We start from the raw sequence: 143,766 nt of genomic DNA, 5'->3' as shown, positions 1-143,766 counted from the left end.
TAGGACCAAAGCTTTCCTTACTAGCTGGTGTAGACTTCAGACTGCCTGTGATCTATTTCTATAGCTTGGCTACATTAACTTTTCCTCCCAGATCTCTTGTTTCTGTTGCATGGAATTTATGCTTTTGTTCAGCTGTTGCCGTGCGACTCCAGCTCTTTCCAAGGCTGCATACAGTCTTTGGTCATTCTGTGCTCAGTTCCCTATAAGAAAACCTCATCTACCATACAAAGCCTATACTGTTCTGGAAGAAAATCTTAAGTACTACTGTCGTGGTTTAACCCCAGCCAGCAACTAAGCACCACACAGCCACCATAACCCAAACTATCCGCTGCCACTTCTCCAAAGGCATGTTAAAAACGCATGCTCTGCATTTTCAGAGTAACTCATCGGAAAGTTACCACCATCAGAAGCAAACCTATTTACCTGGTATCACCTTTTAACCCAGAACTTTGTCTTACACGCAGCAGAAGGCGTTCCATGTTTTGGGGAATGAGTGAGAAGGGGAGAAGGGCTACGCATTTTGCTAACAGGTCTGGATTAGAAGGTGCACAATGGGATTTCTTTAAAGCTTTCCTTTGGCATCTTAAGAGAATATTATCTTTAAATTTGACCTCTCATCCCCAAGCCATTTTTTTAATCTTATCAACAAAACAGAAGTCATACAGAAGCCCAATTTACTGTTGCAATTAATCAATGTCTTTACATCTCCACCTGTTTTAACGAGTGGAGGCCAGTCTCTATTTAGAGCAAATTTAATATCCAATACACATCTGAAAAGTTTTCTGATATTCCTTAGTCTTTCTTCCTTGAAGGACAAGTCACATAAATACACTTAAAAAACCAACCACTGGCATCTCCTTCCTAATTTAAAGAAGTCTTCTGAAGATGAACGCAAAAGGACCTCACCCTGCCACAGGGTAAATGGTATCTCAAACCTGTGATAAAGAGAGGAACCACAACACAAACGTCCGCCTCCTGCTGTGTTTCTCAGAGAACTACAAAGTGAATGACGAGACGCTAAGCAGTCACCACTGCATCACGACTCACCCCATGGGAGACTGAAACCCCAGGCAAGGCATACACCCCAGGAGGAGACAGCTTCTTCAGCAGGTCTCCTGCTCCCCTTCAAACCAGCTGCACTGGGCAATGGTTCAAGCACTCCGTCTCGGCAGGAGATGCTGATCTGTAAGGACTTGCACTCAGGACAGAGCTGCAGGTACCCAGCAACAGGGAGCAGGCAGTAAGTAATAACGAAAGCAAAAGCAAGAGGCAGAGTCCTGCCCCAGTAGCGGCAGGGGAAGGGGCCCAGTGCTCGGGGGGGACAGCTCGGAGGGACACCCTCTGCTCTTGCAGCCTCCAGCAGCCACTTGGTCCCCAGGGAAACCGCAGATGTGGTGGGGCAAAAGGGAAGCTAAACTACAGGCAGCGATGAGCGCTAACAGTCCTCAAGAGCTAACAAGCTACTACGCCTTCCCGTTAATTACCACTTACTAAGGGTGGAAGCCTCAGAAAAGGAGGGCTTCAGCATTTTCCAACACTCATGCGCTTCTCTGTCCTCTCCATATCCCAGGCATCGGTTCCTCCAGGTCAGCATCCAGAGGACAACCATCTCCTGAACATCCACAGCAGCTAAGTCTCTCCGTGGTTTCTTGTGGGAACTTGACACACTAGGACAGCAGTCCCACGCCATCCTCCCCAAGAGGGCATCAGCCTCAGAAGTCCTTAGGGCTTGGCCCCACAGCCACGGCCGTTCAGAGCTTGACAACCTAATGGTTTAAGGAGGAAGCTGCCACCAAGGCTTGAGGTAAAGTTTTGGCAATAAATAAAAACAAAAAAAACCCCACAGCAGCCTTAAGCGAAGATTTAGCATGCATAGAGTGTCTCTCTGGGGAATTGGTTAGCAAGTGGTTAACAGCACTGGAAGACTAGTTTGAAAGTGAAAGGTACCCATTACCGAGGTTTGCTAACAAACCAAGAGAAGCGCAGGGTAGCAAGGCTGATGACAGCCCAGCACACTGAAACTGCACAGCCAGCTGGGAAAATAAATGTTTGATGAAACAAGGAATCCTTAGATAAGCAAAGCTGTTTTACTGAAGAGCTGTGAAAAAATACATCGTTAAGGAGCAGAGAGTATTGATAATTAACCTCTGGCACTTCATCATAATGTATTCAGCAAAACTTACAATTTGTTTATCAGCTTTAAAACAATTTTACTAGTAACAACTCAGGCTTGTTCTGCTATTGCTTTGCCTTGCTGCTTTAATTTGTATTCTCCTACCATTTCTGAGCATTTCCCCGCTCTTCCCAGCCAGCGCTATGCACCAACCCAGTGCAGGCTGCAGTGGTATCGCCAGCTGTCACTCATCGGTGAGAGCTGGGAAACACTACAAACCTTCTTCAGCTCAAGTTTGGTACCCAGACACAGCCCCTGCTGTAAAGATTTCCATCGTTATAAAAGATTCCCATCACTCTAAGGCCCACGATAGCCTTAATGACTTGCAATGGTCACAGTAAACGGAGCTGAACAAGGACAAACAGTGATGAGCCAGGTGTAGGTGAAGCACACAGCAGCACCTTCCTCCTCCTCCTCCTCCCACCGATGCTGCGGTGGCTGTCCCTGTGCCAGCCCCGCTCAGCCGGGGCTGTCCTGGCCGAGAGCCCTCCCTGCAAGGCTTGCTGCAGCTCCCGGCGAGGGCTGGCTTCTGCCAGGGCTGGCATGAGAAAACAGGCGATGCAACACTGCCCGGAGGGGGAGGCTGGAGCTGGAAGGTCTTTGTTTGATGGCAACTCTACTTCTTGGGTTGGCTTAGTTGCGAAGTCAAACCGCACCTCGAGAGACAAGTTATACGTGTGCAAACACAACTGTTGTAGGATCATTGAACGTTATTATGCCATTCACCTTAGTAACCCCAAGGTATAACGTCCTGCTCACAAGGGTAGCTCTGATGCTCCTCTATCCCAAAGCTGTCTGACTTCAGCCTGCCCAGAAAAGCTTAAACTCTTGCCAGAGAATCATCCCTTGGGGCCTATAGAGCTGGCAGACATTTGCAGAAACACAGAAAAGCTTGTTTCAAATCAAGACCACCTTTTTTTTTTTTCCTCAACTGGAATAAGATGCTCAGGACCTTAAAAAGCAAAGTCTGTGCAAGTGAGCGTCACCTCCTTCCTGGCCAAGGTATCCCAGCCCCGTGATGCTCTGCTCGGTACCAGCACTTTTGTCACAGCCTCAACACCACAGGACCTTCCGGGCCAACAGTCAGTGAAAGTTAAACATCCAGACGATGGTTTCAATTATTGCTAAAGAGCAACTTCATTTGCATACTGGCAACTCTTTACAGATTAACTACATTCATCCCGATGCATGGATATTTCATCCCAATATTATGAAAGGGAAAAAGAAAACAGAGTTCCATAATTTACTTAAAAATAATTCAGCCCTTTCTTATTATCTATGAACTGAGGAGGGTACCAAATATCTGTATTATTGACTGCAGAGAACCAGCTGTATTATCTCTAATCTTCGAGTAAGCTGTGTTGTAGCGCTCAGTGAACATTTTCTTTACAGTACACAAGCTCTTCTCACTTCACTCAACACATGGATCTTATTTAAACAGGCTTAGTGGTATGAGGAGTAAAGGAGAACTGGGAATAAAAAGTGGTGAGGGAGAAGTTAGGAGAACAATAAAGTAACAAGTTTCCAAAATCTTACATTTATTTACAAATTTCTAGCAGTTTCAGGTCTGCAGGGTACAGAAATATATGCTTAGGAATACCAGCCTGCAAAAGTGTAACAATTAAGAAAAATGGTTAAAAAGCAAACTAGCCACAGAAAAGAAGGGCAAACCCAACAACTAAACACATGTAAATTTCCATTAACTTAAGCAAAATCAGGATTTTATCCAAAAGTTAGTAGATATTTAGCCAATAAAATGGCCAAGGAAAACAAGGTATAGTGAGGAATGCCCATAGTCTTCCAAGCACTGGTTTAAGTATAGTGTATGGATAATACTGGACTTGCTCGAATCTACTCCCACTTGGCAGCAAAGCTAATCTTTTTTCCTCCCACAGCTGTCTATATAGATGTCCTGTCTTTTTTTTTTAATATGTCTAACATCTAATTTAATGCCTATTAAGTGTTCTCAATCAGACATCATTTCTTTCATTTTAGGGGGGGGAAAGAGATATATCAAACACACAGTTTGCTCACAACACAAGAAGAGCGCAGAGATATTAATGAGACAATATTAACAGAAAACCAGTTGCTAAGGAGTCCTCTTGCGAGGCCACCTCTATGCCAACCAGTGGAATATTGCAGAAACTGAAGATAAAGCTAATGGAGGGAAGCACGTACCAGCTGTAGGCAGTGAAGTGCTGTAGGTCCTGGAGAACCAGTGGGCATTCTCCAGTTCCAGAAATACAATAGCACCTACAAAATGTTACAATAAGCAAGTGTCTGACATGATTTTGTAAAGGACGAGTGATTGGTCATATAGCATCACTGTGAAAAAAAGCTAGTGCACTTTTTTCTGATGCATAGGCTAAGAGGGTAACTCACCAAAATGTCTCATTACAAACATTTTAAATATTTCTCTTCAGTTTCAGCATTTCCGTTTTAATTTTTTTCCAGTATAACTTAATGACAGTTTTGAAAAGTTACTCCCAGCTTAACAGGTCATTTTGAAAAAGGTCCTCTTCTCTGAGCTTAAATTAGAAGACTTGGAAGAAACATACCGTTTTTACGAATAGTTTTTGTTTTATAAATGAATATTTTCCAATGGAAAAAGAGGTCTTCACAGCTTTCCAGACACTGCCATACACAAAATGTCGTGATTACTTTGGTAATTAGAAACATGACGACTCCTATCATATGTTCCCTCAAATTCTGGTAACTGCATGCTGCATTTCTATATTCTTCCAATAGCTTTAAGACCTGACAGCATCATTCTTCCTTGCCTGTCCCAAACAGCTTAGCTTATCTGTAAAATATTCAAACTTCCTTCCCAGACTGGGGGAGGCAGAAACCCCTCTCATGCAGGAAAAAGTCTTGCCAAGTCCATCCAGAGCAGACAAAAAGGCCAACTTTATTTTGAAATCAACATTTGAAAAAAAAGTAAGATTGTGCTGGTCATTCTCTAACAAGACTGGAGCAAATCAAGGGTACCTCTCCCTGCCTGCACGATGGCAATTCCTTTTGTTTCAGGTATGTTTAATAATTTTATTTACACAACATTCTCCACAAAAGCAGGCTAAAATTTGAGGACACCATGCAAGTTAAAGGAAGCAAAACTTACTGAAGGGATGTGAATATATTTAGATGACTGCACTGAACTTCATAGAAACACACCCCATGCTACAAAACATATTAGTGTAGCCTACAAAAAACATGACCAGTAACAAATGCTGCTGTTCTACTTTACCAGCCCTATCCACATTATAATATCAACCACAGTAACGTATCAGAACAGCAACCACTTGAAACACCTGGATATGCAACTTTTTGAGCCTACCCCACCCGACGTTTCAATAGTTTCAGCTTTGCATTCAAGTATACTGACTCTTCAGTACCACATCGAGAGTCCTCCTCGGCAGTTCTAATAGCACATTTGTTTGCTAAATAATGACACTTCATCCATCAGGCTGTTGGCTTTTAAAATAGTCCTAAAGGTAACATCATATTTTTACTAAATGTTAATTTTAAATCCAACTGGTTTTCTATATTTCAATACACATATTACTGTCCAGCAAGGGCACTTGAGGATAGAGGGGTCACCATATGGAGACACAAGTCTTGCTCCAGAAAGCAAACACTCTTAATAGAAAAGACTGATGGAGTAAATAGGGCAATAGTTCAAGCAGCCTCTTGGTTCAGCATAAAATGCAAACATTGCAATGCAGCATTAAGTGTCACACTGGCTTAGATCTGTGGCTCTCTGCCATTTCTTTGCATGTTTATATAGCTACACAGCACCGCAAAGCAGAGACTGCTACATCATTGACCTCTTTTTGGTGCACCAAGTGCCTATATCTTACGTTGCTTCCTCTTAAATTTAACCCTGGACAATTCTATAAGCTAAGGGCTGGCACTTATTATCAGTTTAACAGAGTAAAGCTATTAGACAAAAACAGTCATAGTTGAAACACAAGGTTGGAGACCTGGAAAAGTAGGTTGCTTTACAAATCACGCCATACATTTTATTTGTCATCCAGTAAAGATGGCAAGATCCTTCTGGACACAGATTCCTCATGTAAAAATGAAGCTGCAAACGCCTGTATTGCCACAGACAGTTGTAAAAGCTTTGACATACCAAGTGACAAATGTTGAAGTGTTACTTTAGGATAACCCAAACTCCCAGCATTTACACATTTACAGTGAGACAGAGGATAATTCCCTGTGTTTGGGTTTTGTTGGGTTTTTTTTTGGGGGGGGGGGGGGGGGGGGGCTTGGTTTGGTGTTTTTTGTTGTTGTTGTTTGGGGTTTTTTTTCATTTTTTACACTGGGGAATCAGACCAGCCATTCCCCAGGCTGCCCCAGTAACAAGTGCTGGGAGCACGAGGGAGTTTGGTCGCATCAGACTGGATTCCCTCGGGACACTCAGAGTCCCCAGAGGGTTTGCGTTTCCCATTTACCAGCATCCCCAACAGGCCGTGGGCAGCTCTTCTCCCTCCCACAGCCCCGACCTTGGGCTTCAGCAGCCGGGGTTGGGGTGCCTGTACCCACACCTATGCCCAAGCTTGCCACAGCCTCCGCACGCACTGCTGCTTTCCATGAAGGGTAAAGGGTGGGAATTGCAGGTGGCAAGGAAAGAAAATACTCTGGATGCCAAGCCCCCTACTCTAACGCAGCCCTTGGCAGCAGGGCTGAGCCCATCTCTCCGTGCCCGCTCCCCTCTACTACTACGGCTACTGCTGCTGGCCCCCCCTTGCCCCACGCACAGGCTGCCCGGAGCAGAGCCAGGAGAGCTGCCCCCAGGCAACCATCAGCTCTTAGAGGCCCTTTCATCCCAAAACAGCGATAGAAAAAGAGGAGATGAGGGATGAAGCCAAACAGAGCAATGGTATAGCTGTAGAGACATCATCGACAGGAGATTTCAGAACCTCGTGCAGAAACCACAAGTTTTACTGTCTATTACCCCAGAATGCCACATCCCACTGCAACGAGGGAGACTACTACGACAACCAGCAGCCATTTGCTGAAGTCTCAGAAGAGCGATCGAACAGACACAGCATGAGTGATGGCTCAAACACTCATTAACAAAACACGAATCAAATCACGAATCCAGGAGGGGCTCCTTGGTGGGACAAGGCATGCAAGGCAAATGCTCAGAGAGGGTGGAAAAAGCCCGACTTCTGCAAGCACAGCACCGCTCTCAGGCCATCGCTTCTCTGGATTCAAAGCACTTCCCATCAGGAGCAGCCTCTCTCCTCCATATTTGCAATTTTTCATGCTGTTGCAATATAAACAGTAATGACTATGGGTAAATGTTAGCTTTCAAAGACAACCACTGTACATATAGATTTCATACAGTTTACTTTTTGTGTTTTGGTTAAAAGGTCAGAGTAGTGCTCAAATATTTGGAAGAGGCATGAAATTTATAGCACCTAAGAAATTACAGCACATAGTAAACACACATGCACCCTATTTATATGTCTATACATATAAAGAGAAACAGCATGCCTTTGGCAGTTAATTTGTTCCTGCTGGAAGGCAGGATACAAGAAGTAAACCCGTGTGCACAGCCTCACCCCTCCCTGCTCTTTGGAAGTGCCTTCATTTGATGGCACACATTAAGCTAATGCATATTTCTATTTACATTATCTTTAATTAAATGCCACTTTTCATACACACATACTATTTAGCTGACACTCGCAGCTCTCCCTGCAAATCGAGGAAAATTTCCTTTCTGTGGCCCCTTCTCCAGATGTTTGCCTTTCAGCAGCAATGTGGGATTAACCCAGCTGCAGGAGAAGCAAGCGGTGTGCCTGAAACCAGCCCACCTCAAGCCCAGCCGAGCCAGGGAGGTGCATGTTCCTGCTCCAAGGCTTGGGGGGGGGATAAAGGCAGCAGAGGGGCTGTGCTGCGTGGACCCCCCCGGCTGGCTTCCACCGCAGTCATGGCACCAAGCAGAGGGGTGCAGGCAGCTCCCTGCATCCCTAAAAACCTCCCTCCTGAGCCCTGCTCCTGGCAGGGAAGCCTGACCCCCCCTTTTCCTCCACACACTTTACTATCAGGAGGAAGGGCACAGGTTTTCCCGACTTCCATATAGGCAGCTTCACAGTCTGCTGGTGGGCACTGGCTCTGGAGGGGACACCCCCCCATCGGGAAGGGATCGCTGCCTCTCACCACGCCTGCGAGGCTACGCAGATGTTTGATCACAGCATTACAAGTCAAGAAACCTCAGCAGCAAGCCCCAGCAGATAGCCCCTCTCTCCTTTTTGCACTGAATCCCCCCAAAAAGGGCAACTGTGAAACCCAGGGAAATCAGGAAAACCTCTCCAGGGAGCCCAGGAGATGTGCTGCCATCCAGGGCAGAGGGCTACCTCTGGTTGTAAGGTGTCTGCCACACAGGGACCTACAGGGAAGGCAGACAAAGCACACTGAACAGTCCTCTCCAAGCAAAGTGAGACACCGAAGCCTTAACCCCGGCACACGTGTGAGCGCAGGCAGGGGCAGGACCACGTCCTGCGGCGGGGACCTGCCGCTCTCGGCCATCCGCAACAGCACCGGCCCCAGGATTTCCATCTGGGTCACCGCAGGCTGCTGGGATAAGGATGGAAAGCCCATTCTTCAGTGTGGATTTGCTGTTCTGGCAAACACGGTAACCGAATGCCCTCCCCACAGCTCATCTTCCTAGCAAGGGCTTTATTGCTCAGTCAGGCCGATGCAGCCGAAGGGAGCCGACTTGCCCAGCCTAGCTAGCACGTTCACGAGCAACTCCATGAAAGTTTAATTATGATTAATAAAAGGATTGCAGCTGCAGCTTGGATTTGACATAATAAAACTCATTTCTCCGGTTGTTCCAAGAATGACTTAAGTTCACTGTTCTTTGCGATTCAAACGTCAGTTCCCAAGCAGCACCCAGCGGTAAGAAGAGTGGGCTCTCTTTCTGATAAAGCAGAGCCTTAAGATTTTGCAATGTAAACCAGCTATATTTCATGAGTCCCCCAAAGCAAGAATATGTTTCTTAATAATAATAATAGAAAACAGTACACTTGGTTTCAAGAATCGTCTTTCACAACACAGAACTAGTGGAAAAAGCAAAAAAAGTAAGAGCTCCTGACCTGAGTTACAAGGGATGGGGAAGGCAGCCAGTTCTGGACAGACACAGCCCATGCACAGCAATGCAACTGGATGAAGATTACCTGTAAAGTCACTTGTTCAAAATGTCAATATATGATTATTAAGATTAGCCTATTAATTGTTACTATTTGCCTGTAGACCTGCCAGCCCAGAAGCCCTATCCTCCCCCAGTATTTGCAGGTACAACCATAAAACAGCTATTGCTGCCGCCCTGGGTGGTACCACAAGGTCCAAGAGCAGGATTTTGCACAGAAAGATTTTTAAGCTCCCTCAAAGATGAAGCTCCAGTTTCTTTTCCCTCAAATGGGGTTTTATGACTACACATTCGAATTCTGAGCAGAAACCCCCAATAGATGTAGTTCCTATCCTTTATGTTCCAGTATGGCAGCTGCCACCATGGCTGAGCTGCTGCAAAGGCACACTATAGCTGTCACTTGGCAGCTTCTGCAAACATTTTTGCAGTACCTGACTCCTCCTAGGCTGTAAGTCACAAAGAGAAGGAAAACTTAAAAATAAACTTCAGAATTCTTTGCATAGAAAGCATTTAAAAACCCCTCATAATTGAAATAAAATGTGGTCATTTTGATGTACATCATCGCTTTTTCCTTGGTTTATTTTTAGCATTTTAGTTGCCATAACAACATAAAGTATTTTACTGTATAGCATATCCTGAAATGAGTTTGTTCTTCCTTCTAGTGCACAGCAGAGCCCTGACCACCACCCCTGTCCCAAAGGGGAGGAACGCTCCCCCTGCTCCAGGGCACTCCCAGGGCGCCCACAGCACCAGCACAGAACATTTGTGTGCCACACGTGGCCAGCAAGAACGAGCCCAGGAGCCAGGACAACAGCTACAGCAACCTGGGCACACACAGCATTAGGTACATGGAGAAACAAGCAGCCAGAGAAGCAGATACAGCAGTCCGACGGTGCCAGCCCAGCTATTTCCTGGGTTGCAATAACTATTGCACAGCCCCTGGGGAGCCCCTCTCTCACCCCCCCAGTCCCCGAGACACCCTTACCTGCACCCAGCACCCTCCACAAGCAAAGTGACCCTCACAAAAAAAACCAAACACCCCCCCCCTCCCACTGCACAGATAAGCAGGGCTGTGTGGATGGGGCACACCTGTGTATATAGGGCACACCTGTGTGTGTGGATGGGGCACACCTGAACTGGTCAGGCAGTTGGACTAGATGATGGTTGTAGGTCCCTTCCAAATGAAATTCTTCTTTTTCTCTCCCTTTTCTTCTTTCCCACGTGGATGGGGCACACCGGCAGTCCTTCTGCCCCTTTCAAACCAACACACTGCCCAGCCTTGGAAGCGAAGGAGATGCTCTGGGCTGCCCGAGGGCAGAGCGCTGCTGCAGGCCAAGCAATAACTGCGTTTGCTGGAGGTTTCTGGAGGTTTCTGGAGGTTTCTGGCAACAGTTAACGGGGTGAGCTGCAGCGGGTGGGCCTGGAGCGGGCAGCGATGGATCTCCTTGCTGCCGTCCTGCCTCGGCTCCTACGGTCTCATCCTCCCCGTTTGCCTCCTCCGATTGCAAGTGACTTTTTGAGTAGATGTGGTTTTGCTAGAAGGGAAGGGGGAACACGCAGGAGAGGAGGGAGCGGAGCTTCAGCCTGTTCGCTGTGTGCTCTACCCCCCATCCAGCGAGCGCAGGGGGGTTCGGGGGGGGCTGCTGCCGCCAGGCTCCGGCAGCCCCAGGGCCCTCTGCAGCAGGCAGAGCCCCCTCGGGACTAGTCGTGTATGTAAACTGTTTATTGTTTCAAAACATGTTTTGTCTGAAATGCGTTTCTTTTGCTTAAATGGTACTTTACTTCCCAAGAGCTGCCTGGTCACCAGGTAATTACAAGAAGGGAGCTGTGGATGCTAAACGCGATTCAGACAGCTGAATGATTGCTAAATACAGTTTTAAAATGTTTTCAAATATTTACTCCCTTCTGTATACCTTTTTTTCAGCAAAAAATGACAGTATTATTTTCAAACAAAACAAACCAGAGGCAGTGACAGCAGGTTAATGCTCCTGGATGCTTCTGCCATTTCAAATCTGCATGGAAAAGCTCTGCCGATGGCAGCTCCCGCAGCAAACCGGGCTCCGTTGCCCGGTCCTGGCGGAGATGGATATGCTCAACCACAGTGCGTGGCTGAAGAAAGCACATTCCGTGTTCAAGCAACTGAAGGACTTTAATTAAAACCAGTGAAAAGAGTTTTAAGTATAGAAAATACTGATCTTGTGCAAAATTATTTGCTCTGCTTGAAAGCTAATGCTCTGCTTTAAGTCTGTTTTTATATGTCTCTTGGACTTGAATTATGGCACATTAATTATGGCCAGAGGCAATGAAGAAGTGTTATTCCTTTACAAAGAAGATGGAGAAATTAAGTTAAAAATAGTTTATAAAATAGTGTTGTCGGGCACAGGCATTTTCCTGCCTCTGCTGGGTTTCTGTTTTCCATAGACCAAGGAGGAATTTGCTCACAGAACATATGGAATTTTTATATTACTCAGCATAATTAAGTGTAACTGGTTAAATGAGTGCAGCAACTGTGGAGGTCACTAGAACAGCCATTAACTTTTCCCTGCTAAGTGAAGTGGCAGCTGGCCAAAAAATCATTATCTTCCTCCACTCCCCCCCCACCCCCCTTTTTTTTTAATGTTGTTACACAGGATTTTTAGCTTCTGTCAGAAAGAATGAGGAGAAGCTGTGTGCACGTAACACCCGAGTGTGCTGTAGAACTGCACTCCCCATATGAGACAAAATTTGTTGCAAGATTTGAAATCAAACCTAGAACACCAGATCCAAGTGACCTAATGATCTTGTAGGACCTGGTGCCACCTGGAAACGTTGCTGAGCTTTATTCAACAGGAAAGGAGTAGAGAAACAATAAATGCCTACCACCTCCTTTGGAAGAAGAATGGAGTTTTCTTTAAAAATGTAAGCCATACGGCAAATGTAAGCTTTTGATAATTCACAGATCAAAATGAGGGTTTCTTTCCTTATGCTCCGACCTATTAGTGAGTATTCTTAAAATAGCATCGCTGCTTCGACTGCCTGCTGGGCCACATTGTCATCCCACTCTGCTGAAGAGGATGCTCCGGCTTGTTGCCCCGTCCCGTCCTGCCGTGTTCGTGTGGTCCTGCCACAAGTCTAAGATCAGGGAACTGATTCAGCTGGAAACTAACCTAATCAAGTTAAAAGAGAACCAGCCGTTAGCAGGAGCAGCTCCTTGGTCCAGCTCCCTGAGCGCTGGCCCTGCCCAGGAGAAGGTGTCCGGAGCCTCCACAGCGCATCCCACGAGCAGCCAACGTTGGAGAAGTTGGTATACACAGATTGCCATCTAGTGGCACAGGAAAATGGGCGTCCATAACTTTACTTGCTCTGAGTTTTGTTGACAGGGGATGCTGATTGAGTCTAAATATTGCTGCAAGGCTGCTCTGAAATTCTTACCGTTCCTCCTGTGCCCCCACCACTGCGAGCAGCAGGTTTGGAGGTCAGATTATATTTGCCCTGCTCCCTTCCTTTGTTAATCCTGTGTTTTAAATTTTCAGGATATTTTGGCTAGAAAGTAAGGCCAAAGAGGGACTTTGGGAAGAAGGTTCATTGTTGGTGCCACTTCTCCTGGGTGAAATACAGATTCGAGGTCAGGGATGCTCTGACCGTGCTCACGCCTTACACCAGGAGGTGTAGGGAAACCCCAGTGACCCGGTCAAAACCCTCATGCGTGTGGCCAGCACGCACAAACCTGTAGGACGTGGCATTTTCCAGCAGTTAGCTTGAATTCAGCAGTGGCACTGGGGCGGGGCGTTACTGCCCAACTTTTAGTTGACTGTGGAGCATGAGGCCCCTGCTCGCCCTCGACTGCAAGGTGCCATATTGCACAGGAGGTCCCCTCCCGCGAGGAAAGCCGGACGCGTGCTCTACGTGAGCCAGCCTTGCTCACCAGCGATCTGCGTACCTCCTTCTGCCTTGGGAAGGATTCATCTCGCAAGTTCGAGATCTCGTGTGTGCGTCTGAGTCACCCTGGCTTGCCTTTACGGTCAAAGGGTGTGACTCATCTGACTTATTATGGTAGTCTGCTTTTAAGATAAGAAAAGTGCCTTATACAGCCTATTTCTTTCCATTGCCTGTAAAGCCTCGAATGATGTACTCATATCTACATCTGCATTACAGATATCCATCTGATAAGGCGAATCCCACAGCAGATGTGTTGAAATAAAGGCCAAAAACACTAAGTACTGAGAACCACAGCAATATAAATATAGCAGTTAAAAATAGTTCATCGGTGTAGAGAATGATGCTGATAAGTTGCTGATAATGGTATAGGTTAATGAGCAAAACATAAAGGTATGCTTTTATTCTGGTTTTGGTTTCCCAGCAGAACTAGGGCCCTAGACTGTGGTTCTGCTTTGCCTGCTTAGTGACCTCCAGACAAACTCTTCCCCTTCTCCATATCACAATTTCTCCCTCTGTGATATAGAAATTATAATAATTACCCAACACCTTTGTAAACCAGATTGGCTGAAACTGGTGAAAAGGGAAAAGGTATTTTATTGTAGGAGAAAACTGGAGCAGAATTATAATCCATGAAGCTTTGTTGGCTTTCTAAGCTTCATCAAATGTTGCATTCATGGATAACTCTCGCGCTTGAAAGTCAACGCTCTTGCCAAGATGTATCATCTGAAGATTTGCCACCTTGCTTAGCTGCAGGTTGTAAATAAAAGAAACTTGATGATAAAAGAAAAAAGCTGCAAGGACCTGAGCTGGGAAAAGACATCGGCTTTTTGGTTTGGATGACCCAGGTCCGAGCCCACCACGCGTGTGTGGCACAAGCCACCCGCACCAAGTGACGAGCAATGTCGATCTTGGTCTGTGAGGGCTGGAGCTGGGTGTGCTGTAAATCACAGGCACCTCGGCGGGGCTGAGAGCGGGCTCCGGCACCGAGTGATGGGGTGGGGATGACGGCTGAAAAAAAATCTGCAGTTAAGAAATCTTGGCAGCGGTGCGGAGGGGATTGAGATACTATATAAGCGCAGGCCAAGGCTGTTTATACTGCCAGAGTTTCTTGGAAGAAACTAGCGGCGTTTCGGCATCTAGCGAGCCCATCTCTACCCAGCGCGCACCATATGGCGTGTTCGTATACCAGTCCTCCAGCTTGTTGTGATGGTTAGTGTATTAATCAAAGGTTATATGAAAAAGAAAACAGGACCATAGCAACCAGACTAACACAGCCGGGTGGTATCTAAACATCAAGCCCATATACATTAGAGCGAAGTGAGTTGTTTGGGGGATTACACTTCAGGTTTCCATGGAAAAAACTCCCATAGAACATACTTCCAGCCGAATTACTGTGTAAACTGAAGAGAGGTTTCAGAGCTTCAGCTTGATGTTTTTAATGAGTATTATCTAGCTGCTGCCAGCACTTTACAATTTCAAAATTTAGCTTAGCTGTATTTTCTCCAGGGTCTAGAATTCTGCCTGTATTTGCTTTGAAAATAATGAAGGAACAAGAAATGGCCTCTGCGGTTATTCAATCATCTGCTTAGCAATCCAGAGTGAAAACAAGCAAACAAATGTGCTGGAGGTAGAAGCTGGGAGAGAGCTGAATGTGTCTGCTTCAGAGCTACTTACAGCATGAAAACACTAGTGTCTCCTCAAAAATGCTGCACACACAAAGAGCATCCCGACTCATTTATACAGACAAAACAAAGAAATAGGAGCAAAAATCCCTACAAATCACCAAAGCCAATTAATTACAGATTGTGGCAGAAAGGCAAGAACTGTTGTTGTATTTCTCCAATGTATATTTAAGAAGCTTTCAAGTGCCATGGTTAAAGGGGAATTCAGCATAACTTAAGGAAGATACCTTCTCTATTTAGGGATGCATTGCCTCCTTTCAGCAATGCAGTGGAAAGTCATTAGCATGCTTAAAAGTAGCCTGGATTATGCACAGAAAGGAATAGCTCGGCATTGGCAAGGAAAGGGGCTGTATGATTTTAAAGACTTTTTTTTTTCCTTACCTCCAGTATTTGAAGTCCATTGGGATCCCCAGTGTATTAAACTTTGCTGAGTTTCAGCCGGTGAGATTCTCCAGGTCAGTAAAATTAATTTTCTCACCCAGAGCTGGACTCCAGGGTAAGAACAAGGTATTGTGCGGCAGAACTAATGTAGTATTGAAAAACAATATTTTGCATATCAACTTGACACCTATTTCTGGCTGTGAGTTGCAGGTACTGTGCAGTATTGCTAGGACATATTTTAATAACAAAATAAGAAACTCTTCCTTGCTTTTAAAAACATGATCTGACATAATCTAATTTGAATATTTTCATGCTACTCAAAATGGGTTAATTTTTAATAGATTATGAATACTTACCACATTCATATATAATTCATGACAGAGAAAAATTATTTTAATAACATTTATTATTTGAGAATAAGAAGGAATATTTGGTATGACTACTTAACAGTTACAGAAGTTAGGCTGATAGCAGTTTTCACGGCTTCTGTAATTCAATTGGAAATAATTATTTTCGTAGCTCCCTGCCAGTTCTTCCTTGTCTCCCCCTCTCCACCCAGCAGCACACAACCTTAATTACAGCCCCTCACTCCTGCTAACAGGGGTGCTCACGGCCGCGCGGGGAGGACGGGTCACCCCAGCCCGAGGCAAAGGCAGCCTGGAGAAAGGCTTAGGCGAAAGGCGAAATTAATAACAACAGTGCTCATGGGCCCCAGGTATGACCAGAAGAGCCAGACCGGTATTTAGAGGAGTGCAGATGTTCTGAGCTGACAGATGTTGCTCCAGCTGCCTGTCCGGCAGAATTGAAAGGGCACGTGCAGCTGGGGGCAAAGTCTCCGCTGTGCCTGCAGTCGCGTACCGGGGGAGCAGACGGGAGAGGCGACAGCCCCCGCGGCCGCATCCTTCTGGGCAGCACAGGCTCCTGCACCCCGCACCCCATCGGTGGTCCAGGGTGGTCCTGACGGGAGCCAGCCGGGCTGGGAGAGCCCGCCACCGTGTTCCCAGTTTGGACTGGAAGGGCGAGCTGATGAGCAGCCAAAGCTGATAATAAAGGATGACATCTGAGCACAAGTCACATGTACACCAAGTCAGATTTCATTGATAATTGAGCGTTTAAGAATTTTAACTTTGCCTGTTCACCTCCTCCCAGTTTTGTCCTCCTGCTTCTTATCTGTAATCTGCAATAGATAATCCGTTCACAACCCCGATACGATTTAATGGCAAGTTAACATTCTGTTCCTCTCCTTAGCTTGGGTTTCTTTTGGTTTTTCCCCTGCTAGGGAGGCTTTGCTGAGAACTAACGATGGGCGGTTTTGTAGCTTGTGGACGAGCTGCAGAGCAGGCTCTGCATTGCGTGAATTCGCTCTGAGCACTGAGTTCTGTGTGAATGCACCTGTCTGCTTATAGACGCAGTATCTCGCTGTAAAGCTCATGCTGGCCCAAAAAAGAAGTGACAACTGGCTAAACATGCCAGATCTAGATGTGAATCTAAAATGTGTCTAAATCTAAACTGTTACAGCTCTGCCTGTAGGAAAATTTCCTTGTAATTTATAGGAAAACTGTTTCAATTCTGCCGTAGCAGAAGCCAGAAGACAACCCAGCTCTTTTTTTTGTCACCCATTTCCCAATCCCAAAGAAATGGAACCTACAAAAAAAAATAATTAGTTATTTTGCCATTTGCTTGCATGCAAACAGAAAAGGCATTGCTATTATTTTTGTCCCATATTCCCCAATTAAACCAATCTCTTTTTTCGCAAGGTAAAATTTTGGATGCCTTGTAAAACTATCTGAAAGATACTGAACACAAAAAGCACAAAGAACCACCAAGGGGTGGGTTTTGTTGTTGGTTTGGGGTTTTTTTGACCATTTATCCTCTGCACCCTGTCTATAGCCACAGGCAGATACTGGCAGGCAGGAGGCAGAAATCCGCCGCAGACCCCGCTATACTCGGACAGAAAGGGAAACACTTGCTGTTTCTCAACAGGCAGCTTGCTCTCCGCTTTGGGCGAGCCGTGCAGCTCCCTGCAGGCTCCACCGAGTCCCCTGCACCGCTCGGCTCCCAGCCCCGCTGACGGCCAGATGCGGCCGGGAGCATCCCGCGGCTGCATCCCCTGGGAGCATCCCGCGGCTGCATCCCAGGGCTGCTCGCACACATCACTCCCCAAATCCCGCTCCAAGGCATCGTGTAGGGCTCGGTACCGCCATGGGGTGGGAAGCGAGGGGCTTTCAGGGTAGAATTTACTACGTATCACCACATCCACTATGTACGCTGTGATGATTTATTTATGCAGGGAAAAGCCAAGAAAATACTCCTGACTGAACAGTGCTCCTGCCTTTTACATTTAAACAACTTCATAGCCAGGGAATGTGTTTTTCCTCTCTCTTTTCCTGTGTTTTTCATGATCATTTGTTAAATATATTACAATCCACTACTTACCTCACTCTGAAGCTCTGAGACTTTTTGTGGCTTTATTCCCTCCTGGCATTCTCTAAATAAATCACTGTATATTCACAACAGATCTTAGGAGAAGTGATAGGAGTAACATGTGGAAAATGTAATGCCGTGCATATGTTTAAGCGATCTGCTATAAAACTACCTCAGCAGCTATAGCAGCACATCAGCACGGCTGCACTGTATCCTCCATCCCTGCGTGAAAGTTTGAGCCTATTAATGGAAGCAATGACTGGGTGGGAAAACTATCACTAGCTAATATGTAGACAGGAGGATCATTTTCAAATTTAAGCTCTACGTTCACTCCAAGTCTGAAACAAAAATAAGAATAGATTTGAGGCAGAATTAGGCCTTTTAAGCCTAATTAAAGCTCAGGCAGAACATTACGATCTTCATACTTAGCACCCAAGTTAAGATCACTTGATTACTGCAAATTTATTCCAAATTAACAGTGGTGCGAAGGAGTGAAGAATTAATCCAATGATGTGGGCTTGGACCAATCAATCATTTATAATTATGATATTCTTGTCTTTTGTCAATATGCATATTTAAAATTTAATTCTGATACTTTATTCAGATATGACAGTGAAATCACCAGAGATTAGCAACTGAAATGAGAGGCCTGTTCAATTAAAAAAAAAAACAACAAAAAAACCCCACGCAAACCTTGATATTTAAAGCTGGCTATGTTATTTAAACAATAAATAAATGAACAGAAATAAACTACCCCATGGCATCAGAATTATCTTGATTGTGTAAACATGTGAATAAATAAATGCATTCAGTTTAAAAGATACTGAAATTAAGTTTACATGAAACATCTGTGTCTCTCAGAAAGCTGTTACTGACATATAAAACTGTGAATTCTCAACCTCCAGAACAAACCTACTATTACATGATAGTTAAGTACATCTAGTTTAGATAAAAGGATTTAGATTATAAGAATTCCAGGAGAGTATAAAATACCCAGAGAAAACATTAAAGCCAATTGCAGCTAATCAAGCAGATGTTCTTGTTACTGAATCATTGCTACTGAAATCCATGCTCAGGGCATTCTTTTTCCACATAAGATTACATTCACAGATCCCTTTTCATTCTTTAGCTTTTAAGAACAATACAACTGCTGTGGCTTTTATTCAAATAAAATGCAATTAAATGATTTAATTATTTTACTGAAGCACACATTTTTTATGGGAAAAGCACCGAATTGAGAACTTGCACAAGCAGATTCCACTCATAGCAGAGTGCTTACCTTTAGCTGTCGTTAAAAATGACATTGTTCTGTTTTGCTTCTGCTATTTCAGTCTGCCTTCAAACAACCCCCCCATACTCCTCTGCAGATTGCTGCAGCTCCAGAATTAGCAAACCCATTTTACAATTAACTGAACTCAGGACACTTAATTCCCAGATTTGTTTAACTCTAGGCCGGCTGCTAAAACCAGTGACCTGATTTGCAGAGGATTGCACAAATATTCCTCCAAACAAACAACAATTACAAGTGAAATAAGGACCCTCTTCTCATGTGTTGCATAATCCAAAAGCACTCAAAGCCACCATTTTGCATGTATTTAAAGACTGAAGTAGACCCAAAATATTCAGTGGTGAAATTGTATGTCTAAAAGGCATTGAGAAAGTTAAAATACAGAGTTCTAGGCTGATTATTTCAGCTTCTTCTCTAAATAACATCTCAATGGTTGATGACAGTAAATGAGGGCATCAAAGAAAATTTGATGCATATTCTTCTAGTAAAGATGATGGAAAAAATAAGCAGCCTGTGCTGAGGTAAAAGGAAGAGTAATAAGTGACCAATAAACACAGGTGCAAACAAGACTAACAACAGTTTCTATTAATACATTAGAACAAAAAGTAAAAGCAAAGTACACGACCGTTACTTAACAGGGAAGGAAAGCAAGTGCTGCACGATGGTGAGGAGGTTAACATGCCCTTTTTATGTGAGCCCTCACCAAAACACCAGCTGTGACCAAATGCTTACACCCTTAAAAGGTTTAGACTATTTCTGTAAATTGTTGTGTCCATGGAGGCTTATTAAATGATACCAGAGGATTCTCAGGGAACTGGACAGAGCAATTGCTCAGCCACCTGCAATCATCTTGAGAACGCATGCAGCAAGTGCGGGGATGGGGCCACAAACGCTCTGGTTATGGAGGGACAAATAAAGCACTTTTTAACAGCAGGACCTGAGGAACAAACGTTAATGCCTATAAGGAGGCTGGAAAATAATTAAAGGAATCAGTCTGTAAATACATAGAAGAAAATGAGGTGACAAGAAACAGCAAATATGGGATTGAAAGGGAGAAAGCAGGTTAGGCAAACCTAGTTACCTTCTTTCACAAGTAACTGGTCTTATTAAAGACAGGGAAGCAGCAGATGGGATATCATGATTTACAAGAAACACAGGTCAGAAAGGTTTACTGTAAAGATTGAACTGTGAGCACAAATTTACGACTGCATCACTATTAAACGCAGGTGATATACCCAACCCTCAGTCTGCACTAGTGACTATTTTAATCAACTTGGGGGATGAAATTTAAAGATGATAACAAAGTGGAAGGCATTGCAATCACTTTGGAGATGGGATTAGAGTTCAAATTGATCTACATAAATTGGAGAAATGATCTGAATTTTTCAGATGGAATTCAGTACAGTGCACCATGCTATTTTAAAGAAGAAATGTCAATGCCTATAAACAAGATGGGTAACTATGGGCTCAGTAGCATTTCTGTAGAAAAGAATTTGGGGCTTGCAGTGGATAGTCAAACATTATTTTTTTTTCAAGAAAGAGAAGAATGACAGGGGAAATTAGAACGAGTTCACCATTATGTAAGAGGCTGCTGCCAAAAGGAAGAGAATAAGCTGTCTTTCATGTCTATTGTGGCTAGAATAGTAATAATAAAGTGCATTAAAGGGAGGAAGAAATAGGAAGAAATAAGCCTGACATCATGAACCATTTTCTAATCATAAAGTTAGCAAAGCACTGACAAGGTGTTCAAGGGAGATTGTGCCATTTCCCTCCAGCTGGAGTTTTAAAGGACAGGTCAGACGTATCTGTCAGAAATGAGATAATCTTGCCTTTACACCAGGTGATGGACTTCTCTGGGTCCCATCCAGACTGACCTTCTACAGCCGAGAGCAGAGGAGGATGTGGGAACAGGCAACCTTCACGCAGGGCACTGAAGAGGCAGCCACGGAGGTGGCCAAGGGAACAAAGCATGGGCGTTAATCCAACAGGCAGCATTAGAAAACTGGTGAGACAGCGGAGGGCTCTGCGTTCAGCCCTACAGAGTGGGTCCTGCCTGCTCTCCCATGGTGGAGAAATGGGGCTTCACCACTGACTCCCTGTGCCCACCCCAGCCCCATAACAGGGGACCCGTCTGTATCCTCAAGGGGAATGCCAAAATTTCTCAAATCCCACATAAAATGATTAAAGGTAATCCTGTACCTTGCTGGCTCAGGGCTTTTAAAATAAACCAAATGGGTATCTGGCAGAATTTGGCTAAATGAATCTGTAAGAAAGCAGAGGGGCAAGTAATGTGACATCTGCTGCTGGCATTAGTTAAGTGCAGACACTGCATTCCTTAGATCTCCTAACCTTGTCTGAACCAGTAATTTTTAATTGGGACAAAACACTGGAATGAGAAAATCATCCTGAATTTAAACGTTTCTATCTGTGATTCAATAAAGCAGCCACACTACCAGCACAGCCTTGCCAAGATGCTAGATTATCTTTCCATATTGACAATTAACATTTGAACTGGCCACTAAAACAATGAGAAGATTGACTCATATTAATAAAGTGAAGATTACATAAAGAGACAAAAAGGCACTGAACTCATTAAAATCCTCCATAAGCTGTCGTGAGTCTTTAGTGTTTGTCTTGATAGTATGAGGACAATATGACCTTCAATTTTCTTGGGCAATTGAACATGAACAGGTTAATACAGTAAGTTTTTAAGATGGATTTTCACTTCTGCAGATTGTATCCTTCACTAAAACAAAAGGCCTCTATGCACATACTTTTCAGACTCTGTACATTTCTGAGGTAAGGAGCTGGCATCGATCTATCAACACTGAAATTCTTTTCTCTGTGGATGCAGCTAGTCCGAGCGCAGGCTCGGGAGGCTGGGCATCACCTGGGCCTGACGTTGACTGGAGTGGAGGTACTAGCCAAGCGCCCTAGCCTGTCAGGTTAATTTGTAGATGAGGATATTTGTCCAGAGTTGCCTGACATAATTATTGGTCAAATATTCATCTTGTTGATTCAGCTAAGTCTCCTGCTGAGCTAAATGGGAATTCTGCCTGAAAAAGAACCGAGAAGCTGGCACCCACCAAAGTGGGATAAATCGCACCCACCAGAGTGGGATAAATCACACCCCAAGTAGGAACGTCTGGATTTTACCCTGAGGCCCAAATGGCCTTGAGTTTAGATTCATAAAAACTGCTGAAGGTAAGCCTTCGCTGGTGCTTGCTGCCAATGGGCCTGGAAAGACTCTGCCAAAAAGTTTTGGGACCAGCACTCAGCTGGACCATTAAACTCTGCACCTTTAGTGACCTCCCTCTGACAGACTTACTGGTGGACAAGCTGCGCGGGAGGAAACCCTGTGCAGGTCCGAGAGGTGAAATATCCTCCTGTAATGCATTTACCAACTTGAGATGCAAACCACACATTCACAAAGGGGAAAACACACCCCGTGCCGCAGAAGCTACCTAACACTTTGCGCTGGGGAACAGGCAGTCTAGAGGGAATTTTCCTGACTCCTCTTTAGCAGTAAATCATTATTCTCCAGACTTGAGAAAACACAGGTAGGTAAAGAGTGCCTTTGGCAAGGTCTGGTTCAAAGCCCAATGGTAACTTCATGTCACTGCAGTGGCCGCAGGCAGGGCAGAGAGACAGGCTCGTGGGAACTGGGGCCGTCCTTCCGATGGAAGCACAAAATGCTTCTTACCTTTGGCTTCAGCTCTTGCATGGAAGTGGATGCAAATTCCGTGTCTGAAAAGCCAATAGGTTGGGTAGATCAGTAGGTAAGGCAGGTATCCAAGAACATTAGATTTTCCTATGCTAACAGCAGAGAAGCAAGAATGTTGGGAAAAAAGGAATAGAAGTATGTATGGTAAGAGCACTGTAATTCCAAGAATGATGTGGTGTTTAGTGTGTACAGAAACAGAGCAACGCCCTTCTTCCTAAAGACACGTAATTACAGTACAATTTTTGAGAGAGGCCTATTCCAGGATGAGTGTCTAATTTTAGGCAATCTTCCACTTCACCATTCCCGATAAGGACCAGAGAGTCCTCGCTTTTCTAATGTCAGTACTTCCTGCAATAAAGCAAAGAAGTAGCAGGAGAAAAAAAAAATGCCCTTAAGAGCACAATGCTTGCAGTCCTTCCCAAAGCATGGACTGCTGTTTGGCTAATGGCCTGCTGGCTTTGATTAGGAAAGCACAAAGCTGGCAAACACAATCGACAGACTTTCCAATTACAAACCCTCCTCCCACTTTCAAACTGTGTCCCAGAGAGCTGGACTGAGAATTCCCCCCTGGAGAAATACCCCGTTATGTTTTGCTGGGATAAAGATGGTCAAATGCAGCAGGACTTACACAAATTACATACATCTGACTCCATTCCTCATCTACACAACAGGACAACAGAACCTCCCCATCTCACAGGATGCTCAAGGATAACCACAATAAATAATCTGAGGTCCTCACATCTTAATGTATTAGGGCTTGCAACTCCCAAACAACAAAAAATACTTTAAAAACTCTTCTAATCCCATAGATAGTGTAAATAAATTGTTTAGTTCTGAGAGGGATGCTATTTAACTAAATTTAAAAGTATAGCAAAGGAAGGATGTGTGCACTTACAGGGACAAAAGGTAGCAAGACAGTGCTACAACACAACGTGATCCACACTAGGGAAGAGCTTGCCTGTCTGTATCGCCCAACGGTTGGAAAGGCAGTGAATTACCCAGAGAAAAATAATTTTATGTGTTTATGGACTGCATACAGAAAACGAAGAGACTTGCTGGTAATGCAAAAATAAAAGCTGGTCAGAAATATTACAGCTTTATACAAAGAATGAGATGTAGCAAACGCTTCCTATTGCCAGGAGGGCTACCCAGCACACACCGCCTAATCTGCTAATTTGACGGGCCATGACTGAACTGAATCCCTTGCCCATGACAGGGAACAGAAACCCAGCTTGACAACATTAGCAGCTTGACTACCTGGGAATGGAAGTGCTATTGATGTTGTGGGAGACAAGCAAGGAGGGGAGAAGGAGGGGAAAGGCTTCCCAATGCTGAGCTCTGCCAGCCCCCAGTCCTGCCTTACCCTACGTCAGAAGCATTGCAGTACAGCAGATATATAGTAGTACAGCAGATATATAGTAGTACAGCAGATATATAGTAGTACAGCAGATATATAGTAGTACAGCAGACGTGTTGTAGCACATGAGGTATGCTGCAGGCCCACCCAGCGGAGAAGCAGGAAACAGCAAGCCCCAGTCCCTCCATTTTTTGTTAAGATGCAGCATGTAACATTACCAGCAGACACTCCAAGGCATCTCGGTGAAAACACAGAGACTGAAAGCTTGTTCAGGTAAATCAACTGGCATAGTGAAAAGATACTGCTTCTGTGGTGTAACGTGTTATACCCCAAAGCGCTGGCTGTTGTTTCAGCTAATGTTGTTCCTAAAAACATTAGCAAACTTTTAAGCAATGGTATCGATACAAACTAATGCGCTGTTGGTGCATTAGTGAGTGACTCCCTCCCACTGCCTGCTCTCGGGCTGTGACCCAGCCCAGCCTTCCCACCACGAAGCATCTGCCCAACTGCAACCATCAGTCCCTAGAGGAGTGAGAGTCCCAGTTCCTTCGTGCACAGCTTATCCAGTGAAAACATCCTGGTGCCGATACCTGGAGACAAGCCTAAGGGTATTCCAGCTTCTTATTACAGACCCAGATGAAAGGCCTCTACAGTGACCCAGTCTGGACCGCTCAGCTCCTTGGAAATGAGGTAATCATTCTGGAGAGATGGCAGTGCAAAGCACTAGCGATGCTGCTGCACAGCGCTGTTGGTGCTCCCCACACAAACCCAGGATGCTCCTCTCCAGCCACGAGGATGGAGGAACATCTGGCTTCACACAAAATACCAAATCAGTCCCTGTTCTCTCTGGCTTCTGATGGTATTCATCCGTCACTAAACAAGTAACAGCCCCTCAAGAACAGATGCCAACACCAGTGCACGGATGAAAGGCATAAGAGCACAGAAAACCCATGCTTTTTAGTAAAGGACATGCCATGTAATTTGTTGATACTTACTGAAATACTACCTAAGAAACAAACTGAACTGCAGCCCCCAGCTGCCTCATAGCAAAACAAGTGACCTGAAAAAACAGAGTCACTGTCAAAACATTGACAAACTGGGACGAAAAACGGACAAACTGGGAAACTTTTAACTTTTGTAGAACAGGAAGTAATTTCAAGATTGGGTGCGATAACAAAAGTGATTTTAAAAAAAGCAACACTAGCATTCATATTTGAATGCTTTAAGCTGGGTTACATGAACACATCAAGAGACAACGCAGGATGGAAGCAAGTAATGTTAGTATTTCATCTGAAAACTAGATGAGAATACTGATGTTAACAGACTGTGGGGGAGAGTTCAGGTTTAGAAAGTTAAAGGAAAAAAAGTCCTAATAAATACGAAATGCACACGTGGGAGTAAAGAATTACAGCATACAATCTTGCCATTCTATGTGATGGCAAGATTAAATTGCCTGAAATGTAACTAAAATTGAAGCAAGATCTAGGACAAAACATTATTACAGAAAATCAATGGAATTGATTTTGGAAAGGCAATAAACACAGTCAGTGGAATCACATTAATTAATGTACCAGAAATTTGGGATATTTAAGACTACCAGTCTAGACATAACATTCTGTTTTTATAAAGTCCTCTATGAATTGAAGTGTTTGACCTTCTACTCCCATCCGCTTCTCTCCTGCCCCAAGAGACCAGTTAGAAATTCACTGATCAATTCTCCACAGTGTGAGCTGAAGAACACAATATGCTCCTGAAACTCACTGGTCAAACCTCACTGCTCGAGTAGAGCATGTAGTATCCTCTACTGCCAGAGCAAGGATGCTGTGAACATATATATCTAAATAAATCTTTTCATATGGTCTTTCCAAACTCAGCAGCTGTATTGCCAGTGCTATACTGAGACAAGCTAATTTTAATGTTTTTCATCTGCATTTAGTTTGCTCATGCTGTGGTGATAGAAAAGGTTATTTCTAACAGTTTAACACATAAGTAATCACCCTGGAAGCTATCTATAGAATCAGTGCAAGCTTTAAGAAATGAACCACATTCGTATATGCAAGGTGAGCTTAATTAGCCCACTTCACAAAAATACAATATTTGAGTAGTAGAACCTGATGTGCTCAAGAAAGTATGTGAGCTTTTATACTTACTAGAACAATTCTGTATTTAATTAGGCGTCATTAGTAAAGGTAATCACTGTAATTTATTTGTACAAATACAGGACATCGTGCTCTATCAGCAGGTAATGTTCTTCATTAAAAGGAGTAAGAACTTTGTGCACCAGGGCACATGTGGTCTACTAATCCAAAGAAATCAGAATTCCAAAGTGCAAAGTAAAACATTTTGTTAAATAAAATCGACCCACCACTTTTATAATTTGTAATAACATATCAAAGTAGAAAATTATCTAGGCTTTTGAATTGGCTTCTGGAAGGAAACTGAAGTTTCTTATGCATATGTATCTTAATATTCATTGTAACAGTATAGAACGCAAGTCAGAATGGTTTTGTGTATCAGTGTTTGGTTCCTAATGGCTTTACACTCATATGACACTTCCCACAACTCCCAGTGACACAAGCAAAAGCTGGCTCTGGCCAACAAAGAATGACCTTGTCAGTAACTTCTAGTGGCACTAGGAAAGTATTTTTAGGAGAACGTGCAGAACTAAGGGAAGAGTGAACAAAAATGCGTGCTGAGCCTTTGAAATTATTCATTCATGTATCAGTAAGATGAAAGCTTTTTGAAGATGCATTCGCACATTGAGTCTTACCAGAAGGTGTTAATGTAACACATCTGACCAGTGATTCAACTCCTGAAGTCTACAAATAGATCACTCCATGGACATGACAGATGAACATCAGACTAACACCTGTGGTAAATTCAACAAAATGAAATCCCTTGGATTAAATTGATGAAGAAACGGTAGCTATAATCTACCACTTTGTTAGAGCTTTTTCATTTCCAAGGCATGGGCAGGGAGTTACTACCTATGTAAGTAACCTCCTCTCCCCAGTATGAGTTAAAATATGTTTGTATCCTCTTCTTGCTTAAGAATTAGCAAGTGCTTACATGAAGAACAACCACTTTTGCTTTCCTACTTATCACACTTGTTAGTCACAAGAAGTCTTACATCACAAACTAGATTATACTTCTCATGTAAGATTATGTATTTGTGACTGAAGCAAGTATCAAATCTACTAACTGAATACAATTTTGAATATGATTTTGCTTCAATATTGAAGTTTCTATTTTAGTAATTGAACTCCATTAAAAAAGAAAAATTAGAAAATTCAAACACCTTTTTCAAAATTTAAGGAAAATTTAATCAATATGCCTTAAATTATTTTACAGTAACTACAATACTGACAAGCATAACATTTTCAAAATGTTGTTTTTCTTGGAAGTACTGTAAAAGAGATTACTCTTCATCTACTAGTATGTGCACCATTAGGAAAAGAAACTCTAGTTGAAGTCATTTTCAGAAATCCAAGTTCACCTATAGCTACTTAGACATCCAAATGTATTCATATTTCAAGTGTGACAGAATTACAGATCCCTTTAACTTTTAAGCATCTGTTTTCTAATTCATAATTTAAGTGTCTTAAATCCTGAAATACTATCACATCAAATGAACAAATAAATGAGACCAAAGAGCTTAAGAGTATATTTGTTAAAATACAGAAAATTCTCTAATTGCTTGTGTTCATTTGTGCATTTTGCTTTTGGTAAGAGGGGACAGCAAATGGGTTCCATATTACTGCATATTTATTCAAAGAGTACCCCAAATCTACGGCATCTGCAGTTCTGTTAACGTTTTCGGATAAAAATTTATCAATTTGTAACTGCAACCCTTCTCCCTCCCTCACTCCCCTAAAAAACAAAACAAAACAAAAAAACCAACAAAACCCAAACACAAAAACAAACAAACAAAAACCCACCCACCCACCCCCCAAACAAACAAAAAACACAACCCTCAAATAAACAACCAAAAGTTACTTTTCTAAAGATATAGGAATGGGAAAGAAATTACATTAACTTGATAAGCATGAACACTTATTAAAGCTATAGACACCTCAGGTCAATTGAAAACAGTATTCAAAGTCCTAAAAAAGTCAACACAAGACATTTGTTTTCATTGTTCCAGATGATTCAAAACAGGTCTAGGTTTTGCGATAGCAACACTATACAGTTGTTTGCAGCTGCTTCTGGTCCAACTAAATGTTCCAAGTTGATGTTTTCATTTTGGCCCACTGGAGTCCAACAGTTTGGACAGTCTATTCAAAACACAGAAATGAGAGCAAAGACTCCATACAATAAAGCACAAGGGTATGCTACTAGAAGTTGTTGTCCTTCCATTGCTAAGGCAGAAATAAAGATTTTGGAAGCAGAAAAGCTGCACCAGCCAATAATCCCAGCTGTGAGAATAATCCCTATCATTCCCCTGCAAAGACAGAAATAAAAAGAGAAATCATGTAAGACTTGTAAGAATATATGCTTATAGGAGTCGTAACTGGACTCCTCCTAACACCTTTTACAGACTCTAAGATGAATTCCAGCTTTTATCTTTGACTTTTTAAATGAAATAGTTCCAGTAAAGACTTCAGAATGATGTTATTCAATTATGACAGCATAAAAAAAAAAAACCAAACAAAATTAACTTTGTGCATATGAAACATAAAAGCAGTGAGTAAAATTAACTGTAGCAAGTTCCTTCTTTCTAGTCCCTAATTTCATATAGCTATGAGTAATCACACTGATCTTCTTCTGTTTGTCAAATTCAAATATGCATCTTGAATTATAATTACTTTTAGACTTTACAGGTACTAAGATTTGTCAGATTCAAAGCTGACTGAAAACAAACTTGATATTGTTATTTCAGTCTATGTATTTAAAAGCTGTTAATTGACTTATACATAAAACCAGTATTCACCTATCTTTTATCAGATAAACACCTGAAGACTGTTGATATTTAGGTTTTTACACTTAGTACAAATTCCTGTCATAATCAAATTATATGCAGCTTCATCACTGAATATGAAAATTCCTTTTAATAACTTCCTTCACCATCTCATAGGAGAGGAATCTTTAACCAAATTATAAAGTTTAGGTACTTACTGCAACGAAAATACAATTGCAAAACTGGAAAGTAGGATCATAGGAAGAAGACAGTATCCAAGGACGCTGGCAACGCAGCCAAACGAGACACCCGTCATGCTCATTAAGTTCAGGAGACAAAACATCCCTAAACATCCGATTGCACTTATTCCATAGACATAACCAAACTGAATTTTACCAGCCTGAAAGTCAAGCAGAGTAATGCACATTAGTTACCAGAACAAGTAATGCCTCCCACAAACAAAGGGAAAAGGAAAGCTTTCTCCCCATTGTCCTCCACCCCTAATTCTTATATTCAAATTCAACAGGCAGTATTTTCCCACAACCTGAATTCCAAGACACACGTATATTCCAGGCACCCAAGAGGCACATTTATCCTCACTTTACCTATCTTGATGAACAGATTTTGATTGAATTGTTATTCTTTGATCTGGGCTGCAAAACCCTTTGAATTCTTCAGGGTTTAATCAACTAACTTCTCATGCCAATTGATTACTTGCAATAATAATCTTTACAGAACTGGTGTATAAAGACCAAAAAATTGTTATTCAGGAACTTCTTGACAAATCCAGAGCTAAAGTCCTTTAATTTGTGAGACTCCATAAAGTTATAGCACAATGTAAATTATAAAAAATTCCCAGAAACAGTTGAAACTGAGCTGTAAAGCACTGTATATGAAGAGCAGAATTAACTTGCATAAATTTTAAAAAGTCAAAATCAGAACTTTGTTTACTAACAAGTATGCAGAAAGCATGCATGCATTATTTCAAAACTTATGTATCCTATGTCATAATCTGTTTTTCCAGCAAGACCAATGCTTCCCTTATAACATCTACCAAAATGTGCACAAATGCATGGTGCTCATCACTGCAGGAGCACAGGACTGTGCAGTTACTGAAGCTACGATGGTGTGTAGCTTCGAGGTTTGTCTCTCACCAACAACTTCCAAACTAAGTTTATTTATAATCCAGCTCTTCTTCCTCAAACGCTATAGAAAGCAATCATATCCGCTTTAATCTTTTTTGCTAGGCTAAGCTTATTTTCTCTCACTACACTCAAGGTATTTAAAAAAAAATAAAAAGCACATAGGAAAAAGTGTTAATTTCTCAGGAAAAGAACATTCAAATATATCTATTATAAACATGTTCATTAATTCTACTGGCCTAGTTTCCAAAAATAAAGGTTACTTATTAAAGTAGGCTTAAAGTGCCCTTGGTACCAAAACACTGTTCTAAGTGTCGTAGCAATGGGAAATTTTAGGCAAAAATTAAATGCAGTGCCTGAAGGCAAAAAAAGAGGAAAAAAAACCTGATTAAAAATATTGATGCTTTCAGTGACAAGGAAGGCTGTTTGCTGCTACTCTGTCATTTCGTAACTGGGGCTTTTGAGTCATTAAAGCAAAATCTTATTTCAATTAAGCTCAACTAAATAAACCACCAGGCTTCAACAGCTGCTGATGTATTAAGAAGTATAAACAATTTGAGAACAGGTTTGCTTTAGAAGTGTTTTACCAGACTGACTCTTGATAGTGAAAGCCATGCCTAATACATCAGTACTTATGAAATCACTTTTTACACATGAATTGTGAGTCTCCTTGCCACTTGAATATCAGTAAAGAACAATGAATAAAGAGTATGGAACAAAGAAATACAATGAAACAGATCAGAGAAATAGACAAGTATTAAACACAATAAGAGTTAAAAAATAAAAGAAACTCCTAAATGAAGAAATGAAATAAATATTCAAATATTTAATGTGTCCATTGTTCTGATTCCTGGTAAGATGGAAGATAACAGAGATGCTGCAAAAATCCAAGGTATGATTCTGAAAGTAAAATATCTCAATCTATAAAAAAAATCCCAAACAGGTAAAAATCTGAGAACATGGGTCACACCCATTCCTGTGACAAAAGAGAGCCATATTCCTCAAAAGCAAAGTATGAAAAGAAATATCAATTACATTGAAATAATTGCCATGTAAAAACCAAGCACGAAGACTTAGATTCAAACTCCACTGAAGTAAAGTCATAGTGAACCCATTAATTTCAATCAGTGATGTGTGAAGCCCCAGCTCCTCTTCCATGTATACAGCTACAAATTCTTGGTCTGGATGTGCTTTTTTTGGCCTCCATGCCAAGAATTCACTTGCAATAAACCTATAGGTAGCTTGGCTTTTTCCCCCAGTGTTTCCAAGAATATTAATGCACAAACAGTAATATTTTGCAATCAGTATCTTACCAGTAATAATGTGGCTCCAAAAGCTAGACAGAAGACCATTGGTCCAGCCAAATCAGTCTCATTCATGATGCTGCCATCTGCTACTTTTAATGGGTGGAGCACTGTTAGTGTCTTCTGCCAGATGTGGTCAAAATTGATCCCCAATTCTACAAATTACATGAAAAGAATTATGCATATTTATTTCATATTTTCCCTTCCTGTCACACCCATTTACTTCACTTTTAGTTTTCCCTGCCTCTCCACTTTTAAATCTCCAGATAACATCCTATGCAGATCCAGAGAATTGAGTCATTCCATCTTTCCTCAAGCTGCTAAGCATTCTGCCTCCACAGATCGCAGGTCTCAAATGCTCGGAAAAGGTGTTTTCTAAAGGACCAGATAAGAGCATAAGTACAGTGTTCTGGGTCAGCCCAAAAGTTCATTCAGCCCAGTACCCTGTCCCTGTAAGCGGCCAAAAGCAGATACGTATGAAAGAGTATAAGCACAGAACATGCAGACTCCCCAAGCTTCCAATGACTGGTGGCTCAAGGATTTCTAATTCAAAGTAGTCTGTCTGTACTTAATTACCCTCAGTGGATTTCTCTTTCATAAACCAGCCATCGAGCCCACTAAAAAACCCACCCACCCCTTTTAACACTCAGTGTCTCACGGCAAGGGAGTTTCACAGCCCCCTCTAGCTAGATATGATTTCAAGTCTCCATCCATACAGTTTGACCACAGTTGTGCATGAAAACCTAGCTATGGATGCAGTTACTATTTGCCCACCTCAGGCCCTGGGATGCATCTATGTAAACAAAATAGTTTTTCCTTAAGAATGCAAAAAAAGCATAGCAGGGTGGAAGGTATCATGAATACCTATCTCTCTAAACAGTAGCAGTAAGGGCGTCTTTAGTTGTTTGGTACTGACCAATGACAGATATAAGCTGGAAACTGAAACTATCAATCCAGAGACTAACTACACATCCGTTCTGGCATTCTGCACAGGCTATATTCTACATATGAATTTCTGCAGTGTTTAGCATTCCTCTTCAGCAATGAAAGATTTCAGTTCTAACCAAAGAATCAACTAAAACTAACTGCATCGATCTATTTTACAAAAAGTGCGTAAATTTTATTTGCAACAACAGAAACAGTAAGTGTTTTGTCATGAGAGCTGTATGAAGTCAGGTTATCCCTTTATTTAATTATGTCTTCCACAGAACAGCTGGTATGAAGTAATAAAGCACAATTCTAAAACTGCAGAAGTTCATACAAGAACATGTATTTCATATACCAAAATACAGATAAATGAAAAAAAAAATTAATAAGAATTTCAAATCAACTGTGCACTTTCAGAAGTAGGGAATACACACCCCGTTACTCAACTTATCCCCAAATTGGGAGGAGTTTTGGATTTTGGCCATAAAGTATAAGTTATACCTTCTAATAGAGGAGGCTCATCCTCAAAATTACTTCCATAAAAAGACTGTGCTGAAGTTGGAGCGTATGTCTGTGTTGGCTGGTAAATCTGCCCTGTGTAAGGCTGCTGCTGCTGCATCATGTCGGGAGGGACAAATCCACTTTGTTGAGAGTATTCATAGCCTCCATACTGCCTACAAAGAATGACATTGCATTATGGACAGATACAGGATTTTACTTTAAGCACCTCCCTGCAAAAGCAACACTTATTTTCATTAAATAAGTCGCAGCAAACAATCCTTATTTCTTCTTTTTTAAAAAGGCACAGTAGATGATCTCCTGCTCAGATCCAGGCCTTTTAGGCATATAGCCACATCCATCAATTCAAACCCTTATAAACAATACTGTTAAGCTACAAGATAATTCTTGCTATATGTGCTAGTATTGCTTTTTGTTTTTAAGTCAGAGGCCTGGAGAAGTAAGTGTTATCCGTTGACTGAATTACTACTACAGGCTGTAGACCTGTAAAAGAGTAGGAAAATTTTACATGTGAAACTTATTTAAATATTGTCCATTAATTACCACTGACATCTCATTTGATGCCAGCATTAACTTGCTATTTAGAATGCTTATTTGCAAACTCACTATTAGAAAATGAAGTCGCTCATACTACCACTTTTGGTCCCCACCATATTTTAAAAAATGAGCTTGTTCTCCCCTTCACTTAGGCACCATGTGTATCAAGTAGCATTATGACATATAAGAAGGAGTTATGATATGGATACTAAACAGATTATGACATCTACCTACAGGATATGATGCAGCGGAAAAAAAGAAGGGGTGATTTTCCATTTTCTATTTCACATATTCTCAATTATTTATTAACAATTCAATTTATACTGTCTTTGGAATACTTTCTATTATAGATTTCATATATATATAAAAATATACATTGCTAACTTTAAAAAAAAACACAAACGTAATCAAAGCTATCTCCTGTTCCTAAAAAAACTCCTGAGTTGTTCTTGCCACTAACCATTTCCAAATCTGACTACAGAGATTTTGGTAAATGTCTCAAAAATACTTTAAAAATACTAATATAAAGAATGAAAACCCAGAATTCCTTCTTCTTTCTTTCCTTGTGTTAGCAGAGTTCAGCCTCATCAGAGCACAGTAATCCTTTTCAGTACGCAAACAGGCATCGACCTGCTCCATCTATCGCAGGGATTACACAGGTCACGTAACTGGCCAAAACCCTCAGCCTGAGACTGGATATTCACACAGGACTCCTAAGAGCTCCCCTGACCTAGAAACATCCACCACGCCTTCCTACTAAAGCCTAGGAATCACCACTGACATCGCAGGCTCATTTATGTTGATACCATAACTAATTTTTTTCTCCCTGAGTGAGTACCTAGAGATGGACTTACAGAACAACGGTATTTCTTTTCCCAGAGATGTGAAGACTGTTCATATAATTAAGACTACTCATATAATCTCTCTTCCAACTTCCTAATCTTTGCCTTACAACATAGAAAGAAGAGTATTCAACATACAACTGCTTTACATCTCCATTTATGGAATGTAAGTTATGCCCTTCATAACACAGAGCAACAGGAATTCAATTACAAGCAACAGTAGCTGGCTGAAATGCCAATCCTTTTCTGAATAAACAGACTATCCCAGAAGTATCTTAACTGGGGCTTAGTCGCTAAAGAAGCGTGACTGAATGGCTCGACACAAGACAGGCGTTACACAAGTTCGAAAGGCATGCTCAAGTTACTTGCTGTACGGTCTCCCGCTGTAGTCGTAGGCCTGTGTCTGGTCATCAATACTGTAACTCGTCTGGAAGAAGTCTGTGTTGAAGCTGTCAAACCCAGACATCGCCAGTTATCTGTAAGAGAACAGCCAGCTTTGCTCGGGTCTCCAAACCTGGCCGGTGAGCCTCCCAGCCTGCCTCCCTCCCTCTCTCCCTCCCTCAGGGCCGCCGTAAGCTCCCGAAAGCACCGAGGCCCTTTCGGGAGTTCCCCTGCCCGCCGCCCTCTCCCTCAGGCCGACCGCAGCCGCGCCGTGCGCTGCCCCAGGGCCTCGCCTGCCGCCCCAGCCCCTCTCCTCCTCGCCGGGAAGCCGGAAGCGGGAGACGCGGGCCCGAACGGACAGACGGACGGACAGAAGGACGGACGGACCCACCTGCAGCCCCTCCGGGCCCGGCCCCACACCCGCCACCGCGGCCCCTGCGACGTGTCAACCCAGCGGCCCGAGCACTTCCGGGCCAGCGGGGCCGCGCACGGCGCGCTGGGCGGAGCGCCTCCACTGGGCATGCGCCGCCCCGGCACCGCCCCCCGACTGCGTGGCGCCTCCGCGTTGCCAAGGAGACGGGGCGCGGGGCGGAGGCAAGATGGCGGCGGAGCAGCGCGGGATGGCGGCCGCGGCCGGGAGCCGCTGCTTGCACCGCGCTGTTGCCGGCGCTGGCGGGGCTTGGTGGCCTCGGTCAGCCCCCGTCAGCCCCCTCAGGGCCGCGGGCGGCCCGGCGATCGCGCAGCTCCGGGAGCTGGCGTTTTTCCCCTGCGCTGTTCAGCTTTCCTGTTACAGCCGAGGCTTCGAAGCTTCAGGACTTGTGTCTCCCATAGTTTTGCCTAAAATCTGAAGAAAAGCAAAACGTTGGCTTTTAAATACAAGCGAGGAATAAACTGCTGTCTGTATTTCGCTGGGCATTAAAGTATTAGTAGTCGGTACCTCCTTTCACTGTGTTCGGCTGAGAGTCAGGTACCCCAGCTGTGACACAGGAAGAGTTACACCAATTTATCCTGAGGTGAAGCTTTAATGCACCGTGTAACCGCTGATGGTTATTTGTTTTAATGTCCTCTCCTGGTGCAGCCGCCAATGACATGTAAAAAAGTGAATAGCGGTTGTGAATCCTTCCATCAATATTACCCTGTCTAGAGAAGCCCAGTCAGCAAATCTTGCTGTGGTCATGAAGAGGAGATGCGATGCTGTAACAAAAATGACAGAAAAGCTGACCTTTTCTTCTGGAGGCACAGAAACGGACAAAGACAGGGCTCTAGTGATGGTAACGGTCGCATGTTCCTCCAGTCTCTGTCACTCCCGCGTTTGCAATTAGTCCTCAATCAGTCTGGAAGAGCTGCAGGGGGAGCGAGGCAGGATTTGACAGGCACAAGGAGAGCAGGAGCCCAGAAGCAATGCCCGCTCCAGCAGCGGGGCTGCGGCTGGGGCCCAAGCTGCGGCCTCATTGCCCAGGCTCAGGCTGGCTCACGCCCGCACCTCCCTCCCACGCCATGGCATCTTCGTGGGACCAGATTGTTCAGGGCATCGTGATGTGCCACGCTGCATCCCTCGCGAGCAGCATACTCACTTTTAATGTAACTTCCTGAAGTAAAGCACAAAGACTATCGGGCTTACGGCATCTGCCAGGTTCCCTGTGTTTGTTTACTTAGCTTAGGCTCAGCACCATCATCTGCTTTCAACTGGATGCAAAATTTTGGTTTGACGACAGTTTACACACGCAGGTAACATCAGAAGGTTTTCAGTGAGAGTTTAGTGTTAATGCATTCGAGGTCACAGAGGAATGTATTACTAAGCAACTTCTTGATTGTCAACATTCTCTTTCTTTCCAGGATTTTTTTTCCTATTATTCATGAAAAAAAAAATGGTATTGTGAATCCTTGTATAAACATGGAGCAGAGTAGGAATAAAATGCTCTTTGCATGATTCAGACGAATTCTTGTTGACATCAGTGAAAGTAAGAGAGTAGACTTTGGCCTTAGAGATATTATTTTACATAATGTTCACTTAAGGTGTGGTTTGGTTTTTTTCTCAAGGCCACAGCTTAGTTACATGAAGTGGTTTTGTCTGCAAGTTTAGCATCTTGGCCCGTGATCTGTCTAGATCTCCTAAAGGGAACAGGGTGTGCTCTGTTCACTGCATGGATGGAAGAGTTTATGTGAAACTGCAGGTACTGAAGGAAATGGAGTAGGTGATGGTGCTGCTCCGTGAAAAGTAAATAATTGCTGCCATTTAATGTTAGACCTTCATACCTTTTCACATGTCCCCATTAAATATAATTAATATTTTCCTGAGGCCAGACAAAAAATTTGCTAGAGCCATGAATCTTCATGTATTTACCAAAGACCAGCTGTTAGCCTGTCCCTCACAAATAAGCTGCGGGAGCTGGGAATACTGTGGAATTGAGAAAAAAAGTGACTGGGACTGTGAGGACATTCTCATGTGTAGAAGCTCCATTCCTTTGCAGTCCCTTGTCAGTCACTCCATGTATCCTTCTAATTTCATTATTTTGCTCCCTTTTTTTCATGTAGGGCCAGGGGAAAACGCTGTACTCAGACTATTAACTAGAATTTGTTTTTATTAGCTACCTAAAGTCCTGGCGCTGAGCACCGGAAGAAGTGAGCGTGCATTGCTGACTCAGGTGGGCTTTGTAGTGGACAGAGTCAGGGAAAACCCCGGCTGAGGTAGTTCAGCTGAAATTTCAGAATGAAATGAATCGTGATTGATTGCCGCTTTATTGTTGTTGCTGAATAGGTACATGGTAATGAGGTTTAGAAATACGCTAACTGTGCATGCATAAACAGTTGCAATCCCATGCTTGATGTAGCCTAACTTCTTATCTGCGTGCTGGAACTGAACGCTTGCCACTTGGGCACACATGCAAGTGTGAGTCCCTGTTTTGAAATATGTATATGTTTTGTTTTGGTTTTTTTTTATTAATTTTGGCTCAGGACACAATTACAGTTATTTTGTAACACACTCTCATGTATGTAATCTTCTAGTGAGATTATTGTATTTAAATTATAGTGCTGTTACAAGCCTCTCCTGCAAAAGGTATCTTGTGGTTCAGTGTACATGGTATCTCCTAAGAACAGCCTCCCAGAAAATATGTATGTTTGTAGAACTGAATGAAATAACGGTGGGGGAAATACAGCCATGGATAATACAGAGATCAGTAACTGTGGCATAAGCTGCTTCTTGCAAATTTATACTTTAGGTAAATTAGTGTCTGAAGGCTGAGAAGATCCCTGCTTTCACGGAAGACCTGTAGAGTGTGCAGGCTACATCTAATGTTGATGACTTAGTGCCACTTCACTGAACTGTGTGACTTTGTTGCGGTTCACTAGACAGTAAAATGATATCCAAATCCCAGGCAGTGGGCTGTGTAATTGCGATCTGCTGTTGAAATGCTCTTTAGCTAGAAATCTGCTTGGATTTGCTTAGATTATTAGAATTTACTGACGGCTTAGGTTGAGCTTTCATTAATTAGTTCTCTCTGCACTAGGCATCTCAACACTGCTTTAGGGTATCATCTGCTTCAGCGTTGCAGGACATGTTCACACTCATCTGTAGCAGTGTGTAGTCTGATACAGGCTGATGGGTTCAAGGGAAGGCAAGACACTGCAGCTACACAACTGCATCCTTCCTGCATGACTTGGAAAGGGCATTATGTGAACAGCCCAGCTCACCGTGCCCAGAGGTACAACCAAATAAGGCACCAAACACTCCCTGGCAAACACCGTCCCTTTCTTGAGGGACCAGCTCCAGCTGCACCTGTGGTCATCTGGACAGGGGATCTGGCTTTGCAGAAGGCCTTGAAATGGCTCCATGATGGGAAGAGTAAAGATAATCATAAAATTAGTACATGGATTACACAGTCCTGATACCATAATAATGCTACCCAGTGAGGATCAAACTTTGTTTTAGCTGTAACATGAAAAAACACACTATAATTACACCAGTGTTAATAACAGGATAATTTGAACCAGACTGAGAATAAAAGTATTATTCAAAGAACTTTGGAAGTGTGGGAGGAAGGGAAAAAGGAGGGGAGGAAGGAGTCTGCTGAAGTAGGCTTTGCTATGGCAGAACTTCTAAGAGAGAAAGGAAGTCCCTTACAGATGGGTGACTGAAAACAACAATTTTTGTTTGAGTTTAATCCTCAGCTGCTGATGTGAGTGCACACGAGGTCTCTGTCCACCTATACATGCTGGGTCTATTGAAGTGTCAGAGACAGGATTGTCTGTATAGCGGATTGCTTTGTTGAACAGTGTCCATGAAATTCTAAAGGATTTATCAGCATTGGATATATCAACTCTTGGTCAAAATGTTATCTGATGTACAACAATTGTTAACTAAATCAGTGGAATATGATTCCCCTTTACTGTCAGTTTTTGAAAACCTAGAACCTTGTGCAATGCATTTGGTCTGGATTTAGTGTTTGACAGAAGGAGCATACAGTTTTATTTGCAGAAGCTGTGCCCACACTCTGTATGTTACATGATAGAAAAAAAATGTTGTTGCATGTCTTCTATTTGAATTGTCTGCCTTGCACCATGCCCATGCTCATGTGCTGAGCAGCTGTGAAAGCTATTCTTCCCCTTTGCCTTTTTTTGATGAAAATACATTATGTACTTGAGTTATGAATAAAAGATCAAGGGCAGATCTATATAATGCTTTGCTATGTACTTGTTAATAAACTCTACTTTATGGCACTTGCGCTCTCTTGCTAGCAGATCCTTTTCTTTGGGAGATTCTGCCATTTACTGTTTCTTTATGCTTATTCTTCAAAGAGCAAGATTTGCTAGGGCTTCTTATTCACACCTACTGCTGGATTTCAGCAGATGAGAGTTTCACTGTATGTAATCCACACTGCTGGATTAGTGGATCATGTGTTATTTTAGCTCAGTATCATACTTTTTCTTGCCTGGCTCACTTCTTGGGAACTCAGTTTCTAGAGGTACCTGAGCGATGTGAAGACCACTCCACTCTCAGAATTATATACCCCTTTTAGAAAAGTGTCTGGGTTAAAAGTCTGTAACTCTGCAAGAGCCTGGAATTTATTCCTACCAGGGCTCTGTTACCGTTCTTTGCTATGGATTGAGATTGGATTGGAAGTCTTGTCTCAAAGTGCTAGCATCTGCCTACAGGACATGGTGTCTGCTTCTCAGTGAAACCACTGTCCCTTTACGCTGCTCGGACAGTAACCCAGGATCGGGCCCCACGCACCTGCTGGGGCCAGACATTTCTTTTTCTCTTTGCCATGCCACCCTTCTCAGAAACTGCAGTCTTCTCTCTGGCTTGATGAAGTTTTGCCCTGGCAAAATGTTGCATTGGCCAGCATTTAGATATGAGACTGCAGAGGAGTGCTGAATGTTACAGGCTATGTGGCTGAAGGATCCTTAGGTGGCACCTTGAAGTCATTTCTGAATCAAAGCTTAAGCCTAGAACTGGAAGTACTGTTTTTCTTTCTTTCTTTTTTATTTTAACTATTGTGTGTAAAAATCACCCACAGTGATGAAAGTTCCCATGTGGCTTTTTAGCTGAAATCTTCTGTCCAAAATCCAACTCAGATATTTTTTTCTTCCCAGAATTACTCCTTCAATTTCTGCTATTTTCAATTGCTATTTCTCTGAGTGCCTTGAAGTTCTGCATGGTGTTGCTAAATGCTGATAAACAGCTTCAACATTTCTCATTATGCGTGGGCGATTTGATTCGTATTTATAGCTTGTGTATTCACACTGCAAGATGTAAGGTGATATATATACATACCACTGCTACTACAGACCTAGCTGAATACTACCCTTTCTTTCTAACGTTCATTGCTGCTTCTTTTAAGACACCTTTTTTTAGCACCCACAGGATTTGATGAAGTCAGTTGTCCCATGATTTCCTGAAAGCATTAATGCTAATTTAGCACTTTGTCATAAGGAGTGACCTCAAACCTGTGAATGATGTCACATCATTAGTATATCGGGTTTAAGCATAGCTCTGCCGTGACTTTTGGAACATACACTTTAAGCTCAGGCTAAATTTTCCCCTAGCTGTATTGAAGGTTATGTAGGCATCTGTTAAAAGTGGAACAAGCTTCACCCTCCTCCCTTTGACAGATGCTGCTTTTCTTTTCCGTCAGAACTGTAGCTGCTCTTCAAATGAGCTGCGTTGGTTCTGCAGCTGAATAGGTGAGACCTTCGCATAGTCCTGACACATATTTTACATTTAGGTCACCAGTGTGTTTGGCCCAGATTTTCAAGTTTTACTCTTCTCAGGCTGCATTTTGATGGATTTGGCCAATGGTTTGTATTTAGCTGGGAAGCATTATGTGATGCTTTTACTACTGAAGTCATTTCATCAAAGGAAATTATATTGTGTTCCAGTAAAATGATTGGAACATCCTGTGTAAAGAAATAAAAGCAGGTGTTGAATTTCTTTCATTTATTATTTGAAAAGTGCAGATGCATTTCTAAAGCTGTTGTGATTAAAATTCTGAGGTTTTTGTTCTTTTCAAAGGGCAATTCTGATTATAATTTTTCAAAAAGACTTAGAGCTTGAATATCTCTGTATTCACTAATCACATGGTATCCATGTCAGAATGCTTCACAGAAGCTTGTCAGGAATCACAATTTTTTATAAGACTCCCATGTCACCACGCCATTCCCTAAGCACCGGCACATCAGACTTACTGTGTTGTCTCCACTCGCCCCTGAAAAATTCTGCCCAGGTAGTCTTTATCCCCCTGCCTTGGTGGTTTGGATCTTTACCATGCTGTGTGATCACAAATGGCTTCGGTGCTTATTTGAACAAGATTAGTTTTTACTGGGGAGAGTGAATTGATTCTTCAAGCCCTGCCAATATGGCATCACTGGATTTATGAAAGTTGATTTAAATATTATTACAGCATATTAACTAACATTAATAACTAAAATATTTGAAAAAGCTGATGCAATGCTCCTTGCTTTGAACCGGGGCAGCACTAATGAGTACCTAACGGGGGCTTACAAGAAAGCAGGAGAGGGGCTTTTTACAAGGGCACGTAGTGATAGGATGAGGTGTAATGTCTTTAAACTGAAAGAGGGTAGATTTAGATTAGATGTAAGGAAGAAGTTCTTTACTGTGAGGGTGGTGAGACACTGGACCAGGTTGCCCAGAGAGGCTGTGGATGCCCCATCCCTGGAAGTGTTCAAGGTTGGATGGGGCTTTGAGAAACCTGGTCTGGTGGAAAGTCTCCCTGCCCATGGCAGGAGGGTTGGAACTAGATGAACTTTAAGGTCCCTTCTAACCCAAACTATTCTAGGATTCATTCTATGGTTCTTAAATCCCCAAAGAAGCTATCATTTCATCTGACTGGTCATGTAGATGTTAAAGCCCGTATGCGTTGACTGTACCAGACTCTTAAAAAAGTAACGAAGACATCTAAGTTAACATGTTCCCATATCACACCTTTAAATCCTCCTTGTAAGGGTTATGGAGCACTTGGCGAGTACTTCTTCAGCTGGTCTACCAGAACTGCAAGGGAAGATGCACAATGCTTTGTCTTTTCTCTTTCTGAGATACAATGAGCATTCTCTGTAGTAGTACCAGATTCTGCTGGTTTAAAAATTAGAAATTAGATCCATAAGTCAGAGACAGAACCTTGGCTCAGGAGCCCAGCAGTTGCTTCAGAATTAAGGAATTGATTAAAGTAAAAATCGAGGGTTTGATTAACTGTTCAACTCTCAGGTTTGAATTTGAAAAGTCTTTAAGTATAGAAATCAATGATTTTTCTGCCCTAGAAAGTTGTACTTTTTACATTAGCATGATGTGGTTTTTGGTTTTGGTTTTTGTTTTTTTTTTTTTTTTTTTAATTATAGCCATGTTTTCGGAAGAATCTCGCTGAACTATCTGCACCTTAAGTTCAGTCAGCAAAAACTATCTGCGCGTGGTGACTTCCTCACACAAGGATTTCACTCCAAAGCTTCCCCTCCAGGTTTTGGTTAGCGTTTGAGTAAAAGGCTTTATTTTACCATACCTTTATCATGCTGACCAACCTATTTTTGCCCAGAACTGATGTGTGCTAGACAGAAAGCTGGACTTCCCTGCAACCCCTTCATGACCAGCCGTGAAATCGCTGGTGGGCCATGTCTTGTGGTCGCGATTCGGTGAGCTCTTTAAGCAGCTTCATGGCTTTAATCGCAGCGGGTGTTTTCCCCCGTGCTTATTTAACGTGAGGCAGCTGCTTAACGTCCCGCCGAGCGGAGCGGGCCGGTGTGTGTGTGTGGGGTCCGATTTACCGACCCGGAGCCCACACCCAGCAGCGGCAGCAGCCCGCACCGCCAGTCCCGCCTGTCCCGCTCCCGTTCAGCTCTCCTCTTCCCGCAGCCCCGTTCCCGTTCAGCTCTCCTCCTCTTCCCGCAGCCCCGTTCCCGTTCAGCTCTCCTCCTCTTCCCGCAGCCCCGTTCCCGTTCAGCTCTCCTCCTCTTCCCGCAGCGCTTGACCCGGGAAGAGCAGCCGGGCCGATCCTGCGCGATCGCCGCCGCGGACGCGAGGTGGCGGTGCCGCCGCGGCCACGGGGCGCGGGCAGCGCGGGGCGGGCGCGGAGCCGCTCTCCCCCCCCCCGCCCCGTTAAAGACCCGACAGATAAAGTCGGTGCGGGGCCGCTCCCGCCGCGCCGAGCCTCCTTGGGGGTCCCACCTCCTCCCTCGGCGGATCGCCTCGCTGCCGGCTCCTGCCCTTGCCGGGTCGCCGCTGGGGAGATGAGGAGCGCCAGCAGCGTGATAAAATCGCGGTCCTGCCTGAAAGCCACGGGCGTGCGTGCCGGCAGCCCCCACCCGCCGGGCGCTCCCGCCCTGCCCGCCCGCGTCGCCGGCTGAGCCCGCCGCCGTTGTCCGCGCGGAGCCGGGGGAGGCCCCGTTTCGGCGGGCGGGCGGGCGGGCGCCGGGCGCTGCCGGCCGGCGGGGGACGGCGAGGAGCGGAGCGGGGAGGAACTTTTCCCCCAACTCGAGCCGGGCGGGCTGCGGCCCCTCCCGCAGCCCCCTGCAGCGGCCCCGGTGCCGCCGCTGGCCCGGTCCCGGCCCGGGGCGCCCATCCCGGCCCGACTCCTTTAAGATGATGCAATCGGCATCGCCCTCCGCGCTCCCCTCCCCGCGCCGCTGAGCAGAGCCGCGCAGCGCGGCGCAGGGGCGCGGGAGCGGCCCCACGGCCCGGCCCGGCCCGGCGCAGCGGGGCGGGGCGGAGCGGAGCGGGGCGGCCCCGCAGCGCCCCGGTCCCGGCCCCGGTCCCGGCCCCGGTCCCGGCCCCGGTCCCGGCCCCGGTCCCGGCGGGGACATGGGCGCGCCGCCGGCCGCGCTGCCCGGCTGGCTGCCGCCGCGGGAGCCGCCGGAGCCCGCCAGCCCTTAGCGCAGGCTGCGGGGTTTCTGCAAGTCATCTGAGCCAGCCGAAACGGCGCGCCCCCCGCGCTGCCCTGCCCGCCCTCCCGGAGCCCGGCCGGCTTCATTCGGGGGGGTTGTTGCGGCTTTTTTTTTTTTTTCTTCTCCTTCTCCCCCATCGCGCTGTGTGTATTGGTTTCTCTCGTCACCTGCCACGGTTAACTTTCCTGTGACTCGGTTTAACTCTTGAGATCTACACGGATGTTGCTCCGAGCACTTCTCTTGCCTTTGCTGTCCCTTGCTGGGATCGGATTTCATACTAACTGGACTCTGTGTGCCTGTATGCGTGTTCCGAGTGTCTTGAAATTTTGCTTTCCTTTACAAGAGCTATGCATTAATTATAACCAAGGTAAGACTCGCTGTTCTTGTTCCCTCGTGTGCATGTCTAAATTAGATGTTTCTTTAAAGATGAAGTGTGTATTTTCTTTTAAACGGTGGAGCCGTATGTAGTCCTTCCATTGATTGGTACTTGTGAAAAAGAAGCGTGGAACTTGCAAAAAAATAGACCTATTTAGCAGGAGATCTAGCTCGGCTTTCTAAACTGATCTGCTTTTCTCTGTTGCAGCTTCTGTGATGCTTAAAAGAATAATTTGTGTCTCATTTTGTTTTCCCTTTCGACAGACCTGTGAATGACCATAGGCTTGGCTTGACCTTGATTTTGATGGCTTTGTTGGAAGATCTAATGATGTGATTGCATTTCATGAAGCGATTGCTCTCCAGCCCCTCTGACTTAGGGTATAAGCCACTTCTGCCACACTGTCACTCATGGACAGTTCAGATTTCTTTTAAGCAAACCTTTTGGCTATTTTTCTTTTCTCACTTCCCTTTCCCCCCCCTGTTTCTCCTTAATGTTGGGAGCCTTATTCTACACTTTGGTGTGATTGATAGTCCTGCTGCTTCGTGCTGCTGTTTTAAAGTACAATGGCTCTAAGTGGCAACTGCAGGACTTACCTTCCTTCTCGAGAGCAGGGGACTGGGCTGCACTCCTTCCCGGAGGTAGTGGAGCTAAACGTGGGCGGCCAGGTTTACTTCACTCGCCACTCCACCTTGGTTGGCACCCCTCACTCCCTGCTGTGGAAAATGTTCACCCCAAAGAGAGAGACAGCCAACGATCTGGCCAAGGACTCCAAGGGAAGATTCTTCATCGACAGAGATGGTTTCCTCTTCCGCTATATTCTGGACTATCTCAGGGACAAGCAAGTGGTTCTGCCTGACCACTTCCCAGAGAAGGGAAGGCTCAAGAGGGAGGCTGAGTACTTCCAGCTCCCGGACTTGGTCAAACTCCTGACTCCTGATGACAACAAGCAAAGCCCCGATGATTATTGCCACAGTGACTATGAAGAGGTCTCCCAAGGCAGTGACACGAGAATATGCCCACCCTCATCGCTCTTACCGCCTGATCGGAAGTGGGGATTCATTACCATCGGGTACCGGGGGTCGTGCACTATTGGCAGGGAGAGCCAAGCAGATGCCAAATTCAGGAGGGTCCCAAGGATTTTGGTTTGTGGAAGGATTGCTCTGGTCAAAGAGGTCTTTGGAGAAAGTTTGAATGAAAGCAGAGACCCAGACAGGGCTCCAGAAAGGTACACCTCCAGGTTTTATCTCAAGTTCAAGCACCTAGAGAGGGCTTTCGACATGTTGTCCGAGTGTGGATTCCACATGGTGGCCTGTAACTCCTCGGTGACGGCTTCCTTTGTCAACCAGTACACAGACGACAAGGTCTGGTCCAGCTACACTGAATATGTCTTCTACCGTAAGTACAAGACACTTCTGAACGAACTGCAACTACCTGTTTTAAGCTGCTCTCTTCCGTTGACTGTACAATTCTCAAAGCACAAAGAGCGCAAATTTCCTCGCGTCTGCCGCCGACTAAGGCTTTCTTTAGATCCAGGGGGATACGGTTCAGTTTAAGCTTTCGAAACGTAAAGCAAGGCTGAACTCAATGGCTTGGTCTTGGCTAGGTGGCAGCACAGACTGCCAAAAGCTGCCCATCCCCGTGGCTGGAGGATGCCGATGTCTCTGGCTGTGTACATCAGCCATCTGACTGCCTTGCACGCTTCCCGAGTACGTGCGGGATGCAATATAAGCCTTGCAAACACACTGCAGATTTAATTACAGAAAATCTTCAAATGGGATTCAATTTGCAAAGGTAATAGCTGCTTGATAATAGTCAAGCACAGTCAGCCAAGCCATCTGTCAACAAACCTGACACACTTACACGCAGGGAAGGGAAAACAAAATCCTGTCCCTCTGGCTGCTTTTCAACAGGGGGTCTGCTCGGAGCCAGCTGATGTGCTCTGAAATGAGGGCTCAGAGCAGAGAGAGGCAAGTTGCTGTGCCTTGTTATGCAACATGCCTATGAAAAACAAACTACCCTCATAATGAGAAGAATCTGCCCTGCTTACCGCAATCACATCAGATCACATACTGTTGTGGTAATTTTAGCTGATAGCTCTAGCAAGCTCATTAACTTTCTAAGCTGATATTCAGGTAGAGGCACCGTTACCAATGGTAACACGAGGGTAATTTTGATTCTATAATTCTGTATCAGAAAATCATTCCACAACTGCTGTGCTTAAATATTTGAGAGGTTCGTGAGGCTGTTTTCCTCCATTTTCATTTCAAAAGGGTGAAGGATGGAACATTTCCCCAGTCCATTTGTAGAAATGGGCTTTAGCCAGCTGCTGCTTTGGGCAGTAGGGTTTAGAGCAGGATGATGCTTTGCTGGCAGACCTGCTGCGCTGTGTGCGGTGCTTACAGTTAGGCTCAGTAGCGTGGAGAGCTGACAAAAGTTTTAGATGAAAGATGTATCGGGAAGTGAATAGTTTGTGTGTAATACTAGATTCAGCGCCATCTACTCTTGTGTCTGGGCTCAACAGGCAGCCCTAATCTGCTTATGTAATGATGCCTAAGTCAGCATCCTGAAAAGCCATCTGTATTTTTGACATGCATAGATTTACTTAAAATTAGTTTTCTAGCTGGATTTCTTAGCAAAATGGTTCTAAGGTCATGGATCCGCTTATATTCCAACAGGGATGGATGATTTCTATTATTAGGCTTCTTCTATTTGAAATCATAGTGTCTTGTACAAGTTATACAAGGAGAATTAGTGTAGTTATAGGAATGGATTAGAATAAATTGTGTTTGCATTTATATTTAAAATCAGAAAAAAATCTAAGTTCCTTATAGGCACAATGGTTTCCTAATTGAAGAGAGGATGAACGTAGCTTTTGCATGAATTAGCAAACACAGACTCCTGATTTTCATATTACTCAAATTTTTACTGTCAAGGATTGCTCATTGCTTCTGCATCACTGCAGCTAGCGTTAGGTACTGAGATGAGAGGGACCTTAGAAATTTTGGAGAGTGAAACGCTAGAGTAGGTGCCACAAAATCTTCTCTCATCAGTGCAGGGAAAGCCCAGTCCAATGAAAGTTCCTGGAAAGACTCTTACCCAGTTCAACAGGCTTTGCGTTTGGCTCATATCAGTTTTGTGGATTTTTGACACTGATACGGTTTCAGAGATGGATTTTTCAAAGGGTCCTTCCCTAGGTAAAAGCTAAAGCAGTGACTGTGATGCCAAACCACTCTCCTCTATCTCAGTCCGAATCGTTCTGTTAGGCTCTGTGCCATTTGCTGCTTGCTGCGATAGAGCCGCTGGTGGGCTGCAGAGGTTCTCTGGCTGCGTGCTTGGGGTCTGGCTGCAGCCAGTCGACCTGAGAGCAGGCACGGTATCTACAGAATTCATCTGGAGCAAAAGAACTGCCTTCCCAAATTTCACTAAATCATTTCATTTAAAACTTTGAGGACCAATAAAATTGACATCTGGCTTTCCAGTGGAGCATTACAACTTCTCTGCAGCTGCTTAGCCATAATTATTTAATTAGAAGCTGCCAACTGTGTCTATATAAGCATTAATTCATCAAGCCGTTGTGATCAGGTTAATGGGCCTAAACATGGGAGGTGTCTAATACAACTGGTTAGGTAGATGCAGAGGTGGTCTTTGCAGAGCTGCTTAGTAGATCCTGTGAAATGCACAGTTGGAGGGACTCTTCAGAGCTGGGAAAGGATGCTTATTTCCAAAGGAGGAAGGATAGAGGGAGGAATATTTTTTTTGATACACCAAATACATTGTGTGCTCCAAATACTGCTCAGAAGGTAAATGCCTGTGGTTGGCAGGAAGATAAAGAACATTCTTCCTGTGCAAATCCTTTTGAAAGTAGATCAGCTGGACCGAAGAGGGTGTAAACTACACAGCTACTCACATGGGTACAGTGTGTGCTATTAACAGAATTGCACCATTAATATTGTATGACGTTTTCTCCCCTTGTTCAAATTCAGGTGCTATTAAGGCTAATGGGAGATTCATGTTCTCTGTGGAGGAGGTTTTCCCGAAATGCAGGGCATGCAGAAAGCGTCCAGTACAGCAGACCTGCAGCTGCTTTGCTGAGTGGGTGGCAAAATGGGCTGCAAAGACGGCACTTGGGATGACAATGCAATCCTCGGAGCGCAGCTGGGCTCCACTCCAGTTTCAAATAGGCTGATGCAAAGGAAGGTTTGGAGACAGACTGTGTTAATACATTAGAGCCATAATTAAACAGTTCTTTGAAATGCAGTTCCTGCGTGGTGGGTAGGCAGGAGTCACAGCCTGGCTCCTGTTCACAGGTGGAGGATGAGTTGAGGAAAGGAGGTGAGGTTCTGCTCAGGCATTTTCTCTCCATCCAGTTTCTCTTACGTCAAAGACGTTTACTTAAATTTTATACCGGCTAAGGTTGGATTTCTGACTTGAACCATTTTGTGGGTTCCACCCCCCTGTTGTTTTGATGATCTCTCTTAAAGTAAAACCTCATCTCCAAACACTCTCATTTTTGAAGAGGGTGATAGCCTGTGCTTGGATCTTAATTTTTAAATGTTTTCAACCTTTACGATGGGATGAATCAAAAATGTGCACTTGGAACATCTGGTAAATGTTGTGGCGGGGGTGAGGGGTGTTAAACCATATGGGCTGGCTCAGCCTTTTGTAGCCTGGCCCCATTCCTGACTTCACAGCGGCAGCAGCACGCTCTTTTTCACCACCTCCAATAACTTACAAACCAGCTCTTTTTGCCTCGCTCCAGTCTTGCAGCATTGCCAGGACTGAGGGTGACAGTCCTGCACGTGGATGTTGTGATTGCCAGAAGAGCGAAATAACAGGTTGGAAACGGAGAAGGCTTTAGCTTCAGATCAGCAACATGGCAGGCTGCGTGCGTGTGTCTGCCGAGCAGCTAGGAACCGAGTGACATGGCAGTGGGATGGGATGGGCAGAAACTGCATGGCAGCCCCTGTCTGCATATTGCTTTTGCCCCCAAAACCCTGATGCCACATCCCTTCTCTCTCTGCTTGTCAGTGGCTGAGACTGCAATAGGCTCTCAGAACTGTTCACAGTACAGAGGGGAGATCTTAACTCTAATATATCACATCAAACCCTTTGCTTTTACTCTCGTGGCTCCCAGCACAGCTGTGGGTAGCACCAACAAGGAGCACAGTTGGCACCACAACAAGCAGGTTGCCCTCTGCTCAGCTGGAGCAATAAAGCAGGGGCAGACGAGAGCTACTAGGCAAAAAGGAGCAAATATAGAAGAAGTACAGATGGAGGAAAAGGAGAGAAAATTCACACACAATCTGGAGAGAAAGAACTAGGGAAAAGATGTGGGTACTGACAACTACACCAAGACACGGTGAGGGATAATTCGTTAGATACGTCAAGCCTTCAGTTTAACCCAAATGTTTTCCTGCAACAAGCAGGTGGAGAGGGGTTGACATATGCTCCTTCAAGTTCACTAGCAGAAAAGAATATGGGGATTTAGACAGATGGCTGTCCCCCCTTCCTAAGGCAGTGCTTCAAAGTCTGAGCAAGCATGAGAAAATCAGGACAGTGGCCTGATTTGCTTAAGCCTTGCCTTGCCCTGGCCAGTTCACATCTGCACATGCAGAGCAGCTCAAGCACCTGCAGATGTTCAAAGATGTGAGACACTCCTGGCACTGTAGCTCTGAAAGCCAAAAATTAATTAACAAGGCTCTTGCTCCTGAAGGACATGTGCTGCCTCTACTTGCTCTAGGGACAGTTGTAAATTTTGGCCTTCTCGCCTTACTCTTTCAAGAAGATGCAGGCTGGGTGTGCTTTTCACTTGCTAGAATATCACCATTTCCCCCTCTCTTTAAACTGATACCGATCTATGTTCTAGTAGTTGGTTCTGTCTAGTTTTAAATCAGTGAAGATCAAAATGTCCCAAAAGATAACAAAGTCTAATCCAATGAATAATGCAAGCTTCCTCTCCTGTGACAAGAGATGTTTCTGTTTCCAGGTAATTATTGTCATCATCAGTGAGTCTGGTCCGTCTTGCCAAACAAAATTCTCTCTCAGAAGGATGCTCGTCTGCAGGCGGTAGTGCTGTAATCAGCCAAGTCTGCTAACATATTCATGTCAGAAGGACCTTGCTCTGAGCTTTTTTGGTCAGACTTGAGTGATGGTTGATTTTTTCCTAGTTTGTCTTGGCAGACTGAAAAGCCTGTAGATTTTGTTGGTTTGATAAGAGTTATTCCACAGATGAAAAATGCTATAATTTATTAGAAACCAATAGTGTCAAATCTGACTGTTAGATCAGTCTAAAAATCTCCAGCTTAATGGATAACTGAAGTAAAAATTGGTAAAAATGTTGGTTGGATATAGGACTCAGAGTTCATTCTAACAATGTACGGATAGTGATGTTCAGGAACCGGCAAGGATGGCTTTTGGGTACTGGCCTTTGTCTCTACCCAGGTTTCACGGCACGGCTGGTTGTTTCATAGCCCTTTGGTTATGATCTTCATCGACTTGAATGTTTGAGATAGATGTTTAGCATGATTGTACAGGTCTGTTACCTTGCTGCTGCAAAATACCACTGGGCAATGCAAATCCTCCCGCTGTCACCTGCGCAGCAGCTAGGCAGATTTCCTGCAAAGCAAAGTCCCTGTCCCTCTGTCCCATGTCCGTGCTGGCCTCTGCAGGGGAAGGGGGTCTGTGCGTTCAGGAGACAAAACCGGCACTGCCCAAAGAAGTTGTTGAGTGGGTTTCAATCTGGTGTTTGCATCCCTCTTTTTCCAAGCTGTCAGGAGAGCCGTGTGTGCTTCGTGCGGTGCAGGTACTGGGGAGACAGAGGAAATCTTTGCGCAGGGTTCGGTGAAGTGAGGGCCTGGCCACGGGCGCAGGCTGCGGTCGCATCCTCGCTGCGCCCAGCCACCAGTTCTGCTGCGGCAAGACCAACAGGTACGGACTGGAGGCACAACCTCACCTGTCAGGCTTGCATGCCTGCTGCTGCTCTGTGATCCAGAAACAGACTGTAATGACTAAAGGATTAACCAGGGAGGGCTGGTGCTTAGAGGGGAAAAAAAAAAAAATCAATGTATTTTAAACTGCAGTCTTGAGCTGGATGTTTTCCAGGAACAGTGCGCATGAGGTCCCAGAGCACCGTTTCGGTAGACTGATCAGAGGAGGGGTTTGCTGTAATAAAAGTAGACATGTGCCAGTGAGATATTCCCCCACGGGTGTCCCAGGTGGGTGTGGAAACAGGGAATGCCTGGCCTGTTGCCCTGGGATGGGAGAATTACGAGTGGAAGTGACCCAGTGTCCCAGGGCTGCTCTCTGCGGAGCGGCGTGGAATGGCTCCCACCAGCTGGTTTTCTGCAGCTTTATTCAGCCTGGTGAGGTCTGTCCTTTCTAAAATTTGCTGAAATGTAGTTGTGGTTCTTATGAAAACAAAATCTGAAAGAGCAAAGGAGTGTAAATAAGAAAACACAACACAGATATTTGCCATTCAATGAATATCAGCAACATATTGTACACACAGACAAACACTTCCTTGCAGCAGGTTGGGTTTTTTTCTTTCCAGCCATCCTGGATTTGTTTAAATTTGTAACCACAACATTTTCTCAGTTTCTTCTCCTTTTTTTTCAGCTTTTCAAGTTCAAGGCTAACATACAGTAAATACAGAGACAAGAAGCAAAATCTAAATTATGTCTTTGCAAAGAGCAAGAATAACCTTTTATGAAACTTGCTCAAAACTGTATTTTTTGTAAAGGAAGAAAATAGACTGAAGTGAGTTAGACTTGGAGGAATTGCTTGAACTTGTCACTAAAGTGTAATGGCGAATGAGGTGGCCAGTCCAAAGGATCCTGCTCGAGTGATTTCCCCCGCTACTTTCAGAAGATGTGCTCAAGTTAATACTGGAATACAGTAAAACATTGCTGCCCTTATTATGCCTCCTAATGTTAACCCAAGTGCTTAAGGAACATTGGAGCTCGAGCTTCAAATCTGATGATGTAAGGGAGCATGTTATTTTGATCGTTTGGGAAGTGCTGAACACCTGCAATGCCTCTTAAGTCCACAAAGATTCAGGTCTAAATATGAATATGCATTTAAAAGCTTAGTGCATGAGATAACGTCTCCCTTCACTGGTCCAGTGTAGGAGGCTGGTATTTATTTCTGTGCTAATGGCCCTTACTAAGGCCTTCCTAAGAGCTTTGGACTTTTCTTTTGGAATGAGTGACCCTTGGGTTTACCTCTGCTTGTAGGATCTGGGTAAATAAAATAGAGAACGAACAGCAGTATACTGGGCATCAGAGTACTGTGTAGGCTGTTTTCCATAGTCTTCCCTAATTAGCTTGTTATATTAGTTTTCTAATAACATTTAAAAGAAAGCGAGAAGTGTAGAATTGTGCAAATACTTTTTACATTTTAATAGCTGGGTATAACCTCTGTTGAAATACCCATAAATAGAAACTGTTCAATTAGAGTGTGACCCTGTTGACCACTTTCTGTTGACTATCAGTTGTGTAAAGTACATTTCCATCCATAAGCCCAGTGTTGGTGTGAGCACTCTGCAGCTGTAATAACTGGTTGGACTTAGGAAGCTGGTTCATAAATCACTAGTGTTAAAAATTTTCCAGTGCTTCTTCTGAATCTACTAACAAAGTGATAAGCGATTTATAGGAGCTCATTGATTAGCTACTAAGGCAGCTAAAAAAATTCCTCTATCGAAAATATAGTGAAGAAAACCTTGGCCATGCTGGTTTGCAATCCATCCTGAAAACCTAGAAAACAAACTCCTTCAAGTCTGCATGTGAAAATCTGTAGCTGTGCTCCGGACACGGGGCTCTGGAGTTTGTTGAAAAAAGACTACAACATCCCCAAACCTTTAATTTCAAGCAGGAAAATGAACCCAAGTTTTGGTGTGCACTTCTAGAAGAACAGAATTACATTGGAGGGAACAGCAGCCCGAGGGATGCTCTTCTCCTTGCTCTGAGCTTGGACCGCAGGTGGGAATGGAGACCCAGGGCTGCTGTTCGGGCATTAGTCTTTGGCCAGGGTCTGCAAGCCAAATTTAAAGAAAAAATTCTCTCTCTGCATAATTTGGAGGAGACTTGTTTCAAGACTTCAGACTGAATTTCCATCAAACTGAATGAGAGTATGTTTTTACAGCAGAATTAAAGCAGGCTGAAATAGAACCCCATGGAACATGCTGATTTTGACTGAATTTTGCACTTTAAATATTCTCAAAGCCAAAAACTCAGAGCAAAGCTTGAGTGAGCAAAAAGCATGCCATCAGAGAGCTTGAAAAAATGTTTATTTGTGCTCCTACAAAGGGAATTTTACTGAATTTTTCTCAGCTCAGAGTTTTCACTGGTAGTGTGGGAAAGTCCAATGTTTTGTCCACAAAGGACCAGAAGGATTGCAGAGGGTAATCCCGAGACTGGGAAGTGAAGATGCCTTTTTTGCAAATTTACAATTTGCATGCTCATGTGAAAATGTGATTACTGATCATCACTTAAACTAAATATAACACCTGTATCGATAATGGATGCTTTCATATAAAATTTGAACAGAATATTCTCCTGCAGTGTCGTTGCCTTAGTGTGTTGTCATATGGCAAATGAGCGTAGGCTGGGCATCAGAGCAGAAGACTGGGGCTTCTGAAAAAACAAGAGATGCTTCACTGAAGATCTAAAACCTCCTTGCTTATAACAAGCAAAAATCAGTAAGGAAGAATTTGATTAGTTGCTGATTTTTTTAAAAGTATGTTGGCTTTGGTTTTCTTCGGTTTACTTAGTTTTTAGGTGATCATCAAAGTCAGTACAGGGAGCTGGTCCTCAGAAGGGTACCTGGTTCTTTTCTTTGGGTATAATGTTGCAGCATAATTGTGGGGACAAAAAAATACCACTGTCCTCCTGCAGAATTAAAGCGGGAATTCTATTTCTGAATTAATGGGCCAATAGTGGTCAGTGGTAATATAATTTTTATGCATAAATATACTATTTATTGTATTATCTATTACCATTATTGTTAATATTTGTTCTCAATGTTATATTTATAGACAGAAGAGTAAATATGAAGAGCTCAGTTTAATGACAGCTCTGCTAAGCCCAGTAGAGCCACACCAGCTACAACAGCTGAAGATCTGGCCAAGCATTTCTGCAGCGCATTATCCCTGTACTGCTTCTTACTCTGACAAAAGTGTATGCCTCCATGTGGTTTGGCTAATTAGAAAGGTTTGCTATGGAAGATATCTCACTGTTTGACATAGCAAATATATTCAATGTATTTTATTTAAGTACAGCTGTGCTTTCTTGAGAGGTCACTATCGGAAACATGCTGCTGACAATTTCTTGAAAGTTGAGTTCCTTTTGTCTCATTAATTTGATCGTGACATGCTATAACCTGAGCGCTTTTCTCTGACTGATTTACCTCTTTGTCATTCCTGCCAGTATTGGATAGAATGACTTTCTCTCAATCCTGCCATCACCTCTTAAACCACAAGACTTGTAGGTTAGAGAGGTTTTGTACCCGTGGCTCGAATAAATTCTTTCATTCCCTTGGATGTTGTTTAACCTAAACCACGTGCAGCCCAAGGGTGTCTTTACTTTCCCCAGTGAAGCCACAATTATCAAGATGCAAAAGCATGTGTTTCCTAGCTGGGGGAAGAGTAGTTTCTAGGTGTTCTTGATTTCATTCATTTGTGAGCATTCAAGAGAACGAATCCTCTATTCTTTCAAGTCAATGCACTTATATTACGTGAGGATTAAAGCATTCCCTTCCTTCAATTTAGAGTCTGCAGATAGAAAGCTAGTCTGCCTTACTTTAAGTAGACAAAGAATATTTAAATAAGGATGCTGATAAAAATGATTTCACCAGTAAGGATTTGATTAAAGAATCTGCTGCTTTAAAGAGTCCTGTAGGTGAAGGCAGAAGTCAAAAGACACCATTTCTTGCAGAGGGATTGAAAAGTTGGTTTAAGTTTGGTCTGTGGGAAGAATTTCCACAACTCGGTGACATCCACACTGCTGGGGAGAGACCAGGTCCCACCCTGCTCCTCCGCTGCAGCCCCCAGGTGGGCTTTTTGCTAAGGCCAGTTCACCTCTTCCAACCCAAATGAGGGTGCTTCTGATTTCAGAAGTCCAATGAACATTTTCACATGTTATTGCAAAGATGAACATTTAGTAGCAATAGTATTTGTTCTGTGCAGGGGTTTTGATGTCCTTCATGATATAAATAAATAAATAAATAAATAAAATAACTTCCCTCCCAGAAGGACAGTATTGTCACACTATTTGGACTTAAAATAGAAATGGATGTCACAACTAGTTTTTTTCCTGTTTTATATCTGTTAGTTGGTTTGGATTTTTTTTCTTTTTCTTTTTTTTTTTTTTTTCAGAATGGGCAATGAATACAAATGAGTCCACCTCCCATTATAAAAATAAAACAAAATTTCCCAGGTGTGGGATTAGGCAGCACATGGTAGCCTGCATCCCGTTGAGACTGGCAGACCTGTTGGAGGTCATTAATAGGGAGAATCAAACCCTGCTCTAACTTACTTCCACTTTTAAATCTTCAAAATACTTGACTTGTACCTAGGAAGCATCAGTATTTACTTCATAGAGATTTTCTGGGTTTAAGAAGTCAGAATAACCTTTCCTGTGCCAAAACTCGAAGGACTGGAGATGATGATCCATTTGAAACTCTTAATAATTGCATTCTTTCTTCTCCAACAGCAGCCCACGTGTTTCCAGTCAGTCTGGTACAAAGCACGTGGCACATTAGCAGCCAAGTCCTGTTCGTGTGGGCAGGATGACTGATTCGTCTGCCTCTTCCTGGGCATCTCTGCAGTCTCTTTGATTTCAACAGATAAGCCAAGAGATTCAGACTTCCTGTTGAGGCTGCACTGTTCCCTGGCCATGAGATGTTTTCCATCCCCTTTGACTGAGTGTTGCACACTGTGCCATGCCCAGATAAGTTTGCTGCAGTAGCACAGAGATTTGAGTTTGTGTATTTGCAATCCAGCAACAACAGCAACAGACTCGGGATCAAACCAAGTCTGGAGGCAAACAGGCCACAGCCACGGCTCCCACAGCATTCATAGCTGCTGGCAGCGGAACTGAATTTTGTTAATTTGTACATTTCTTTTCCAACTTTTGCTAGTTGCTTTCATACAAACGGCATCGTACTTGACGTGCGTCTAAATACATTAATAGATTTTCTTTGCAATAAGACAGTCAACCTACAGACAGCAAAAGAAGAGCAAACCTTCCCACAAGCCGTTTGGGAGGCAGCCTCTCTACTGTGCGCCTGCTGATGAAAATGCAGCGGAAACCAATCATTTTCTGGATGAAAGCTAAAAGCTACATGGCAGATAGTAAATAAATAATTGCAGCAAAACATTGCACATAGATTTCTTGGGGAACAGAACTTAATTAAATTTTGTGAACATGCCTACGTAGTTCCATTGATCAGGAAAAAATGGATATGTGCTACGTCGTTAAGATTTACTCGCTTGACAGTGTTTTGCCTTCCTCCCCTCCCTCAGTTTCATTTGCTTTATATCCTGCAGTGGTAAGGGAACACATTTCTGTTTTTCTTTCTTGAAGAAATTGATCCTAAGAAGCACAGGACATGATGTATGGTTTGTAACTCTACAATATTGCTAAGCAAAAAAAAAAAAAAAATCACTGAAGAAGGCTGGGCAGATATTATATTAATTTCCATTTTAAAATAGATTTTTTCCCACTAGGACCAATAAAAAATATGCAAAGGCTTTCAACAGCCTCTCTAGTAATAATTAGTTAAAAGATGGCATAAATCTCGCTAGGCTAATTTAGCAAGGTAGGTTTTTTTAGACACTTCGCAAGACACTTTTTTGCCATTGAATTAAAACTCATCCCTGAATTCACTCTGGGTCTTTCTGGGATCTCAGCGTCTCCTCTTTGGTCCATCGCAGAGACAAACAGAAGTAACAGAGATGACTGTGGCTGATGCCTGGTGCAGGTGCAGAAGGACCAGACCAGACAGTCCAGCCCACCGCCGTGGCCCGAGGAAGGGCGTTGGGGTAGTGCCAGGGGACTTGAACCTCATCACGGCGGTGATGGGTCTCTCTTCTGGAAGGGCTTCGTTGGGGCTGCCAACTCTGCAGTACAGCAAACACACTGCATTGTAGAGAACAAAATATATTCCACGAGAACCCAGAGAATGTTTTCTGTTTATTTTTTAGTCTTCAGATGTCCTACTCCAACCGCCTTTTTCTGTTAGGGCTGTGAGGGCAGCTCCCAGAGGTCACGGACGGCCCGGGCCTGTTTCCCCCACCCTGGGGTGAGCAGTAAGCACCCGGTTTCATTTTGCTCCAAGTTGGCTGCTTTTCATTCCCCGTCTCATTAAAGTACGGCAGCAAGTTGTTTGGTAAATGAGGAGGCTGCTGTCCTTGCTAGCATAATTGTGATTTGGCATATTGGTACAGTATTAAAATTCCAATTGAACAGATGGTGTCAGGATTTTAACTTATGCTTATGAGATGCAGATGGTCCAAGGAGTGAACTTGTACACTAGTTATTTTTATTTTGAACAGGTTAAGAACAAATTACTTTTTGACTATTGTTATTATTGCTCTACTTGTCATTTTTCTTTCCCTGTGCGCGTGTGCATGCATGTATGTGTGTGTCTGTGCACATGTGCCAGTCTTCTCAGAATCTCTTTTCCTTGTAACTTTAGACTGAAAACAGCCCAATTTCTGCCTAAAACTCCTCTTTCTCTCTATTTACTGTTTCCTTCCCGGTGGCCCTTTTATTTCCCCTTAGACCTGTTCCTGCTCTCCTTGAGAGGTGCGGGGAGGAGGACCTGCCTGGCAGGGTTGCAGACCGGAGCTCTGCAGTGGTGCTGGTGCTGAGTGCTCAGCCCAGCCCACCCCAGGGGAAAGCCGACCCGTCCCTGGGGCGAGCAGGTCCCGTGCTGGGCTCGTGGGGAGGCAGCGACTCTGAAATCTCCCGTGGCAATGAGTCCCGAGGCAGGGCTGGTGCAGGCGGGGAGTGCTGAATGGGCCATGGACGCCTGGTGTGACCGAGGATGCTAGGGCGGGTTTCTGGTCTTGGTTGCACTGGAGTCAATCCAGATTGACCCCACTTTTACGCCAGTAAGGATCTGAGACTTGCTATCTAATCCTGTCGTGAAACACAGGGTTCTATTTTCATCATAATTTATAAGCTTATTTAATCTTTTATAGAAAAGAAATCTACTGCTAAAAATTATTAATGTCCACCTGAATATCTTACACCTTGCAAAGATACCAGTGTTTTGCATAAAGCACCTGTGTACATTTTCCGTACTGTTTCTCCTGCCCCATGTCACATACCCAGGGGAAGGACCTGTGAGCATATGTTTCAGGCAAGTCTCCTGGGTGCCAACCTTGATTCTGCTTTGGCTTCATGTCTGCTGGGAGCTGCAGTTGGTAGCGTCTCCTCGGAGGGATGAGGTTTGACGTGGCTTGTTGATCTTCCTTCTCGGCAGGAGTGTTTGCTGTGTGCAGCTGGTCACAGGGAAGCTTGAGCCAGTCTGTGGTGTTGGTGTTTAATCTAGAGCTCAGTCCAGAAAGCAGGAGAGTCCCAGTGCCTCCTGCATTTGAAAGAAGCTATAGGTATTTGAGATCTTTAGATTGGGGAAAACAACATTTCCCAAGGGTTAAATCATTGAGTAAGGGTCTACCCAGCTTAGTCCTAACAGGAGAACATATTTCTGAGGTCTGACTGTGATCAGGTGACTGGACCAGCAAAAATAAATCTTAGTCCATTAGCTGTCCTTGATGCATTTCACATGTACATCCTGGCAATATCGGCTGCAGGGGAGGTTTCCACGAAAGATGATGCAAACATATGGCATAAGGGCAAAGACGCCAGTTGCAGGTGGAGGTATAATCAGGTTCATTTATTCCTCCCTCGTGCCTGCTGCCATTACTCATTCCTCTCGCATGCAAATGTGCAAATCTCCCTACTGCTCGTTAAAGCCCACAGTGATATAGAAGACGCTGTTCCCATCCTTAAAAGGCAGCGGGTCTGGGAGCACGGTGCTAATGGCATGGAGGCACTTTCCCATGGCAGGGACCCGGCACCCAGGGACCTCATCTCCCCAAGTCCCCACTCAGGGCCCTTGGTTGCTTTTTTTTTGGCTTCTTGGGAAACTGGTGGAGAATATGAATGGTTTTGGTGGCGGCTGGGCTGGAGGGTTCGGCGGGGGCTGGCTGGAGGGCTGCAGGGACACTTGGGCAGCCCGCAGACCAGAGTGCTGCTGGAGTGCATCTTCAAAGGCTGCGAGATGTCTCGTCCCCGTGGGGCTGGCGTGGCCCCTCTTGCTTGGGCAGCCGCGTTGATGCAGAAAGGGCTTTTGGGATTCCCTGGAGCGCAAAAAATCGCCCTTCCACCTATTTCTGATAATTAGTATTTTCCATAATTATCCCAATGACATTGACCGAGAAGCCTGTGCCATAGCCAGAGGTGTTTGAGCTAATTTGGTTTTCCTCGGACTACCCGGGAAGGGTAGGCTGTGTGCAGCGCTGGGGCTGCCCAGCACCGCGCCGTCGAGGGGCACAGATCAGCCTCTCTGCTCAGATGCTTAAGTACTAATGGGGACAGGGCAAGTGGGGATGAGTAATGAATATTTCATGGGAAAACATTACAACACTGTATACGAGAGCAGCTGACTCCATTGCATCCTCGCAGCTGCCTCCTTGCTTTAGACAATGTATTTTTTCTCTCTGGTTACCTGATGGGGAGTGAAGCAGTGATGGAGAAAAGGCACAATGCACTGATCGAGGCTGCCACCTTCTCCCTTGCAAGCATAAATATTTGAAAGTTTGTGTTGCTGCTTCTGAATGTGGGGATTAAAGAGCTCTGATATATTAACTTCTTGCACTTTATGCTGTGTTTGAAACATTGACTTTAAAACCACAGCCCCTCTGGTCTGTGGGATGGGAAAGGGGTCTCCCTCTGGCCCCAGAGTTTACAGCAGCAATGACCCCATCTCTCCATGCCTGGTGAAGATCTCCAGGCCGGTGGGGCCTTGGTCCACCCGCTGGTGGCTGGCTCCTGGCTGCAGGGAGCAGGTTATGGCTTTACACCGTCTCTTCTTCCCTGCTGGGAACCTTGGGGTGTCCCCCCTCCAGCACATCCCATGGGACTAAGCATCAGTGGCTGCTCTACCATGGGGGTTTGCTGCCGCTCTTCTCCATGCGGGTGAAGCTGTTACTGAGCTGTCTGCTGGCACAGCCTGGCACCGGGATGCTTCCTCCTCGCTAACGATGTCCCATGTCCCCTCAGCAGGCATGCACCACCCTCCTGCCTGCTCCCTGCCAGCCGTGTCTGCGGGATTATCATCCCATGCAGATCTTCCCACGCTTCGCTCCACCTGCATCTCGATGGCCTGAATTCAAACCAGGCCTTGAAATCAGGATCGGTACGTCTGGTTAGGTTATACAGCCATAAAACCAAACCTGAATTCCAATATCATATTCCAAGTGTCCACCGTGCTGTTTGGTGACATAAACCATCACCTTGGGGAGAGAGAAATTTTCCTGTACCCGAATTTCCTGCACCTGACCCTGCCAGGTTTCTCCACTGCATGGGGAAACCCAGAAAAAATATCAGTGACGAAGACATTTGCAGGTTCTGTGACCTGATTTTGAACACACTCCTAAAAGAAAAAAGTGAAATTTAGTAAGTAAAACATCAGCTAGAATGTGTTTGCTCAGCTGTAGTGGCAACTTTAGTTACACACTGTATTTTTTGTTTGCAGATGCAGCTTTTACAGAGCTGTGGCTATAGAACAGATTAAATATTGTTTGAAAAAGTGATCAGAGATTTTGTTTGCAATCATGCTGTAGCTCTTCTCTAAATATTGGAAGCATTTTAAATTGGTTTGTATTGATAATGGCATTGTAATGCCTTTTCTTGCTTGTACAGATCGTCAGTGTTTTAATGCGCTTATTCCCAAGGGATGAAGTTACTGAAGAGAACAGATTAAGTTAAACGTTAAAGAATGTTTCGTTAGGGAAAATCATATTTCCTTTAAAACAGCTTTGCGTAAGGTTATTAGGTATTTGATTGTTTGTATTTCTTATGGCTTATGTAAATGGTGTTCATGGCTAGAGCATGGTTATCAGTTTTCTGACTGCAATGCTGTAAGTCCAAATGCATAAATATGCATGACCTAAGTCAGGGATACTTCAAGCGCCTTTCAGGAAAGGCTGTTCCCACCGTGTCCCCTCCGTGGGACCAGGGTGGGAGGTCTGTGCTGACAGGGGGGTACCCTGACCTCCACCGTGCATTTCTGTGCCTGTTCCCTCCCCTCTCCCTGGCCGGGTTGTGTAGGAGCCAGTTCATGTCTCTGCCGGGGCTGAGGGGAGGCAAGCTGGAGCCTATGGACTTTAACAGACACTGCATTTTTAATCTAAAGCATTTTCTTTTACTCCTGTCTGAAAATGCAAACCAGGGGATGCTTGTGTGTATGTTGAAGTGCTCGTCCGTTTTTTTTTGCCTGTCGTAATACGCTCCATCATCTTCTGCGCTAACTTGGCATGCAGTGACACAGCCACTTTGGAAAGACAGATCAGGTTTGATAAATTCATAAAGACACAGTTTGCCAAAAGCTGTTTGGATGTACAGGAGTCACATTTTTACTGAGCTGTTCTGAACACGTCCACCTGGATATAACCTCATATAAAACAATCCCCTTCTGCAGGACAGGGACACGTCCCATATGTCCCCAAAGGAGACTGAATCCATCTGACGAGCCCTTGCTCATCAGCCCTTAGAGCTGACATGTACTCACCACAAGGCCCTGAGTAAAAATACGTAAACCTCTTTGTGACGGTGGGATCAGAAGGATTGCTGTGCCCATTCACTACCATTGTTAAAATTATTTCAGTGAGACCTTTATTTTCAGCCTTTGCAGCTGAAGTTTTATTTGGTGTGTATTGCACGCCCTGACAGCAATGTGCCAAATAACGCGTGATTTATTTGACCCTCCCAAATTCACCAGAAATACAGAGCCAGCTTTTACAACAAGGAAAGGCTTCCCTGTGCTTGGAACTGTTGTTTAAATATGGGATGATACAAAACTGTCTTGTCACCGTGTTTTCTCCTCAACATCTTATTACTGGGCATTAGAGACCATCCAGTGTGCTTTCCCTAAGAACGCATCACTGGCTACCAAAATAGGAAATACGATATGGATTAGCAGATCTTTAAAATGACACAGAAGGACCACTTTCATCTGATACCTGTGTTGGATTTATTGACAATAGCAAGCCACATGCCCCCGTCACTGGGGTAACAGCCTTTTCCTCCTGGCTGCTTTACCTGGGCAAACCAGGAGAAGAGCAGGAGCCTGGGCTTACAAAAACAGTGGCTTGTGAAGCAGCTGCATTGTCTTTGACGGGATTGAAAAGCCCTCACTAGTAACCTAGCTCCCAGATGTAAGCTTACAGGTGGTTCCTGCAACCCCAGGGTCAGCACTTGTACTTATATAAAAAAAACAAACAACAAATTCCCCGAGGCCCAGAAGCCCCTGGTCCCTAGACAGGTGGATGAAGATAAACATCAGCTGTCATGAAATGCTCAGAAAAATTACAGGAGTTGGCAGTGTTGATGCATATGTGATATTCTGTTTTTGTTTATTGCAATAAAGAATATGATAAAAATCCCACATATCCAATATTTCAGCTGATCAGAAACTGGCTTATTTGTTCATTTTTATTGACGCTCTGATCTCTGGTGAGAAAATAATTAGCTTAAGCAGCAGAAACCTATTCCATTTAAAATCAGTGACAGCTTTGTTCAGTGGAGGCAGTAGGTGACCCCACACAGAGTAAACAAACAAATATTCTTCTTATGTACCAATTATGTGCTAGATAATTTAAACTCTGAAGTATCCAGTTTGCTTGTCACTAATTATTGTGCTGTCTCCTTGCATATGTCTCCACTTGGCTAACTGCAGTTTTTAAAACTTTTCATTGCACTGTAAAATATCGGCAGGTTTGCAAAGCTGCAAGCTCTCCTAGGAGAGCATATGTGTTTGAGAGCAGCGTGTACGTGTGTATGTATTTAAATTACAGATACCTGTTGTGCACAGGATAGGAATGCTCTATATTTTAGCAAAGCTCAGACTGGGAGGGGAGGCAGAGGAGGCTGGATCTGAGCTCTTTAGTTCCTCTTTCAGCTCAGTCTGCGTTCGCCCTTGCAGCATTCGCAGTGCGAGAGGCGGGTGACGGCAGGCGCGGGAGCAGCAGTCCCTCGCGCGTGCCAGCAGCCTCCGAGGAGATGATGAAACAACCTGAGTCACTGGGTAAAAGCGAAGTTATGTGAACTGAACGCAGCCTCGTCAGGGAACGAGTTGTCTGCTAAAAATAAGCGTCTTTGTTTCCTAAAGTCATTTAATTTTGATAAATGCCTCAGCCTTGCATTTGTTTAGCAGTAGGACAGTGTTCCTGTATTCCACTGGCATTGTCTTAGCTGCAAGTAACTTCTAGGGCCTGAAAGAGCTGATTTTAATCTTACAATAGCCTCTAAATTCCCCACTTATTGCTAGTGAGGAGCCGGTCTTCATCTATATACTGTAAACAGCCCCTGCTACCACTTGTAGCCCAATTTTTTCTATTTGGCACAGCTGTGGTTTAAATTCAAGGACATTTATCTGCAGGGGGTGAGCTCTGGGGCAGTAGTAGAGGGTAGAGTGCTGGTGAGGTGTGTGTTGGAGTGTGCAAGGGGTGAAGGTAAGATGGGAACTGTAGTTGGAATGTGGTCTTCTCAGCTGCTTTAAGTATTTATGCATGAATTTTTGGACTAGTTTATTTTAAAGATAAACTGAACTTAAGAATTTTTTTGTAGAGATTAGGTTCTGTGTCTGTTTTCATAATCTAGAAACGCATAAGCTAACTTAATAGAACTTAAACTTCAATGCATGATTTTAACTATATGATCAGCTGAGTTATCCTGTATGTTGAATACATTTGGTGCTTAAGTGACAACATAAAGAATGTGTGTAGTGTAGAAACCTAATTTTCTGTTAAGATAATCTGCAGGCATGTACAAATCTTTCGTAAGAAAGCCCAAGCTAAAGGAGCCATTTCTTTGCTCCTATTACAGATGGAAGAAAGAACTTGTTTTCACATCGGCTTAGAGTTTTGCTCTGCTTAGGACCAAGTATGGGATAAAGCTGATAATCAGAAACACAGATTATTTTACTAGCAGTATCGTTTTAAGTGCTAGGGATGATTAATGTAAAGAAGATATGTGTTAGTATTCTACTGACTTACAGAAAATTGTCAGCTAGGGATGTTAAAACATCTGTGCAGCCACCAGCTGGTCCCCCCTGAACTTGTTGGGCAAGTGCAGTTTTCTTCTGAAGGCTGCAGGATATGGTCTGTATTGTGAGTCTGTCCCTTTGCGGTGGAAGGCTTGGCTAGGCAAGAGGACTGTGATGGTGGGGAGGAGGCTTCTTCTGGGCTCTGCCTCAGTGGGGCGTTTCTGTTTGGGGAGAATTGGGGTTTGTGAGGGTTTTTCTCTTCCTTTTTTGCCTTAGCTTGTCTTTGGCTTTAGCTTTTTTGGAGACTCTTTCTCACTCTCAGAAACTCTACCCAGCCTCTCAGCATCCTTTTCCCAATAATCTGATGGTTATAAGTGGTACTGGATTGATTAGAGGAGAGGAAGGTTAGCCTGTAACCTGAAGGCATAAATGTAGTAGTACAGCTTAGATACTTAAACATGCTCTAAAGAGATAGGGGGAGTCAGAAGAAGGTTAAAATATTCCTTTTATTGAGGAGAACAGGAAAGAAATCATGCTTTTGTCTATCTTCACTTTTGATGTTGTCCTGGTTTCAGCTGGGGTTAAACCATGACAGATGTAGAAGACAAGCTGCTAGTTACTTAACTTGCAGGATGGCTCAAGTGAGATGTTACCCACCTAAATTATTTATAAAGCTATAGTGAGCTCCAGCAAAATGCTCTTTAGAGCTCACAATCCCTCTGTGGCTCTTTGCCCACCAGGCTCAGGCTTCACCTAAGTGCTCTTGGTCATGATGAGGGCTGAGCCACCGGTGATTTGCTCTTCAGCCTTCTCTGCACCAGCCCAGGTCTCACCACTGCCTTTCCCTGCAAAGCACATCTTCAGTAAGACTTCCCCCCCCCCCCCCTTCCCCCCCAACAAAGTCCAACAAGGCTAGACTGTCTCAAAAAAGTAGTTTTCTTAGAATTGTACTTAGCAATTCGGCAGCTCTCGTTTCCCCCTCAAATGTGAACGTTATTCAGATAACACTGTTCACATGAAAAGATTTCTTGAAATTCTTTAAGTGCACATTAAAATGCAAATCGGTCGTCTTATTAAAGATTTCTGGAACTTCTCTGACAACACATTTAAATGCAAATCACTGAAACGTAGACTCAATATTAAAATCCAAACAATTATTTGATCCACATGCTGAAATGAAAATGGGACCACGTTATATGTGTCCATAAAACCAGTGCCATTTTAGCGGCATACAGGAGGCAGGTCTGCATGGGGCTGGTTCTGGCCTTTTGGGGAGCAAGAGGGGCAGGATGGGGTGTGCCAGATGCTGTGTCCAGGGTCACTGAGCTCTCGTGTCCCACCATAGAGATGTCACAGGGTCAGACTCTTCTTTGGTGAGACAAAAGCTCCTGACATGGATCTGGACTAGTGGAATGAAAAAGCCCAGCTGGAATTTAGGATAAAGTGTCCCTGATGGCACCAAGTCCTCTTTTTGTCCAGTTTAGATGTTGCCAACATAAAAATATGCATGTGAGGAGCAAAGGCAGAGCACTTGAGCTCTGCCTGTGCAGGTTCAGGCTTGTCAATATCCAGGAAATACAAGTGGGAGCATGTGAGGCAGCAGAACAGACTATTAAAATACCCTTAATGAGTAAGAAGCTACAGCTAGATTTTGAATTTTCCCCCAAGTTATGCAGTCTGAGGTTAAAGCTCTACTCCCAACCAAATTGATGGTAATTATTTGATGGAACTTTAATGGGTGTGCTCCAAGGCCAGCTGTAAAAGCTCTTGGTGTTACGGGATGCAGCTCAGCTGAATGCATCTGATCCGGTTTATTTTAAAGTATGATAATCCATTAGGAGCAACAGGCTTTAAATATCTTTAAAACTGAATGAGGACTTTCTTTCTTTTGCTCTGTTGTGCTTATAAAGTTACTTCAGAAAGACTTGAGAGGAGCAAAAGGTGCTTTTCTATCACTCTTTCTTTTTTTCCTCTCTCTGAATTTAGCTGCTTCTCCTTAGACTTGGCTTTCACTGTTAAGGAATTTGGAGCAGCGGAGCGAGTGCCTTCTCAAACAGCGTGAGAGGTGGAGTTGGTGCTGTGATTGCAAAGTGCTGTCCACTACGCTAAGGAAAATGGTTCTCTTTTTATTCCCAGTTTCTTTCAGTCCTTAAACTGTCAACTTGGAATATGGCAGTTTTGTTTGAAAATGTTGCCTCTTAATTTTTAAGACAATGTTGTTTGGAGGACGCTAATGATATTGAGGTATGCCAGGAATTTAGGACCAATATATTTGGGAAAAATACTGCCTGAAGTGCAGGCTTAGCAAAGCTCTGGGAGTGTGAGCTGGAGGCTGCTGTGGGGCAGAGCCAGCCTGGCTGCAGAGCGGAGGGCAATACAGTCCCTTGCTGGGTTGTATCCTGCTGGTATTGCTGCCGTGCACAAGCTGACGCAGTTTAACTGTGGCTTAGTACAGCAAGTGCAATGGAGTGAAGTCCTGGTGAAGTGGGGCCGTGCCTTGAGGGACACTGAGTGTCTGCAGAGCATCCAGGAAAGCAGCGTGTGCTCCATCCACGCTCCTCGCAGCCAGCCCTGGTGCTCTGCTGAGGTGATTTTCTTGGTCTGATGTCGACATACAGGCTTCCCTTCCTAAATCTTCCAAAAGGAGATGCGTGCTTGCTTAAGCCCGTGGCTGGGTCACCCCGGGGGTGTTACGTCCTTACCCCAGCGTTGCCCGTAGCTTGCTGCAGGGGGAAGTCAGCGTGTGAAACCTGCTGCCTGCTCGCTGATAGACTCTGTGCCAAGCTGCTGGCAAATGGGTCTCGGGCCTCCGTGAAAATGAGCAACGTGATGGAAGGAAGAGTGTAAGAGTTATGCTGTGTGAGGAGTCAGAATGAAGGTGTAAATAGAAAAGCTTACATGGCTCCTTGTGGTGCAGCATCTGACAAACCCCAGGTGTGACAGATGCAACTGTTGGCTTATAAGCTGATTGCTTTTGGTTTGCTCAAAACTCTGTGTTATTAATTGCTGCTGTGTGGTTTGTGAGTGTGGCTTTGCTGTGTGCAATCCTGCACCAGGAACGGTTCATAAGCTGGATGCCGTGACTTCTCACATGGTGTTCATGCAGCTCCTTGGCTGGAGACAGCGTGTTCCCATAGCAGATATACAAAACAGGGATGTCAAAAAGATGAAAGATTAGCCAACTTTTAGCATGGATTTGCTGAATGTGGAAGTTCCATGGATGTTTTCATCAGTACCAGTCATGGCTCATGAAGGATTCCATGTGTCATCAAAAGGAACAGAAGTGTGTTGACTCTTGAGGTGTATGTTCAGAAATAGTTGGAGTTATTTGCATTATTCAGCTTCAGACAGGCTGAAGGGAGAGAGGACAGTGCAGGATTGCTCCTATCTTAATTGGTCATGTCAGTTTTTATTAATGGCTGATGTATAGCTGACATACGAAGTTTCTCCGAAAGAAAAGGTGGATTCTTTTCTCTCATGAGTTGGATATCCCACAAACAACCTTTGCCAACACCAAGGCTTTATTTATTTAGGTATTTGTATTTGAGGCATCTGAAGCTCTGCTTTTGTTTGGATCTTTTATGTTATTTCATGTGCTAATCAGGGCTTTTTAACTTGACTCTGTCACTCAAATGCTTCTTGATGATGATGAGCAAAACTAAGCTATTTTACTGCTGAGTATGTATCATCAGTGAATTTTAATTTTAAAGGAAAAGTTTAAGTATTTAAAAAAACAGGATAGTGGTGTTGGGCAGAATCTTCTAAGTAAGATTGAATCCAAAGTACAAAAAGAATCGGGTTGTTCCCCTCTCCTCCATATGCTGTTTGTGTTACAGAAAAAATAAATGTCATGCCCAAGTAATTTTGAGTGATACATAAGGACAAAATGTACAGTAGCTGGTATCTATCAGTATTTGAAAAGAGAAAGAATGGGTAGCATTTTAGCTTGTGATATTCATGGGTTACTTGTCTCTGCCCCACCCTTTACTGCAAATATTTCTGTGTTGGGGAAAATTGAAAATAAGATCATAAACTGTAAATGACAGAAAATGAATTTCATATGTTAGTGGGTGGGACCCTTGGGAAAAGGGAAAAAAGTTACAGTGTATAAAGAGAAATCCGGAGTTCCTCACATGTGAAACCAAAGTAACCTCACCTCTTTGGGTGTGGATTGACCCCAGTGTAGCTGGACGAGGAGGGGGCAGCAGGTCTACAGAGGCTTTGCTGAGGTGTGTAGGGAAGCAGGCAGTGGGCAGCAGCGGTCCACGGTGGTGATGTTTGATGCCTGCCTTGGATGTGTTTGGCATCGGTGCTGATGGCAAGGTAAGCACAAGCCAGGTCTGTCACCACTCCTGCTTTTTTTGGCTCTGATATGAAGGAGCCAGGTACCGATTTCTGTTGCATCTCGTCCTCACGGGACAACGGTGTATCTCCTACCCTGAGGGGTTTGGGGGTGATGGGGACGGGCCCTTCCCTCTGCAGCTGGGCTGAGGAGACTGACACTGCTAACCTCCTCTTATAACTTGATGGATCGAGGCATTTTCTTCATGCAGCTAGCTTTTGAACTGATCTGCTGCTCCGTGGGCCTTCATTTACAGCAAAGATCTGTATTTTCCAGTGACATATACTGCAGAAGTTCATAACTGTGTTTTTTACCTTCTTAGCCAGCAAGGAAGAATAGCTTCTGCCACTGACTGTGGGCGATGAAATCCCTGACGTGCTCTTTATTATGGGCTTAAGAAGCCTGGAAAATCAGGGAATCGGCAATCCCTTAACATAAGACATGTTAGCTGCAGCGGATAGTACAAATTATATTGGAAGATGGTGTTATTCTTGAGCTATTTGTCCATGGGTTTTGTTGCTAAATTGGTGCTTTCTCATTCAGAAGGAGACAGAAATGCAAAGTACCTGTCTTCTGTGGGTGGTTAGATCTGTGTGGAGAACATCTGCTTTACATTGGGAGTGCCTTCCTTAACTTTGTTCATCTCCCTGCTCAGACCCCCAAACTCAGTGTCAAGACTGTAAGTGTCTTTTGATGATATTGAGAATTTGTAGAAATTCCTTGAAACAGTCACCTTCTGGGGTGCTGGCGCTGGAGGAGCTCAGCACCCTCCCCCTGAGCATTGCCAGCTGCCTGCACCCACCAACTGCAGCGTGGGGGGGGGGATGGGGACAAGCAAGCCTCTGCAAGGCGAAGAGGACTTTGTCACAGATACGGTCATGTGCTGCTTTATGGGCTTAAAATTCAATTTCTCATCCTCTCAGACTACGTTTCTTATGCTCCTTTTTAAGTGCTATTCACGCATTTGTCATTACATTTGCTCCAATTGTACTTGCTTGCTGTGGAGGCAAATGCAGTGAGCATCGATTGGCATCTCTGCTCTTCCCGGACGGGGCCGTGGCAGTGCCGGAGCCTTTCTGTGCTCACACCTTCCCTGGAGGGAGTGAGGTTGCCTGCATTCGACTGGGCAAGGCAGCCCCTTCACCCTGCTCCAGGCACTGGGGTACAGACCTTCAGCTGCTTCATGCAGCATTATTTTCTATATCTTTTTAATGCCTTTGGGTTTTTTTATTTCTTAAATTTTTATTTTTTTAAGCATGTAAAGGAAAACTGAAACTCGAGATGGTGAGCTCTACTGCCATGAAAGGTCCCTGCAAGCCCAGCAGAGGCTGGTCTCCTGGGACACTGCATGTTGTATGCCCTGTTGTTCTCTCTTCTTTTTTTCTCCCTCTTCCTGTGATCTTTTTGGTTCCAACGTCACCTCTGCATATGTCTGTTCCACCCTCCCAGTTGACCTGCTCTTGCTTTCCCCTATGGTGTGGTGGAGGATATTTGCATTTTGCTACTGAATTTACACTCTCAGCTTGACCCAGCTTTGGAAACTGCTGTCCTTGGGCTTTATTTGAGATTTCTGGGGAAGGGAAAACCCAACAACAACTAACCAGTGACCAGTTCAGTCTGCCCTGCTTCCCCTTCTTCCTTACTGGGGTAGAAAAGGCATTTCTCCTAACAGAAATCACCCAGCCCCCTCGACCTGCCCTGGAAAATACTACCCAAACACACTTTCTGTAATGATCCCAGAGCAGCAGTCAATATTTAACAGTAGCTCTTTAAAGCTGTTTTCTGGGCTCTGAGGAGAATTCCTAAAGAAACAGTTTGTAGGAAATGTATTGGAAAATTAACTTCATATTCATCAACACATCATTAACAGTTTTCTCACCCTAACAATCAAAATGTCTGTGATTGTTTCCATCTTGGAAAAAGGTGAATGCTGGCACCAGGCAATATGTTCTCTCGTCATTTACTTATGGCAGTGCTGTTCCCAGGGGGCTGCAGCTTCCTAATGAGTGGGGACAGCAGAGAAAAAGGCATCTGGTGTGTTTATGAGCATGTTTACAGCACGGAGTCCAAAACCAGTCAGTGTTGGAAGTGATTCCCCCCCCCCCCCCCCCCCCCCCCCCCCCAGTTTTTACAAGAAACAGGCATCATTCATTAATCCTTTCTACCATTCTCAGTTTTCCTTCTCCTTCCTGGTCTCCTTAGCCATCCAGTGCAGCTTATGACCTCCTCTTGTGTTTTCTGGCATCTTTTTTCATTCTGTCAGCCTTCTCTGCTGTATGAAGAACACAATTTTTTTTTTTCTTTTTGGATGCTGGTCTCTGTATGTATGGTTAGCTAAAAATGCCAAAGCTTAGTTTTCCTTTTACTTGCATGGGATAAATAAGACTACAACCTTCCCCCCTGTGCCCCCTACACTTATGTGAGTCTTAAGTGAGTTGTCTTAGTGTCTGTGATTCTCCATTGCTTCCTATGAATAGTGACAACCAGAATTATCAGATAACTTGGCTGATGGTCCCCAGAGAAAAACTGCTGAAGGTTGGCAGGTGGGGTATTTGCAGGGATAAATGTGGGCTGTGGAGCTCCTTTCCAAGACAGGTCACTGCTTTTAGGTCTCAGTATGAGAGGCTGTTCCCTGATAGCCTGGGAGAGGTCACCCTTCCCACAAGGGTTTCCAGGAGGACAACCATGAACCCCGTTTCAGGCGAGGGGGAGTTAAAGCAGCAGCTTATGGTTGTGAGGAAGAATAGGCAGAGAAAGGGTTTGCAGGGTGACATACCTGAAGTGACACCTGGGGATATGACTTTTCCCAGGATCTTCTGGTAGCGTGCGAATGGCAGAAAGGTAAAACAGCCAGAGAGAAGAGTTTTGCAATTATGGAGATGAGGATTTTGTTTACATGGAAGTAGGAGAGAGATTGCATCCTTAATCATTGGAGTAAACAACTGGCAAGGTGTGGATATAGCCAGGAGATGGGGACACAGGGAGACCCAAACTGAGGATGATCCCAAACCAGGAGGCTGAGTTACTTGTACAATCAAGATGTTGACCACAGTGAGGGAGAAAAGTGCGTGGTGAATATGGCAAGAGAGAGTGACCTCTTTGGTGTTCACTAGACCTGAAGGACAGACCTCTCCAGGGCTGGGAGGGAGGGAGGCAGGCTGAAATTGGGGGTTGAACTGAAGGAGAAATACCTGGAGCTGAAAGGTGCATCTGTGAATCATCAAGAAGAACTGTTAATTAAAGATGTGTTGGTGGATGAAATTATGCAGAAACAAATGAGAAGCAAAGACAAACAAGGCAGTTTGCTGAGAACTGCCCAGAAAACTAACAAAGATGTTGAGAAGGATTCTCCAAATGACAGGCTGCAGGAGGGATTTTGTGTAAATATGTGGAGTTTAGAGGAGAGAAGAGGACCTGTCTGAACCCCTGTGTCAGATGGGATGACAGACATGCATCCTCTCCTGTGGGCACTGGGGGGTCAGGAGATGTTCCAGCACAGGGTGGTGGCCAGGACTGAGACTGATCATTTTGGGGTGGAAGTGAAAGAAAGGGCACCTTGCAACTGAGACATCTGTAAACAGTGCTTTTAATGACCCTGGAGAAAACAAGGGCAGTGGAGGAGCAGTTGGAAGGTGTATGGGGTGATGGGGATATTGTTCCCTTGACAATGGGCTTGTGGGTGGCCAGTCTGGTGGCAATGGAGAAGTGGAGTTGTGCTGGAAAATGATAAAAATTAACGAGGTGGCACAGGACTTCAGGTGGAGGACTTCAGTCTGGTCACCAAATTGTTACAGGATGCCTGGCTCGCTAGGATGAGCAAAGTAGGCAAGAGCGAGTGCTGTGAGCCATGCGCTCATTTGCATTTAAACTGCGTTTGCCCTTGTGAGTGAACATCGCTAAGTAATCTCCTGTTTTGCTCATTCTGACGTTAAAAAGGGAATAACAATAGGGTAAAAAAAATTTAATTTTTAAACAGCAATTGCCTTTCTGTCGATAGCACTGACAACTCCCTAGCACCTACCAATTACAGTATTTGTGTGTCTTCCCTTTGCCTCAGTTCCTGCAGCTGCATGCCTAGAACAAGATCTGCAATGTCAGTCACCAGCTTTTAATTTACTGCTGTTCCCCCTTGCCTGTTGGGAAAGTGAGTGTGAAAGTGGGGTTTGTCTTGTATGAAGAAATCTGTTTGTAGTAGGTGTTACCAGTGTTGTTTCCTCTGACTGCAAACAGCTGCACACATTAAGGGACATTGCTGAGACCTGATGCACATGTGTTTCATCTGCTCCTGGGCTTTATCTATTTATTTTTGAGTCCCTCTGCTTAGGGACAGTGCAGGAGAGGACAGTAGGTCCCCAGCAAGGCAGGGATGGTGCAGGCTCTGGTGAGGACCTCTCTGTGCAGAAAGGCCAGGCACAGCCACCATTGCTGACACTTCTGTACTTAACTGGTAGCTCTGGAAGTCCCAATGTGTTACTGTCTCCCTCTGCATGAAGGGCTTTCCATACATCAAAGGCTGGTGGGAAATGTGCAATGTTTGTCTGTGAAATGTGTCCTGATAATCTGATTTTGACTGCAGAAAATGCGTAGTTCTAGAAAAGTTTTAATAATGCCTCATACTTCTGTAATTGGACTTTCCATGGGCTGTCCTGGGGTTGTGCTCTCCTAAATGCCTGCAGCACTGAAATGGCTTTGTTCATAGTCTGTGTTTAATGCTCGATAGCATGAACTGCCTTGGCAGTATCCGTTTACCCTTCTGTAACACTGTGGGAGTGCACGCGTGGTCCTTGAGGAGATAGCTTTGCCAGATGCACTTGAAATGTGCTGGCAGTGACAGGTTAATGCGTGTTTCATGGGCTCAGAGCCTCTGTTGTCCCCAGGGCTCGGGCACTGTGGTGGGGACAGGAGTGCCTGCGCCTTGTCTTGCCTGGGCTGGGGCAGCCCTGGGACTTGGTCCCTGGTCTGGTGTCCCCAAGGAGAGGCTGCAGGTGTTATGTTATGCCTCAGCTCAGAAATGGCATCTTTGACAAGTCTAGGTCAATACAGTCATGGTGAATGTGCCCTCTGTTTAACGGCTGGGGAACTATCTTTCCTTTTGTTTCTGTTTTTATTTGCATTTATAACCCAAGCAAGTGTTCAGGACAAATGGATTTAAAAAAAATCAATGCCTGTTAGCTGTTCTTCTGGAAAGGCCACAAGCAGTGCAGTAAACCTTATGCTTAAAAAGACTTTGAGGCCATCAACAGACTTGTAATAATGCTCCTTAAACTTTAGGCTCACTTTTTGCATGTGTACCACCCAGCTCTTTAGTTCCTTCCTTTGCTCGTGTTTTTCAGTACCTTAAATCATGACCCCAAATGGGGCATGGTGTGCTGTGTGTCCTGGCATCCCTGTGCCCTGATGCGGCATTTGCCCTGGAAATGCAGTGCCAGGCAAGCACTGACAATCGGACTTTGTAAAACACAGATTGGTACCATGGTAGCGTTGCAGATTCATGCCCAGAAATCTCAGTTTGGTATTTGCAACCAACTCCAGTTTCACCACGAGTGCTGCTTTTTCCCTTGGTTCCACAGCTCTGTTGCTTCAATACTGTCAACTCAAGAATCTTGCCCTTGTGCAAGCAGATGGGAGGTGTGTGCTGCCCTCCACTCACCTCCCTCCAACACTGATCATCTTCTAGACCTGGGCTATTGATAAGATTTGAAATAGAATAATTAAATAATTTGAATAACTATATAATATCTATACATATAAATTCCTCTGAAACAGGATAATAGTGATAGTGTAAAATAAGTTATTTTAGCACTTACTTGTTCGTATGGTTCAGAACAAATGATCAGGATAATTGATGTTGCCAGTGATCTGTGCAAATGCAGGTGTAACATGAGGAAAAAGAGTGGAAGAGAGAATCTGTGGAACAAGAGAGCGAAGAGTTTCTGAGCCCTGAGTATGCATCTGTGCAAACAGTAATTCTGGTGGTAGGATGTTGTGCTGGACCCTGGGGGAAGCCCTTGGCTTTAAGTGGGGCTGAGCTGGCAGACAGCAGTAATTGCATTTCAAGATCTAGAAGCAGATTCTGGACAAATTACACTAATGCCTTCAAGGGGAATGACTTCATCTTTGGACCCATGCAACTGAAAGCCAGATCTGACCCAAATGGGGTGCTGCGCACAGCGTGGTATATGCGCAGCACAATGCTTGCACGTGTGCCTGGCACGTTCGCGGGGTTGCTGCAGGTCCTGAGTGCACTGGTGGACCTTGACAGCCTGACTGTCCCACTGATGTGCCTGGAGATGCCCCATTGGGCGGACGAGCTCATTACAATGTGCAATTATAGCACTTGTGTTTAGGGCTGGCATAATTATATGCACAAGCTCTCTGTTCACATAGCAGTGATGATCTAGCCCTAAAATGAGAATACATTTTCTTAAAGTTATTTTCTGTTTAAATGAGTTGATTTCATTCTTGTCCTTGCTTGTGGAAATTGGTGCAATACATATGCTAAGCATAAATGAGATATGTAATATATTGCCCATGGGAAACATTGCAGGTTATGGTAATACTGGGATGTATGTGTGAGGGCTGAAAGAAGCTGAAGAGATGTAGAAAAGCACTTTGTCAAGTGTAATTCATCCCAGGATAATGTAGGTATATGCATGTAATGGGTTTCTCAACTCCTCTGCTCAGTGCCCTTTGCTACAGGACAAGGGTTGCATTATTATGCTGCTGTTCCCACACTCATTACGTCCACTACGCCAGAAGGCTGATCGTGCCATCTTTTCTGGCTGCCTTTCCTCCATAAAGTCATTTCCCTGAGATCATCTCTCAGCCTGTGATTTATCAGACTCCTGGACTAGATGCTCTGAATGCTGCAGTTATGCACGTGAAGACATTTCCAGCATGTCTGTGGCTATATATCTCCCAATTTCCACCAGCCTCTTAGTGTTTCTATTTTTATGGGTGCTAATGCCTTCTTGCTTACAGGGGGCAAAAAAAAAAAAAAAAAGCTGGTTTTTGGGAAGGAAGAAAGGATGGAGTACCTTTTGGGGCAGCAGAGATTTCCACAGGCTGAATGCAATTGCTCCTTTTCTACAGCCCTGTCATTTGGAGGCAGCAGATTCCCTGTGAGCCGGTGATCTTCACCAATAACACCTTTAGTTCCTCCCTGGATTTCTGAGTGCTTTCGCTGAGTAAAATACAGTGGCTTTGTAATTCTCCCAATGTGTTTCATGCTATGGCAGTTGTCAGTACCACCCCTTGCCTGGTCTGTATCTACTGGCTCCACTTCATCTCCCTTTTTGCTGCAAAAAAAGAACATGTGAGAGGGGCTGGAGTCACTGGGGGATGACAAACAGTGCCTGAGGCTGGTGTGTGCTGCTGAGAGCATTTAGTGAGCAATGCTTCATCTGCAGGTTGCATCAGGAAGCTGGGGGAAGAAGGAGATGCACAAGAGGCTGTACAAGCTGACAAAAATCAGATAAAAGCAGCCTTTTAGGAAGAGCAGGATATGGTATTTGTGGTCTGCATTCATTTATTGCTTTCATCCACTCACCTGTTTTATTGCAGAGAGGTGCTTGCTTGTAGCCACCTAAGTGATATGGTTTTATACTTGCACAGGTAAAATCAGAACTACTTTTTAAAGCTGCATTTAAGCTGTATCTGGGTGATGAGACACTGCCTCCAGCAGCATGTTCTGCTGCTGGGGATTTGAGAGACTTTCCACCAGCATTGCCCAGGGCCTCTAAACATCCTGTTTGCTTTTACTCCAAGTTTTTCGAACAAAAACCAAGATGGTCCGTTTACAAATACTTGAGCACTGAGAACCAGCAGCTAAGGAACTGGAAATGGGAGGCTGTGTTGAAAACCTCTTCTCAGCACACTGACTAGTGATATGGTGATGAGCCTGTGAACTGCTGCAAAATTGTGTGTTCTCTGCAAGCCCTTGCTAGGTAAGGTGGCAGGAAATGACAGTGCAATAACTGGTGTAAGGTGGGGGGAGATGCAGATGCTCAGCAGATGCAAACCTGTATACTAAAGGTGAATTATTCTCATTGTTTATTTGTTTCAAGGAGACCCAGCATGTCCAGGCTGTTCCATCTCTCCAGGGAGAGCAGGAGTACAGTGTGGTTTTAAATTTAGTTTCTGTTTGTGTTTGAATGCACATCAGTAAATATTTATCCTTTTGGATGCCCCAGGTCATTTGGGGTGCAGTTTTAGGGTCTGAATTCACCATTCACTCAAGTCAGTGTTTCCCCAGCCTCTCTGTTCCTTTTGTCTTTGGGATCATCCCAAGAGCAGCATAGGTGTGTGCAGCCTCTATAGGTGTTTCTTAGCTCATCCTATGCTGTTAGACCATCGCAGAAGGGAGCAAAGCTTGAGGCCCAAATTTAAACTGTTGAGCGGATACTGGACGCCTTCGGATACAGACCCCCGAACTGTTCCATCACAGGCAGCAGGGCTGGATGTGGAGAACTGGCTCTGAGCTGGAGTTTGCCAACCCGAGGAGGGTGTCCTGAGGAGTGCAGGCGGTCAGGAGCCAAGGACTGTGCCTAGTGTCCGTGGGGAGCAAACTGAGTTGCCCCAGGCACCCGGCAGCATCTGCCCCGGAGCTCTTTTTAGGTGGGTACAGCCCTGTGAGGGATGCGGGGAAAGCCCATCTACCTGTCGCTCCTGGTTCCCGCACTCGGGGGTGATTTATCTTGTTTTGTGGAGTTTCCTTTCTGAAGAAGCTTCAGTGAAGCATATCTTAAGATAGCAGCAATCCTTTCTGCCTGGTGTTGTGCTGATGACAGCTGATATCAGCCTGGCTCCTGCTGGCTCCGCTTCGCTGCTCCCTAATGAGCAAAACAAATGGGATGTAGGCACAAGTCTGTGTGGAGGAGCAAACGAGTAAGAGCAGGAATAAGCGACCCTGGGTGTCTCTTGCTGTAGCCAGGCTCATGTGTCTGTTGGTCTCTAACACTGGAGTTATCACTCTGCCTATCTAGTCCTGCGTACGTGTTTTTTTTTTTTTCAGAGTGCCAATTACAGTATAAATAATTACTTGATTACACAATTTTTGCTAACTGCTTTGTTCTCCATCTTGTCTTTGATCGCTCAGGAGCATTTCAGGGTGAAATAATTGCATGTTCAGGGAATTTGCTTAGAAGCTGGTAATTATTAATTTCCTCATCAATTCATTTTCCATGTGCATTTGCTGTATGATGGGCTCTGAGAGCAGCAGGTCGTGCCGGAGAGTGGGTAATGGAGATCACAGGCCACTTCTTCCCTAACGCAGAGTCCAATTACAGATAGTGACTTTCCTGCTGCCTCCAAGGAAGGACGGTGACATTTGCTTTGTTTTACTGCAATTACATCATCGTAGTTCCAGTCAGCCTAATCATCTCTTGGTCTTAACTGATTTTCCGTATCTTTTCTGTGCCTTTTCAACTGCATGGTTATATAATATAATTATCTTGTATCTTTTATTTGATGACCCTGTTTTATTAGTAATGATGTGCTAATTATTCTGGTGCTGTGTGTGTTGATAATTGCTTCATATTATGTTAGTAGTTTAAAGATCACAAATAATATGTAGCATCTCATCTTAAGAGCTGTTATTAACTTGTACTGTAGCCCACTGAAGAGTTTAAACTTGGTTTAAAGCTCCTATTGCCCAAGTGGAAGTAATGTATAGGTGTGATGAATGTGATAAAATCCTCACCTCCATCCCCCCCTCTAGACTTCACTGCAAATGCCTAATTATTCTTTCCCACAATTAGACCCATGCTGAACTTCCTAACTGAAATAAAAAATCCTGTTTCTTGTCTCTCTTAAAAATACAGTAATGAAACTTCTACACATGCTCAAGCTGGGTGCAGGATGAACATGGCAGGGGAGACCTGAGGCTCCCTCCTGGCCCTGACACCGTGTTTCACTAAAACTTTATGCTATGCTATAAAACAATGAGACTGGCCTTAATTCTTTTATTCAGCTAGGGCTTTATCTGAAGAGCACTGAAGTCAATGGGCCTTGAAGACCGTTGGGCTGTGTGTGCATAGGAAGCAATCCATGGTGGTGGAGTGGGGTTACCATGGGGGAAATCCCTCCTGCGGGGCTGGGTCCTTGGTGATTTGTACTTCATTCCTGTACCCTCTTGGTGATCTTCAGAAGCAGGTTCCTGATAAGAGAGAGAATTAAATTTGTCCTGATAAGCATCATGAGATTGCTCTCTTGATAATATCTTGCCACAGGTTTTCTATTGGCCTCTTTGACTGTCAAATGGAGCGAAGAAAAGTTGTACAAAACCTAATTTATTTTCCACATCTTATGCTCATAACCAAATTTTGGAATTTCACTAAATTCAGATTAACTAGATAAGTCAGTGTTGCTGCTGTTTATATTTAGTTTCTTTTTGGCTCTTCTAGTTAGCAAACACTGTGACTGAATTTCTATAATTGTTGGGATAAATTTAAGTTTTAAAGAAAATGCTATTGTGACTAAAACATTTTGGAGGAAGAGAAATAGTTCTGTTAATGATGGGGAGAAATACAGGGGCTTCTGGAGCAGAAGCGCTGATGGCACCTTGGCTGGAGCTGCAGGTGCTTTGGAGGCAGATGCATTGCCTTCTTTCCCATAGGTAACTGTGGAATTGGCTATTCACGGGGGATAATTTCTGTTGGAGACTCTTTCATGCACTGAATCATGGAATTTTATATGCTTGTTTTATACATCTCAATGCCTTGATAAACAAGTTTCACAAATGCATGAATCATAAAAATGTCGTCTTTACAGCTGGTGCCTGCTCTTGGCCGCAGCAATGCCCAGCAGCTGCCAGTCCCATGGGAAAAGGGCAGGTTTCCTTGGAAAATTGCTTTAGTCTCTCATTGAACTTAAACTTTTGTACTTGTGTTCTTTTTCTTTTAAACTGAGATCAGTATCTCGGCTTCTGAAAGATATATGTGGAAACACTTGAACTCTCTCTCCTGTATTTTGCAGGAGTTTAGAAAGACTAAACAAAATCTGACACACAAGACAACAATTATCAAAGTGTGTGTATAATTGCTGAATACGTAGCAGTGGAGGAACATACTTTGCAATGCATTCTGTAACAAATAGGAAACAAATAATTGTTTGAGAAGGATTTAATTAACCTGGGTGAATTTAGTTAAGCAGGCATTAAACATTTTACCCAGAATATACGCCGTCTTTTTTCACTTATACGTGAAAATGTTCCTTGCTATATTTGGGCACGCTACCTTGAGATTTTTATTAACTTCAGTGTTTTCATTAGCTACCTGTAATTAAATATTTATGGTACAGTACATTGACATTTCTATAAAATATTGAAAGTGGAAAGGAAATATATTTTCAGGAAGTGGCGACTCAGGTTAATACAGGTGTAGAGTTCAGTGTAATGCTGGATGGGGTTGGATTTGTGCCCCACAAGGATGAGCGGGTGTTGATGTTTGGTAGTGTTAAGTTCTGCTCTATCCACTGTTTATAGTTGAACTGGGGTCTCTGACCAACTGTGAGCTTGGGACCAACTGGGTCATGAGAACTAAGAACATAAACTGCAGCTGCTAGGAAGGACACACAACAGTGATCTTTCACAGCAGCAAACTTGCCTGCCTGGGCTCTGCTGTTTTTCTGAAATTAATGTGTTCTGTCAGGATGTGTGCTAGTTCATCATGAGTGGTGTAGCATTTAGCATTTTTCCTCTTAAATCACGTTGTCAGTGTTTGCAATTCAGGCTAGTGAAACAGGCATGAAATACTTGTGTGGTAGACCTCATGGGGCCATAAAATTTGGGAGGTTTAGTTAGATTTAATTAGTGACATGAAATGGTCTTTGTCAGAATCTTTCCTTGCGGAACCCCGGCTGTCTTCCTTGGCCGTGCTGGCTAGCCCAATGTGGCTCTTGCAAGAGAGATTCCTTTAGCTAAGGCGCCTGAGTCCACAAATTAGAAAAAGGACAGCTTGACAAAAAGTTAATCTTCGTGTATTACTGTGAAAGGCTTCCCAGGAAGAAAATCAAGCCTCCGGCCCCCTGCAGCAACCTGCCACTGAGGACCCGGGGCCACTCCATGTGTCGTGCCTGTAGCACAGCTTTCATTTAATCCTGCTGCTGCACGACGTCAGGCAGAATACCTCTCCCTGTGCAGCAGAAATAATACTTAACTTTTAAGTAATCATTTTTGTTAATTCAAAGACCTAAGTGGGAATCTCTGAGAACAAAGGAAAATCCATCAGAGACCAAAGTAGGATGCGTTTTTGTCTCTTTGTCATTGATTTCATTGAGGTTGTATCAAGTGTAGTTGATATTATATAAGGCAAAGAATTCAGAAAACAGTTTTGGCTTGTCGGATTAAAAAAAAAAAAGGCAGGATCTCTTAAGCAAAAAGCTCAGTAGCTATTACAGCAAGGCTTTTTTTCTTTTTAAACAAGTAATGCAGTTTTGTTTAAATAGAAGAAAGAACAGACTATTTATTATTGTTCAGAAATCTGGATGGCATTAGCAGCTGTGTAAATTAGTTTAACTTCATTGACTTCTGCAGAAATAAACCAATTCATCTCTGCTGAGAATCTGGTTCCATGGGACTTAATTGATTTTCAAGCTGACATTTTTATTAGTAATAACATTTAAGGTTCAGATAATACTCATCAAATATTTGCTTACTGGTCTACACAACATCCTTTCTAGGTAAATAACATTACTGTATGTATATAAATCTGGATAAGTAGATATGTCTAAACTTTTATCTTAGGCTTATAATTAACCACTAGATAAGATGTAGAAGGTGAGGTTGCCTGTCCTAAACCATGCAACAAGAGCTGTGATTACAGCGAGCGGCGTACGGCTGCTGGCACATTTTCAGGCCAGGGAGCTGGTGTCATATTGTCACCTGAGATGAGGTGGGTTCAGTTCCCAGGGTCCTGGTTGTGAAACGGATCTCAAAGAGTAAAAAGGCCAGGTTGATTTGGTGAACACAAGCACCAAATGGTTTTCATTTTTAAGCAATGCAGGATGTATGCATGTTCTGCAGATGTATGTTTATGTATATATAAAATATGCATAAAGTACATGTTATATCATGTAAATGGTTTGGAAGAACTTCATGGTGTTTCTGTGGGTGCTGTTGCAAGGATGTCCCCTGAGCGCTGCTCTGTTATCTCTCACCCCACTCTTTTTACCTTTTAAGTAAAGGGAAGATAAGAGCCCCGTTGTCATCTGGATAGCTGCAGACCTGTGCCTGCATTTGCAGTCTCCCACACACTCTGCCTGACCCAAAGCCGCCTGCTGGGCAGCCCCCGTGTGTCTGTACCCCTGTGTCCCATGGGGCTCGTGCCTGCCTTACCTCCCAGAAGGGGAGGTCAGGAGCAAGGTCCTTGTTAAATTAATTCTGAGCCCCACTGGCTGCATCCTTGGTGCTGATGGGATCATGCAAGGTATGGGTTTGGGGTCTGTTCTGGGCTTTATTCTTGCAAAACCAGTAATGTTTTCCCCTTCAGTACTGGGGAGCTCAGACGTTCTTGCTCTTGTGAGTGTGGTCACCATCCCCTCGTGCTCTGTGGAGGAGCTGTGCTGAGATCATGGCTCTGCCAAGGTTTCCAGTAGCTGAAAATAATGTTCATTACTTTCACTATGTAACAGCACCGAGTGCCTGCTGTGGGCTCTCAGCATAAATGCAAGGATGGCAGCTGCTGTTCTATATAGCAGCACCCAACTCACTTGACATCAAATTGGTAAACCAGGATCCAGGCCTTGCCCAAAAGTTGTCCTCAAAGCAAAACACTCTGAATGAATCCCTGTGAAAAAGTGGGGGGTTTATATATGTATATGCACACACATAATACCATATATATTATAATATATATGTGATATATATAATATTACTATATTATATGTTGTATATATTATTATATATAACTTTTCTGGGTTGCCTAAAGGCAGGAGAGACAGTGAAATCCAGCATATGGACCACACTGTACTGTCTCCTGCATGTGCTGGGGAAGTATGAGCTGGTTTTGGTGGGGCAGCGTGGCTGTGACTGCTGCCAGGGCTCCTGTTTGGACATCTGTCTCTCTAGGAGCTACTTAGCCTGTCATTAATTCCAGCTATACATTGGCGTGTGACTCAAGGGCTAAAAGAAGTAGGAGGAAGGAATTAAAAAAAAAACCCAAAGGAGGAAAGTGTATCAGATCGGTGCTCATTGACAGTATTTAGTCTTAAACCATAAATTCAGTGACATATGTAAAATACTGTCTCTGGCACCAGCAAATTGTTCTTTGAGTAATTGTATTATGTACTTCAGTGCTTCTTTGATAAGATGTAATTTGTGTGAGGTGATAGCAAGTCAGTAATCCCTGGTGTTTCAAAATCAATTTACAGGGAAAGTTTCTACTGATGGAGACTGTTGGCTGAAACTTGTGGGGGAGAAATGGGCTCCTTTCAAGGGGAGGAAATGTTACTTGCAGCTTAATTAAGGTGACCCTTGCATTTAAAGCCTGATACACTTAACTGGTTTGAAATGTAAGGACATGTAGGAATTTTTACCCTTTGAAAAAAGGGTGTTAAAGTGCCAGCTGCCCAGAGGTAGGGGTTTCTGCCTTGGGAAGGAGATGCTTTCTCCCCAGTGCCTGCTGGATCACTGCTGGGGGGTGCAGGAGGGGCCAGGCTGCCCTGAGCAGGTTTCCGAGTGCTCCCTGCCTTCATGGGGGCATGGTGAGCTGCATTGGCAGAACCGGGTGGGAACAGAAGGAGAGAATGTCAGGAAAAATGGCAGCATCTCCCCTTACTTGTTATTGAGAGGCGAGATATTGAGCCTCACTTAGGTTTTCTTGTTTTCAGTGTGTTCTGGTTGTTGTTGGAGTCATTCTGGCAAAGGAAGGATGTGCATTTTGGGGTATTCCTTCTTTTTCCTCCTAAATTTCTTCATTTGGCAGCAGTAGACATTCCTGTTCATAGAAAGCAGGGGTGGGAGGGTTCCCTGCTGCTGTCCTGGGTCTCCTCCCCAGGTGGTTCTGGGCAACGGGGCTTGCAGCAGAGCAAAGGGCTGTGACCTGGCTGTTGTAGTCAACCCCACTGATCCAAATAGGTGTTTGTAATTTACGTCAAAACTCAATCTCAGAGAATAGGCTCTGTGTGTTGTTAATGCAGATTAATTGTCTTTCTGTTGATCCTGAGCCAAAGTGGTTTGAAGTGAAAGAGACTTTGAATCACTGGCTTTGACAGCTTTTTTTAATTTAACCATTTTGTCTCCTAGCTGAGTTGCAGGAGCCAGGTGGGACTTCTACTGGGTAACCTGATTATACAAAATGACCCCTAAGATGACCGTAGTGCTGGAAGGTATGGACATCGTGGAAATGTTTGTTAAATTTCTTCCCTATTCAAGGATAGGCAGCCTGAGGTCTCTGCAGGGTTGGGTTTTGTCTTCAGTTTAGAATCTTCATAGCATCATAGGCAGAAATAACAAAACCAGGCAAATACAGGTGGATGCCAGGTATTCTTTTCCTTTTTATTGCTACTGTATTAAATGCTGCTACTCTAGAAACAAATGTGTTGTGCAATAGTTTGGTTAAGTGCCAAGAACAGCATCTGCATTTGCATTCTGTGAATTAGAAAGCAATCTGTTGCTAGAGGGGAGCTTGTGTATTCATTTCTAGCTCAAAGTACTCTTGAGATATTGCACTGAAATACTGTGTGTCTAAGGCCTTTCCTTCTTCAAGTCTCAGATAAAAATGGCCATACAGGTGCTTTCTGAAAAGAATAATTTATAGCTTCTTGTGTCACTTGCCTCATCTTGCTCTGGAGAAACAACTGTCCTAAGATGGTTCCAAGGAAAAACAGGTTTGGGGTTTTTTTCTGTGTCAAGCTTTTCTTAGTAAAACTAAATGCTTGGATTGTTTTGTCTTTCTGTTCAAAAAATGGCAAAATTTTTGCTTAGATTCTTACTAATGTGTGTAGTACACCAGATGATGTGGTAAGATCAGGCTTGTGCTATTTGCAAGAGACAGGAAGGTTTTTACTGTGACTGAGAGGATGACGACACTGCATAGCTTGGTTTGACACCAGCCTCTTGGTTGTTTGTTTTAATCTGCTGGAAGGACATCATCAAATTCTGAAGCTCATTAGGACTGAACTGAATTACCAGCCTGCTGCAGAATTGGGTGTCACCTTCCACCTGCAGGAAAGTGAATTTTGGGTGATGCTGATATACAGCTCCTTCATTGCCTGGATTAACTGTAAACATTATGAGCCTTGCCAATCACCTTCCTGAAATGTGCTCTAGATTTTATGTTGTACAGCAATATAAAATTGATTAAGTTGCTCTGAGTATGAGGGGTTTGCAACGAAAGCTTTATGTTCGTCTGTAATGGTCTGTAGGGGAAATTCTCCTGTGGTATCTCCCTACACCCCTGGGTGATACGGGCCAATAGCCCAATAAGGCGTGCGTGCCAGCACTGCAATGTACACAGTGCTTCCTACAGATAGGGAACAGGGTGGGCTAGTCATATACCAGTAGCATATTCTTCTTTTCCCTCTGGGTACTTTGAAATGCCATGGTGATGACAGCCCTGTAAAGAGTGCTCAGGCTTTGCTGCCAAGAGCTCAAAAACGGCTGAGTTTGTGAGCATATATACTTTGTAAAATGAAAATAAGAGCCTGAACCCATAAATACCAGCTGGGACAGCGAGCGCTGTTTCAGTGGGTTATATAGATACTGTGCTGGAGTAATACCATATGTGACCTAGATATATGGGTGGTAAATGGAGACTTTTAAAATGGCACCTGTTGCTGTTCTGTTCTAGAATAAAACCTGTGGTGATGACTTTTTCCCACTGAGCCTTCAGCTGACCGTGGCTGTCACTTACTGTCTTGCTGGCTGTGCTGTCCCCAAGATGGCAATTTTGGACAGCCTTGATGAAAAAAGCAGTAGAGAATCTGGGAGCTGCTGCTCTGCCTGATCTAACCTGACCAGACTTGTATATAGGAGTAGTTTTTCCTCCCACTCTTTCAAATAAAATAAGCAAACCATTGTGAGTGACCGAATTCACTGGACCAAAAGGAACTGAGTAACAAAAGGGAACAGTACCCAGTGAAAGCCAGCCCAGGGCAACGGGCACCTTTTAAATCATTTGCCTCTTCTTGTGTCCTCTTTGCTGTATCAAAAGATGAAAGCTTTCTATCTCAGCTCAGTCTTGCTAATTAAACTGGTCTGTTCAGCTCCCACAGCGGCAGCAGGATCAGCCCCACCTCTGCTTTTAGCCTCTCCAACATGCTGCACTTTAAGATAATATGGACTCTGGGAAGGGTTTTTGAAAGCACGCTGCATTAAATTCCTCTGCTTCCCTTGAAGCCAGGGATTAGAGTCAGCCAAGTCCTCGATGCTTTTGAAACATCTCCCTCTGAGCCTGTGTGACCTTCAGACAAAGGCAGGGTTAAAACAAAGGGTAGAAGCCTCAGTTTGGGTAAATTGCTGTAGCGGGGCTGGAGGCAGCAGAGCTTCAGCGGTTGAGACCAGGAGAGAATTTGGCCTGGAGTGAGGAGGCAGTAAAGGGAACAGCCCTCTTGAAAAACATAAAAGTTAATTGTTATGCATAAGTGGTACATATTTTTCAGCTCTCAAAGATCAGTGCTCATAACTTCCCCATAAAAAGTGCAGCTGGCCAATATTTTTCACTTTTTCCTGAGTGAATTGAAAATGAAGGCATTTTTCATGCTCTCAGATGAAACTTTGAAAGAGAGCTGCTCGGAATAAAACCTCAGGGCTCAGTGGCAGCCTAGCTGGTCCCTAGACACCCATCAGTGGTACCTGCAGCCACACACCTCCCCTCCGCTGTCCTTGGAGCCCTGGTGGGAAGTGGGGATGCTATGGGGCTGTCCACGCGCTGGCAGCTGGACTCGCCTCTGGTTGAAAGAGCAGGAGAAGCGTTTACCTCAAACTGTCAGGCGGCGACTTGTGCTCTCCTCCTTACCCTCTCTGGCGGGTCTCGGTTCTCGGTATGAATTTGGCCCCAGCAAGCTTCAGCCGCAGGGGCTGCGATCGATGGCTAGACCTTTTGGGTGCCATCCAAAGCCTGCTGGAGCTGATGGAAGGACTTCAGTGAACTTTAGATCATACTCTAAGTGCTGGATTTCTTTCATTGTGAAAGAGCAGATCCTGATTTTAATGCCTCTTTGTCAGCATCCCTGGAGGTTTTATTTACTTCAGCTGCTTTCTTTGCAAACGGTGCCGATTCATTTAGCTGAATCTTTGTCAAGTTGCTCAAGCTAAAATTGAGATGCAAATGTACAGCAGCTATTCCTGTTTTTTCAGATGTAGAAAGCAGGCTTTGGAAAGATAAATTACCGTAGTTCCCTTTAAGCACATATTGCTTAGAAGCAAACACTAAAACATCAAAATAAAGCCTTTTTTTCTTCACTCTTTTTAAAGCAAGAATATAATTATGCTCTGTGGATCTCACCAGAGCACAGATCAAAGCAATTAAGTAATTGCTCTTGGCTTTTTGACTGTGGTTTTGAGTGGCACATGCAGTGTTTGTATGGATGCCATGGGATGTAGCTGTCACTGCGGGGAGCAGCCCCGGCACCCAGGGAAGAGGCTCGGTGGGTGCGAGGGCACCTCTGCCCCATCCACCCTGGAGCGCTGAGAGGATGAGGAGCAGCACCAGGCCCCAGAGAGGTGGGGTGGCCCTGCCCTCAGCTGCTGACCGTGTTTTCCAAGGCAAAGGTTTGTGGTTAGGGGAAAATGCCTGCAGGCTGATGGTAAAATGGATGGTCATGTCAGAAGTTGCTTGTAGCTTCGGTGGTTGCTTGGCTTATTTCTCATTTAGGATAGAAATCTCTCTCTGAATCTTGGGGATGCCTAAAATGCAAGTTCCATGACTCATACAGGACAAATTGCATCCTAAACCCAAGCATTGACAACCCTCAGTTTGGAATTTGGCAGTGGGCACTGGCTCATTTTTACTAGTACAACAAGGAGACTGAGCAGAGATAAGACTAACCATAATTTTTTACATAGGAAGACTTGGCAAAAAAGGCATTTCAAAATTGAAAGCATTTTATATTTCCCCACAGAAATGTTCCCCTGTTTTAAAAATAAAATAGTTCCCTTCTTGCCTTGCTTCTGAATGCGTGACCCTCCTTTGCAAGGCAAGTTATAGCACTGTTTTGTTTCTAATTGCAGGGAAAATTCCTGTTTCTGATTCACACTCTGGTACTCAATAGTCTTTGTGCAATTGTTCCTTTCATGGTACTCCTGGTACAATCAGTATATCAAATGAGCAGAGAATTTATGACAGCAAATTGCAATACAGATGAGCTGTATAATGTGGTTCAGAGGAGGATTCTGTGCTCAGCGTTCAGCTGTGGCTGCAGGCAGCTGCCTGCCAGCCCTGGGTCAGCACCTGGGAACGTGGGGCTGGCTGCCGGCAAAGCTCCCGGCTGCGTCTCCTCTGTTTTCCCATTGGAAGGCAGAGTCTGAAGAGAAAAGCCAACTGTGGAAAGGAGAGATGAAGAAAAAGGATGAGAAGGAAAGGGAATGGTCCAAATGGGGGAAAAGAGTGGCCCTTGCAGGCACAGGAGCTGTGGCATCACGCAGGTCCTGGCCGCACTCAGCTTTAAAATCCAAATTCTGAGAAACCCACCTGCAGCTGGGTCAGTGCAACACAATGTTTGGTCAAGACCTGGACCAGGTCCCAGATCCACAGGGATCCACTTTGACCCATGTGCCACATAATTGAAAACCAGCTTAAAATGTGCTCTGTGGTGTAGTGGTGATGACAGTGGTAGGTCTGTGGCTTTACTCAAGATGTCTTTGAAGAATGACTTCTGACAGTTGTCATGGTGACCTCACCAAAACCTGCAAATGTAAATTTGTTACGCTGCAAAAAAGGTGCCTTTTGCAAGCAAGAGTGTGAGAAATAGATTGCTATTTGTCTTGGGTTAAAATAAAAATTTTCATTTGAAAGAAAAAAGTTTTCATGAAACAATGTTCTTTATCATTTGCACTTTTTCCCAGGCTGTGGGAGCAAAGCTCTCAAACCATGCTATGGATGTAATTTGATGCCAAAGAAGTAGACTTAAAGCCAAATAAACCCAAAGTTTCTCTGAAATGAACAAGGATATTAATTAAAATATGTAATTGTGGAGCTCCCTTAGAAAGTAATGATAGGATGCATAATTGTTTCTCTGTGATTCTTCTTAATCAAGAAGAGAGCCAAAGAAACAATATGTTAATCGCAAAGGTGAAGATTTTTGAGAACATAATGGTTGATAAGGACCCAACTGTCATTGATTATCACTGGGAGTTTTACACACAAAAGTCTTTTGTGCCTTTCAAAATCTGCCTGAAATGGAAAAACCATGAATCCTTTCTAAGTCTGGGCAATGAGGAAGGGATAGTAATTTGTCTGTTATAATTGCATGGCGGTTTAGTAATAGGAGGATTTGAGCTTCTATCTGGGCACCTGCAAATCTTGAATTCCTGCCATCGTTACTGGTTTGCTGAAATAAAAAAATGCTTGCCAGATAGCATGGCTGGAAACAGTTTTACCTTAACTAATGTAGGTGGTCCTCTGTCTGGTTTAATCAAAAAAATCGCCTCCATGGAGCTGGAGATTGTTGTTCTGCAGAGTACCCATGATAAAAAGAACACTTCTTGCTGCTCCTGGGGGGCCATGTAATCTAGCACTTTCTATGACCCCGGAAGGCACAGGATTAAATTGAAGGACTTGCACCTAATTTTTGTGGTTTAAATAACTACCAAGTATTTATTAAGTTGTAGCTGCAGAGTCTTTACAGGGCTTTTCTCTGTCCCTTGCGTAACTGGAGGAAGAAGGACTCGAGCGCATCGTTTGTCACAGCGTTTTGGCATGTTCACAGCACCGTGTGCTTAATTACAACCCCATTCACAGGCTCTGAGTAAAAGTAGTAACCAATAAAAAGAAAACCAACAAGTAATTGCTTTATAATTATTTTTAGGAAAAACCATCTCCACAAGAGCAGCTGGAGATGGAGATGAATGTTTAGCCTGATAGAGCAAGCCTTGGCTGAAATCCCTTTGCGGTGGATCCCCCAGCCTGCTCGGGGTTGGGCTGGTTTGTTGGGGCCTTTGTGGTCTTTGGGATTGCCCACCTGAGCAGAGGCTGGGGAGCAGCAGCATCCCAGGGCAATTTTTCCCTCCAAGGGATGAAGGGCTGCAAAACAAATCGTCTGACCTGGCTCTGTAGCAGCTCGTGGTTTCTGTGCAGGGTGGTAGATCCTCTCCTGGGTTATCTGAGGCTCTCCTTATCTCTCAGTTAATTCTCTCATCCCGGTTTTACTTCTGGTTTGAAATGTATTTGTTGAGCAAGCAGTAAATCTGTCATTCCAGCAAGCACTTAATTGAGCTATTCAGTCCTGGGAAGTCTTTGTTTCCTTTCAGAAGATAAATAAATACCACAACTGACGTATTTCTTCTTCCTTCCCCCCTCCATTCATCCCTTTTTCAAACTAAACATTTCCAGCCAGTGGTATTTTTCATCCATTCTGCATCCCTTGTTGGACAAGTACAGGCTGACGCACAGGGTGGCACCAGCCCCGAGTCCCTGCGTCAGAGCTGGTGCATCTCCAGCACAGCGTGGGAGCGGTGGGATGGGTCCAGCAGCTCCCCGTGCCATCCCCATCGCTCGGGGCTGCTGCTTGGCTCTGCTGAGGATTGTTCCAGGTGGCCTAAATTAGAGCGGCCCTAGGTACTGTCTGAGGATAGCGTGAAGAAACTCAAGAGTGGGCGTAAATACATGTGTCTCCTCTGCTGGCTGCATTCAGCTCGGTTATGGCCTGAAATCAGGGCCAAGGTCGTTACATCAGGCAGTTTCTGCTGGAGGCAGCTTGCGGGCTCCCATGGACCTTGCTCAGAATTGTCCTTTTCGGGCACATCAAGGTGTGCTCTTTCAAACTCTCGGCTGTGTGCAACATTGAGCTCTCGCCAGAGCACCTGGCTGGCTGTGAAGGATGCAGATGCTCGGTGTCTGGGGCCAGCTCTCCCCGCTGCCCACGCACGCCTGCGTGGAGCTTATGGAGCTCTTTAGCTGTGACCTGAAAGCTGCCAACAGCCCTTAAAAATCTGCCTTTTTTTTTACTGCTAATTAGATCAATAGGGATCTTATTCACCAGTTATTGAAGGAGGCAGTTGTAAACTAATTAGACATGCACTGGCTGAGCACTAAAGCTTCCTCTCCTGCCCCTCTGTTTCCTGCGAGCAGGAGGAATCGCCCCGGGTGGCTGCAGGCTCGGGCAGCAGCACAGAACCGCTCCTGCACCAGGGTGGTTTCTTTTTGCAAGCTTAATTCCTGCAAAATCCTCCCACTGCCTGTGATGCCGCAGAGGTGAGGTAGGGAAGGTGATTAGGCTGCAGCCTGCCAGGTGATGTCTTGCTATATTTAGATCTTTTCTCTGAGGATAACATTGTGAAGAGGTGAGATGCTGGGATGGAGCAGGACAGTTGGTTCCTCTGGGCCCCCCTTACTGCGCGTGTGATGCTCTGCTGTCTCACAGGCCATATATGCTAACCTGAATGTGCACATCCCAGTGAGTGCCTGCTGGGATGCTTGCCCATACAGTGATCTATTGCATTAGGCTAATTGGAGAACAACGCTATTTGCTTTTACAATAATATTCAGTGTCAAATATTTTACTGTTAATTTGAGCACATGAGGGTTTCTTTAATGCTGTTTGGGGCTTTGAAGTTAAATTGCAGTTTCATCAGTTGCATCATAAATCACTTAATGGAATTTCCCAGATGTTTTGAAATTAAGTTTGTATTTTCCTGAAAGAATGTCAGGCTCATTGCTGTGATGGGAGCTGGAGGATCTCTCACAGTTTACTAGAAACTTAAACTTCTTTCTCAGTAGCTTGTAGTCCAGCTCCCGCTTTCTGGGTATTTCAGAGGGGGGCTGAGCAAAATCTTGCCTGAGCTGCGTGTGGTGCCTGCAGAAGCACGAAGCAGTTCTCAGTAGCTGCTCCTGGAGACGGGCTGATGCTCAGGGATCAAATTGCAACTGATTTACATTTCAAATCAGTTCAGACTGCTAGTGGGGAGTTGGGACCCACTTCTAGGGGATTTTTTTGTTCTGATATGGGACCTATTCTTTGACCCATCTGGTTTGAACCTGGCTGAAATCTCCTATTCCTGCAGAATGACATCATTATCTAGGTGATTCAGTTGTCTTCTGAAGAGTCATTGGGGTGATTTCAGAAATACGTTTGATCATTGTAGCCTGAACCTGAGAGAGAAAAATCTTGCTCCAAGTGAAAATATCAATATTGCTAAACAACTTGTAACAAAGAAATGAAAACAAGTGAAATGCTACCGTGAGCTTTTCGGTGCCGTGGGAACGAGGGGAGGCAGTTCGTGTCAGTTTTCCTTTAGTTTGGATGCAGATGAAGTGCACAGCCGATACGCGCTTGTGCTGGGCAGTGCTATCGGTGGCTGCAAACTGGGGATGTGCTGGGGAACGGGGACAGCCTTCAGCCTGGGGACCCCCGCGGACCCGATGTGACCCGCAGGTGCCCTCCTTACCCACTGCGATGGGCAGTGCCTGGCAGCAGCGCGGGGTGGGGGGGGAAGTATCAGGCCCCAAAGAAATTGGTACATCATCCTGCAGGCTGCCATGTACCATGGAGAGAGCGGGTCAGCTAGAACACCTGAGCCTGGTGGCTTTTAATTCAATAATCGCATTGCTCTGATTTGTTTAAAAGTTGCCTGTTGGCTATGAGTGCCTCAAAACATGATTGTAGATGGAGAAGATGTCAGGATTGAGACAGGGGTTTTCAGGAGATCAATCCGGAGTGGCAGTGCTGGCTGGCTTGGAGCAGGAACATAGCTCAGATATGCTTATGCATGTGGATGGCTGCTTGATTTGCCTTTGACTTATGGTCTGGAAGCACGGGTTGAAGGGCAAGCAGGCGTTGCAGCAGCAGTCCTGTTTCAAAGTGTCAGTCTTGCTTTTCCTGTTTGATGTATTTGACAGAGTTTTTGTCTCCTGCATAACCCATAGCTGGGTAGGCAGCTGCGGCTGTGACGCAATGAGCTGATGAGGTAGGCACTAGAAATACCAGTCTTCAGCCGCTGAAGTGGTATAATCACACTGCAGATTTGTCAGTGGACATACTGTGGTTATACAGGGACCCATTTTAGGGTAATTAAATGTCTGTGCTAGACCCAGCACACAGGGTGTGAATTATGGTATTTCTGACAACGCTGGTGCTTCTTGGTGGCAGAGAACAGGCAGCATAACTGACCTGCCTGTCCTGCTGGCCAAGCTCTTCAGCCGTTCCTTCTGCTGGATGAGCTGACCTGCCTCCACATCATGTAGTTATAGTGCACAACCTGGAGTCTTTAATTAAACCCTTTATTAGTGACGGACTGAAAGAGGGCTAGGTAATGCATTGGGCCAGCTCTCATTTGTTAGCATGGTACTTCTGATGATCTCACTTAAACTCCTGGCTAAGGTTAATGAGGCAATGTTGGTTGTGTTGCCTTCTTCTAATCCTTTTTTGCGCATATCGTACAATTATCAAGCATGACTACGCAGTTAGTAATTGTAAGGCAGTGGGGCAATGCTGGGACTCAAGGAGGAGGAAGCCCAGCCTGAACTGAGGACTTGCTTTCCATAGGAATTTTCTTTCCCTAAAAGGTACTCAAGTATCTGGTTTCAGACTCGTGGCAGCATACATCTGTCATAGTAGACATAAGGATGTTATCTGCCTTTAGCTGTCTACAGAAGCTGTTTCTAGCAAAAGACTGAACACTGGTCCCTTTGGGCTTGTCTACGTGACGTTTCAGACGTGCTACAGGCTCTTGAAGACTCTCTATCCAGCACAGACTCCGAACTGACTTTGCTCTTCCCAGGATGTTAATGACTGCCTAAATCACATGGCTTTTCCTTCGATCCACCGTCAAAATGTTTTAAGTGGGGGGGCTTCCAACTGAGGACTAACAGTCAATGGGAGGCGAGCAGTGCATTTCTGGTGTGAGTGGTGCTCCCCTAAAACGCTGGGGAGTCGTCTGGCTGTGTGATGGGAACGTGCTGTCGGCTGAGTGTCTTTGGGTGAGACCTGGTGTGGCCCCACGTCAAGCAGCGAGGCACCGCAAGGCTGAGGATCCCCCGGTGCCAGAGCTGGCGGCACGCTGAGCTTGCAGTTGCTGTGCTGGCCGAAGGGAGCCCAGTCCCCCGCTGCACCCGGGGGAAAAGTGCCGAATAGTGTGTCGGAGCGGTTGTCCCGTGGAAAGGCTGTGGGCTCTGCGAGGCTGGGGCAGCCGCTGCCAGGGACCTGCTTCCTCCCCCAGGAGTGCTTTGTGCCACCGGATCCCCATCCTTCTCGTGCAGAGGCTGAAAGATGCTGGGAGACAAATACCTTTTGCTACTTTTATGTGTGCCTGTTCGTTGTTCGAATTTCCACTTAGCTTTTTTTGCACATATGCACAGAGCAGAGGTGAAGGGAGGCGGGGGATATTTTTGTAGGCGCGGAGCAGGAGGGTCCTGGGTGCGCGGGGGGAGCCGGCGCTGGCGGCAGCACGTACCACGCAGCCTTGCCGGGATTCCTGCAGACTCTGCTTCACATGTTGGGGTTTTTGCATCAGCTCCAGCCTCTCTTCAGTGCTTTCATAACAGTTCCAGCGAAGCCATCAATTTTTAAAGAGACTGCAACTGCTCATTTCCAGAGCTCCCTGGACGCAGGCGGTAGTATTTTGCCAAGCGTAGCCCTGCATATAAAACTTTTTGCTGGGCCCTCCTCCTTTTCTTTTCCTCAGGATGGATTTGACTCTTATTATGTATATCCTGAAATGAGGATACCAAAAAACATATATTAGACCAATAACCATATCATAAATATGTATTTGTACTAGAGTGGACAAATATATCTGCTGAATGATTTTTTTAAAACAAAATATATTCACAGGATAAATTATTCAATGATTAATATTTGACCAGTTGCAATGTATGCAGAGTTATCTTAATATGTTTGTAGGCTAAAACTGACTCGGTAATACATAGCATTTGTGCAATATTTTTACAGCTGTTAAATATTAAGGGCCTGTTGGTCATGTGCACTGAGGCCGCATAAATCATTTTGGCTCTGTAAAGGGGCCTTGAAGCATAAGTAAATTACATTGCTGCTTATTTTATGGCCCTCGTATGCAGTAAGAAAGGTATAAAAAGGCTTAATGTGTAAATGAGAATCTGACTTCACTGATTTTGGATTTGTGAAGCTTTCCAAATGACAAACTCCCTGCAATAAGTGGGATTTTGGCTGGAGGCAGCATGTGCTGTGGCAGAGCAGCTCCCTGCTCCATCCTGTGGGCCGGCAGGCTCCTGGGGTCCTCCCCACCGGCTGCCCCCACCCTGGCCCTGCTGGGCACCCACTGCCCCCTGTGGGGTGACCCCAATCCCAGTGTCTGTGCTGGGAGGATAGGGTAGCCCTGGGGCTGCTCTCACATTGACGAGGTGTCTCAGGTCAGCTCATCAGCTGGTAGTCAGACCATGTCTCAAAAATGAGTAAAATCTGGAATGGTTTTTAGGCTTGGCAAGTCAATAGCCTGTGCTCCTTACAGCCCTTTTTGCCCCCTTGTTAAGGACCAAACAGCCATTTTGTAGAACAATCTCGAACAAGTCAAACATTACCCCCACAATGAGCTTCGTTAAATAGTACCTTCTTCTCGCTTTCAGATTTTCAAAGCAGTGCCTGGAGACTGGTAACACAGCTTTGTCTTTAATCTCTGAGCTTGGTAGGATCTTTTCAGAAAGACCTGGTTAATACTGTAAGGCAGGAGACCAAAGAGGATTGACTTGGGCGGTGCTGGAGGTGCTGTGGTTCCCTAGGAATGCACTCCCCCAATGGGTGCATGCTATTACGGATAGTGCTGCAGGAAAAATCTGTGCTCAGGCTACTTTTCTGGGTTCCTGCTCAGAGGACTGATGGTGGGACAGGACTTGGCAGAACCTGGATGAGGTCTTTATCAGCTCCAGCTTTATCTGCCCTCTCTGCTGGTTCAAAGGGCTGGGTACCAGTGGAGGAGCAGAGTGTGTCCTGGCCATGCATGTCACTGCTTTTGTCTGTCTCCAGGCTGGGGCTGGTACAAGGAAATCTGCTGCTTGGCTCTGCCCTCAGAAATGCCGTGTCCGGATCTGTTCCCTCTGTCCCTCTGCACAGGGTGAGGAGGTGCAGTCCCTTTGCACTGAAGCCCTTCTTTAGTCAGGTTGAGTAACTATATAAAATGTGTGCATCTTTCCCAGATACTGGTAATGTTTGTGTGCTGGTTTTGGCTGGGATAGAGTTAATTTTCTTCATAGTAGCTAGTATGGGGCCATGGTTTGGATTTGTGCTGAAAACAGTGTTGATAATAGGGATGTTTTCGTTATTGCTGAGCAGTGCTTACACAGAGTGGAGGTTTTTGCTGCTTCTCCCCCCCCACCCCGCCAGTGAGGAGGCTGGGGGGGGCACAAGGAGTTGGGAGGGGACACAGCTGGGACAGCTGACCCCGACTGACCCAAGGGACATTCCAGACCATAGGACATCATGCTCAGCAGATAGAGCTGGGGGAAGAAGAAGGAAAAGGGGATGTTCAGACTTGTGGCAGTTTGTCTTCCCAAGTAAACGCTATATGCGATGGAGCCCTGCTGTTCTGGAGATGGCTGAACACCTGCCTGCCAATAGGAAGTGGTGAATGAATTCTTTGTCTTGCTTTGCTTGCATGTGTGGCTTTTGCTTTACCTATTAAACTGTTTTTATCTCTAACCCACAAGTTTTCTCACTTTCATTCTTCCAATTCTCTTCCCGTCCCACTGGGGGGGGGGGGGGGGGGTGAGTGAGCAGCTGCGTGGGGCTTAGTTGCTGGCTGGGGTTAAACAATGACAGTTTCTTTTAATTTTATTTTCACTTAATATGTAAGAGAAACCCATTAAATTCAATGAAATCCATAGGCTGGCAAAGTGAAAACTGTTTCAGCCAAGATGTCACTGTGATATCATAAGTAGTGCAAATGGCTTTTGATTTGGTGATGGCAATGAGACAGACCTTTAGCTGTAAATTATTAATGTAAAAGACTAATACAGCAAACATTACAGAGCTATGCCAAAATACTACTTGGTTATTTGTTATGCTTGACTGCAATATAGACAAATGATTCCTTTGTCTTGGGCAGTATTTGGTGATACACTCATCTTCAACTAATGCTTATCGTAGCACAAATGCAAGTACCCATGAAATGAAATTTCAGTGTATTAATTAAATATTTTGTGTTGGAGATTAATCTCCCATGCTGAGTATGAGTTTGTTTTATTTTTTGAAGGCAATAGGTGGAACTTGAAGAGTATAAAATGTAATATTAAGCCCCCGAGAGCGCATAAATCATGCTAACCCATGTACCCAGCCACAAGCATCCCACACCCAGGGAACCTGCAACTTTCTGGGCGCAAATGGTGCGCTTTCTCCCGGCTGGAAGCTGCTGAGCTTCTCCCTCCTTTCTGCGAAGAAGGGAGCCGGCTCTACCCACTGCACCTGGACCCCGATGGGTCAAAGTCCCGGCTCCCCATGCAGCTCTGCTGCTGCTTCTGTTATCCCAGTGCTGGGACCACCACATGCTTCTCCTGCTGCACTGGCACCCAGCCTACATCTCCTGCTCAGCCCAAGCCCTGCCCGAGGCTGTCAGCTGGGGTGAGCTGTGCGTGCAGCGCACCGTGATGTGTGTGCATTATTGCGCATTAATTCAGGTCTAACAGCTCCCTTTAGAAATTACCCACTGGATTTGCAGCTTCTTCTAATGGCTGCAGAGCAAAGCTGCCGGGAACATCCATTCCCCCAGGAAGCAGGAGGTGCCTTTGGCCGGATTCGCGCCTGCCTGACAGCAGCTTTACAAGGGTGCAAAGCCACCAGAGGCAGGTCAGGATGGAGCACAGTGGTGACTCAGGCCTGAGCAGCTCACAAGGAAGATGAGAATAGTGTAAGCAGTAGCTTTTATTACACGGTAATGTATTGAGTTCAAGCTGAAACATTTAGACTCTACAAATTATAGTTTGGCCCTTTTTTCTTCAATTTAATAATTATATTTCTATTTGTCTGCACTACTTAAAAACTGGATTCACTGCTTGCTTAATCGTATTTTTGGCTGAGCAGTGATGCTGAAATGAGGCTGGTGCAATGCACAGGGGAGCCAGACCCTGCACATCCACTGATGCGGAGGGAGCCTGCCGGCAAGCTCCCCTTCCCACTGCCAAGCCAGTGCTCCCATTAACTCCCAGCCTGGCTCAGATAGCTCGGAGTACCAGATTTGGATCTCCTGGCTGATCAATAAATAAAGACCATAAAACACTAAAACAAGCCTCTTGAACAGCAGGTCATGCGTGCATTTAGAATATAATTTATCTTTCCTGAACAATAGAACTGGGTTGCAGTGTTTGGTTTTCACCAGATAAAGCTGAAATAAAGCAATAAGCAAGACCCGAGCAGCCAGTCTGTGTTAGCATCAGTGACAGATGCAAAAAAACCCCAACAAAACAAAACAAAAACAAAAACACACAAAGCCAAAAACCACCTCCCAGAAACTAGCTCTAAATCACTTCCTTATGTCTGGGAATTTGAGAAGAGGGGAGCTGGGGGAGATTTTTTTTAAATCATGCGCTGCTGAGGTATGGTGGAAAAAGAGAGACTAGACTTGGGGAAGCAGAGGGGGGGCTGATTTCAGGATCTGTGTTAGCACCAAGCCTCCCTGCCATTTCTGGGATGTGGTCAGTCATCCCAACAGTGGGCTCCAGGGAGGTGGAGCAGGATGTTGGCCACCCTGGCAAGGGTGTCTGAGGGCTGAGCTGGGTCTCGCAGCCCTTCATGTGCAGGATGAAGCCATCTTCCTCCTCCTCGCCCTGCACTGAGTCCCTCCGTGCCAGAGAAAGCCCCTCTGCTGTGTTTGGGTCGGTCGGTCTGTCAGTCAGGACATCAGGGTGAATGGACCTTTGTGGTATTCTGTGTTTTCTTGTGCTGCTGAGCTGCATCATGTGTTAATGAGCTTCTTACTTGACCAAATTACTTTGTTTCTGTAGCTGATTTGAAGGCAAAAGGGCCCAAGAGGGTGCAGGAGGGAAGGGAGAAAGGAAATGTCTCAAGTAATTAGTATGATTAGAGCAGCTGAACACTCTGCTTCACTAAAACTGTGCTGTTTTCTCAGGAGACTTTTACTATATAATCGCCTGCATGGCTTTAGTGTGAATGCTTCCCAGTTAGGTGGAGGCTGGGAGTCCCATTATGAAGCTGGGCTGGTGCATCTGCCTTCCAGTGTGGGCTGTTTTCCTATACGTTGGCCTTGCTGTGGGTAGGGAGGAAGGCCTTTTCGAGGTCATCTTATTTTTGTAATTACTTTTCATTTTAATTTTGTGTGGGAGAATGCCTTTGCAGGCAAAGCCTCATGGGGTCTGTTGGGCTGGAGTAGGAGAGCAATGAACATCATGGGCGAGGGTCCCATGTTGCCCGCACAGACCCTATGTGTTTGCTGGTGCCTCCCCTCTTGGTTATGTTCCTTTTCCATCTAGAAAGTGTAAAATGCATCAGAACAAAACTGGCAGTGCCGAGGCCCCTGAGTTATCACCTGCTCGCCGAGTGGCCGTGTCCTCAGGACCTGCATGTGCACCCGTAGAGTTAAGATATAAAAACCCTCTGCTAAAGCAGAACTGATGGGAGGTGTAAATGTGGCAAAAAAGCGCAACGTTTGGTGAAGTCCCAGCTTGGTGCGGGGTCAGGAGGGGTTTGGGGTTTTGTATTTCTGGTGAGTGCGTCCCCAGCCGGCTGCGGGGCCGGGCAGCCGAGAGCACGGCTCCCCCTTTTCGGGGCCCGGGGTGGTGAGCGATGGCCCCTGTGCTGGCGAATGGCCCTTCCTCACCCTGCGGCAGCTCCTGGGGTAGGGACAGGGTTTACCCCTCTCCTTCCCTCGTTTATATCACTGCTTTACTCCTGCTAGAAAGCAAGCACGCCTCCAGGTAGGGAGAGCTGGCTTGGGAGTTGCATTTCTTCCCGGTATTAAACAACTGCAGCAGATGAAGCAAAGGAATCTGTCCCCACTCTTAGGTGTTATAACTCCAGAATGTTTCTTACTTTCAGTCTTTTCCCTTTGGCAGTGACAGGGCTGTGGGCAGGGAGGCTTCCTCAGCCCCGGGACCCCCAGGATCCCCCTTGTCCTGTGCAAACCCCAACAGGCAGTGTGCAAGTGCAAATCGCTTCCAAAGACACCGAGCAGAAGAGCATGCAGTTGGTGTCTTCATCACCGTATCTGATAAAGTACTCTTCATCTAAACCAAACGATGACAACTGAAGAAACAGCTTTAGTCAAGGTGGAGTTTTGTAGCTGTGTTTTGGTTTGCTGTCACAAGCTGCATGTGAAACTCCTGGTGGCATTTATTCCCAGCCTACTTGTCAAATGAATGCTATTGCACCTATAGCAAAAAAAATAGAAGCACCCTATGTGAGTTAATGAATGACATTTCCAGGCACTAACAAACAACAGGCAAAATGATTTTTCACAGTGCCAGAGGTAAATATGTGAAGATGTAAAAACACTCGTAATGTGTCTGTTTTATTCTGAATCTTTCAGGCACGCGTGGGAAAGTATGTTTTCCCCCAATATAAAATATTTAGAAAACATTGCAAGGTGTTTGCTGGAACTCCGACTGAAATAGCTTGTCTATTGTGGCAGCCGTAAGGCAGTATATGATATCTGCTGAAATAATTGTGCTGCCCATTTATCACCTCAGCTAAGCAGTTACATGCATTTTAATATTTCAGAAAGCCTTTTATATACGTGGGCATGGCGGTCCCTCAGCCAGGATCTGTCCCCACCAGTACGAGGGTCCTGCTGGGGGCACTGGTTTATCACCCACCCAACACCCTGTGGTGCAGGATCCACTTGTAGGGCAGCAGATGAGGGTCTGGAACCGGAGGCTGTGGGCAAATGCCTTGCACCTGGGGAACAGGTACATGGAAATTCCCCTGTAACAGGCAAAATGAGCCCTGCTCCATTTCTTGGTGATGGTTCCTGATGGTAGGAGGTAGGCTCCAGTCTCTCTTGGCCCTGGCCGGATTGGTGATGTGATATGAATTCCTGCCACCAGCGGGGCATCTTCTTTAGTGCAATTTTTGGAAAGCGTGTGTCTGCAGGGGATGTTATGCCCATGCTTCTCAGGGTCGGTTGCCCCCAACATAGATTGAGATAGACGACAGGCTGCAGCACGAGCACATCGTTCTGTGAGCAAGGGTGATGTCTCTGAAGCAAAGAGGAGCAGCTCTTGACCGTGAGAGCAGTATGGGACCTCCACATGATGCTCTGTCAACTGCTGGAAGGAGCAAGATATTTTCATGGCTATTACCTTGGCAGGTGTCCCCCCCAGCCCGTGCCTGCTCCCTGCCAGGTCTGCAGAGCTGCATGGAGCCCAGCCTGGCTCCAGCTCCCGAGGATGCCCGCATGGCAAGAAGCTGCCCCGCTGTATCTCCAGCTTGTGACTAGAGGCTCCCGGCTTGGCTCTCGGGGCTGCACGCAGCAGAAGGCAGACGTTCCCAAGGAGAGGCAGAGCACAGCTCAGCTGGAGGGAGGCATGATGGGAGGAGTGATGAATGCTCTCCTCTTTAATGACTGTTTTTATTACCAGCGTTGTCTACAAGACCAGGGTGAAATAAATTTTCACTTTCTACAAAGCACATTTCTCCTATCTGTTTCTGTTTGTGGAAATAGCTGGGGGAAAACATCACTCAAAATCACAATGCAAACAGGGATTTCTTAGTTTTGCCATGAAAGGAAACTTCTAAATTAAGTACAAAATTAACCTAGGACAAACATTTTTTCCTCCAAACTTGATTTTATAATGATTGTTTTCTTTGAAATGCAATAGAAAAATCTAAATGAAGTTTTTCAACAAAAAAAAGATTTTGTGTTTAAAGCAATGTATTTCTATTGGTTACCTTTATTTTGCTGGAAAGTGTATGTGATCCAGTGCTAGGATGTTATAGAACAGAGTCAGGTAAACTTGTTATTGTGGTTTAAGCCCAGCCAGCAACTAGGCACCATGCAGCTGCTCGTTAGCTGCAACTAAATAGTTGCTTTTCGAAATACAAGGTCCATAGGTTTAATTAGAAAAATAACACATAAGCATTACTATCTGTGTAGACATCGCAGAAGGAAATACATGTACAGGGAGGTGAATGAAGACAGGTGGAGGTGCTGCAGGTGTACAGAGCAGTACAGAAAGAGTCATAGTGATGACCAAAAGCAGAAGAAAACAGGACCCACGGCCTGCTAAGGAGAAATCTTCTTGAGAATTTTGTAGGATCTCAGCTCTAGTTTAGTAAATTACTTTTTCTTTTCTGGGGAAAAAATTACTAAGGGAAACCAGTGTGGAGGACCATGGTGAAGGAGATACCCCATGTCTCATTACGAGTCAGAAGCAGCGTGAGTTTGAGGACCTGTGGAAGTTAAGGCAGATTCTCCTGTTGTGGGAAGGTTTCCCCAAGTTCTGCTGCAGACCCCATTTCTCCTCTGTGAGTTGAGCCTTCTCAGTGTGCGAGCTGGTGAGACCAGTCCAGGTCCCTACTCAGACCAAGACCAACTGGGCTGGACTGGGGCTGCCTTGGCTTCTGTTGTATCAAGGGCTGTGTTTCATGGAGTGTGTGGAAGAGGTTTCTGTAATTGCTGATTTCTGATGCCATTTTCGGTTGCTCCAGAAATGCATTACAAGCACTTCTGATCAAACATAAAATGAATAACACAAATCAAGAAAACACAAACTGTATGTTCAGTTACTCCTTTGCTCCACCACTTCAAGTAGACAGAGGCAACAATGGCTGTTCTTCCAGGGCTTCTCTGAAACCTCCCTTCATCACCTCGATGTGATGGTGGTGAACCTGACTGTCATATTCCTGTCTGTGTCTTGTTTCCTGCAGATAGAGGTTTTGTCTGCAACGTCTGTAGGTCACATTGTGCAAACAGACCAGTTACCCAAGTGGACGTAGCTAGGTTGCAACTACCCATGACTTGCTCCTGCTCCATCACCAACCTACTAGGTGCTACGCTGAGGAATAATTACTAAACCAGCCTGTGAAGCCTGACATACCAATCCTGGAATTAACTCTCTACATTTTTTTTTTTTTCCTCTAAAGAAATTTTCAGAGTCAGCCTACCTTCACAATCTGCCTTATTAGCTTTTGGATAGCTGTGAGATGTAGCGATTTCTAGAGAAATAAGGTGTCTATAAGGTAAAGAGTACAAAAGTACACCATGATGTTACAGCTGCAGCTGGTGTGCCTTTTCAAAATCTTCTTCAGTCAGTGGAAATGCTCATATTATTTCCGGAGGGATTAGGATCAGGTCTTTACATAGCTGAGAGCTTACTTAAATTTTCAATGTTTCTTCTAGGTCAAAGGACAGTTGGTCCAATTTTTCCGTGTTTGACGCATTTCCACATTACAGCATGTAGAAAAATCCTTCCATTATTATTATTTTGAATACATCTGTAGTGCTCTGAGATTTCCTGTGAATGTGTTTTTCATCCACAGAGGTACTGGACTCATAATCGTTGAGATTTTCTACATTCTTGTGGAGAAGTTATATGGAATTTAATAATGCTGATACCAGTAGAGTCTCTGTAAATGACACTAAAACCCTACAGAGTTTAATAGGAACCACTAACATCTCTAAAGACTTTTTGCATACTCCCGTAGAAATATATGGAGGAGAATATCTAATAAACTGTTAGATTAGGCAGGGAAAAAAAAAAGTATTTTCTTCTTCTATGAATACAGGGGAGAGCTGTATATTAGTTAACCAAAACCAGTTTAGTTTCCCAAAACTGATCCAACCCAGTGTGCCCACCTCAAAAAAAATCACATTATCCTCTAGACCCATTAGGGAAAATCCCTGCAGAACCTGGTAGCAAAACCTCTCCCTGGGATATGTATGCAGCTGCTGGTGTTCAGTACCAAGCAGTGTCACTGCCTCAGGATTTGTTGGGTGGCTCCCGTGGCTGTGGACAGCAAAGGATGGCACGTCCCTGCCTGCCTCTCTTGGTGCCTGTCTGCTCCTCACTTTCCAGTAAGATTTCTCTGGTTCACTGTGTTCCAGTGCATCTCCTCCATCACCTAGGCATGGTGCTGTGTTTTGTTTAGTTTTCCATCTCTAAATGTCACCCACTCCAGATTTCACTTGGATTTACTCCCACGGAGCAGGTTCACAAATGTTACTGATTCATGTTCTGGAATTACTCATCTGAAGGCCATGTCCCCCTCTGCACAGCGCCTTCTTTGAAGTCGGAAGCGATGGGGCAGTTTAGGCTCTGGTTGCTTCCTACATTTATTTTTAATACATTGCAAAACCAGAAATAGTTGGGTATTTCATTCATGCTAACAGTGTGTGCTAGAGAGCTTCGGAGTGACCTACATAGAGACCTGCCTTGCGATGGGAGACGAGCCCAGCTGCGGTGTTCGCTGTCCCTGCCAGGCTGCTGCCACGGCTCAGCTCTCCCCTCGCACCCCTCGGGGCCCTCTACTTCATGGAAGAGAAAAGCTTCTGATCTCGGAGCATTTAGGATTGCCCAGGCATGGGTAACTTAATTGGTCTTGAAGCTGGTGCTAAAAATGTTTGGAATAAATAGCTGGATTTTTTAAAGCAGTATCTGGAGGGTCTCCCACTACATGCATTTATTTGATGCAAAAGTGCTTTGGTCTAGATGCTAAAACTGATAAACCAAACCATTCATTTCTTAAAGTTCAATTCACCACTTAGAGGCTAGAAAATAAACCAAGCTAAGCCACAGCAACATTAAACAGCAAGATACGGGATTTAAGGCAAAGCCCACTGTGGCAGGGAATGTTTCTCTCACATAAACCAAATTTATCTCTATAGAGCAGAAGGCTATTTTATGAGGTTCAGACAGGAAAAAAAAAAAAAAGAAAACTTCCAGAGAGAGTGTCTTAAATAGCTTGTAAAAAACAAGCATCTGCCCCTAAGGAAGGGGATGTCTGATACTCCCAGAAATGCAGCAGCCCCAATGCAGAGCTCCGGTACCCTCCATGCCCCTGGCTGTGGGTTCGGACATCCCACCTTTGTTCTGGCAGCAGCTGCCTTTGTCATGCTCCAAATAATTAACACAGAACAGCTCTGCAGGGCTGCTCCCTTATCTCGCAGCCCCTTACTTTCTGATTTTCTTTGTAGCCCCATTGTTTACCTCGGCGCAGCTGAACGGTGCTGGTGGGGAGCCCGATCGGGCAGTGCTGGGCAGCGCCGGGCTGAGGAGCGGGATGAGCTTGGGGTGGGCGATGAGCCAGCGCTGCCCACGCCGCTCCCTGCGCCACGGCTCTGGGGCCGGGACCTGCTGCCCCACGCGGGCGATCCATCGCCTGGAGTGCCAGCTCCGCACACTGTTGTTCTTAAGGAGCCGTTTATGAAAGATGAGGTGTGGTTCAACGCTGTTGAAAATGCGCCACTACAGCAAAGAATATGAGTTATTTATTAGTGCCCGTTGTCAGAGTGAAATGCCACAAAGAGTTTTCTGTGATCCTAAGTAATAAATGAGCAGGGAATGCACTGCAAACACCGCTGGCCGGGTACTGCAGTCATCTGCGCTCCTCTTGCAACATTAATTCCTGTTAACTAGGGAAGTAATTTGGGACTTCATTTGGGGATGCATCCTGATGATGGAGGAATGGTGTCTTGCACCGACTGGTGAAAACCACCCAACGTGCAGCCTGTTTGGTCAGGAGGTGCCGCAGCCACCGGGCAGCTCCTGGCTGTGCAGCTGCTGTCCCCGCATGGGGTACACGTGGCCATTTTGCGCAACACTAAATGATAAGTGAAGGACGTTAGATTGTTTAAAACAAGTCCAGGATAAGAAGAAAACCATATCATGGTAATTAGGAGATTAGTAATGGCTTTAAGCAGGGAAGAAGAAAGTGATTTCCCAAGTAATTTTTTTCAATAAGCAACTTTTTCAGTTGGATCTCAGTAGGAGAACCATTTCTGGCTGTTTAGCTGGTCCTGTACCCTCTCGCTGCCGCCTGGTCCAGGTGCACAAGCCATGGTTCATCTCACTCCGTGATACCGACATACATCACATCACTGTTCACCATCCAGAAAGCAGCTGTTCCTCTCAGCTCTGCCAGTGCCATCCAGGCTCAGGGGGGAATGCCGGCAAACAGGGCTAAACTAGGCAGAAAAGAAATGTCGCTAATAAACTCATTGTAGGTTGATAACTCTATGCTGCTCCTGCAGCCGTCTCCGTTGCCTGTGCAGGTGATGCTCAGCGGTGCTTAGCAGGCGGCTTCAGGCTGTCTGAACGGTAGCGACTCCCCTCCAGGCACGCAGGTACCGCTGCAGACCTGCAGGAACCAGTGTTAGAGCTGCTTTCCTCTGCCTCCCACCCTTTGCACGGCATCCAACACGGGCGTTGAGTTTTGCCGGCACACTGGGCAGGCGTGCTGGGAAAGGGGGGACCCCTGGAGCCCCCTCCTCGAGGATGGGAGATGGGCTGACCGCGGCCGTCTGCAGCTCTCCTGGGAGATGGCAGGAGCCACTGGCTGCTCCCCTCCTCCCTGGGAGGTTGTTCAGCCACCCTGGCTCCTCAAGGATGAGCAGCATGGCTATATTAACTAACCTGTAGTAACCTTGGGTTTTTTCAGTTGTGAGTTTTAATAGCTCACTGCCTATTTTTACAGCTTAATTATTAGTTTATAGCATCATAAACCCCCATGCTGCGTATATGTAAAGTGAAGGAAAAGGACTAGTAAAGAAAAGAGACAAGAAGTCGGTAACCCCAAGGAAAAGGAGAATGGGACTGCAGAGTGCAGGGGGAGACCTGACTGAGGAGCCCCTGTAAATAGTTCATGGAAAGGGTGACTTTTGGGAACGGCACTGGAGTAGAGACAAAGAGGCAATGGGAGGATGCTCCAGGAATAGCAGATCACTTGATACTAAGAGTAAAAGATGAGAGAGAAGAAACTGGAGCGACAGAAAGGCTGCAAGAACAGAAAAAATGAGAGGTGAGAGGGGGTGAATTTATCCATGTGATGATGGCAAGCGTAATTGTGCACAGAAGCCACTGACGGGATCCAAGGAGATATATATTTATATATAGCATATATTTATATACAAGGACCAGGTGGAAAATGAAAGGGAAGAGAGTATGTGATTAAATAATCAGGTGAAAAAATGTTTAACTTGGGTCTTTAAAAGGAGAGCTGAGTTTGCTCCAACTATAAGCATAATAAAATGCAATGAAAAGACAGCAGAACTGTAGATTGATTACAAAAAAACCCGTTACTGGTTGGTTGAAACCAGCACTGTTAGCAGAAACTCCTCATTTAAGAATTAGTTATCTCTTTGCCTGGGGATTTTTCTACTTGACATCATGAAATAGCTTGTCAAGCTGGTGCGTGTCTGAATGTAGATGCTGAATGACAGACTTGCTGTCTTTGAGCACGCTGGTCTTACTCATAAATGCCTCTTGCCTCCAAGAATTATATCCCTGCTGGATTTGCCTGCTCCACCAGCTTTTGCAGTAAGCATCCAGCCTGTTGTTGAATGCTGTACAGCTATTTAGGTCATCTGATTTTTATGTCAAAATAACTCTGTCAGGATTTGGGGGCCTTTGTTGTAAAGCCAGTCAAGCTAAGGACACAAACCAAACCGCTGTGCTGCCCAGTAAACCAATTCCAAATGGTGCTTCCTTTCCCTGTGAGTATATGCACTTGTTTTTGAATTCTGAACATATTGACGTATGAAGCGTGAGTGTAGATTTCAAGGCGGTGGCTTTGGCCGGGGCTGCTGGGAGCACACTCCTTTGTGCCTCTTGGTTTCAGCTCTGGAGCATCGTGTGCTTACTTGTAGGCGCACCTCTCCCACTGCCATCGTTAAACCTGAGTGTCTCTCAGCTCCCACGCTTTGTTTCACCTTTATAATTGGAAATCACTAACTCGTTAATACCATGTTTGTTGCCAATGGCAGTTGCCCCGAAATGTGCCTTTCTTGTGCCCGGCATGGACAAGGCGAGGAAGCCTGTGCCTCTCCGGGGTGATGGGCGCGTGTCTCCCCTCCTGCCCGCATCCCTGCTGCACAGCACCGTCCCCCTCCCCGCCTTGCACCCCGGCGGGCACTGCCTTCATCTCGGCGGCTCTGGAGGCTGCCAGGTCCTGTGCAAGTGGTGCCATTGCAAACCTGTTAATTTAGGTGTGTTTTAAGCTTGCCTTTCTTCCACCTGTAAAATCAGATTTTCCGATTCCTGTCCAGAGTCTGTGATACATCTTTGGACAACCTATTCCCATACTAAAATATACAAACCAGGCTCCACTTTGCCTTCTGCCTTTGACTCTCTTTCACCATTATTGCTTAGATTTGAGGTGTAATGTTCTTTGGAGACGTTAGTTTCGACAAATGAGACATTTGTACTGTCTGGAAATCTAGGGAGTAAGCAAATGCATTTACTCAGTAATATCAGAGCTGCCATTTTGAAAAGTTTTAGAGGTGCAGCCCCAACAAGTAACTGAGATTCCCTGTCTCGGTCCTTGTCGCTCATGTTTTTTAAATCTACAGCTCCTAATTTTACTGTACCTGCCAAAGAGGCAAAAGGAAATCAGGAATCAGGCTCCTGTTACTCTTTTTTACTCTGTTTCCTGAGATTTCTTTGCACCGATGTCGTTTGTGGTGGGGGTAAAGGGGAACACACAAATTATTCTACATTATGTTCAGAGTAATGACAAGTCTTAAAATAGCTCTCAATTAGCAATTGATTGCAATTAATTGGAACAACATAGGCTGACATGATAGCTTCATATCTCCAGAGCATTGTTGAATTCATGAGTTCTAATTTTCAAAAATTCAAAAATTGTGGCTCCCATATTATCATAACCATCGGTCAGCAATATCTATCTTCAAGAAGCAGGACTAATACACACTTTGGCTTTGCTGATTAAAACAGGTGTCCAAAACAGGACTCAGGTTTGAATGTAAACTGTGTTTTTTACATATATGTGTGCAAATATGTATATATGTTTGTATGTATCTCAAGGTCTTTCATACTAGATCAGAGCTGTGTGCAGTCACGCGTACAAAGTGTTGGGGTGAGCTCCTGCCCCGGCTCAGTGCCAAGGGTGGCATAGCTGCACTGGGGAAACTGCCCCGGCTTTGCATTGAGGTGTTAATGCTTTGTTGACACTTATCTAGTTCTGAATTTCTTTGCTTTAGCTGCTGAGGAGTCTGCAGTAATGCTTATGCGGGCAATTTTAAAATTAGGACACTGGGAGGGGATGTATTTTTTGATTATTCAGATTAATTTGGTTTTACCTGTGTTTTAATTGATGGATGATTGGAGTTTCTTTCTTAATAACCATCAGGTATATGTCAGTGCTAAACAACTGTGGGGGTTCAACCCATGATCCACCTGCATTACTTCCCTGGTTTCTGTCTGGTTGATTTAATGTCCTACCAGAAGGTTTCACATCTTTTCTTAACAGAAAGGCGGTGCAGGTCTTGGCTCGTGCCATGGTTAACTCCAGGAGATTGTTCAGAGGAGACAAGGAAAGCCCTCACTCTTTAACCCAGGCTGGCTTAATTAAATCAAACTTCACTTTCAAGTTCTTGAGCATAAATTTAAAGTAACAAAAGGTAAAAGGAAAGATTGTATTAAGATAAGGTATTAATACAGGAATGCTAAATAAAAAAAAGATACAGAAAAGTCTCAAATTTGAGAGGGCAAGGCTAGACTTGAAGAATGAAGATGCTGGCAGTGGCAGCTAATTTCTCTGTGCACCAAACTTAACTGAGCTAGAGATGTTTGACAGAAGGACAGAAAGAGCAAATGCTATTGGCAGAAGAAAACTTCTGCGTCAGTTTTTCATATCAACATAATTTTCCCAGAGGAAGATATACTTAAATGCCAGTCTTGATGGTCAAATATTGTTTCTAATCACAGTATTTGGAAAGGGGAGTACAAAGCAAGGAAGCCAGCAGCACTGAATTGCAACTTGAATTACTTCTTACATTGGAAATGCTGAACAGTCAGACCTCTTCACCTCTTCCTGCAAACCAGGCTATTCATTTTACTTTTCTTCTTCAGGCTAAATGCTTGCTAAACTGTCAATGAAAAATACAGGTGAGAATTGAAAGAGTATTGCTCAGCTATGCTCTTACTTTGGTCTGGCCAACAATTTTACTTACTGGATGAGAACTAAAAGGTAGAAAGGCAGATAAATCTGGGTTGTGTGAGCCTGAATGATTTCTACAGTGCTACCAGAGAAAGATTTGGTTAAGCAGACAGCTAGGTTAGGCAGATAAAGAGGTTTAAAAAAAGGATTGATTTGAAGAGACCACAATCAGAAACAATTAAAAGTTGACAGATGACCTGAATTAATGATGGAGACATTTGCTGAGGTATCACCACATATCTTCATAGTAAGAGACAGACACAGTTTTCCTGAACACAGAAATAACTCACTCAAGTGTCGTGCGTACTGAACCGCAGGGTCTCCTGCCACCCTCCGACCTCTGCTGAATTGCTGCATGGGCTTCGTCAGAGCCTGCCGAGAAGCCTGCATGAGTCACTCTCTGGGCTGAGTCTTCACCACGTGTTTTGCTGCTCGGAGGGTGCAGAGCGGAGCGGCCACCACGTTCCCCAGGAAGGATGCTGATGCCCTGGTAGGGCCAGGCTGCTCCTGCAGCGGGGACGGCCGCCGTCTCCGTCTGCTCGCCCAGGTGGGGGACGCCTGAAGCTGAAGGGTCCTCCCAGGACGTATTTGCTGGTTTAGACAAGTGCTGAGTAGCCCAGGTACAGTCTGTGTCTCCAGGCAGGCCAGCAAGGGGGACTCCAGGTAGAGTCAAAAACGTTTATTGCACAGCAAAGCGATGGCCGAAAGAATAAATTGACCACGGAAACAGTTTTCCTGTGATAAAAAGGCTTTTGTTAGGAAGTGCAAGGAGGAATCTGCATGACTTGGGGTACATCACAACTTTCAGAAACAGTCTGACAATGTCAATGACCAGGGTTGACCAGTTTCTCTAAACACTTTCTGTTTCTTACCATACTGCTGCTCACACTTTGTGCTTCTCTTTCCACTCAGAATTTTAACTTCATCACATGTTACTTTGAGAAAGATTCATACATAAATATCTTGGCTTATTTAATATGCCTTCTGGTATTTTAACACCAGGTCTCATATTTTCTCCACCATTTGGGGAACTTATTTTTATTTTCAAACAAATTTGATACTCTTACAGAAGTTCCTTTCCAGAATTGAGTGTTTTAGGAAAGATTGCAGGAGTGCTGGTAAAATGAAAAAGTGCTGGGAGACTCCTGATAAGAGTGTATGTGCTGGCGAGGGACTGGCTGAGATTCTCTTCCACGAATCGTAGACCTCCCCAGACACAGAGACCATGGGCGCACAATTCTGGTTTCTACACTGGGTTGGCAAGTTCAGAAGGTTTAAATGGAAAAAACCTTTAAAATAGAAAATTTAAATTAGAAAATTTAAATTAGTAGAAGGGACTAGGAAGGAACCAGGTATCTGCGGAGAGCAGCTCAAGTCCTGGCCACGGCAGCACCCAGGTGTCCGCAGCTGCTCCCAGAAGGGTAAAAAATTGTGTTAGCTTACTAACTGTGCCTGGCAGCAGCCGTTGTCTCTGCTGATTCCCTTCCTCCCCCTTCGCTGCTGTCTTTGAACATATGGGCGAGTTCAAACCAATAACATTACTGTCAAGTCCTTCCCTGGTTTTGTTTGCTTGCTGAAATTTTACTGAAGATACTTGATCCTAAATGCAAATAAATCTACCGCATGTCCATCCTGCTGCCAACACTGATCCCAGAGCCAATTACTTGCGTGGCATTTGTCATTGTTCCTAAGCTTTACCTTGGTAATTTTATTTAGACAGGGACATTTTCTGCTGATAAATCTAGCTCGATTACCAAGTCAGAATGTATTTATTAAAACACCAATTAGACCGTGGTCTCTCATCAATCACAACACCTTTAATTCATGCATGGATGCAAAAACTGTTTGAGGCATTGCGCATGCATGAACGAGTGATCTAAATCAAATTGTCACTTTACTGACATTACCTTATCTTCAGACCTAGAGGCAATCAATTTTTTATTTACCATATGAATAATGTGTGATATTTTTAAAAATTTCCACACTTCATTTTTTTGGTGTTGAAAGGAGAATCCTTGCTTCACAAGGTTGGAAACAAAGGTGAGCGTGGAGGTGAGGGCACCGGCCCCTCAGATGCTCAGGTGATGGGACCCCTGAGGGATGGAGGTGAGGGGGAGCTGGCCAGGGGGTGGCCCCGGAGGCTGCCTGGCTCAGGGCAGGGGCTACCCTGTTCCCACCTGCCAATGGTCCTGCCTACCTGGGCAGTGTTGTTAATTACTGTGCATAATGGGGATTGGTTGCTGCAAGTAGCCTCAGCAGAAGAGATAAAGTGTGGAAGAGACAGCAAAAACCAGAACAGTTGAGTGGTTAAAGTCACGGGGACGAAGAAGAAGAAAAGGAATATGAAATAGAAATAAAAAAACAAAACCAACAACAAAACCCTAAAGCCAAAGAAGCAGTAAGGAGAATAAAAGGTGAAAGGACAACATAAATGGACAAGATTGGATTGAGAACAGTAGGATGGGAAAATGGCTCAAATTAGGATGATCACAGACTGAGAGGTTGGTACAGCCCACACACGTAGAGGTAATGAATGTCTGGGCGCTGAAAATACCTCTGCCTGCCTCAGAAAGCATCTGGTGCGTAACCTTCGTGCCCTGCCTGAAGACATTGCCCATCCCCAGCCGTGTCTCCCAAAAGACACTGCTGGGGCTGGTGCGATGCCCGTCCCCGGGAGTAGCCTCGATGCGGAGGCAGCTGATGGGGCTGCACGGTCTGAGCGGGCAAACCACCCAGCAGCGTGCCTCCCTCCTGCCGTGCTGCTGGTGAGGTGCCTTTTTCTGAGCAAGAAAACTCAGTCAAGCCTTTTGATGAGTAATTCATTGCTATCTCGATATCTGTAGCAACAAGCCTGCCATTCATTTTTTTATAAGACAGGCTCAACCACCCCTCTTCTGCTGGGAAAAACAAGGCAGATAACCCCCCAAAACCCCCAAACCAAAAAAAAAACCCCAAACCTCAAGAAGAAGGGTTGTGAAAACTGTAGAAGCTGAATAAAAGGAATATTATCCTGAGAACAATGAACTGTTCTGCCTGTAAGGTCAGGGCTACATGAGAAAGCAGTCTCCATCCCATTGCATGTTCTCACACACTACCATGTACTTTCATTCCAAAATCAGTAGGAGAAAAAAAATATCAAACTTTTGAAATTTCTTGTAGAATAGTAATTTGCAACATTAATTCTGAAATATCACAACATTGCCTTTTTGTAACTCTGAAGCGTTATAACAGAAAATTACTATATGTAGTGTGATATTAAAATGAATATTATAATATAGATGTCAAAATGAAAGGAGGTGTTGAAGTGATCTAGCTAAGCACTTTCCCAGTGCAAATGTCATCAAAATCACCATGCTTAATTTCAAGACAACAGCATTTATCTGTGAAAAATTGCCTAAGAAATGTTCAACCCTTTCTCCTGGGATCTGTCAGAGGTTTCACACATTCGATTATGCTCCCTCTGTATTTCCAGGTGGGCTTGGAGAGCAAGGGGTGACAATTTCTTTCCAGTGCAGCAGCTGGATAATTTGTTAGCGGGATTAAATCTGGGGGTGATCACCTGGGACAGGTAGAGGCTGAGACTGGTGCCGGTCCCAGAAGTGGGTGCAGCTACATGGTAAAACAGCACTTGGTTGGAAGTTACTTATGGATAGCATTTAAATTTGAATACTATTAATTTTTCTGTTAGCCTTTTTCTGGGTGAACTAATGCAAAAACCTAATTCTTGAAGTTCATAGAAGTCGGGGAGGGGGAGATGTCCCAGCCTGCTGCAACAGTGGGGTTTGGGGCAGTTTTAGATGCCTCAAAATGCTTCTGCAAACCCCCCACAATCGGAGCATCGCCACTGGCTTGGGGGGTTTGCAGAGGGACAGGGAGGAGGGGGAAGCGCTGCCCTGCGAAACCCAGGTCTGTCTCCATTGGGCTATTTGTCCCAGGCTTAGCACTACCAAATTCAAACACCGTCGTATCTGAGATGGACTTAATGATGGCTAGGGTTAGGGTCTATATGCCATTTCTCACAATAAAAACTCTTCATTGATTTTGGTTTGAAGGTCTCTGTGCTAATTTTATTTTATATCATAACTTCTCTCTCCTCCCTAGTTTTCTGCACACCAGCCATCCCTCTTGTGGGGATTTCCCATTCCCCGCTTGCAGCGTGTTTGTCGTGAAAGAGGGAGAGGAGAAGAGAAAAACTGGATGGCTGGTGGTTTGTGTGTCAATTATACATCAGAGGCTTTGCTGCTTCTTCAGAAGCTTCTAATAATAATAATTATAATTAGGGCACTGGGAGAGAAATGTGCTGAGATCAGGGAGAAAAGCAGGAAAGCCAGGCCAGAATTAATTAGCCCCTTTTATCTAAGAATCTCAAAGCATTTAGACATTAATTAATGAATTCTGTGGTTAAATCAGCGTGATGTTCGATTTGCTGCTGGAATGGTGGCCAGTCTTGGGACTTAGCACCCATCCTTGCTCAGCCGTGGGTCCTGCGTGGGTTGATACTGCTGCAGATGCTTCCCTCTCACTGCAAAACACAGAGAAATATTTCTTTTTTTCCTGTCTGCTCTGTCTGTCACCCTTACAGCACCCAAAACTGGGTGAGGAGACCTGTCCCCTGCATGGGAATGCAACCAGGCAGGTTTACACGGCTGGGAACTCTGCAAATCCCCACAAGCCCACCAGATGCGTGTCCCCCGCACACCAAAAGCTAATGGCTTCCCATGGTGAATAAAGGTTCTCCGCTGAACCAGACCCAAACTGAATGAAATCTCCCACCTGTGGCACTTAGATTATCCCTGGGACTCCAGCAAAAATGTTTATTGCATGACAAAATGGGGCCCAAAAGAATAAATTGACCCTGGCAGCAGTTTTACTCCAATAAAAAGGCTTCTGATATGCAGTGCAAGGGAGTGGCCCAGCTTGTAGGGTTTACGTCTCTCCTGGCCTTCTAGAGATGTACGGTTTTGCTTTTGATATGGGATTTAGTAAGAGAGCTAACTGTTCTCTAATTCAGAGGTACTTCTGCGTCAGACACTGTACCCATCTGCGCGTTCCGCGGCAGCGCGCAGCCGAGGCGGCAGTGCCGTTTAGCAGGTCAGAGCCATCCTGGTACGGAGCAGGAGGGAGCGCGGGTTTGTCTCCGAGGGCTACGCATCCTCTCCGGTACTTGTGAGCCCACTTCTACCCGTGGCGGAGGGGTGTCCTGCGGACACGGTCCAGCCTGGCCCGGGTGCTCTGAGCCTCGGCGCAGGCGGCAGCAGCCCTGTGAGGGTGTTGGCGTGGGGACTCTAGGCTGAAAGTTGCTAACTTCTCCCCAAAAATCACATTCCAAGAAGTGAATAGTTGGGTGAGACGTCCTTTAGAAGTGATCTGGAAAACACTTGAAGGGCGCCCGTGCTGTCCTGGCGCAGGGGTGAACGACTTGCCTTAGCTCTTCTTTGTAGCGGCTGTGATAGTTCCTATTTTTTAATCGATTTCAGTTCAGTTTGCAGCCATTGCTTTTAGTTAGCAGTAATCTGCAATTTTTCAGTAGTGCTTTATTGATTTCCTTTTATGTGTGGTCACTCCACAAAACATACAGCTCTCAAAGACTGTGCTCCCAATCTAGAGGAGTTGAGGTAGCCCCAAGCCTAAACCGGTGGCCGATCCTTCTCCCACACAGGCTGAGTTCACCAGGAGGGTTTGCAGTTTGAACACTGCTTTTGCCAGCAGTCACCTTGACCCCACACAGTTCTCGCTGTTGGAAACTCATTGTATCCGGCAAAATAATGTGTAATGTGTACGCACAGAAGGTGTGAAGTGCCCTGCTCCGCCCGTTTCATTACAGTGTAATACAGAATCATTTTCTGATGCAACCTGAGATCTGTCAGCACCTTCTAATTATGCCCAGATACGGAGGGGTTCGCATGGAGGTGACACCTGGCACAGCCTTGAATCAGTAGCCCTTTGCCTCCCATACCCCCTTCCATGCTCCAAAACGTCTTTTAAAAGTGACCTTTTTTTTAAATAGCCAAACAATGTATTTATTTTCCTTTGATAGGGGGTGGGTGAAATGTTTTGATTTAACATTCCTAGAAAAAAAATAAAAATCAGGCTGAGGCAAACAGCAGTGATTTTTTTTTCTCTAAATCCTGAGCTCTTTTGCATCCCTCTTTGCCAAGTGACCTGGCCATGCAGCAACAACCTGCCTCACTTGCTAACGCACATCAGCTCCTTCTTACCTTTGGCCAGCTCAGGACTGAGCGTACCGTGCTGGTGGTAGCGCAGCTCTGAAACCCGCTACCCATCTCCCCAATTCCCAAAGGGCTTTTGCCTTCCTAATGGTAGTGTTGAGGATTTTATTTCTAACGGGCTGCATTGCAAACGTACATGCAATTATCTGCAATTCCCGAGTCTGGTCCACGTTTCTCTGTCAGGCTGACCGATCGTTTTCCCTCGCTTTGATGTCAACTAATTGATGTGATACAGAGAGTAATTTAGTTACTTAAAATGATAAAATGAGGCCTTGTACGATGTGTCCAGAATCTCCAACTTCCTTTCCTTGTTAGAATTTTGTTGTTGTATTTCCTTACCCCATAGTCTCTGAAACTCTGTGGGCAGAATGAGTGTATCCTTCAATAAGTTCACTCAGCTGCGAATTTGTGTGACTGATAGCTGGCTTTTGACTTAGGCTTTTAAATGTGTTTTGGCAAGTCTGCCTCTGGAACACCCTGGCATCCTCTGGCTCCCAAGGAGATGACAGAAGCCATTCCACTGAGCCGATGTCTGGAGTTGTTTGTCAAAGCGCGTGGGGAGCAGAGGCTTCCACAGCCCATGCCTGACTGAGTTAAAATTAGGCAAAGGGAGTTTGCAAAGCAGTAAATTAGACAGCTATGCCCGCACTTTTCGTTGTGCACCTGCAACAAAGTGGAGCTCAGCTTGCTTGACTTGAGATCAGATAATTTTACAGTACTGTTTTAACTAACAGAGCCAACTTCCTAGCATGGTAATTACTTTGATCCCGGTTGGCACAGATGTATTTTTCATGTATTATTGCTTAATACCGGAACCTTTCTTTTTTTTTCTTTCTCTGGTATCTGAAGATAGCCTAATGAAAATTATTTTTTTTCCCCTACTTCATTACAAGCTAAAGGGCAATTCAATTTTCTCCATAGCTTTCCCTCTCTCTAGATTTTCTTAACGTACTGCTCTGGCTAGCCTGATATGTTGTTCTTGTAATGATTATATTAAGGTCTTTTCGGCATAAAACTTAAGCTTATTTTGTAGCTAAAAGTAAAAGTACACGTCTGGCGATGCCCGCTGCCCACACACCCACTGGGGTTCTGGCTCCGTGATGCTGGGCTGAGGCCAGCAAGGGCAGGGGTGTTCGGAAGGCTGGCAGCCAGGCCGGCCGGATGGTTTCTGAGAGTGTGTTTAACTGTGCATACAGACTTGCCCACCACTTCAAGGTGTCAAAAATGTATTTAGCAAAAAGAAATCTGTTCACCTTTGCCCCTTCTTTTTCTGCAGAGCGGAGCAGTTGTTCAGGTTGCAAAAAGGAGCTCGCTGGTTTTAGCTCTCCCTGCTGCTGCGGCAGCTGCTCAGCCAGGCTCTCGCCTTTCCCGGGGGTGTTTGGAGATCTCTGCCTGCATCCGCTGCAGAGATGCTCTGCGTACCCAGAGCATCCGCTGCTGGTCACCAGCTTCCCTGCCAAGCCCTGCTCCCAGTGAGCCAGCCCAGCCCAGCTCACTGAACACTGGTGCTGGCGGGAGGTCTCTGCCCGGGGAACATCTCCAAACCCCGCGGCTGTTTCCAGCACCCAGATCTCGCCTGGTTTTTGCTGTTCTGCCTCATGAATAGATGAATTTCTGCCTTCTGGCTCACCCACGGTATGCCCATCGTTGGTGAATATTCATTAAGTGAAATTAGCATCTATTAGGTCTTAATTAACTTATAAAAGGCTTGTTTTGTGGTAATGAAGTATATACTCTAGATGTGCCTGATGGCAGCTGGTGCATCCCCCTGCCCAAGCAGGGTCCGGCCCCTCCAGGAGGGACACGGGGGGCTGGACCCCTTCTTCTCCCCCATAGCTATGAAGTTACCACAGTGAGGAGGTGTCTGCGACCTAAGCGTGTGCTGAAGATCAGCTCAGGTTTGCAAGGTTTCATTAGGTGATCGTAGCAATGTCCTGTGCCACTGCAGTGGTCTGTTATTTGGTGTCTGATGTTCAGTGTCTGGGCTGTTTGGGGACTTGAGGTGCGTGTTGGGGTTTTGTTGCTTGGCTGGGTGAGTGCAGCCCTTTGATTTGGGTTTCACGGGCTGTCCTGCTGCTGTGGGGTGTGGATGGGCTTTAGCTGAATGTCCCTCTGAATTTGCTTAGAAACTTCTAGGGAGGCACCAAAACCTGCCACGCTCAGGGCCAGTGGTAGGATGTAGGAGGAGGTTGCACGGTGTGCTAATGGGACCTGACCTGAGCAGTAACCTTTTCCCTCTCAACTCATTTTTCACCGTTTTTCAGACTTCGTTCAGTTCAGCGTGGGGTGGGGAAACAGCAAATGCAGTGGGAGCGCATCGTCCTGGCGTAGGAGCAGGCGAGCATCCCCAGCACTGAGCTCAGCCCTGCTGTCCTCTGGGCCGTGATGGGGAGGGAGCCCGGTGTCCGGAGGAGGGAAAACACGTCGTGAAAGGGCTGGTGGCAGCAGTGGTGCTTGTCAAATGTATTTCCTCCGTTAGGATCCACTGTTGTCCTTAAATGCACACAAGCAGCCTGGGGAAAGATGACTGACTTCGCAGGTGAGAAGAGAAAAAGTAATTACAGGCGAGTGCAGGCAAACGCTGAAAAGGAGAGCCGGAGCTGCCCTCCCGCCTGCCGGGATTGCCGTGAAGGAGGCACTCCCCTCTCAGCATCTCGGTGTTTCCACAGGGCCAGCAGAAACACCCTCACCGCTTCCCTTCCACCTGATTAATTTTTGCCTTTCAAGCACTGGCGGTTGCTTGCTGGAGTAAATGGTTCTGTGTTTAGGAAGGGCAGAGGCTCCGGAGCAGTCCCTCCCAGGGAGCAGTCAGGAGCTGCAACGCAGGAAAACCCTCACCGAGCTGTAATGTCAACTGCAGTAAGGAGCTGCAAATCAATACAGCTCATGGATGTGTTTTTCAGGAGCACATGATCAGGATTTTACAAAGGCTCAAAACGTAATGCCTTCGTCAAAGCTGAGCAAATTATAAAAAATTTCAATTAGCCGTTACTGACTTTTTTCAGACAAGATACAGAAAGGGTCTTGAAGCGAGTCTATAAATTAAATTTAGCCACACAGCTCACAGACTGAAAGACTCCTTCATCATTGACAAGGAAGAGGAAGGAAGAGATGAGGAGGGGCTTGCTGACTTTTGTTTTTCTACCTGTTCCTGTAAATTATATGCATTGTGTTCATGGCTGCAAAAAAGATGGAGAAAAGAGAGCGCAGGGCAGCGACTATCAGTGGCGCAGTTTTTAACAATTTGCGGCCATGAGCTTGCAAACCCCCTTCGTCCAGTGTCTGCTCCCACAGCTTGGGGGTTTGAAATTGGCAGCAACATTTTCCGTTTGTTTCTTCCCATCCTGCCCAAGTTTTTTTGATGGGGACCTGTTTCTGGAGCAAACGGTGGCAGCAAACGGTCACCTTGGACCGTGGCGTAAAGAAGAGATTCCCCATCGGCCTCACCCCCCCTCTGTTGCCCTCCCCGCAGCCATGCAGGAGCGATCCCAGCACCACGCGTTGCCTCTCACTGCTGCAAAAACCACTGGACCAATGCTGCAGCTCTGACCCGGCTGTTCCCCCTCCCCATTCCCTTCTCCTGCCCTTGCACCGCTGTAGGAAATGCCACAAGCGCCGGGGTGCAATCCTGGCAACGGGGCCCCCGGTTCCTTTCATGGGTGAGACCGGGGGCTGTATTGCTGGGCCCAAGCTGCAAAGCTAAATTATGCTTTTCTTGATCTGGATGATGTTACCAATCTGCGTGAGTTGGAAATGATAATTACATTTTAGTGGGAAGATGGATGCTTCCAAATGACATTTAAATCCATGATTATTGCAGTGGTTTGGTCAGGGAACAGTTGTTATCAATGCCAGCTCTTCCTCTTTGTCACGGATTACTGCGTTTGGGCAGGTCTCCAGCTGAAAAAGAAAAAAAATCAAGCCATGCGCTACATGAATCAGGAAATAAATTAAGCACTCTTCAGGGGTTCCCATCACTGATGGGTTATGCAAATGAAGGTCCATGTTTCCCAGAAGCCTCTGTTTTGTGCATGGCCAAGCCCTCGTGCATGGGGAGGCTACCTCCGAAGTGCCGTGAGTTGTCCGCAGGGGTCGGGGTCTGGGTGGGCAGGGGGGACGCTGGGGGAGTGCTGCCCACCGGGACAGAGCCTGGCGGCTCTGGCTGCACTGTCTTAAAGCCAAAGCTGGCTGTGCTATCAAGCCTGAAAGAAGAAAAGATGTCTGGAGAAATTAGGGGTGCTATAGCTGTCGATAATGGAAAAGACAATTTCCCAAATGCTATTCCCTGGAGGCTGGGGAAGCCAGCCACCTTCTGATACCCAGTTCTGAATTGTATAACGGGCTGCATATATCCTTTTTGTTGTGGGAGAGACGTTTATTGACATAAGTAGCCAATGGTTACCTGAATGCTGTTGGATTTCTTACTTTAAAAAAGAACAAATAGTCGTATTTAATCGAATGAAAGTATAAAGACCATGATGATCACAGGCTAGAATAATAACAAACATTTTTCTGAGCAGTGAGAGCACTATTGTCTGAACATTTTGTTTAGACATGAGGAGCATCTTGTTTTATTTTGTTGTGTTTCATGCCGCTGGGAAAACGTGTGATTTCCAGGGCCACGTGTCTGTGCGTCCTGTGGCGGTGTCACGCAGGGATGCTGCCTCCGCGGGCTCGCTGCTGCTGCGCGGGCTGCCCGTGCTGGCGTGCCTCCCGCAGCCCCCCGGCTGGGGGCTAGACTGAAACCCCAAACACTGAATTTCTTTGTGACTGCCAGGATTTTACCTGTAAGATCCGGAAAGAGATCAGCGCGAGCTGCCTGTACCCAGGATCTGTCTATTTTGCTTTTTGTACGCATTCCTCTGCCGTCCGCTTCTCCCGTTTAATTTGCCGCAGCGCCTCACGCTGCAGAGTGCCAGCAGCGATCCCACGCGGTCCTGCTCCCTCGGATGGGACCGCACCGGGTGGCTGCGCCTGTCGTGCCGGGAGGAGACGGAGGGAGCGGGTCTGGTATAGCCTGGCTGCCGACAAACCCACTGCTGGGTGGCTCCGAGCCTGGCACCGGCGCGTTTCTCCCTGCGGGGTGTTTGCTGTGAGCCAGCTTGCTGTGGGGTTGGAATTTCATCTCCGCTGTACGGGAGAGCTGTTGGCCCGTGCCATGTTGCTTACACCAGTCTGTTCTGGGGCAGAGCCCGTGGCAGGGCATTTGCCTGCGCTGGTTCATTATGTGTGGTTGCTAATGAAGGGTAGGACTCTGCCGTTGTGTGTAATTGTGTGAAGAAGATCCTTGGAGAATCCCTGGGTCTTTGGTTTTAACCTGAGCATGGCAAACAGGGAAAAAACGAGATAGTTTGGATTTAACAGCGTATTTGACGCTGTCCTTTTAAAGGCAGAAGAATGATGAGGCTAGGAGCATGTGATGGGATTTAAGCAGCCTGGCATTCCCAGGTGAGACCTGTCGGTCCCGGCAGCCGCTGCAGATAGAGCCTGACTTCTTTCACCCACCAGCACAGACAGACCCTTCCTATGTGAACAAGTTTTATTCCCTCCTGTCTGGACTTGCCTTTATTAAGCACAAACCCAGGGAAGAATATCAGTGCCAACACAAGCTGTTGGACCCGTTGTGTTTTGCAGAGACGGTAGCTGGGATGGGAAGGGGCAGCAAGTTTTGCCATGTCCTGCCTCCTGGGTGCTGCCTTCCCTCTGGCAGCCGAAAATTCATCATTTGTTTGTCTGTTTTGGACTAGTAATCTTGGCCTTTGCCTGGTAACCTCTATCCACACCTATGAGTTTATTGGCTTCAAAGGAACCCCACATACAAGTGAAACTTGGAGGAATGGACTGGGAATGACAAAATCTGAAGTCCGCATTCTGTTTTTTCTCTGTCTTTCCTCAGGCAAAATTTCTGTGGACTTCTTCAGGATTTTCTCTTAAGGGCGAAAAAGCCCTGTGCGATCTGCTCAGGGTTTGGCCTTGGGATGGTGGGTGGAGGTGGCAGCAAATCATTTACAAGCCTGAAAAGCAATTAGGGTTCCTGAAGCGATGGTGGCTCACTCTGGTTAAGCACCTGACTGGGTCCTCGCGTGACTCTTTCTCACTGAGGATCTCAGAAAACTTCCAGACACGCGTTGGTTGTCTCAGGAGACCCGCAGGGGACCTGAGCATCACATGCAAGCGGAGCGGATGAAGGAGCTCTGGTGTTAGTGGAAATCACCTCCCACTTGAGACCGGGTGGAGGTTTTGCTGCCGGTTCACGGTGACGTTCAGGAAAGATCCCCGAGAGGTTTTCTGCTGCGCGGGGCAGCTTTATCCCTCCCCGCGCCCGCGGGTCTCGGCAGGCAGCAGCGAGCCCGGCGGTGGGCGAGCAGCCTGTTTCTGGGTGCGGGCGAGGGGTTCGGAGCTGTCGGTAACCCCGGCGCGCTCTCTGTTCCTCTTGCAGGTGAGCCTTCCCGGTGGTCCTCGTCCCACTGCGACTGCTGCTGCAAGAACGGCAAAGGCGACAAGGAGGGAGAGAGCGGCACGTCGTGCAACGAGCTGTCGACGTCGAGCTGCGACAGTCAGTCGGAGGCCAGCTCTCCCCAGGAGACCGTCATCTGCGGCCCCGTCACCCGCCAGCCCAACATACAGACTCTGGACCGGCCGGCCAAGAAGGGGCCGGTGCAGCTGCTGCAGCAGTCCGAGATCCGGAGGAAGAGCGACCTGCTCCGGACTCTCACCTCCGGCTCCCGAGAGTCCAACTCCAGCAAGAAAAAAGCGGTGAAGGAGAAGCTCTCCATTGAGGAGGAGCTAGAAAAATGTATCCAGGATTTCCTCAAAATCAAAATCCCAGACAGGTTTCCGGAAAGGAAACATCCCTGGCAATCCGAACTGCTGCGGAAGTACCACCTATAGGCTCAGGGTGGGGAAAGCACACAACCTTATTACCATTAGAGCAAGATCCTAAGCGATATGAAAATAATTCCCAATAATAATTATTTGTTAGGTCACAAAAAAAAAAAAATCCATCTCTGTAGTACTGCCTAATTTGCCTATTTCACCTTAACATTTATAGTCATAGGGTAATGATATTTTTCCAGTGGTGGAAGCACAATGACAAACGCTTTTATTTGTAAACTCTGAGTCTTACACAAGCTGAATACCTTAAGGGCACAACCATACCGACAACAAGAGACGCTCATGTGCGGATGCTGCTGACGCCGGTGGGAACATGGCACGTGAGCAGGCAGTGTCCGGGGGTGTCTGTGGACTGCATGCCTTCTGCGTTCTCCTTGTAGTGCGTTTGTTTGGAGGGATGTACACAGCTCAAAGAAACAAGCTATGCCATGACAGTTTACCTTAAGCATGTGTATATATATATGTGCATATATATATATGTGTGTATATATATCTCTGTGTATATATATATGTATATATATATCAATATATATTGCTTAAAGATTTTCTGGCTCTCTCCTTATAACTGCACTTTCTCAGAAAAGAGCATTTTTTAGCAGTCTGTGGATGTTCCGTTTCTTCTTCAGGTCTTTGAGGGTTGAACAGTAGAAAACCCATCTCGCTGTCTCTCTCACCTGCTCCCTTTCTCTTTTTTTCCCCTGCTTTGAGACACTGTAAATGCATTTCAGTGGAGACCGGGGAACAGTGCGTGGGTCTTTGTTGCTGTCAGCAAAATATTCCATTTGTTTTTGATGATCTTGTTCCCTCTGTGTCCTCCCCACACCTCTTGTCGTGTTTCTCAAGGCTCTCTGGTGCCAGTGGGTTAAACGTGTGATGTTCCCAGTTGGAAAGCTGTAGGAATTCTTCCGGGGTCGAGTGCGGTGGCAGGCGGAGTGGCCGTGCTGGTGAGGATGGCTGGTTTCTGCAGGCTTGCCAGGCGCGTGTGCCAGGAGTGTTTGCCCCCAGCTGGCAGGGAGAGCGGGCGCTGGGTTCTGTCCGGCACAGAAGCGAACGCAAGAAATTATCTGCCGAACAAGCCACGTTTAGTGCTTTGACTGGTGGGGGATCGCTTGCTAGAGGACAGGAGCAGCACCATTCTGGCCGTGTGCCATTTCAAGAGAAAACGCAAACCCCAGAAGGAGGTACGCGTATTCCCTCCCGCAGACGCTGTCTCGGTGTCGGTCCCGTCCGCAGCCGGTGGCGGGACAATAGCCAGCAAACCGTGCCGCGTGTCCTGTGTCACCCACCACGTGCCGGCCGAGGAGCCGTGGGAAAGGCTGGTCCTGCACTGATCAGAGCAGGAGTCCTGCAGCCTGCAGCCCCCCGGGGCGCGAGAGCTCGGGGAAGGGGAACGGGTCAGTCTTGTGGGGTGCAACAGGCTGTTGTTGCCGAGTAATGCGTGAGCACAGCAGCCAAGGGATGGAGAGCACCCAGGAACCGAGCTTTAGCAAGCGGTCGAAGGTGTAGGGCCAGCAAAACCTGGAGCAGCTAAGCGTCGGGGGGGGGCTCGGCTCAGGGGGGCTCGGCTCAGGGGTGAGCTCGGGCTGCTGGCATGGGCGAGCCACGGAGAGTGACGGAAAAATGAATTGCTCCAGCTAACCTATTTTGGCTATAGCTGGGAACATACCAGCTAGAGTATTTGAGATAAATTATTCGTTTTCTAAAGGGAAGGAAGGAGGAGATTTTATATATATATAAAAAATATGGGAAGTGATAGTGCTGGTAACACAAAGCACTTTGATTCTGACTTATTTAGCGTCCTGCAGGTTCCAGGGCTTCCCCCCTCTTAAATCTCAGAGACTGCTATGGGACATGATGTCGAGTATGCACAGATTGTTTCTGTTGATCTTCATGCAGTTTCAGCAAGGTGGTATCTTTGTGCTTGCAGGGCCCCATTGCACCCACACACCTGGCTGTGACATTTTTGTTTTGCCAGAAGAACCGTAAGGTCTGCACGAGCACACGGGCAGAGGTTCATACCCATCGCTCAGCTGCAGATGTTATGCAGGTGTTTATTGGTGAGGATGCAAATCTTACCAGCAAAAAAGGAAGCAATACGTGTCCAGAGTGATCCATAAGCATGAGCTGGCTGTAGGGAGTGGGGAAAAACCCTCCCAGCAATACCTCTCCCAGTCTTTGGAGAACAGGGCTTGGATGTGGCAGCTTGGCATCATCTCAGCTGAGGTTTTACACGTGAGAAGGGTGCTATTTCTTACAGTGGACATGCAGTGATGGTAACAGAGAGTGAGGATTGTGAAATAGAGGGTCTGACCTGGGAAATGCTGGGCTCAGTGAGAAAACTCAGCACTTCTTGGTGTCAGGCTCTAGAACCAATTCAGGTTTTAAGATATTCACTCACATTCGAGTTCAGGCATGGTAGTTGTGCAGCCCTCCACCTACCTGCGCAAAAGGCATATTTTCACATGGAAATCAATGTTTTGCACAAGATCCACAGATTTGGCTCCTCTTAGTTATTTGTTGGTTAGTTTAGAATGTTTTTCTTTTCCTAGTCAACATATCCTGCATTTTGCCCCCCAGCTCCAGCACCAAGCAAACAAAACTGGGGAACAGATTGGGCTCTCCCTCGGGATTTCCAGCTGAGTCTGCAGTTCGGGATGGATCACCCCTCTTCCTCGGCAGCAGACTGCAGCTAAAACCTTGTCCTTCCCACCACTCCAGATCATTCGCTGTCTCTTTTTAATATCACAACTATTTGGGCTATAAAATCTATAAAATACATGTGATGGAGTAGAAGAACAGGCGCTGGGTGTGTGCGTGTGGTGGGTGGGGGGGTGTGTGTGTTCCCAGACTGACGTTCAGGGTGCACAGGATTGCACAATGATTAATAACTGTAGAAAAATTAGACCAAATGAAATGCGCCCGAATGGGCTTGATTTATGTGGCCTTCATGTCTTCAGTTTTAGATGAAATGGTTATTACTCTCCAGTGCTACAGAAATAAAGGTCTTAAACTTCACTAATCACAGGCAGGCCAAACCTGCTAGGAAACACGATTTAGGATGGAGCGGGAGGAGAGCAGGTGCCCAGGCGTGTGGGTGCACACTCGTGTGTGCGTGCGTTCATATGCACTTTCTGCTGCGTTCCTGCGGGGATCCAATTCTGGTCTAACGTCATGTTGCAGTTGTTTTACAGGTGGCTTGGTATAGGAGCTAGGGGCTGCGCTTCAAGGCTTTTTGCTGTTAAGACCGACTGGCGGGCTCTGGGTAGAGCAGCCTGTGCTGTGGAGGAGCCCCTGGGCAATGGTGGGGAGCCGTCCCCCCCTCCCCGATGGGGGTTAGCCTAAACGCTGGATGCTGCGCAGCATCCGTTACTGCTGCTCAAAGGTCCCCTTCTCTCCCTCCTTGCCTCGCTGCTTTTCTCTGGACCACCAATACCCCGCGGCGAGAACCACATCCCACCCAAAGAGCCACACTTCGGGCACCTTGTTCTGCCACCGTCAGGTGGCCACAGGGCCACCACCGGGTACAGGACCCTGCTGGCACGAGCCCTGGCAGCTCTGCTGGCGGGGGGCAGAGGATGCCGGCACCGTGCGATGGTGTGGAAAAACCATGGCCAGGTAGAGACAGGCACCAGGGTAATTAAAAACGCTGCTCCACGATGGCCCCGTGGTTCACGTGAGGGCGGCAACGGGTTGGGAAAGAGTGACCGAACTTTCTCTTGCTGGTGGTGTCCCCCCCGTACAGGCACTGAGGCAGTGATTTTTCTTATCACAGATGTATTAACTCTGAAAGACCTCTTCCCCAAAATAATGTCATGCACGCATACATAAAAAATAATGTCATGCACACATACGTATACATGTATACATATCTACAAGTACATATACATACATATAGTTAGATAGATATATACATGCACCTTGGGATGAAAGGCACATACTGATGCCTTTTTGGCAAGGTTGTTCTCCCGCATCTGCAGGACACGGCACCACTCACTCACTGTTAGAAGGGGCAGGAGAAATTCCTGCAATAGGTGGGCATCAAAACGATCCCTCAAACCAAACCGTCAGCTCGGCAGGAGGGAGCTAGGTCGGTGCTCAGCACGTCAGGCACCTTCCTCCCTCCGGGGCTTTTCCCCGGGGCTGTGCAGGGGTGGTGGGCTGCAGCCCCCCTCTGCTCACCTGCTGAAATGAGGCAATGAGGGAAAAGAAGGGAGACGGATGCAGTGCAGTGGGGGAAAATGAAACTGGAATAACAGATTGTCTAAAAGGTAGCTGAATTTTGAGCTCTAAAATTAGTCAGCTCAATTCAGCTTTGTTTCCGTGAGAGAACCCATGTCTATCCCTAGGATGTTTTTGGTCACTTATCGGTAGCAAGCCAAAATGAAACTTAGTTAACAGAGTACTTTATTCTTTCCAAAATATCTGGGGAGCAAACTGGGCTTTGGGCTACTTTCCACACATAACAAAGACCAAATATAACTTCTCTTGAAACTACTTTGAAAACTTACATTGACTTCAGTAGGACTGAGACTCTACTAAAACACCTTTTCTCCAGAAAAATGGGCACTTGCGTCAGTGAGGCTGAGAGATAGCCATTAAGCTGTAATAAAATTCACACCCGCTTACGTTGCTCGCAGTGTTCATCACTTCTGTGTGTAGCAAACGGGTCTGGTGGTTTGGTGGTGGTCTTGCACAGCCAGTCTTCAGTTACCGTGGTCTCTTTAGCAGCCTTGCCGAAGCTTTGCTTAGGGCGCTGGGCCGGAGGAGCGTGGTGGGCGCACACAGCCCTGCGAAACGCGCTGCAGGATGAGTGCCTCGCAGGTGGGTGCTGCAGCCGCGGGGTACACGCGATGCCCTGGGCGCTGTCCCGGCCACGAGCGCTGCTGGCACCCAGGCTGAGCTCCGCTCCGCTCCCAGCGCAGCCGCGGCCCGCGCCTGCTTATGCCTTTCACGGTCAGAAATGACATTTTCCGAGGGCTTTGTTACACGCCCAAACGCCTCGAGACAGGCGCCTGAGCGGGACGCAAAGCATCAGGGGGAGAGAAAGGGAGAGACCATGTGAGTTTACATAGACCCATGGGGACCAAATGATTTTCTTTTTTCCTTAAATCGTCTGCGTGCACCATATAGAGGCTTCACAGCACTCTGGAGAACGTGTTTTGGGTTTTTAATTCTAGTTTTTTGAGTCCATTCATTAATTTTCTTTGCGAAGCTGTGGGCTGAAGGGGAAAACAAGGTTGATTTTTATTGGCAACGACCGTAATGTAACCGAGACCTTCAGTCATATCTCACACTGCTCTCCTAGCCCTAGAAAGGCCGGAGAAAACTTTCTTACCCTGCCCTGAAGCCCTTTCCACCATTGCGAGTACGCACGTGGACTTGACTTTCAGAGTAATTTTTGCATAAGGCCCCATGTATATCATGGTACAAAATAATGTCCAGTCTTATGGATAGTTTATGCCCCAACGGGGTTTTGTAGATTAATAGTAAAAGAACAAAAAAGCACTTTTAAATTATTTATATTATAAAAAGACATTCTTTATTTTTCTTGGCATCGATATCACTTAGCTAAAAAATCAGTTTATAAGTACGATATTACAGATTTTAAACTATAGCAATGATAAAGCAAACACGAAAAAGCAGAATTCAGAATTAAACAGACGACACTTACCAACGTGAAGCAGAAGGATGGCAGGCCCAGCTGGTTGAACGGGAATTGCTGGACTTCAGCGGGGGGTGTCCTCCCTGACGTCCCTTCGCGCGTCTCCCCTGGCCGCTCCTCGGGGCGCGTGGGGCAGCGAGGGGGGGCTGGCCCCTTCCCCGTGTTCGCAGGACGGGATCCAACCCGGGCGCTTCAGTTTATCCAGACGTACGCGCGCTAGAGGAGCGAGTGCTGCGAGTGCAATATTTTCCCAGCCAACACAGGATTTAGAGGGGGGTTTGGTGATTTTGTGATCTCTTCGGGGCCTTGCTCATGTTACATTTTCGGACCTCATACAAGCACTTAATGACTTTGCTGAGGCTGAGTCAGTCTGTTGCACATTGATGTAGATTAAGTGGCACCCACTGAATTACCTCTCTACTTTCCAACGTGGTTCACTTGTACATAAGTGTAATGTCAAATTGTTTACAGGTTATTTTGTGCGTAATTGTGGAAAAAAAAAGAAGTTTTAACTACAAATTTAAAGGAATCGATTTTACTGGAAGGTGTTTAAAAAAAATGAATGTGCTTAATGCAGTATAGACATCATTGATTATGGTCTCACATGAATGCATGTATCTCCGTGTTGTCAGTCCCCACCAGTGAGGTTATTGGCAATATTCTGCAGTCTGTGAATAGCAAATATGCATAAACTACTGTGACTCTGACAAATATAACTCGGTAACTGTTTCTACTGTGGTATGTAAAAAAAAAAAATCATGTAGCTTTTAGCCTGCTGTATTTCCCTGGTACAAATAACACCATGAAAGAAAGAGAGACATGTTGGAAAAAACCAAACAAGTCATAGCTGTGACCTGTGTGGAGTCATTCGTGCAATGACACCTGCCAGGTAGCTGTGGTCCAACTGCTAAAAAAATGCCTATTTATAGAGGCTCGGAGGTGGTAAATGAGGGTGTTGCTATTGCCTTCTGCTCCAGCGTCACTGCTGGCGGAAGAGCTGACCTTTTGCTTAGGATGACGATAAATGAAGAGAGCCACTCCATATTAGTCGTTTCCATGTGCGGGTTAGGTGTTATACAATACGCTGGTGAAAAGTACAGCTATCAGTGTTGTGGCATTGGGTGGCTGAAAACTGCAGCTAATTTGTGTCTTGCCATTCAAATAAATCAGTGCATATACACTGTAAGAGCACAGACAAGAATATATAAGTTGGTATCCTTCAACTGTCACATATATATACACACACATAAATACAGAGATAGATACATACATGCTTTCTTGCCCACTGTGATTTAGCATCAGTTTATGTTAACCAGTTCCCTGCAGGCTGGGGATTATTCTCCCTTGAAGGTGATGAGGTGTTTTTCCTCATTTATTTCTGGGTTGGGCTGAAGATAAAAGTTCAGTGGTCACAGGGTGAGATTCTTCTGCCTCCCTGTCTTGAACAGAGATTTTCTGATGCCATGATTTGAAAGTACTGTCACCAGCAGCAATACTTCTGGAAAAGCCGTCATTGCATCAGGGGTTACCTGCCAGAGTATTTCCAAGAATACTTTGAAATACTCCCATCCTCTGTCATTTTAAAGACACCTTGGCAAGGGACGGCTTCGTTACAGCCAGCGGCTGAGTCACAAATGGAGAGAGCGCAGGGCAGGAGGAGAAGGACATGGAGGGAAAGGCAGGGTATCTATCTCTTCTGGACAAGGAGGGGCAGCCAGCTGTGGCCTTTCTCGGTGCTGGTCCCCACGCCATCCGTCCCAGGCAGGTCCCAGGGTCTGCAGATGGTGCCCAGCTGCGAGGCTTTACGTTCCTCCAGTAGCTGCTGCAAAGGTAAAAAGAGAGAAAGGCTGCCGGGGCTGGGGGGAAGCCGTTTGCAATCCTCTCCCCCAGCGGTGCTGTTCTTGGAATGACAGACTCATAATTTGGGTTTATTGTCATATCTTCTTCCCTTCTGCACAGCTGTCGGGGGGGTAATTGGGGCTCGGTACTGCTGTCGTTGCCGCTCTGGGTGGCCCGGCTCTCATTGCTCTTCCAGCCATGCATACACACGAATACGACTGGAATCGGGAAGCATCGCTGTAGGCAAGCTGGGTCTGAAAAAGCCAGAAAACCAGGCAATTGCTCACTTGTGGGGCTGAGTATCCCGGGATGATTTTACTATTATTATTTTTAATCTGTGGTACTTGGCTGTTCTTCAGAGGAAGCCGTTTCCAAGGGCCCCTTCCTGGGAGAAGGTGAAAGATCCCGTCTTTGCAGAGCTCCCCCCATATGGTGCTTCACCGTAGCAGGGATTTGGATGTTACAGTATCTGCACAAGCATATGGAAAGCAAAGCATTTCTGGAAGTTACGTCTCCTCAGATGGCGAGGCGTGATGCTCGCCGAGCGCCGTGCGGCAGTCACAGCCGGCTGCACCAGCTCGCTCCGCTGGCAGCCGGCAAACGGCCGACGCTGGAAGAACCGCGAGCCAGATGATAACGCGATTCCCATCCCAGCAGATGACTCTGCGGGAGACACCTGCCTTCTGCATCGGTGACAGCTCGCCAACACCTGCAGAGCCAGCAGCGGGGTCCCTGCGGTCCCTAAACTGCCATCAGAGCTCTCGGGTGGGCTTTTCCCAAATTAAACACCCCTCGCCTGGAGTCAAGGAGATGGGGAGACAGGGCAGGGATGAAATGAGGAGGTGGTTCTGCTGCTGTTTCTAAACAAACCTGGTGGTCTGTAAGCCCGTTTATCTGCCTGCTTTCTCCTGAGTGGCGTCTGAAACCCGGAGTTCATCACTGGCTTGTTGGGGGAGCAGCATCCTCCTCCTCCTCTTGTGGGGCTGGTTTGGTCAGGGCCACTTCGGGGCCCTGCAGCTTGGAGGGTGAAGATGAAGATCAGCTCACAGGGTAGTGCACTCGCCTTCATACAAATAAAACAAGTACTGACGCTGCTATCGCCAGTTTTTTATCAGAAATGACACAGGTTACTTCTCTGGGTAGGCGTTTTTGTCCCAATGGCATATATCTAAATTACTGTAGGTGTTCAGTGCTGGTAACATGAACCAGTAACTGCAAGTAGCTGGACTCCAGATGTCCGTGGAACTGTTGCACTTGTGTGTGGATGAGATCTTTGACTTTGCTGACCAATTATTTTTTTAAAAATGACAGTTTGGAATAAACAAAAAATTGATGTTTTTATTTTTTTTTTAATGTGAAACAACAAATACTATTTTGTCTAACCTGAAATGAAAGAAATGTTTCACTTCAAACAAAAAAGAAATTACTAATGATTCATTACACCCATTTTTGCTCTTTTTTTGTTTAAATTATGTCAGTTTTGAACTGAAAAATGAGAATTTGTGAGAAGAAAAGTTGAAATCCTTCATGCTTAGAATGGCAATGCATGCATTTTTGCACATGTCAGCATGTCCCCCTTCCACACATTCTTTTTCCCCATCCAGGCCTGTTTCCCAGACTCACCCTGCATTCCTGAATAATCTCATTTCCATGGACCTGTTGACAACCTTTTCCCCCATCCTGGCCACCTGCTGCTTGCAAACCTGAGCATCTGTTATTAAAAGACAACCCCGCTCTTTCCAACATCTGTATGCCTTTGTAATACACTATGGCTTTTTCAAAACAGCACATTTTGCGTACTTTAAGCAGCTCCACTTGTTAGCATATGTTGATTGAAGCCGTGCTCTGGGGTTTAAGTGGGTTTGGGGGGATGCACACACCTGTGCGCAGAGATGGCTCTCGGGCAGCAGCGCATCTCGTCTGAGACCCCTGAGGACAAGCATAGACATTTGTCCCAGCAAAAAAGTCCTTTAAGACCTCCTGAGCTTTTGGGAGGTATAGTTAGATGTCCTAGACCATTTCCAATTTCCTGGGCAGACAAATAAAGACAAAATGAAAGAAATTAATTTAAGATCAAAGATTGCTTTGTAAAAATGATTTGCCTTCCTTTGGTGGCTCAAGAGACCACAAGCAGACCAGGAGCACCGTGCCTGTTCGTGCACTTCTTTCAACTTTATTCACTTATGACAATACTTCTTATGTCTTAGGCAACGTTGTGGTAGTTCTGGAGAAGCTGCGCTCTGCGAACGTGCCCTGTTACGAGGTGTCACGACTGGCGGGTCCGGGTCCGAGGAGTGAGCAGACAGTCCTCTCCAGTGCGAGCACGCACCGTGCTGCTCGGCCAAGTGCCAGTTAGCAAGGCTCTGGCCCGCTCCCTAATAATAAATCTTAAGAAAAGCTGAACTGTTATGGGATAAATTATTGTCCTCATTCCCTTCCACGTGGAGAGAAAAAACCCAACTTGTTCTTCTTTGCTGACTGCTGAGGAGAAGACAAATTCCGGCAGTCAGGAGCAAAAAGAAACGTTCCGAGGCGTTGGTCCGACTCAGCCCAGGCTCCGGCTCCCCCCGCTTCGCCCCTCTCCGGGGTTTGGTTTCACTCCCCATCTCCCTCAGCCCTTCCAGTCTGCAAAGGAGGAGAACACGTTGGAGCCAGCTGAGCTCTCTGCTGCGGTGGCAGGGTCTTCTCCCCAGCAGGTCGCACCTCTGTCCCGAGCAGGGGCTCAACTCTGCGGCTTCCCACGTGTTTTCTAGGGCGGGAAGCTGAATTTTGCTATTCCTAGCACTTCTGAGTACTGTCTTGTCTTCTTTTCATGTCAGGGCAGGTGTGAAAGAGCAGTGGATGTTCAGGTTAGAATACCTGTACGATAATTACTGAGGATTTAATTACCTTCCCTACGCAGCACTGTGTGATGTGCATGGAAAGTAGGAGAGATTCCCTTTGATGCCGGGTGATATCAGAAAATAATTTTAATCTGCCTTACAACTATATAATAGAAGGAGCTTATATAGAGAAATATATATATACACATATGTATATTTCTTTCTCTCACCGAGTGAGTTGTTCTGGCCTGTGATCAGAGGGAGCAGCACGAGGCCAGGTCTGGACTTCTCTGTGCCTGGAAGGTGTGTTGCTCTAAACCACACAGGTAAGTGCTGGTGGGAGGAACGGCCCCAACTCATCGCTTGTTCAAACCCTTGTCAGAGGAGAGGACACTTCTCCCCAGATGTAACCTCTAACCGCCCCAAAATGAGAAGCTGTCCAAGCACTCAATTTGCAGAGGAGAAGGTCTGGGATGGGAAGGCTGCCGGTTAGTACCAGTGTCACCCTTTCTGCTCGCTGATCTTAGCAATTCCCACGAGACGCGATGGTCAGGCAGGCTGAGGTGTGACTGCGCAAGCCATCCGTGGGCTTGACAGGAATGGGAATAAATCAATCATTATTGTGCCCCAAAACCAGAGCAAATGAGGAGCTCGGCAGCTTGCTCGATGGTATCCAGTGGGAAAGGAAGATCCTTTCCGCTGCCAGGCAGGACTCGGGTGGGACTGCGGCGTTTGGGACGCAGACCCACGCACCCTCCAGCCTGCAGCAACAGCCTCTCCCGGCTGTACCGAGGGCAGGGGCAGGGCAAAGAGGAAACCTACTGCAGGGAACCGAGACAACGAGATTGTCTCACACGAGAGCAGAAAGCAACAGATACTCGCTTCTTGCTCGACTTTTCACTCCCGTTGCTGCTGCGGAGTGCCGAGGAGCTGGTGCTGCCCCGTCCTCCAGCCGGCAGCGACCGCCCCTCGGGCTCCTGCTGGCGAAAAGTCTGTAGGGGAGAACTCTGTAAATACAGCAGGTTAAAAGCTGGCGAAGTAACAGCAGATCTGTATTTAATGCAGATGTTTCCCATGTTTTGTAGTATTGTTTTATTGATAAATAAAAATCAACCAAAGACAAAAAAGGCATTGGGCGTTGTATGCGTGACCTGGACCGAGCCACTCGCGTGCACTTGCTTACGGAACGGGGATGCTACCTGTCATGGGGGTTGCACAGCCCTCTGCCTCTTACCCCAGCTTCACACTCTCCTGCGGAACTGGGGGGGCGGCGACCACAGGAGACCCCGTCCTCGGCTGTGGGTTACACCGTGGCTAATCCTCACGGTGCTGCTGACAGTGGGACCAGCGCTGGGCTGGTCAGCGCGGCCGTCGGTCAGACAGTTTAGATTAAAATTTGGAGAGACGGTCTTTTCAAAGCTCTTCATTGAACATATACTATTAAGCAGGTGAATACGCAGCTATTACCTGGCCAGCCACAAGCCTGTGGACTAAATGAGGGATTCTGCATCAAAGCCATGAAGATGTATTGTGATCAACCCTGTGTTTCTTCCCTGGTCCCTCTTCCACCACCAGCACAGCGAGCTGCCGGGATGGAGGAGGCTTTTTATCCAGTGAAGGCACTGAGATAATTCCCTTTTTATTCCCAACAGCACACATCATCTCTGCTGTGATCAGTCTATATCCTGCTCCTAGATCAAAAATATGACACAGAAATTGAATTTCAAGACAAACCAGAGTTTTCTGTCACATAAGAAATAAATAAAAAAAGAATTAAAAACCAGCAAAAGTGTAGATTAGAAATGTAAATGTGAACAAAATTTGGGAAAGGCATAGGGGTTGGGTTCAAGGATACTGATTAGAAAACAAACCAGGCTCTAGATCTCAAAGCCGCTTCAGACTCATTTTTAAAGCAGGCAGTGAATCCAGGGGTGCAGATCTGCAGTGGCATCACCGCCGAGGGAACCTTCCCCTGGCAGGGGGAGTCCCTGTCCCCCCCCAGAGCGGACACACTGAGGGGGTGAAGTGTGGATGCCTGAGCTCCGCTTGCTTCTGATCTGTCAGCTCAGCACCTTTTGTGCACTCTGCAAACATTTAATTTTAACTACCAGAAGCAGAATACTTTTTGTAGAGAAGTGGTGGGATGAATTGATTCAGGGCTGAAAGATAAGAACAATTCTTTAAATATAAATCTTGTCTTCAGCATTGGCATTGAAGTCTCACTTCATGGACACTCTGTTTTGGCCTTTATTTTCATGCCTAGTTATGCACATATGTAAGCCATTAAAGGTTAATAGAAAACCAGGAAAATTGCATAGATTTTAGGCATGATATAAGTGTTATGCTGCACACTTCATCCACCCATTCCTTGTTTAACCACAACAGTACAAGAGGGTGAGACTCCTTCAGGTTAGCAGGATTTTAACAAAGGAAAAAAATACCTGGAATTTGCAATTTGGTCCCTCAAAATCAGGGGAGGCAGGACCTAAGTGTGGTTTTGATCAAGTCCATTCCCAACCTGAGAGAGAACACTGTGTATACTAAAAAAATAGCCCTCCTGCTGTCGCCTGGTCTCTGAGAGCAATATTTGTACGGCTGAGAGGAGAATGACAAAGCGGCAGCTCAGATGTTCGTGGAGGTGGGTGCGAAACTGGAGGGGAAATTCATCTGCCGTGAGCGGGAGGCTGGACCAGATGACCTCCGGAGGCATTTTCCAGCCTGGCTTATTGTGTTGGAGGGGGAGAGCTTGCCAGAGGAAAGGCAGATTCATTTTGGGAGAGGCAGGGTGGAGGATTACAAGACAGGGAGCAACCCAGGAACAGAAATAATGAAAGGTGGGAGATGAGAGCAGCCTTCAGCTGGAGGAGCCAGGGACAGGGCTATGGAGGAGTCGTGGAGAGCAGCATAAGAGGAGAGGAGCTTCCCCTTGGTCCGAGAGGTGTCCAAGGGGCAAGACCTTTGTGAGTGACACCAAAACTATTAATTTTGCGACTGGCTCCATTGAATTGCTTGGCCCAGATTGAACCCTGGAATCGTGTATTATTTGCTCCACATTGTTGAACACCGAAGCCACGGTCCTCCAAAGGGAAGGACAAAACTCATCTAGCTGGGAGCCAGGAGGGCAGTTCATCTGTGAGCTGATTGATACCCGGCTTTTGTAAACTGCTCTCGAGAGGGCAACTCCAGGAGACCCTTGCAGCACTGCGTCCAATGTGCATTTTCTTCTCAGCAGGAGAAGGTACTCTCGGCGTAGAAACAATAATTCCCACACATGTCTTTGTTGGCAAGGGGCGTGTTTGGAGCCACCGGTGAGCCTGAAACAGCCCCTTTCGCAGCCCAGCCTGCAGCACTGGGCAAGCCTTCGGGCAGCCCTGCTTGTTGCGGCCGGAAGGCAAAGCCATGATGGAGTCAAAGTTCAAAGTAAATGGGATTATTTTTTTTTAAAGTTTTTTTTTTATCTGAACAAAAGTACTAACACAGGGCACCTCATATCCTTTGATGCATACAAATAAACAAGCACTGATGCCTATATGAACTCTAGTTATTTATTTCTTAAACACTACCTGCGACAGACAAAGCATAGCAATGCATGCATCCCTCTGAAACTGAGTTATCACAGATAACACCCTGCTGAGCGCAACGGGCACTGGGTGAGGATGTCCCTGCAGTCTCTGGAGCACCACAGCTTGACACGGTTCACATCTATCCCCACCGAGACATCCTCCAAGAGCTCAGGTCCCCTCCGGCGTCAGGCGCGCTGTGCTGGGCGCCCAGAGCAGAGTTCTCTTTGGTCTGAATGACTCACTTAAAGCCAAGTAGGGGATCAGTAGTGGAGGCAGAAATAAAAGCACAGACCACCTGAGACCTGCTGCATCCTTTTAACCACAAACCCCGTCCTTTCTTCCCCCTCAGCACGTCGACACGGCAGGCAACTGCTGGGGGGGATCCCTCGGCGGGGGCGGAATCCCTCCCATCAGAGCCCGTCAGCCGTGGTCCTTCGCCCTTTCCTAGTGCTGGTGGGGGTGCAGCACGACAGTCAGCAGTAAGAGCCCCAGTAACTCCATCTCAGCCTTATTCAGCTAAGGGCTTTCTCCAAATACAAACATTAGTTTTCCTTCTCCATCTGAAACATAAGAATTAAATTACAAACCCTGCCCTGCAAATTCCCCACAGTGTTGGAGCATGGGCATAAGCAGTTGGTGACATTACCATAAAAACCTGCTCCTATGCCCATTTAAATTAACGAGAAAACATCCACGGAGCATAGTGGGAAGAGGAGCCGCATGCTCGTCACTGGCTGTGAAGGCATCCTGCTCCACAACGGGATTGTTGGTGCAATACTGAGTCATGAAGCAGGACTGCGATGACAAAAATATCACTAATGGCTGACAAATTATCCCAAAATGCCCAGGATTTTTAAAGGACAGCAAGACAAACAAAACTTGAAGCAATTTAACTGCATGTAAATTAGCTGTCTCCCAAAGAAAAGTTTGCGAAAAATAGTTTCATCAGAGACTCATTAAAAATCATGAAAAACATTAATACAATAAACATCCTCTCTGTGGCATAAATTTTGCATCTTTCCAGATGTATTTTTATTATTATGCCCATTTTATGGGAGGAGAAAGTGAGGTGCAGCTATGAAGATTATTTTGCCCCAGAGATCACAGCAAACAGTAGCCAAGAGGTATTAAAACCATCTCACCTAATCCAGTTCCCAGTCAGGTGTGCCTGTGCTGCACCAGGCTGCCAGATCTAAAACCCTTTATCAGATTTTATTTAGTCTTTACTGAAGCAAAATTTTCTCCGATTTCAAGACTTAGCGCTGATGGAACCAAGAAGCCAATACCTGTGATTCCTGCGAATGGCCGTTTACCCATGAAATAGAGCTGGGCGAGCAGAAAGAATGCGGGAAGAAACTCTGCTTGGGATTTAACCCCTTGAACTGCCTGGGAAGTATTTTCAGAGGTATTTGAGCTTCAGACAGTACTGGATTGTCAAAAATTATTTAGTGCATTTTAATGTAAACGTATTTTAGCATATGGATTTGCCAAGCTGCTGAACATGACACGATGAGGCTATTTCTGCCTTTGCTCCATCATCCTAGACCTCATCTGCAATCCTGAATCCGGAGGTCAGAGCACTGCGTATCGACAGCTTTGTGCTAATAAGAGAGTGGCCCGGAGAGCTCTGAGATCTCCCGGGGGAGAAGGACCGTCAGGAGGAGCGATGCGCGCCGGCTTCTCCGGCGGGGTGGGGAGGGAAGGGAGCCGGGGCGGCGGGACCCTCCGACCCCCCGAGCTGTGCTCTGCCGCCGGCCCCTCGCTGACAGCAGGAGAGACGGAGGGGACAGACCGGGGCTCACTGAACACCGCAATCCCTCTGCACGGAACTGGAGTTATTTCGGTTCACCTGACTCTAATGTCATTATTAACTTTGCTCCCCCCACCCCTTACTCCTTCTTTATGAGTTGATATAAAATGAAGATAAGCTACAACAACAGATGAGCAGTAACAGATAAAGGGCTCCAAGTGTGTAATGGACTGTACGCATTGACGGCAACAGCGATGACCTTGGTTGTACCTCTGAAGATAAATCCACAGTTTCCTTCTTTTTTATTTAGTCACAGACATTAACCCCCAAGTTAAATTAGCAGCCTGCTATGGCACAGTCCCTTTCCAGGACATCTGAAAGGGTGCAGGTGCTCATAGACACATATTGAAAATGTAATTTCTGCTTTCTCTATCATCTGGCCTGTGTTACTTGAAGTCGTTATTAAGCTACTCTAATTATTTTTTAAAATCCAATAAAGACATCTAATATGTGTAATTTTAACATAATGTATTGGGAATAGTATGTAGTTTAGTGATATTACCGGTGCTAAAATAAATGGTGCTACTCATATAGCTATAAGCTTTTATTTTCATCATTAGTCCAAAAGAACAGGTCTTGATCTCTTTATAATTATTCATTAGAACAATTACATCTGCCCCCCTTCTTTCCTTCGCCATAAGACACTCTCTGTCTTATTGTGAGCATTGTGAACAACCACAGTTTTGCTTATGTTGTGCTCTTGATGGTGTATATGACGTGTAGATGGACAGAAATAGGTGTCAAAAGTGCTCAGGCAACCTGTGGTGTGCGGCTAGGATAACCACGCGCGACAGAGCCGTGAGAGAGAGAAAAACATCATTTTTCCTGTTGCCACCAGATCTCTCCCTGGCCTTTTGCATTAATGAATTAATCCAATCTAAACCTGAAAGAGCTGAAGAGAGCAGGGGCTGAAATAGCACGGCTTTAGGCAAAATGATAACGAATACAGAGGATGTAGGCAAGGCTGCAGCTTTGTAATAGTAATAACCAAGCAGGATTGCCAGTGCTTAATGCAGTCAGGCTGCTGGGCTGCTAAATCACACGGGTAGACTGTGACGTACAACCTGGGATGGGTGACAGTGAAGGTCAATGCCCACACACACAGTAATAGAAGGATTAAAAAATATGTCTCTACTCTAATAATCCCTCAATTAACAGCAGTATTAGCCCGGATGCATCCGCCCATCCTTTCAACCCAGATGACTGGCCATGAGTCCCTTGCCCAGGCTCCCGGGAAGGGCCGCGCTGGGACCCTGTGCTGGGACGCCGTGCTGGGACGCCGTGCTGGGACGCCGTGCTGGGACGCCGTGCTGGGACGCAGGCTGCTGCTGCTCCTGTCCCCGCGACGACAGGCCACGTTGCGGGACGAGCAGCTCCCAGCCCCTGCACGAAGCAGCGACCGTTTCCCGCTGCTGAGCGTGGGTATGTAAGTAAAAGTCGCTCGACTTGCACAAGTTTCAGCGTGTGGGTAACTCGCTCCCCACCAGCATGTACTTTGCCAACGATGTCCCCTCTCCGCCAGCGCCGGGATGCTCTGGGTAAAGTGGTAAAGGAGAGGAGCAGCTGGGGAGCAGCCCCCAACACCATGTCACCTCCAGCTTGGGACAATAGGGACCAAAATTCACTCCCATAACCACAGACCTCTCTGCAGCCCTGGAGTGCTGACAGCTCTTGCAGGAGAGACGTGGTATCCTTCTGCCGCTGCTTCGGGCAATTAAACATCCCATGGCGGGTCCCAAAACCCCTGCGAGGTTATCCTTCAAATGTCACTGGTGTCCATACTTGTAGGAAGAAAACAAAACCAAAAAAACAAGAGAAAAAAACCCCAAACCAAACCCAAACACAACAGCCCTCTCTTCTTTCATACACAACAGCCCTCTCTTCTTCCATGGTAAAATTGTTACTTAGGGGAAAACTTGGCCCTGACTACAGCGGCAACAAGATCTAGTCCCCTAAAATGCAGAAGTCTGGATACCTTCAGCCATCCTTTTCCCTCTGCCCTGACGTCTCCATCTTTCCCTCCAGCTTTGTATCCTGCTTAGGACTGTTCTCCTCACCTGAATTATCCCACACACAGCTACTGCCACATTTGTCACTACATTACAATTTAGCTCTTTAAGTTGTCCACAAATCCAATATGTTGATCTAATTATCGACAGAAATCATTCCAGTCTTCACCAGCCTCTTCATGCATTTTTTCAGCTTTTAGTCAACACAAAAGACTGAATATTTTCCCTCATAATTTCATATATTTTTAATCACTCACATCTTCAGGTCATATCTAATACCTCCCTTTGTGTCTAGGGCAAGCCACACCAAACCGAAAACATTCTCCGACTCTTTACCTCTGCCACTGCTTCATGCTGCTTGTTATGCCCTGCGTTGTACTGCAGTGTTAGTACTTATCTCTAACTCACAAGCATGTTTATTTTTCCAGCACTATGGATGAGAAATAAATTCAGCTAACAATGCAGAACTAAAAACTGGCAGTTTAATTGCAGTTGCACAATATGCCTTCCCAGCAAACAAAACATGAGCAAGAACATTTCCTTCTCCTCTTCCCTGGTGTACCAGGTAATTGTAACTGCGGCTGCGTGCCCAGTACTACAGAGAGCTGCTGTGGAGAGGAGTGGCAGCTTTTCATCTGCTTTTAGTGATGCATTCAGCCACATCTGTAACATCCTCACCTCTCCTGTTGATCTCCCTGGACTAAGCAGACAGCCAAAGCATCCTGGAGAAGGACATCACTTATACTACCCCAGGCACTTTTTCCAAAAGCATTGCAGGCTCTTCACTCTGGCACTGAAGCGGGCAGGGCAGGCAGAAGTTGGATCAGTGCTGGGTACCACACCAGGACCAAACAGTAAGATGCACTTTAGTTTTCTGACTTCAACACACACAAGCTGATACTTAAGCATAACAAAAAAAAAAAAAAATAGGGTGGTTTTTTTCTGTTGGGATAGAGCCATCAGCCTTGAAGACTTGCCTGTCACTATGGTATCTACCCTTCCAGTGGTTCCTGTATGTTTAAAGTTAATTAAGTACTAAGTGTTATATCAGGGCCTGGATGCTGAACCCAGCTTCAATAAGTTAAACTGAATTTGCTCCTTTGGGTGGTCTCTTTGTCAAATATTATATCATTTCATAACATCAACTGTAGTGAAATATCAAGCTGCTAGGGCTTGTGGGGCAGCAAGTTACTTGCTTTGCTCTGCACCCAGCACCACAGCAAGTGTCCTGCTCTTCCAGCCAGAGCTAAAATCAAGGGCATTGGAGCGGGGAAGCAGTCAAACCCCTTTGTAATTCCTTCCAACCACTAATCTGTGCCCTGAAACAGGAAAATGGATGTTCCTTTTAGATCTACCTGCTAGGAATACAAATGTTATTCTGCTTTTTATAAATGCCCTAATACTGTATTTAAGTTCTTTCTAAAAGGACAAAACAGGTGAGCTCTGTTTTCCAGTGATCATTTCTCCAGGCAGACCAAATTTTCATCCTGCAGTTGTATTTCAGCACAGTTATAACTAATCGTCTCCTCCAGGTTAAACCTGCAAAGGCATCCCAAATCATGTATTTAAATGATAGCAAAAAAATTCCCCTAACTCCTTAAAGTTAATGATCTTCATTCTCATTTTCCACATATTTCTCTCCTTGTAATAGCCATGTGCTAAATCTTCATGAGATTTTTATAGCTTCACTGAAGGAATATTTGCATAATTATTAGTGCATAATCTGCTTTAATGGTCCCACTGATTTTACTATTATAGCTAAATGTATGTGGTGTCAAATTCAAGCATATAAAGTTCTGGACAGTTCTTGGGCAAATACTGCGTCTGCTGGAAAGAAGCATGCCCGTACCCGCGCTCGCTTCAAAGGGAGGAGTATCGCCCGTGCCCAGGCAGGACCCCATCCTGCTTCATTTGTCGGTGCTGCACAAGCTGGACCCCGCACGATGGGGCGCAGCGCTGCGGGGCTCGGTGCTCACCCTGCCCCGAAGGAGCAGCAAAAAGGAAACCAGCGACTGTTGTTGGCCTTTTTGCCGTGCTCTGCTGGGGAGTAAAAGCCAGAGCAGAGACCCTCATCCCCCGGCACCGCCGCGAAATGCAGGACCTGCACCCGGCGGCTGCTGCCCCAGCGCAGGGGCAGCTCCCAGAGGGGATGCGGGGACCGCGATGCGGCGGCAGGACCCCCCCGAGTCCACCCGCGTGGGGCTGCGCCGCGCGTCCCGTGGGACCTGCACGTCTCCCGCAGCCCACCCGCCCTCGGCCCTTTGCTGGCAGGAGAGCTCGTGGAAGCGCAGCGGCTGCCGTGACGGGCAGCGCGGGCGACGGCGAGGAAGCGCCCTGGACGTGGCGGTGTTGGGTTGACGGTTGGACTCAATGACCTTAAAGGTCTTTTCCCAACCTAAACGATTTTATGATCCTAAATACCAATTTGGAGAAAGGTAAATTTGGAGAAATAGTCGTCTGCCTTGCTACGGCGTGGGCTGTGTCCGCGGATATTACGCTCCACTGGACACCATCCCCTCAAATCCCTGCACCAGACATAGCTTAGCGCTCAGCTTTGGGGATTTAGGGGCAGGAGCCAACAGAAAATTGGGTAGGTTTTATGCCAGCTGAATAGGGTCTGGCCTCCTGCTCTCCCATTTTGGAATCTTCCCCCGTGGGATTGACGTGAAAATATATAAAAAGGATCTCCTAAAATAAGAGGAGTGAGGTGTGTGGA

General features: G+C 45.6%; 2 protein-coding genes across 3 annotated transcripts; one reads left to right on the top strand and one right to left on the bottom strand.

The window, feature by feature from the left end:
* Positions 1-26,290: 26,290 nt before the first annotated feature.
* Positions 26,291-35,162, bottom strand: YIPF5 (Yip1 domain family member 5). Its single transcript, XM_075056502.1, has 6 exons — positions 35,047-35,162; positions 34,640-34,750; positions 32,878-33,050; positions 31,459-31,604; positions 29,222-29,403; positions 26,291-28,547 (listed from the first exon to the last, which is right to left on the bottom strand). The coding sequence occupies exons 2-6, from the start codon at positions 34,738-34,740 to the stop codon at positions 28,385-28,387; spliced, it is 765 nt and encodes a 254-aa protein (XP_074912603.1). The 5' UTR covers positions 34,741-34,750; positions 35,047-35,162; the 3' UTR covers positions 26,291-28,384.
* Positions 35,163-43,666: 8,504 nt separating this feature from the next.
* Positions 43,667-124,065, top strand: KCTD16 (potassium channel tetramerization domain containing 16). 2 transcript variants are annotated; one of them, XM_075056336.1, is made up of 3 exons: positions 43,667-44,412; positions 44,685-45,816; positions 122,891-124,065. In XM_075056336.1, the coding sequence occupies exons 2-3, from the start codon at positions 44,985-44,987 to the stop codon at positions 123,340-123,342; spliced, it is 1,284 nt and encodes a 427-aa protein (XP_074912437.1). In that variant the 5' UTR covers positions 43,667-44,412; positions 44,685-44,984; the 3' UTR covers positions 123,343-124,065. The 2 variants fall into 2 exon arrangements, with proteins under 2 accessions (XP_074912437.1, XP_074912438.1); XM_075056337.1 differs by lacking the exon at positions 43,667-44,412 and having other exon boundaries at positions 44,573-45,816.
* The last annotated feature ends 19,701 nt before the right edge of the window (positions 124,066-143,766 follow it).

This window comes from Buteo buteo, chromosome 24 (assembly GCF_964188355.1).
Source record: "Buteo buteo chromosome 24, bButBut1.hap1.1, whole genome shotgun sequence".
Taxonomy (NCBI): domain Eukaryota; kingdom Metazoa; phylum Chordata; class Aves; order Accipitriformes; family Accipitridae; genus Buteo; species Buteo buteo.
The sequence above is the reverse complement of the archived record's forward strand: the minus strand, read 5'-3'. Positions and strand labels throughout refer to the sequence as shown.

Excerpts from the sequence above, each read along its gene's own strand:
- YIPF5 (XM_075056502.1), bottom strand. The coding sequence starts at position 34,740 with ATGTCTGGGTTTGACAGCTTCAACACAGACTTCTTCCAGACGAGTTAC. Across the intron at positions 33,051-34,639 it reads AGCGGGAGACCGTACAGCAA|GCAGTATGGAGGCTATGAAT; the intron begins GTAACTTGAGCA and ends CATTCTTTGTAG. Across the intron at positions 31,605-32,877 it reads TGAGCCTCCTCTATTAGAAG|AATTGGGGATCAATTTTGAC; the intron begins GTATAACTTATA and ends TGTAATTTGTAG.
- KCTD16 (XM_075056336.1), top strand. The coding sequence starts at position 44,985 with ATGGCTCTAAGTGGCAACTGCAGGACTTACCTTCCTTCTCGAGAGCAG. Across the intron at positions 45,817-122,890 it reads CACTGAATATGTCTTCTACC|GTGAGCCTTCCCGGTGGTCC; the intron begins GTAAGTACAAGA and ends TTCCTCTTGCAG.